Source organism: Bos grunniens, chromosome 29 (genome assembly GCF_055505025.1).
Source record: "Bos grunniens cultivar Pamir isolate PY7600 chromosome 29, Bosgru_T2T1.0, whole genome shotgun sequence".
Classification (NCBI taxonomy): Eukaryota; Metazoa; Chordata; class Mammalia; order Artiodactyla; family Bovidae; genus Bos; species Bos grunniens.
Window position 1 is genome coordinate 42,121,228 of NC_141193.1, and position 144,179 is coordinate 42,265,406.

Sequence of the window (144,179 nt, forward strand, 5' to 3'; positions counted from 1 at the left end):
TTTATTATATTAAAAGGATATGATAAAGGATATAGAAAAGACAGATGAGGACTCACAGAGGGTAAAGTCTTCTGAACGAGTCCCAAGTGCCAGAGCTTGTGTCTCCATGCAGTTGGGGTGCACCAGCTTCCTGGCACATGGATGTATGTGTTCACCACCTGGAAGCTCTAAACTCCTTCAGATTAGCATTTCTATGGAAGCTTCATGACACGGACAAGATTGATCCTTCAGTCTCTAGCCCCCTCCCCTCCCCTTTCCTGGAGGATGAGGTTGGTGCTGAAATTTCCAAACTTCTAAACATGGCTTTGTCTTTCTGATGACTAGCTCCATCTTGAAGCTAGCTGGGAATCTACCAAGAGTTGCCCCATTAGAACAGAAGGCACTCCCATCACCCAGGAAATGCCAAGGGATTTATAAACTTTGAGTGAGGAACTAGGCCAAAGACCAACTATTAGAACAAAAGACGCTCTTAGTGCTCTCCTATGACCTGGGAAATAACAGAGGTTTTAGAAGCTCTGTGCCAGGAACCAGGGGCACAGACTATTATTGCTACATGTATTTTCTATCGTTTCACATTATCCTATTCTGTTTGGCTTGCTTTTAAGTCAATATGACACTAATCTATGTTACTGCTTTCAGATGCAGCTGTCATGCCTTGCTTTGCACCTTGGACCTACAGTGCTGTCAATTCTGTCCATTGTGAATTCCAAGTTCTACCTATCAGTACAGCTGTCAGAAGACTGGCTCCTCCCAAGAGCTGCTATGAGCGCCAGTGGTGCGGCCATTCCGCACCTGCCTCTGACAACCCTGTGGTTGGGCCCCTGGGGAATCTCTCACTGAGTCTTATCCCTCCTACTGCGGTGCTTCTGCCTCTTTTGGGTACTTCAACTCTGCCACCGATGAGTAATTACATGGGAGTAAAGAGCTTTTCAGTTCCTACCCTACGTCAAGACAAAACACATGTTACACCTATGGCTGATTCATGTCAATGTATGGCAAAAACTACTACAATATTGTGAAGTAATTAGCCTCCAATTAAATAATTTAAAATTTAAAACACGATGATGAGAAAAGCAGATTTCACCGCGCCTTTTAAGACAGCCACTAGGCTGGGTGACAGTGCCAGTGCAGCGAGCCTGACTCTTCCATTTAAAGTGCTCTTGAAACGTCAGGTACACTAACTGCAAGCTCTGCACACCAGTGCAGACCCTGGAGTCCCGGTGTGTGAAGGAGAGAGGGGGCTGCTTCCTTCCCTTTGGGCATCTCTTTGCCTACAGTCCCAGGCACGGCACAACAGCCTGCTGCTCACTCATGGGGAGTGTACAAGACGGCTGCCAAGTGCCCGTGACCACAGCAGGCAGACAGAAGGAGCTCAGACAGGGTGACGTTTAGCTCCCCAGGTGACTCTCATGCAGAGATTTCTATTTCAAAACCAACTTTGAAATCAGCTTTTATAGTAAAGGAAAAGTTCTTCTGAATGAGAACTTATTAGGAAGCGAAGCTTCCATCAAACATTCTTTTTGCTTCTTCTAGCTGAATGCCTACAACCAGCCTACCCTACTCTGCCACAAAACCATCACATCTGCCCCAAAAATAACCACAGAAAGACCTTAACTTTTGACAATGTGGCGAGTTCCATATAGCATAAAAACGACACCTGCCTGCTACATCAGTAACAAATGGGGCATTTCCTAAGTGCTTTTAGCAAAACTAGACCAAAACACTAGCTAGAGACTTAGAATACCTGATTGGTGACACACTGAACAGAATGCCACTGCTTAGTAAAAGCAAGGAGTAAGCTTGAGCTCTTCTGAGACAGACTGCATGTTAGGTAACACAGCAGCCTTTCCACTCAGAGTCTATTCAGACTGCAGAATTCTAGGTCTAGTCAGATCCATGCAAGGTAGCAAATGCGACAGAACAAAAGATCGAAGATAGGTGCAAAGGACTCATGCAAGTTGTGAAGTCATCTTTTCTCAAGGAAAAAGATTATTCACCTGGATGACTGCTGGGGGCCTCTCCACAGACTGTGAGCCAACCACTGCTGCACACACAGGAGCCACCCTCACCTTGACAAGACATTCTGGTTTTCTCCATGCAGTGCTGGAGAACAGGCATGACATCAGTAATCTGAATTCTTAAGAATTTGGAAACATGCTTATTAGTGACGGTAAGCAAGAGAACGTGGGGGAAAAAAGTGAAAGTCATTCAGTCGTGTCTGACTCTTTGCAACCCCATGAACTGTAGCCTGCCAGGCTCCTCTGTCCATGGAATTCTCCAAGCCAGAATACTGCAGTGGGTAGCCAATCCCTTCTCCAGGGGATCTTCCCAACCCATGGATCGAACCCAGGTCTCCAGCAATGCAGGCTGATTCTTTATCATCTAAACAACAGAAGGGCCTTGCAATTATTTTAGTTCAAGGAGAAACTTATCCCATAAAGTCCTATATTCTAGGACTAATGTTTTGTCGGCTTGTGGAGAAGTAAACAATTCCTGCTCTAACATAATGCCTCTTCCTAAATACGGATTCTCATAGTCACTTATTAAGAAAAATGTATCTTAAGAAAATGTAATGAATAGTAATAATGAGATGTTAAAGCCTAAAATTTTGAAAATTATTTGGGATGGGCTAGCTTCCCTCTGCTAACAATCTCTGTAGCCACTTCCAACTTGCTACCTAGACTGTAAGATGGTGTGGGCATATACAGGTTTACAACCTGATTCAGTTTTGTGTTTTTTTTTGTATTCAACAGCTGATTTACCTCACTTGTTACATTCTGATTAGAAAGCTAACATGGGTGTGTGGTTTGTGCTTTTCCTTGTCAATCACGTCTAGACATCAGAGCAGGAAGTGGGAAATGTGCTCCATCTGAGAATAAACAGCGGTCATCAGGCTAGACCACAGAAGGAAACAATTCCCCTCTCAGTTCATGTAAGGCCTGACTCCAAGGTCTATTAGCTAATCGACCTGCGCAAGGCTCTAATTCCAATCTGTGAACTGGGTATAATGGAGATAATACCAACCCAACAAGCCCCAAAGTTTGAACCATAAGATGGAAATGTTTCTGAAGCATTTCACAAGCTTGAATATAGTGGGGGGGAAAAAAAAACACACAGTATAAAAGGAACAAGCCATAGACCTCAACTATAACATCCACTCGAACACCAGGAGAGACAAATCAAAATCCGTCATAATGGTAAGGAAGTTAACTTACAAAAGTACATTTTCCAGTTTGTATGAAAATGGTTTAATAACAGTGAAACTTAAAAAAGTGGTAATATTCACAAAGTGTATCGGTTAAAGACTATTTTTTCCAACCATGGCAAATAGTATGCAGACACATTTATCAATGCAAAGCTTTTGGTCCCTCTACCATGTATTCTGAATCCTACTTACTATTCACTACGAAACACGATACAGTCAGAGACTTTTATGGCAGACAGATCACATGCATCAATACGTCAAATTCACAGCATTTTCTCCCTTAAACTTACCTGACTGAAGGCATCTGATCAAAATGCAAAAATGAACAATTTTAATAAATAGTTCAGCGTATCAATGTCTAGAAGGTAACAAAAGTACAAAGATAAAGCTTTTTGGAAATTAAGTTAAAACAGAAATAAATTTTACATTTTATTAAATCATCAAATATAATCACTGGGATATACTTTTATTAGCAAAAAATAATAATACCAATGATAAAGAAAAACAGAAAAAAGAAAATGCACCTCAGACCAGAATACCATAACAAAAGTTTTGTGGAAGCTGCATTTTATTTGAAAATCCACCCATTTTTGCTAACATACATTTTAATATTGTAAACAAAAATAGAATCTGCAGAGACAATGCAACAAGTATGCTTAAACTCATGTACAGAATTGCTTTCCTACAACAAACTGTCCTTCTTAAGGCCCCTCTCAACCCAAATGTTAAGATGTATTTACACAAAGCACCGATCAACAGTGCAGTTTAATTCTTCATTAACTAAACTCTTGGCTAGACATTAATTTTAAAGATACTATTTCCCCTTATTTAAAAGGTACATGATCATAACATGGCATGAGCCAAATAAAAGGTTCAAGGATTTTGTCCCCTCCCCTCCCCCTATAATACCTCCTAGAGTTTTACTGAAAAGAAGGAAAGTCTTGAAGTGAAAGCAATTCCTCACATTCATTTTGGAAAGGCCCTAATGTCAAATGGAAAATAATGACATGCCAAGCACAAAGCAGTAAAGTTCCTTCCCAATGCACTAATGCTGAATTTAAAATGTAGTGCTTTTCCTAGTTCAGTGAACTGTTCCCTTGCAAAATCCTAGGCACAGAATTGACTATAAGGATTAATGCATTTATAATGCTTCCCTAAATCCCATAGAGACTGAGATTCAGACCTATGGACTTGCCTTAAAATATTTAGTGCTCTGTATGTCAGCTGAGAAGCATTCTGAATCAGGTTCATTCTTATGGATAACAATCACACATACTGTGTACATCCATACTCATTTTCATAAGGAGGTCTGATACAATATTAATGTTACGTAAATTGATAATCATAAATAAATACAAATACTTAAGGAATGTCTACTGCAAACTGAATATATAATTTTTTTTTAAAAAAGAAAAGTTAATTTTAGTTACTGTTTCTGTATCTGTGAGGACTGGAGAAAAGAAAGATACTGCATAATGAAGAATTATGATTTGATCCCCCCAAAGGAGTCCTGGTGCATTAGCGTAAAGGACACAGCTCTTCTCTCCAGGCAGCTTTTCCAAATACAAATTTCACACTTTCCAAATAAGGGCTTTTCTTGGTAGGTTACTGATTATGGGTATTAATAGGAGTTGAAAGAACTGAAGGGTTAGTCACCAAAAAGACAGCTCTTAGTCTGAAATCATGGCATCTCTTGGCTTTATAAACTGTACTGATACGTTCTCCTATAGACTAGTCCAGTTTCCTTCATGGGCCTTTACTGGGTTACTGTAGCGTTCTAATGGAAGAAGAGAGTTTAAGAGACAGCAGTTTGGATTTTGCTGGAAGTAAGTATTTGCCGCTTGAGCACTTGTCTTTTTGGAATAATTCCATTCTCTTCCACCTAGTTACATAAACTGTATCTGGAAAAAAATAAAAAAAGACAGAGTGTGAGTTAACTCACTGCATTAAGAGATACCTTCTCATAAGTGAAAATGCTTTGTGTCTTTTACCATTCAACTTGCCTGGAAGTGTTCATAGCATGCTTATCACAAACCCTGATTACAAAACAAAGTCAGTATAATCAGCTTATCATGAGCCAGAACTCAGTATTTGAAGCAAAATTACAGGGCCTTCCAAGTTTCTTTCTAACTACTAAAAACCAAGGGGTATGGAAAGAAGGAAGATGAATGAACAATTTTTCCATGACAAGTTCAGAAAATCTCTCCATGAACACAAATATGCCACATAAAAATCTCATTTAGGCAACAAGCAAAATTTGAAATTTTACTTCTAAAGATTATAGCAAAATTAGAGATAATTAAGGGAACAGTATGATATTTGCTAAAAATTTCTTTACTAATATAAATCAAAATCTGAAAGATCTACTTTCTCTTCACTCAGATTCTTCACTCATAATATCCTTTAAACTGCTCATCCAAAGAAATTACTGGAATAGATATGCTAGTGAACTGTTGTGAAATCAGAAGAGTACAAACTCTCAAAGATCCACAAGGTGTATCTACACTGGGGCTCCAGCATCGAGAAGAAAAATGACACTGCTTTCCAGGAAAAGAGGGGGTGTGGATTAAAAGCAGAATCTTTCTATCAGAAAGGGCATTGCATATTCACTTGCCCTTACCTTAGAAAAATAATAATAAGCTGGTTTTGGGGGAGGGGGAAAATATTACCATTTTAAAGTGAAAAGGCATACATAAAAAAAAATAACCCTTTAAAGAAACTGTTAAAAATGAATTCTTCACAATGAATCCTGGCCATTACATTAAAACTAAAGATGCTCCTTATTAAGCTTGAATCCAATGTATAAAATTGCTGTTGTTCTCTATAAATCCTTTAAGACTGAATACAAACACCCAGTTTTTAATGGGTGGTGTTTGATCTCATCCATCTGCTGTGAGCAGTGGATGCTTATATGTACACATGAGACAGTCCTTTGGTTTCACACCTTCTAACAATGTTACAGACATTTTCCAAAAGCAGTTTGTCCTCATGCCCTATTTGGATCTATTACTCTTCACTGCAAGAACAGAAGAGGAGGAAGAGGGGGAACCTAGACTCCTTGAGAAACAAAAGAGAAGAGCCATTTGTGCTTAATGTTTGGTAATTTTTAAAAGTTATTTCAGTCCCCGTCTCCCCCAACAAGCAGCAATACCTAAAGTGATTTATAAGAAATCCTCCAAAGAGAGCTCTGCAAAAGGGTCCTTTCCTGAAGCTCTGTGAGGACTGTGACTGGAGGGGCTGGAGGCTGCCGACAGCTGGGGGAAAGAGACAGAGAGAGGGAAAGAAAAAAGATCTCAGAACGACAGAACATGAAGGCAGAAAATGTAATGAAAGAGGAGGTGGTTTTTGTTTGTCATCTTTAATAAATATATAATGGCAGCCTTTGCAGAAAGCAGAATCATTAAAACAAAAGTTTCAGTCACATGTCAAGTTAAAGGGTATCCAATGGCATGTGCTTTTCAGAAAACAAATTCTTGTTTCTGAATTCCAAAGGAATAAAGTCTTTTACCCAAAAAGGTCAAAATGAGCTGACCCATGGTTAAGACTTCTATTATATGTGTGAGTGGGAGTGGGGAAGAAGGGAGCCAGAGTACAATTGTGAGCTGCAGATGGTGGCTTCCGGGGTGGAGGCTGTTTGTCAAATGGTGTGCAAAATCTGACCTCTGTCCAGACCCAACACATCTAGTTGCAATACTCTTTCCTTCCTTCCTCATCAGAGGTGGAAAGTCCTGTCCTACTCAGTGTTCACACTTTGGACAAGGAGTTGTCTCCTGCCTGTTTATATGGAGAAGCTGCAGCTGATGCTTTTATACTCCGGAGGGAGAAATGAGCTCAGAGGTTATCTACCATAGTCGAACTACCTACATACTGCCCTGAATACAGGGAATACTTAAGATCCTTGATTCAGCTTCCTGTTAGAATACATTTACTTGATTCTTGGAATTTGCTCCTATTGTTTAAATATACAGTAAGGTAAATAGACTGCTGAAATCAATAAAATATTTTTAGTATTTCCTCAAGTAAAGACAACTCCTGAAGTACCATCCATATCTCCTTCATCAAGTCTACTTGAACAGTACTTTAAACCAAATATGAAGCTATTTTTTTCTCTTTTTAATTGCTAAGTCGTGTCCGACTCTTGCGACCCCATGGACTGTAGTCTGCAGGCTCCTCTGTCCATGGGATTCTCCAGGCAAGAATATTTTGGAACAAACTTTTAATTTTTTTCCTCCACCTGCATTAGATTGCAGAGGCACACAAGCACAGGAATATTCAACTGAGCATTAAATCAAAGCTAAGTAGAAATAGTTTCAATTCATACCTCAACATTTGAATTCATGTAAAGGATTTCATGGGTCAAAATCTGTCTTTGCTGGCTCAAAGTGATCCCATTTCTGCCTTTTATTTTTTTTTAGCACTACAGAGCATGAATAGCCAGTGAGTTTTCAACAAATATTAATATTACACCTCAAGCATATGCCATTTGTTGTTTTGGGTGCCAAGATTAATTTACAGGTTTAGAAATCATTCTCAGTTATATTAGTGAAAGAAAGTGAAGTCGCTCAGTCATGTCTGACTCTTTGCGATCCCATGGACTGCAATCTACCAGGCTTCTCTGTCCATAGGATTTTCCAGGCAAGAGTACTGGAGTGGGTTGCCATTTCCTTCTCCAGGGGATCTTCCTGACCCAGGGATGGAACCCAGGTCTCCTGCATTGCAGGCAGACGCTTTACCCTCTGAGCCACCAGGGAAGCCCAGTTATATTAGTGGTTGAGTCATTTTCTTAATCCAGATCTTGTTCTCAGAAATAAATGTTCAAAGACAATGGGAAGAGACAATGGAAAAGTTGATGGAATTTACACAAGCAGCTATGGACAGGAAGACAGGACAGTAGGTCTGGCTTTTGAGAGTCAAGTATCATCCAGGCTGCTGCTGCTAAGTCACTTCAGTTGTGTCCGACTCTGTACGACCCCATAGACGGCAGCCCACCAGGCTCCCCTGTCCCTGGGATTCTCCAGGCAGAGAAGCTTAATTGGAAAAATGCTTCTCCTCCACCTTTCATACCAACCAGGACAACCATTCAGAAGCAAAATGATTTTAAGTAATCACTGAGCTTGGGAGTTAAAGATTAACTGGGTTTTTCTCCAAAACACGTTTTCTTTTTCATTTGATGTTAAAACAAAAGTCCCTGCTCACTGCAGAACACCAATCATCCAAAATCTACAGTCCTGTATGAAAGCCTCTCACTAAAACATATTCTTGTATTACATTTTCATAACGGCAGCAGTCTGAGAGGAAAACGCACTCTGAAGAATATGGGAAAATGGAACATCAGAATTCTTTTCTTTTCCATATGTGAGCACACTGCTAGAGAAAAGTCCTAGAGGCTTAATAATAATGTTGAAGAGCATCAGTTTTCTTTGGGGGAAAAACTGCTAGTTTCTAATACTTCTATTATTTGTTAAACTGGCAAAATAAACACATACATAAGTCTTCAACACCTATTTAAAAAATATGTAGCTACATAAAAACTTCAGAAAATAAGACTCAATAGCCCCGCAGTTAAGTTGCATATCAGCAACACCCATCTCAAGCAGACGGAACCTCGGCCCAGACTGGACAGGCTGACTGCACAGGGCGCCCAGGGCTGGGCCGCGCAGCAGTCCTTCACTGCCTGGCCCACCCTTCCAGCACCCACACCAAAGGACACGCACATCATGCACTGCTGAGAAAGCAGTCAGTTCAGAGAGCAAGTAAGGAAGCTGAAGGAAAGGAAATACACTGCAAAAGCCCAGTCACTGCTCAAGGAAAGAAGGAAGAACGGAGTGCACCAAAGGGCAACAGGATCCTGGTGGCTGAGAACCAGCAGGATTTAAGGAGCCTGAGAAAGTCACCCAAAACTACAAGCGTTAGCTCTCCTTTACGTATCATTCTTGAGAGTGTGTTAAAGAATATGTACGGCTGCTACGTACTGGAGAGGGTTCAGGATGGGGAACGCATGTACACCCGTGGCTGATTCATGTCAATGTATGGCAAAACCAATACAATATTGTAAAGTAATTAGCCTCCAAAAAATAAATAATTTTTTTTTAATTAAAAAAAAAAAGAAAAATCCAATGATCTTTGTTAACTGCAAAATCACTGTATTTTACAAGGTAGCAGTAAGACAAATTGCAACTGACCCTGCAGTCATATTCCACTACAAATATGCCAACACACACACACATCCAAACAAAAGAAAGACTTTCACTTATTTATGTCAGTAACATTCTCTATACCACAATTTCCACAGAGCTAAAAAAAATTAGTACAGCCACCAGTTTGTTCAAATTAAACTGACCTATCCCACAACTAAATATGCCATTTAAACAAATGGTCAGTCTCACTAGTCTAAAATAGACATACTTAAGTTTTTTCTCATTTTATATGAAAATGAAATACTGAACAATGAAATAAGAGCTGAATATAAATTAAAATACTAAAATGTACATGTAATTGATGATGGCAACTCAGTTGATACTCCTTCACCCTCTTTCTCCACCTGAATCAACCTTTATAAAAATGCTGCAAAAAAGCAGGGTTTTTCTCCCCCTTTTTGGCTGTAGTGTGTGTTTAGCATAGTAAAGACAACAGTACAGAAATTGTAAGTTAACTTCAAAAAAAAGCAAATATTCTAATAAAGGAATTTTTGAAAAATAGAGTTCTATCAATATACTAAAGACCATAAAATAAAAATGGTTACTACTCCTTCATTCTACAATGTTCAACACCAAACAAGAAAATTTCATGTTAGAACAAGAAAATAGCATCAGTCTCAGAAAGTGAGCCTAGTGCAACTGAAAGCTTATAGGAGAATAAAGGACTGGGCATTTTAGGACAAACTTCTTGAAATACATACTGGCTGTGTGTATGTATTAAAATTCTTAGAGAAGGAGCAACTCTGCCACATCTTTACATCTGAATTTGAATTCAAAAGCCTGGATAGCAAATAGCAACACTGTAAAGACTCATTTTGTCTTTGCTCAAGAGGCAAGTTAGGAGAAAAATGGGTGTACTTCTTTTGCCAAGGATGAGAGCAGTTTTATGGAAAGATGGAGATGAATCTAATCCTGGCTCTTTTGTAAAATGGGGTTAAGAAAGACCCAATACCCAAACCTCCCTTAACAGCTGCCTTGAGGACTGAAATATACAAAAAGCGCCCAGCTCGTTGAGTGGCATACATTAGTCACTCAAATATTAGTTCAGCCTTCCTTACCCACTACAATCAAATACTCATCTAATTTTATATAATAGGATCAGCTCAAATCTCACTGAATCTGCATTGCTCTTTTAAGAGTTTTTATTTTACCATCAACCAGTCACTTGTGCTTCCATACTACACTCACCTTCAGGCTCCTCAAATGTACAGAAACATTAAGAATAAGAAATATATTTTGTCTCTTGTTCAGCAACTAGCAGTGACTTACACACAGTAAACACATTCTATAACATGCTAAGTTAAAAATATAAAACATATTTTAAAGTAAAACTAAGTAAAATTTACACATTCTATAACATGCTAAGTTAAAATGATTTTTGATGATAAAACAAGCTCTGTATAAAAATGATCATCAAAGTGGCGTATTAGAAGAAAGTATTAGAACTTCCCTATTTTTACCCTCTTAAAATGTCTATTTCTCCACGTTTTTAATGTACATAACACTGCTATAAGAATACAGAAGTATAAATACACTGAGGGGACATGCTTAAAGACCACTTTCCTGATACTGCTGTGTAATCAAAACATTTTAGAAACCTCAGCCCTACTTAATATGATTTTACCGAGACATTACCTACAAAACTAACCCACAGAAAGATATGCTGATTTTGAATGTTACTGAATCCAGATGAGTAAGACATAAACATACAGTATTACACTGCAATATTTTATACTAAAGACAGTGCTATTCTCAGCTGCCTCTGAGAAGTATGGCTACAAAGAGAAGACTTCTCTATTGCACAAGGTAAAGGGCCTGTCCTGGAGGCTGAGTCAAATACCTTTGATAACTGTTTCCTGGGTTTATGTTCAACACAAACCCATCATGGGCTTTGGCCCATCAGTAACACCAAAAAGTAATGCCAACATTTCTGTCGCCTTCAAAGTGCTACTCATCTTGTTTTAGGGGCACAAAACAGTGACCTAAGAGGATTTCTCTTTAAATGTATGTTGTTTCTAAACCTCTTTACATAGAAGTAATGTTACTGCAAAACGGCTTCTGAGACATCTCCTTAAAATCATGGCAACGTAAATTGACAAAGAATTATAGAAAACCAAACTGCAGAGGGAAATGGATCGCAAGACTTCTTAAACTCATGGAAGGAAATATTAACTGCTAAAGCTAAAAATAAACATTTCCATATATAAGAAGTGTTTCCAGGGTAAGAGAAGTCTGTTTAAAGTTCAATTTGATGGATGGAAATCCTGAAAGCTGGCTCAGCTTATGTGAATAAAATGTTTATGGCTCATTTATATAAGACTTTAACTTCTTATCCCTTGAAAACCAAAGAAAATGAAAAGCTTAGGTTTATGTTAACTGGTACATAAGGAGACAAAATAGTAATTATACCTAAAATGCACCACTTATTTGCTATTTATTGAAAATATGGCACTTTTCTTCAGTCAAAAAAACTTTCAAACTGTGTTCCATATATGAGCTTGAGGCTATTACCTGATTTATCCACTACCTGATTTATGCTTTTACCTGATTTATCTACTAAGCTTCAATTTAAAACATCTAAGGAGAGAGCTCCTTAGACTTGGACATTTTCACAAAAGGTTCGCTACCTCCACCAAAAAGGCGGGGGGAGGGGGCATATAAACTATACTAAATTGGACCAAATAAAAATTTTAATATAAAATCAAGTTTGGTAGTTTATGGTAACACTACCTCCACAAATGCTAAAATACATAAGGTAAAATCATCATTTTATAGATAAAGAAACTGAGGCTCATCAAATTTCCAAGGGCAACCTTCTCTGAAACACCTGGTTAGTGGGGAGTTGAGCTGACGAATCTGTTGAACTATCCTCCCAAAAGGTATCAATATGTTAAAGTCCTGACCCCTATGAATGAATCTATGAAAGTGACCTATTTGGAAATAGGGTCTCTGCAGACGTAATCAAGTAATGATGGGGTCATTAGGGTAGGCCCTAATTCAATGACTTTCTACGAGGGAAATGCCACGTGAAGACAGAGACACAAGGAGAGCGCCACGTGCGAGAGGCAGAGGATGACTTGGGCTGCTAAAAGCTGGAAGAGGCAAGGAAGGGTCCTCCTCTAGAGAATTAGGGGAGAAGCATGACCTGCTGACACCCTATTACTGGTCTGTAAGCCTCCAGGATTGCGAGAGATGAAATTCCTGTTGTTTGAAGCCATCAACTTTGCGGTTCACTCTGTTATGGCAGCCCTAAGACACCAGTAACAGATTTGAAGCAGTCCCAGTTCCCAAAGCAGTGTGACTGCTTCCTCTCTAAAACTTGCTGTCTCTATTAATCTCCACTCAGCTAGAATTTATGGTTATATTTAATATACAGAAAAAAGTTTAACATTAGAAAGATCATTTTTTAGAAAGGGTTTCTCTAGTCTCTGTCAGTCAGTGCACACTGCGTGGCTTCTGTACTCACAGTGCTGTACAGTCACTGACGTTCATCAGGAAGACTCTGTAGAACCTCACAGTCACCCAAGACTTTATGGATATGTTCCAGTTTTGTTGAAAACAAGAATTAGATTTCTACCTTTTAGGAAAAAAAATGTCCTCAGCACAAATCCAGCAAAAAGGCCTGGTTCTACATGTTGTCTTATTAATGATAATGGTCAGCAGATGGGACTCCTCCAATTTTTCTTTTGACTGATTCAGGTAGGCCCAGGAGACTACAGAAACAGTCTCACCAATGGTACTAAATCCCAATTCCCAAAGTAAATCCCCCCCATGGGATCTTCTACTAAGCAAGGATGAATGACCACAACACACTGCTGACAAGGCAAAAGGCTCCACAGAAATGCAGCTGGGCAGATCAGCTGACAGAGAGGCACTGCCAACACCCACAATTAACACACCAAGAAAGTTAAAGCAAACAAACAAACAAAAAACGTAAAGCCTAAAAGCAAAGAGAGCTATTAGTTCTCACACACAAGAAAGTCATTAAAAAGGCCATTTTTTGTTTTTGGTAAGACTTAAATTATTCCAACAGCCAAAGCTAACAGTACCCCCATTTAGGCTGGTAAAAGGCACTCACAACCAGCCACTGTGTCCTTTCAGACACTCAACTGATGTCATACTTTCTTAGATCTGGCAGATACAAACAAAAACACAGCAGCCATTTTACATTTTATCCATATCCTCTACTAAAAAAACCCTCAAAGCCTCCCAATACCAATCAGGAAAACAGTAAAACTTTTAATATGCTTATTTTAAAAATCAGATCTGCAAATATAACACTCTATGGTTTTCATATTGCTTTTTGGAAAACAGATTGATACGGGGATCAGTATGAGATTCTCATATAAAAAGTGGTAAGAACATAAGCACAACGCCCCCTCACCAAATCTTCAACATCTCAACTGTTTCATGAACATTCATTAAGAGACTGTTACTTCACATCACAGTTAACTTAAAAAAAAAAAGAAAGCAAAACCAGGTTAACTGTCTTCACGCTTAGTAACATAATTGCTGCATTACTGCAACAGTGGAACAAGTTTACAAACTGTTAATCAGCAATGTACATTTCAATTTATATACCAGTGTGTAACAGTGTTTATATAAAGCACAAGCAAGAGAGGACAGGAAGAGTCCCCATTCTCCCCAAGTTAATAAACACCCTAGTAACTGGTAACAGGAAATCAAATAGTGTGAGGAAGCACAGAAGTGAAGAAAAAAAAGCATTAGCCATATGGTTCTAGTATTCTCCATACAGTCAAACATACAGAAATATGCACTCATGTAGAGCATTAAAAAAAAAAAAAAAGGCTACAACACTAGTCATGAAACAGAACATCTTTAAGCTGTGTGATAATATTTTAAAAAATATAGAATTAGCACAAAATGTGAACTGAACAGAGTAAGTGTATAGGTCTATAGGAACATTACAGTAATGTCTATTAAATAAATTAAGAATATACTGAAGAACAAAATAGTCTGAGCTAACAGCCATGTGGAAGGTATTACCTACTTTCTTGCTAGCAGGCACTAACATAGCACTAAGAGAAAGCTAAATATAATTTACAACACACAACACATTGTTTGGAATACTTCATTAATGGTAATATGATAAATATATATGGCAGGGTTGAGGTACCCTCAAGAATATTAACTTGGAAAAAAAAAGAGTATTAACTTGGTTTCATAGTAAGTAGGTAAGAGACCAGGAGCTGTAAGTTACATCTTTAGTAAGTAATGGCTCCCAAAAGAAATACTTCAAGAAATAGGAAGACTTCTGACAATAGTAGAACTGGGATTTGATTAAAAGATTCTATTTTGATGGTTTGCTTATATTTATAAACGATCATTTATTTTATACTGTATAAAGAGACATCTTTGCCTCAAAGAATTTTTATTAAACAAAGAAAGCATAGCAATGACAGAACAACTAAAAGGTTTAAATTAAACATTAAGAAAAATTATTCTGTTTACTGCTACCACTGAACAGCCAAACTTAATAAAAGAAACTAGCTTTGCCGTTGTTCAGTTGCTCAGTCATGTCCAACTCTTTGCAACCCCATGGACTGCAGCACGCCACGCTTTCCTGTCCTTCACTATCTCCTGGAGCTTGCTCAAACTCACATCCATCGAGTCAGTGATGCCATCCAACCATCTCGTCCTCTGTCGTCCCCTTTTCCTTCTGCCTTCTCTCTTTCCCAAAATCAAGGTCTTTTCCAATGAATCGGGCCTTTGCATCAGGTGGCCAAAGTATTGGAGTTTCAGCTTCAACATCAGTCCTTCCAATGAACACCCAGGACTGATTTCCTTCAGGATGGGCTGGTTGGATCTCCTTGCAGTTCAAGGGACTCCCAAGAGTCTTCTCCAACACCACAGTTCAAAAGCATCAATCCTTTGGCGCTCAGCTTTCTTTACGGTCTAGATCTCACATCCATACATGACTACTGGAAAAACCATAGCTTTGACTAGATGAACCTTTGTTGGCATAAAAAGGTTCTGCTTTTTTAATATGCTGTCTAGGTTGGTCACAGCTTTTCTTCCAAGGAACAAGCGTCTTTTAATTTCATGGCTGCAGTCACCATCCACAGTGATTTTAGAGCCCAAGAAAATAAAATCTGTCACTGTTTCCATTGTTTCCCCCTCTATTTGCCCTGAAGTGATGGGACCAGAAGAAACTAAGAATTATTAAAAACTAAAGCATGAGAAAAATCTTTCCTACTCCAAAGACAGTTTAATTCTTAAATGATTAAAAATATTCAATCATGAAATTAAAGGCATTTTCATTCCTCAGGTTAGTCACCTAACATTTTAGCTTACAGTCTATTAGCGAAGAATTTAAACCGATTTTGCACACTGCTTTAAATTACTACAATGTTTATAAGTAAGTAAAAAGATATATCAATGAGAAACAGAGTAAGTGACACAATGGAAAATTATTTGTCAACCAAATTCTCTTGTTTGACAAATAATATTCAAAACCTGTTGAGTCAGGCACCATTTTAGGAACCATGAACATAAAATATACACGCTTGCCTCTGTGAGGGTTACAGTCTAATACAGGCAACTCTCACTAGATCAAATGGATGGAGGAGCGGTAAGTGGACAAAAGGACGAAGTGATGGATGCTAAGCAGTGACAAACTCTATAAAGAGAAGTAATGCAGAACAGGGAAAAGAGCTTCACATCTCAGGAGAGCTGAAAAGGGATGAGAGATAACTTAGAACGAGCGAAGAGTAAATCCACTTTATGACAGACAAAGTTCTTCTAGAACAGACAAGACAGCAGAACAACACTGGATAATTACTGAGAATTGTGAATGCATGGAGCTGGAAGAACATGAATGTTCTGCTTATTCATTATTATTTCAAAGAGGGAAATTCTGTGAGGAAGTTTTTAAGACAAAAGAAAAGCTGAGGGTATATCTTACATGTTCAGTTATATTAAATTCATCTCCTTAGATTTTTGAGTCTGGAGATAAGATGCTACAAATACTGCCTACAGAAGTTTACTCCAGTATCTACACATGGATTAAACTAGAAAGGCAAGAAAGGTTCCAATCTGGATCAAGGATTATAGACTGCAAAAAGGGAGGGGCTAAGAATAGCAGAGGAATGGTTAGTGGGACACCATCACAAGATACAGGGAAAACAAAGAGGGGAAAGGAATCAAAAGCAACAACATAACATTTAAGACTCTGACTTTCAACTGGTTCAAATAACTCTGTAAGGAGAAGTCCAAAGCCTCTTTGAACCACTTCACTGCCACCCAGTCTTTTCCTCGTCATCAATTTGCCTTCTTCATTTCCTTTTCTCAACCAGTAATATTTAAAATTAACTACTGACTTCAAATTTGATTTCTCAACTAGAAGCTTGTTCCCAAATGTTCTCATTCTCTTCTGGGAGCAAGTAATGAGAAAAGTGCAGTTCTATCACTATTTCATTTATATACTTGGAAATTCTTGCATTGTTTTGGTGTTTTAGTGACAGTTAACATGGATTTCAAAAGGAAACAAGATATAAAACCTGTGTTAAGAACTGATGCCAGGGGGCTAGCAATTTTTAAGGCAGATTCTTTTTTACTAAGATTTGTTTTAAACTATATTAAAAACACACACACCAAAACCCCTCATGCATAATGTTTCAAGGTTAAAGTATTATCCAAAACTGTATAGGATGCTCTTGACAACTACAGCAGTTATATCTTAGATACATAAATATAGTTTATAATCCAACAGGAAACCCAAGGAATTAGCAGAGTGGTTCACTACGGGCACAGGAAGACAGTGGTGCCATAGTGGCCACATGGGCTGAGGAGCAGGAGAGAGGTAACGTGGCACAAGTGAGCACCAGGCCAGGAAGGAGCTAAGTTGCATTTCACCACTTGTTTAGTTTAGTTGAAGAATCTTTCCAAATCTCAACTTTTTTTAAATAAAGAATGGTGACACTAGTGACAGGAGGCCCATCTACCTTAAACATTATTTTGAGAATGAGGTAATGTATGTGAAAGTGTTTGCAAACTGCCAGGTAGCACCCAAGCTTAGTAACAATATATTCTGTTTCTGAGCTAGGAGCTTGCAAGACAACACCCACATTAGGTGCTGGGTTTTAGCTATGCATCAGGGAAAATTAGGTAGTTAGTGGTTACCAGTAAATTTACAGCCCCAAAATACAGTTGTTTTTTTTTCCTCTAAATACATTTAAGTTCTTCATCACTTGGTCTTGTAACAGTAAAAAACCCAAGGCAATTTTTAAAAATAAACTACATGTACCTCAAGTTCAAAATGTGGGTAACAAAGAAAAAACTAAAAAAACAACAGGAAGACATATAAACTAAAGGATCTACATCAAAAGTTAAGGAAATCATCAACAGCTTAATGTTATCAAAATCTATACATTTCTTTAACAGTATTCAGCCAATATTCAGAACTGCTGCTAGTAAAAGATGGAAAAGAAAGAAAACTATAAATACCCATAATCTAATTTATAAAAACAAATGCATAAGAAAGATAACTGCCATCAATTACCTCATCTACCAAGTAACTTCATTATGAATACTTAACTGTTTGAGGAGCAGGAAGAAAAGGTCACTTTAACATGGACAAATAAGAATAAGAGAGGCATCCGGGGAAATACATGAAATTCAAAGAACATAGATTTTACCTCTCAATCAGAATTAAATTCACTATCCACTCCCAGTCACTGGCACTGCCCAAGTAATCAATTTATTAAATGATAAATACTCAAATTTATTAAATGGTCAATACTCAAAAAGGCTGAAAAATGAAACGGTCTCTTCTGCTTCACTGGTCTATGAGATACATATAGACTAACTTAACTGGATCAATACAAACGAATTTTTGCAATATAACACTGTATACACTGTCAAGTATAAAACTACCTGTGTTCAAGTGGAAAAGGAATAACAAGTCCATCAACAAACATGCTCATGAATGCTTTCAAACAGCATTAAATACATAAAATAATCAATCAGTTGGCACTGGAAGCCACGAAAGGGGGTGACTTTTACAATCACATGTCAGTACTTCCCAACTGTTAAATGATATGAGCAGGGTAATAGAGAGGGATAAGCTATCTCTTTACAAAGGTCTCGTCCCACAAGATGTCATCAGAGAGGTAAACAACAAAGAAACTTCTTATCTCCTCTCCTAACCATAATGGGAGAAGCATTTCTCAAAAAAAAATCCAGATTTCCCTGATGCTAACAATAGTGAGATGAAAAAGAAAGAGTGAATATCCAGGTGAATTTTCATGAACTGAAGAAGGCCTTAGAAACATCTGAAGAGAAAAGTCCTTCCTGTGAAGAAATTAGGTCAGGATGGCATTTCAAGCTTTTTTGCTCTTTTGTGGGGAGAGGGTTATCTGTTTTTAAATATGATCTTCAGCAGGAGAAAGTTATCTAATGAAAAAATAGCATTCACAACTTTTGAAGACTTGTCAAGTTTCACAGACATCTCAACGGCAACACTTCATTGTGGCATTCAAGCCAAGAACTGAGTTCTGAGCTCAAGGTTTCTAAGGCCAACACAGGACAGCGCACATCAGAATTGTTATCAGAAAGAAGGTTTCTTAACCTCTGGCCCTACCAACTATAAGTTATCAAGACTTTTCCATCTTTACCTGTTTGTAATCGCTTATCCTTTCTTTCCAAATAGTCAACATTCCTAAAAGCTCTAACATGAGAAAGATACATGAAGAAAGTATCATCCTCCATGAAGGGAAAAAATGCTAACAACTTGTTTTTTTGAACTGCATAAAAGGATTTTTCGGTATTATATTTCTTCCACATCAAGCACAGTACAAGTTACGTGCAGCATGTTAATTAGTACCTGTGCTCCTGATACAGGGCCAAAAGGGTTTGGTGGTCTCATGACAGGTTGGCTGTATATTAAGCTTGGTTGTGTCATTACAGGTACACTTCCCATTTGAGGAGGCTAAAAAAAACAAAAAACAGAAATTCTCAAGTTAAAGGATGCTGACTCACATTTTCCTTATTATGAGTAAGTAAACAAGAAGGATGATAATGATGTACTAGTATTAGTACATCTGAATTAACTCAAAGGGGAAATGTCTATAAATGCAAATAAGACTGACAGCTAAAAATTTTAAGAGAATTGTTTTGGTATGGAAAATCTTTCTTGTGCTTATTTTTTAACGTTTACCAAAAAACTCAGCTTTTTCTGTATGAATTGCAAAATTCAAACTACAATAAACATACAAAATAATTTAGACCAAAAAAAATTTCCAAACTTGCCATCTTTAGACATAGGGAAACTTAAAACTATAAAATGGTTAAGACATTTCAAAGTAAATTGCCTTTGTTCATCAAATCCAGTTCTTATACCATAATGCAAGTAAGCACAAGGGAAAATAGTTGATTCTTTGAAGACGTTTACCTTCAACAGTTCTTTCATTTTATCTTAACACATTTTTAAAGAAAACCAAGAAGAGGCTTAAATTCACACACAGAGGTTAGTTCATTCTTAAGTAATTGAAAATAAATCTCAAACAACCATCTCTTTAGAAATTACCACTCCACAATATAAAATTAACATAAGTGACAGAACAGAGTACACACACCATTACATTATTTTGGTTAAAATGCAATATTCTAAAATCTTTTCTTTCTGCAAGTTCTACTTAACTTTTTAAGATGACTCCTATTTTCAGTGATTCACTTTATGAGTTTTCTGTGTAGATACCCTTTTTATGTAATGACTACTTAATCCAAAAGCTTTTATGAAACTTTTTCATATGCAGGGAAAGAGCTACTTTCACTAAGACATAAATAAAGAAGTAGCAGAAGTAGCCACAACAGCAATACCAATGGATGAACACTGCCTCCCACCAGCAACAGTTTCCCAGAATGTGTAGTGGGCTGAAGCTACTACACCTTCATTTTTATTTGAGTCTGCATATTAAGAGAGCTGGGAGAGTAAGAGCAGTTTATAATGTGGGTTGTGGGCAGCTTAAAAGTTTAAACACTGTTTCTGTACTATACCAATCATGTCATAGGAAAATTTCTCTGGCCTTTACTAAACTAAATTTACCCCCTACACAATGCAAGAAATATCAACTCCCCACATCCACTATAGTAGTATTAAGGTTTTAAGACCTCACTGGTATTAATATAAGGTCAAAGCAACAGAGACTTGGAGTTAACATTAATGTTTAAATGAGTTCACAATGAAGCATAGATGCCTAACAAAACTTATGAGAGGAAAAATAAGCCAAGTAATACAGTTAACATTAATAAATGATATTTGTTGTATAATAACTGTTTTAGAAATACTTACGAAACCTACGCTGTGGTGCAAGGTTCTGTGCTAGTTACTAAGGGTATATGTGGCACTAACTCTTTTTTCAGTTAAGTTTGGAAATAAATACATGTTAAATGCAGGTCAATCGATTTTCAAAAAGCTGTGTTGGGAAAAATACTTACGATTCCATATCCTATCATGCCTGTTGGTGTAGTAGCAGGATAGGCCATTACAGGGGGGGCCTGACATGGTAAGAGAAAAAACAAACAAGCAAGTGTAACCCACATATGTCAATGGAGTCCAGGTAATTAATAGCTAAAAAGAATTGCTAAGACAGCTGTGATTAAAGGTGATATTTGTGTTCATTAATAACTGTGTCAAGCTCAATGACAAAAGGTGTCTTGAAATTAGCAGAAAAGCACAATTATTAGAAAGAAAAAATACCATTTAAACTTATATGCAACAGTGATCTAAGATTTCAATGTGCTTTTACAGCATTAAAAATATTCAGATTTTTAGAAACACTCAAATCCTGCAATGTAACGTCTGTCTCTCCCATAAAGATGTCTGCCCAGAAAAAGCAGCAGAGTGAATGTTCCTAGGTGCTTCACTTCTGCAGCAAAGACAAAACTTAAAGATTTCAAATCAGTGAACAATCTGATCTTCCAAAAGACTAGTTTCTAAGGACCTCATTCACTTCTTTCAAATAAGCCCAAAGATTTCAAACCACTATGGAGTATGACTCAAGTTTGTATGTAGAATATATATATTAATATTCTAATTTATTCTGCAAATTATTTAAAATATGTTCTGCAAAGCACCAATTCAGAGGAGTAATACATTTTCAAGTCTGTTTATGCTTAAATGTCTAAAAGAATGATCTATCACTAAGATTTGTTTAAGGTCCTTCCTCTTCCTACTTCAATTCATGCTTTGAAATATACGACCTCAGCAAGAATCATTTTAGATACATTTGCTGTCTTAACAACATTCCCCTATGTGTTATCTTTTAATAAAAACTTCAGATGAATACAGGTGAAAGACCAATAACACTGCTAAAACATAAAACATAAATTATATGGCAATTTGAACATACACATGGAGAAGTTAAATAAAGCATAACTAAAGTGAATAGTTAAAAGTTAGTATTTGTGTGAGCATGTAGAACTTATTGGTCTCTCCCTACTTAAAAACCAAGAGCTGCAAGAGCAGTAGACAAACTGCCAAGTACAGCAGAAGCCTGTAAGATTTCATGCAATTGTTATTTTCAACATTACCACAATCACCATTTCCCTTCATTCAGAAGTCATCAAGTGCATAGTGGAAGCACAGATACAAACACAGACGCCCAGCCATCTGGCAGCAAATGGCAGAATATTAAGCAAGAAAAAAAATTTATATTTCCCATGCTACCATCATCAGAATCAATTCTACAACAAACCCATGAAATCAGTAGATGCTAGGAAGAATTTTTGGCACAGTGAAAATTTGAATGTGAAAACAAGTAATAGCTGGAAGGTTATGAGATTCTGCTACAGCAGTGGTTAATAGCATGCCAATTTATTGCAAAAAAGGCTAGTTTTTGGTCACTTACGTATTGTGGAAAATGCATGCCATTCTGTTTTTCCCAGGGAGAACAATTACATAATGCAATAACACTGGATTAGAACAAGTACTTACACAACAGAAAATACATAGAGAGCATTTTAGTTCACATGTACATTCATTAACTACCTAGAATTCCTGGTATTTCCAGCATCTAATGGAAGAACATCTATACCAAAACACTATCAAGGTTGACAAGGGAAATTTAGTCTTTGGCATCATCACCTTACTTACGTAAGAATTACAAGTGTCATTAAAATATAAAACCTATCAGTAGTATGAACAGTGTAAAGTTCAGTGCATACCATAAACCGGGATGCACTGTACAATGAATATCACAGAAAAAAAAGCAAGCAGTTAAAAGAGTTGATAGTGTAACATCATTATATATTTTAATAAAATATCAATAAATTTGTTTTAACTTTTTAAAAGTTTAAAAACCTTGACAGTGTTTAAAGATTAATAAAAAGGTTAGAAATGTAATGTCATAAGCAGCATTTTATCTAGGTAGTGAATCACATCACCAGCCCTAAATGTTAGTCATTAAAAAGAACCTCTATGGAATACATACATACAAATATTTTAACCAAGTCCTCAAGAGATGACACACCTTACCATATACAACACAGCACCATAGATATGGTTTCTTATCAACATTCTAGATGGTTAGATGCCTATTACATTCTAACAGTCAATCTAAGGTCAAGTGCTATTTGCAAATTTCTATTGTTTCATATAGATTAATACTAATTTAATACAAAATAAGAAAAGAGTCATTGTATTTTCCTATCAGCATGCGGATTTATATCATGGTTCATATGTTATATCAATGTATGATTCACACCTAGAGGTATGTTACAGTGGGAAAAACACTGGATTCAGAGTCAGAAGGGATGGATTTCAATTTAAATCTGCTTCTGAGCTGCTTTCCACTTGAGGCGAAAAAAAAAAATCAGTTTACCCCTACAGTTGGGACAACAGCTGCTCCCAAGAGTGCACTAATTATAGAGTCAGGACAGTGTGTGTGTGTGTGTAAAATGTAAACTATTTAAAATGTAAGGTTTTATTATTGGTGATGGTAGTGACCACTACCAGGAAAAAAGTTGTTGTTTAGTCACTAAGTCATGTCCAACTCTTTAGAGCCCATCATGTTTCTCTGTCCATGGGATTTCCCAGGCAGAAATGGGTTGCCATTTCCTTCTCCAGGAGAATCTTCCTGACCCAGGGATCAAACCCGTTATCCCCTGCATTGGCAGGTAGATTCTTACTGCTGAGCCATCAGGGAAGCCCAGAGAAAAAGTACTGATTTTAAAAGGTGGCTAAATTTTAGTATTAATTTCCACTAATGAAGACTGAGATTAATAGAACTCTCTAGATAATGTCATGGAAAACTTTAATTGCACACTATTTTTATCTCAGCCCTATATTTAATTTTTACAATTAACCCAAGGAAAACAGCAAAACAGCAGGATGCTCTGGAAGAGCTTTAGTAACAAAAGTGGCTATAATAAGGGTATGAGGGTCTCTAACAACAGGAAGGACACACTGTGCAGCTTGCATAATCAAAATGCTGCTTGTTAGCCCAAGTTTACAAGAAAGCATGTTTCAAATTTTTCTACAAAAAAGAAACTGGTTTTCTCTGACCCAGGAAGACATATTGGATTGGTAAAACAGTAGCTGACCAAGGGTAGTGGTACAGCCACAAACTACTCAAGGACAACCATACCTTACGGTAATTAAAACCATTAGAACTTCTTTAGTATTAGATTCTAACTCATTGGTCCTCCCTGGAGGCTCAGACAGTGAAGAATCTGCCTGCAATGCAGGAGAGACCCAGGTTTGATCTTTGGGTTGGGAAGATCCCCTGGAGAAGGAAATGGCAACCCTCTCTAGGATTCTTGCCTGGAGAATCTCATGGACATTAATTATCGTACAATTAATTTTCATTATTCATAGATTCTATATTTGCAAATTTGTTACAAACTAAAATTTATTTGTAATCCCCAAATCAATACTTGTGAAGCTTTTGAAGTCTTTCATATACATGTGCAAAGCAGTGAAGAATTTGTCACTGGATACATCCAGTTCTGACAAGAAATAACCAGAGGATGGAGAACTAGGGAACAATGCGGAATACCTGAAGACGCTCTGGCTCTGGGGCCAGGTAGGCAGGTCTGGAGTTTCAACTTAGGTACCAATTAGCAGGGTGGTCAACTTAACACCTCTGAATCTCCTTTTCTCTTTTGTAAAATAAAAGAATATATCATCTACTAGAATAAATTTATTTAGGATTTAAGATTATAATCTATGTGAGATGTGTGTGTGTGTATACATACACAGCTGAAACTATACCTGCTTGGTTTTTGTTAATACTGTCATCTAATTTTTATAGCTGATTCTCCTTATTTGCTGCACTTAAGGTTCAAAAGACCCCGATGCTGGGAAAGACTGAAGGGAGGAGAAGGGGACGACAGAGGATAAGATGGTTGGATGGCATCACCGACTCAACGGACATGAGTTTGAGTAAACTCCAGGAGTTGGCAATGGACAGGGAGGCCTGGCGTACTGCAGTCTGTGGGGTCGCAAAGAGTTGGACATGACTGAGTGACTGAACTGAACTAAAGGTTCTTAAAGTCACCAGAACACTGAATTACTGAACACTGAGCCATTTTTAGGGGAAACACTGTGTGTGTGAAATCAGCAACCGATTCAGTGTCAGACAAATAAATAACAGATTTGAAACCAGCAATAGAGAATAATGGTTAAGAACACAGCCTCTGAGGTAACACTGCCTGAGTTCTAAAAACCCACCCCATCTCTTTTATTTGGGCTCATTACTTAATAATCCTATGTTTCCATTTCCTTATCTGTAAAATGGGATAATAATAGTTACTACCATATAAGGTTAATTTGAGGATTATATAAAACAAAACCACGTATTATGTTAGAATGATGCCTGGCACAAAATAACCCTTAAGTAAATGTTAGCTACAAAAATGTACCTGGCAAATAGTGTCAACCCAGCTTCCTTTAGAAGCTGAATGAAAGGAATAAAAATTACTTTTATTTCTTAAATTTTGTAACGACCTTTGCACTTACGCTTTATCACTGCTTTAAACACACTTTCACAGTACATATTCACCTAAATTATTCATATTAGTATATCATGAGATTTTACAACTCACCATTGTTGCAGCATTCCACGCAGTTGTTGGTGCAACCTTTGGTTGCCAGTTAGATCCTCCAGTGAGCTTCTTTTCACCTGGCTGACTCCAATTTACATCACTTTAAATAAACACAAGTGAGATATAAATGTCTGTAATTATGAAGTTTCTTTACTATAAATTTAGATTGAACAGAGCATTTAAGATGCAGATGACATTTATACACATACTTTCTTGAGATAAAAGCCAAACCAACCTCTAGATGGCACATGGGGAAAAAAAAGCAAATTTAACACTCACTTCTTAGTGGTTCCATTTCCAATGCCAAGATCTAGGACACGAGAAAAAGAAAGCATTTAAAAACTAGACTCACTTTTATAAAACAACTTATTGTAAAGAAGATTCAAGAATTCAAAAAATACTTACTGCCCACAAGGTTGGCTAAGGATGAATCCAAGTCATCAGATACTAACTTGTTAGGTGGGAGTTTGGCAACGGGAAGACTCTGGTTCTGAGAGGCCACTGTTGGTTTGAGAAGTCCACCTAGTTCATCAAAGCCTTAAAGTTACAAACAGATGAAATAGGATTTTGTAAGGAACTTTATAGAGCTACAGCTTTCTAAAGGAGGTCTCTGCGTTTTCTCCTTGTTTGTTTAATGGGAAAATCCTTTAAGAAAATGGGCACTAATAAATGCCCTTAAGTGAAAAAGGAGAAATCCACCATTTCAAAGTAAATCGATTGAGGAGGCTGCATGTACTTTGGCAGAATTCATTTGTCTTACGTCATAACAAAATTACATTAAAGTAAAGGGAATGAAGAAAGAAGCATTCAAGTAAACTACTCGTATTCCAAAACTGGGATGAGAAGGATGGAATTAATCCTCCCCCTCAGCCGACAAAGTCTTCTGAAGACTCACTCACACTTGAAAAAATACAAGTAAAAAATACATCTCTGAAAAAACGTTTCTTTTAAGAACTGTATTTTATAGATCTTTTTATACTCTTTAAAGTGAAGAATGTAAGGTATATGTAAAACAGTATATTAGAATCAAGTGAAAATGAACCACTAGCTTATTTCTTTTTTTCTGTCTAAAAACAGCCTAAATTATACCTAAGAAATAGCTAAACTACACTCTAATTGTACAGAATCATGTAGTAAATTAGGACATTGCTTAAAAATAAAATCCCTTAAGGTTCTCTCCTGAAGGGTAAAAGGTAAAACAAATCCAATCAACCAAGCCACCAAACGACTCAATAGCATAACCTAGGAATACTAGAGAATTTGAAAAAGAAAGTCACCAAAAATGGGGGCTTAGAAATTATGAACTGGTTTCTATATCCTTTATCCTTCCTCCCAGTAAGACAAACTCAAGAGGAAAAAGTTAAAATACATCAAAAATCATTGTAAACCTACCAGTGCACAGAAAAAAATGAATTTCTAGTCCATACGTACTCTTTATAAGCTTGCTTCTTACTTTTGTATAACACTTATGATAAGTATTAATAACTGTATATTATGAAATTAAGAGTATCTCAATGTTTAAATGGTCTGAATTTAATTACTACACTTACCACTCTACGATTAAGAACATAATTTAGTGTCAACTTTATAGGAATTCAATTTTTACAAACTTCAAATTAACAAGATACCAAATGGAAACCTAGCTCTATAGGTCTATAAAGCTGTCTTAAGACAAATGAACAAGCATACTACAAAATGATTAAAAAAAAAAAAAGCCCCTGTACCCATAGCTCTGATATTTAATTATTCCAGCTGTTCACTACACAGACTATTTCAATACGTCAAGGTACCACAGGTAATACTTTCCTAGTTTTCAAAAAAGCCAATTTTATTTCAGTAAAAGTAAAAATTATAGTGAGTAAAAAACAGAGCATTCTACACATAGTCACTAGTAATTGAGAACTCTAATCTAAGGAAAATCTCTTTTTTCTCTCTCTTAACAGCTCTGGGAGAAACAGATCTTCCCAGAATCAAAACTGCCACTAAGAAAAGAATAAAGGCTAATAGTCGCTTGAAATTTTCTTCCAGTCGTTGAGGGAGGAGGACCCACTTCTTTGGCTATCCTAACTCCATCTATTTACACATGGTAAAAGTACCATTATCTGTCCTTACACAGACTCTAAACTAGAACACTAGAGTAAAGGTAATAAAGTAATTTTTTTCTTACCCCCAGAATCTACAGTAATGTTGGTAGATTTATTTCCAAACACAGATTCAAAGTCAACATTAAGGCCAGCTGAAGGATGTGGCTGTGCAACTGGAGAAGGAGTGAACCCTAAGAGAAACCAAAATGGAAGAAGCTCAGTCTTTAGTAACTCTACATTTATAAATATCTAATAATGAAGAAAATAGAATGGAAAAAGCCCTAAATTCCCACAACAAAAAACAAAGCCAACCCTTCCAGCAAAATGTTTCCTAGACTACCACATCTCCTTGTAGTGATTACATTTTCCAAAACAAAATCACCCCACTAAGAAAATAAAAAAGTAAAGTTGAATTACTAGTTTGTTTCATTACAAAATAACATTTTTGCTTATTTTTTACCTTAAATTTTTATGCTAATGATCTTTAAAAAACCAAACACATCTAAAATTCTAGGATCTTGTACGAAACCAAAATTTAAAAGGATCATCTGGGAATAAAATAAGAATTCTGTGGTGTTTAAAAAAAAAATAACTTAGTATCCCAAAAAGTCTTTCTCCCTCTACCTACTCACCTTCCATATTTCTCGCCTCCCTTCCTTCGATGGTTAATCAAAAGCTATACGGTTTAAGTTCATTTGCAAAGTAACAGGATTCTTAAAAGTTATAACCCACTAATCCTTATGAACCCCTTGTGTCCAGGTGTTTTTTGAATATTAAAAAAAAAAAGGACTATTTTCAACCATCTTCTAAGTTCAACTTAGCTACTTCCATAGGGGGTCGCCACATATGTCATCAAATATACTGATTTAACTACGCTGAAACACAAGAACAGAAAGGGAAAATTTTTTCTCTTCTGTCAACGTTACACTGATGCTAGTGGCATTCAGCCAAGACATCCAGTTTATAGAGAAACCAGGTAATGCTGAGGTAAATATAAGATTTTCAATTGTGTAAAGTTTTATTTTTGTGAAGTGAGGTTCTGAATTTCTACAGGATAACTAGAAGAACTAAAATCATCTAGACCTATTATGGCTGTCACAGGACTTGAGGAGCTTTCAATCACTGAGTATATATTCAAGTAGAGAACAGCCTAGCAAGGATCACAAAGAAGGGGTTCTTTCACTTGTGGAAGGCTGGAATAAATGGCAATAATAAATTCCTTCCTTGTGGAAGGAATTCTCTTCCATCTCTAAATTTTATAAACTCATAATGTTAAAAAGTTTTAAATATCTGGTATTAGAAGATTAATAACTATATTAGAGAGAAATTAAACTTTTGAGCCGTAAACATAGACCCTTTCTTCCTGTCCCATCTTTCTGCTAAAGGCAATTTCAGTCTATAAGAATCTCACATTGAACTCTTAATGCACATGACCAGGATATAAGGAAGTGTAACAACACTGTACTAAAAAGACTGATCTTAAAGAAAAACTAGGACAAGATTTGTTGAGAAGTTCAAGAAGGTCCTCAAAGTCAGAGAAGCCAGAAAGGACTTTTTATTAACAGTGACTCACACAAGCTGGTATACATCAATGATACTACTGTAAAAGTAGCATTTTACATCAGAGTATCAATATTCTGCAGAGGCAAAGATTTTTAAATGTACAAGTTTGATCTTATGCCATAGTCATTTAGCCTGTAAAATACTCTTAACTCAAAGACACTGACCATACAATGAGAACACAACATTATCAAAATATAATTACATATACTGATTTAACAGTTCTCTGAAGTATACAAACTGTTTAAGAAATACACCACAGGCTTGCCAGTTCTTCTCAAAGCTCCTTACAAAAGGAACAGATGTATCTACTCAAGAAAGACAAAAATCTATCATGCTTTATAATTACATCCCCATGCTACACCATTACAGTGTAAGAAGCTTACAGTGTTCTTTAAATCCTGGAAACAATGTCTGAGCTATGGTATCATTTAATAAGAAAACAAAGGGAACAATAATTTGTAACTAGGACAGTATATCAAATTTCTATTTTCCTCTGATATCCTGTCCCAAATTCTTTCTAGAATTTTGCTCGTATCAGAGATAAGCCTATCCTTCATAATAATACAAAAACAACTTCATAACTTTCTGTAAAGAGAGGAGCCATCTCCTGAGGTCCCTAGGGGCACCAATCTGTGAAATTATGATGTTACTGCCTAAAAGTATAAAAGAATTGAAAAGATACGAAGTAATCCAGAGCTAGTACCTCAAATTTCAACAGCTTCGACTAGCAGAGGAAAAAAGTAAAAGGGAAATTCTTAATAAATTATAATAGCTGATTAGACTGTCAACCTTTAATTTTTAAAAGTGACTTAAAGCAAAGTTATAAAATATCACCATTTCAAAAGAGAAGATTTAGGGATTCCCTGCAAAAGATAAATAGGCTCACCAAGTTAAGGTTACCTTGATGAAAACTGAATTGCCTAACTTTCATTTCACAAAACCCAGTGTAAAGTCTGTCACTGGCCACTTCACAGATTAACACTTATTAATACTGCACTGTAGGAACAATCTCAAGAGGAAAATAATAAGCTGACTGAAAGGTACAAGATGAACAAGTGTTGGGGACAGAGAGGTATTCCAAACACCTCTGAGAAAAATTAGATTGTTAGTAGATTTTGGTGGTAGTTCGGTAACAAATAGGCCTCATACTTTTTTGAGAAAATAACTCTACTATTTATTAAACCAAGTTTTTATTTTCTTACCAACTCATTTTAAGGAAAACAACAAAAAGAAATACCTCTTGCATAAACAAACTAATAAATTTTAGAGATTATTGTTACCTACCTCCAAATAAACCAGCTACAGTAGAAGGCTCATGGCACATAAAGGTAGTATTACGATAAGCTTGAGTGCCACAAAAAGTATCTGACAAGGCATATAAGGGAGGAAAAGAAAGGATAGGAAAAAGAGAGAAAAGTGAGAAAGTGAGGAGGAACAGCTAAGAGTGGAATGAAGTAATTAAAAGCAAAAACAGGAACAAAAACAAAAGAGAAAACAGAGGAGTACAAGCCCTTGGTGTTCTTTAATTTACAACTTACTAAAAATAAGCACTTAACTTAAGGCTCCATTATGAGTGCTATATTTAAAACATATATATAAATAATACTCACAACAAATTTTAAAAAACAACCAACACTGCATATCCTCAGATGAAAAAACATGAACCAGCTGGCTCGTTAGCCAATACTAACATCTCTTCTAATGTCGTCTTCTGCAGATGAGGAAGGAGGCATGGCTGGGACCACGACCCACTCACCTGACTTACACATCCCAGTATCCCTAGGGCTTTAATGAGGGCAAGCTACAAACTACACTGAGAACTATATCAAATCAAGGTCCTGCTCTGAAAGATCTGGAAGGTATCTACATATCTAACTCTCTGATTTTTCCTGGTCATGCTTAACTCTACAGAGCAGGAGCTGGCAAACTACAGCCTATGGCCTATTTATATGGCATGAGAGCTAAAAATGGTTTTTACATGTTGAAACGGTTTAAAAAAAGAGAGAAAAGATGATGACTCACAGATTTTATGCATCATATAAAAGCCTACGGTATTTATTACCTGGCTCTTTACAGTAAGTTTCCTGATCACTATTCTAGAGCAGCATGATCCAAAAGAGCTTTCTAGCAACAGAAATGCTTTATAAATCTGCACACTATGCAGATATGTGAATACGGTACATTATGGTAGCCACTGTGCCACTGAAGAGTGGAACTGTGGCTAGTACAAGTGAGAAAGAAAAATTTTAATTGTATTTAACACTTAATTTTAATAAATCAAGCCTTAAAGGATGACATGTGGCTAGTTAGATGATGCAGTGTAAGCAATGACACACCTTGGGTGGTCCTTTCATGCTCTTACTACTGAGTAAGAAACTAATGGAATTTTTATTACACAACTGTACTTCTTAGGAACTTTCAACTTGCACTGAAAGACTTACTAAAAGGCCTCTTCTATGACAGGAATCAACTATAGCTCCTTGTCTTTGTAAATAAAGTTTTATTGCAACACAGCCAAGCTCATGTGTTTGTGTCTTGCCTATGGCTGTTTTCATGCTATGTCAAGGTTCAGTAGCTGTGAAAAAGACTGTGTGGCTCACAAGCCAAAAATATTTACAATCTAACAACCTTTTAAGAAAAAGTTTGCTGACCCCTACTCTAGATGCCTAATTGGTTGATAGCAGTGGTTTTTAATTTCCCCTTCTGTATTTTCATAAAAGTACGTAACAATAAGTTTTAGAAAGAAAGAGTATTTAACAATACTCTGTAACAATACAAAGAAAAAGTATTTAACAGGAAGTTAAGTCCCCTGTGTCTTCAGGGGACACAGATGTGACATCTTGAAGCCCATGCACTGCTCTGACTTAAAAGATGGAAATATACAGCCCAAATCAAAGTCATATCTGCTTCATATTCTCAAACTAAGGGAACAGACTTAAAAAGATACAGTTATATTTACTAAATACATACCATGGATATTCAGTAAACATGAAGAAAAGATACAACCTGTAAAAGACTACTGACAGAACACTCCAAAGATAACTCTTGTTACCCCTTATTACCAAGCAAAAAGGTACACCATCTGACATATTTCTAAGAGTAACAAAATGTATAATTTAGTTTCAACTGCTTTTAATCTAATTTTTAAATGTATTACAATAAAGGAATTACAGCCACCGAATATTACCCTTTAGAACTATTAGACTAATTATGTAATTAGAGCACCTGCCTTGAAACTTTCTCAAATCTCCAACTACTGCTTTCCAGTCACTTTCCCTTCTTCTCTCTCAGATATAGCTAAGTATTCAGAATGTGGCCACCTGCTCTATCTAGAGTACACAGATGACTTTATGCATGCTGCTTCAATCAAAGATTTAAATTTGTGTCACCTTACGCTGTATCTATGAATTGAATAAAAGCACTTTCATCATCTTTTAAGGGGGTTTAGCATCATTTTAGCAGGATTCAAAAACATTTATTTCAGTTTAGTATATATTTAAAAACTTACTCTTCCTAGTATAACTTTGGTATGAAATTCTGCCTTTTTTAATAGATTTTTATATCACAATTAAAGCTATTCAGTCAAGTTGCTTTTCATTTCCTATTTTTCATTTACCTCCAGGCTAACAATGAAGACCCTTAAGGTTAGACAGAGGGTATGTACAGGTTTTAGACAATATAAAATTATACCATTATTTGAAATTAAAAAGGGGGAAAAAGATTAAGAAAGCTACTAAGGGTGATAACCACCCTCTCTCTCAAACAGAAAGAGAAAAATGTAAGCACACATAACAAGTGAGTTCAGGAGATGTCACTCTTCATCCAACTCTAATAACCAACTCTCTGAACTATAAACAGGATGCTACAATATGACAGAGAACAAAACAAAATTCAATTTCAAAGGAAATTTTCTGTCCTAAAAACTTGCATCAAATAAAATCAGGGATACTGGTGTAAAAAAAACCTCACTACACTACTGCTAGTTTATTTTAAAGTTTGTTATTAAAATCCAAAGTAATTATTGCAGTGCTTTAAAAATAATGGATACGTTAAAAAATACTTAGGCAGTATAAACATTAATTGGAAAGAAAGGTTAAATGGTACTTTACCAACAAACATTTCATGAGTAGGTGTCCTAGTAGTAAAAGTGGATACATCTGAAGAAATAGGAAGGTGAACATCACCACTACTTTTTGTGAGGAAAGGATTTAAGCTTGGAATGGCATCATCAACAGCATCTACAGTAGCAGAGAAAGGATCTGTGCAGTCCAAGTGCATTACAGCAAAATGGAGAAAGGAAGTAAATTAATTAGTATTGTAATTAGTCAAAAGAGGCAAAGTGAAAAGTAGTAGCTATTATCATTATTAATCCAAATGCAAATGATCAAATCTAATCACCAAGATGGAAGAAATGCATTTAACATATTTTAAAATGAACCCTCAGAAAAAAAATACTTTTGTGTCCATAACAACAGCAGCATACTAAGGATGGATCTGCTCTACAACATCAGAAAGACAACAGTCAGGTAGTTTAAAAAGAGAATAACAACAAAATGTTTCTATAAATGAGCCACCTAACCTGAACCGTGTTCCCCACCCAAGATGGGAGTGTATTGGCACTGGGGCATAGCTATGCATACTTAAATAATTTATATAAATAATTGATATAAATAATTGATATGAATATGGAATAAGTAGTTATTTCAAAAAGCCAAAAGGGATTAGGAGTTTCTAACATGTCCATATAACTGTTGTACAGCTTCAGATGTAGGAAACAAAATAATAAAGATGAAGCAAATGTCTAATGATGGAAAAAGAAATTTTGGAAAAATTAAGAACAAAGACACAAGACTGGCCGTGTAGTAGACTGGGATTAGCTTTGAAGGCCTGGCTGTAAGTTTTAAAGCCTAAACGATTTGGCAGGAATAACAAATGTACTATTCCCTACTAGAATGTATCAAATACATACTATCATCAAGTCCTACAATTGAAGTTATTTTAGAACCACATATTTACTGTATCTATTCCTCATTCAAGATAGCCAACATTGTAATGACTGAAAGTCATTCATCATTCCTTAAGTATGGGGAGAAGCAAAAATAAAGAGCAGCAAAAATAAACTCTCATAATTTTATCTAGCACAACTAAAAATGAAAGGTACTCCTGTACTCTAACCAGTAGCCCATTTTTGTGTATTTTGGTTTGTGGTCCTAATTTAAGAATACAGTATTCACTATTAATCTACTCTAAGGCTGTAAGGCAGAACAATAAGGAGGCAATGGCCAAAGAAACAGCTTCTGCATTACAATACAGGCACACTTTATCCTTAAAGTCAATAAACTGAAAGCTAGTGTTCTGCAAATCCTCCAATTGTAACTTCAAAAAGAAAAACATCAAAATAAAATTGAGGTCACTGTACTGAATCTTACAAACATACCAAAACTCACTGATACACTATTCTAACTCAAATGATCATAAACATCTTTCCCATCTCTCCAAATCCTCAATAAATGGAAAAATGGGGGAAAGAATCAGAAAAAATAATTCAGAAACAAAAGTAGAAAAGAGTCAGAAATAAGATTCACTTTTTGTACTAAAATACAAATGCGATGATGACCACTCTAACTCCTTCTTGTATAAGAAAGGAGCTGCATTAAGTTTAGAGTTGATCAGTTCGGTTCAAAGTATTACTACTACTCTGAAATATCTGATAGTGGCATGGCGCTTTAAAAGTACATTATACTTTGTTGGACAAGTAACACAAAAACTCTCTCTAGTTATCCCTGCAGAAGCAACCATGAGAGAAGTCATTCAAAAAGAGTATGCACATTTCTACAACAGATTCATTAGGTTTTTGAGAAAAGACATGTTTGGAAAAAGTTACTAGTTATCTGCTACTCTGTTGACTGATACTTTTTACCTAAGCACTTAATATCAATCATTTTCTATTATATGAAACATCCTAAAGAGTATGCAGAAAAATGTAAGTGCATCTGTATATTTAGATCAATCACACAATAAGAAAAACCAGCTTTTAATCTACCTTGACAAAACACTTCTACTATGGTATAGTAGATTAACATCATTTAGATTTAATTATACCACAAAAATTAATTCAAATTCATTAAAGATAAAAAAATAGTAATAATATTCCAGTTATTCCAACTTAAACTTTATCAGCCTGGCAACTCTAAAATTCTGTATGTTTTAATTAAATACTTTTTTCTATTATTTTTTATCATTATTCACTTGAATGTTTAATTTTATGTAGAAAAATAATCCAAAAAGTTAAAATAAAGATTAAAATAGTACCAGTCATTTTTTTAGTCTTGAGATAAATATCTGATATCTACATTTGCACACAGAAAATTGAGTGTTTTCATAATGTATTTTTAATGAGTGTTTTCATAATGTGTGTTTTATGCCAGCTGAGAAAGAAATAAATTAAACTTAAGAATGGGTCATTCTTTTTTGCCTGAAATAAATTTTGAAATCTTGCTTAAAATATACAACAGTATACTAAGCTGAAAATAATGTGTATCTCTAGATTTGCTGCAACTCAGTTTTTAAGGTGGTAAAAATTGAAATCTCAGCTATTAGTATTCAATAGCAATTGCGTGTTCAACTCCAGACCATTTCTTGAAAAATCAAAGGCTCATTAATAATGGAATGAAAGAAACAAGCGAGCTTGTGTTCTCTTCAATGTTCATTTTTAGGTACAATCTTACATACCTCTCATATAAACAGGCAAATCTTACTTCCTCTTAACTCTGTTTATCACTAACCTAGCTGTGATTGGAAATACACATCATTTCTGTGGTGCTTATGATAAGAACTAAATTAAATAACAAATCTGTTGCTGACATTCATTTTCAGCAAATGAGAGCAATAAAAGCATTAAATAATATTTTAGAATTATAAAAAAAATCTAATCTTTGTTTTGTCACATACTATAAAAGCATGATACAAAATGCCACATATTTCAAATGTTCAGGTAAATGGTTAACTTCAAAAAGTACCTTCTGGAATTTACTGTTATGATCAAAGCTTTATATAAAGGACTTATTATCTTAGTAACTTTAATTTTAAAAACAAAGGAAAATATCTTAATCTGAATGTCATGGATATGACAATACAATGAGTAAGTATTAAGAGTTCTTGGCTTAAAATACTCTTTGGCTATCTATGTATAAGTCAAAACTTTGAAGTTATTACCAACTCAGAAGCCAAATACAAGACAAAGTTTCATTTTTCTTAAATTGAAGGGCTTATAGTAAGATCACCATGCTTTCCTCATATATAACTGTAAGCTTTTGGAAAAACTGTAGTCAATTGCTACTGCCTCTGCTCCCAACTATACCTTATACCTGATAATACTTATTTTTTTTTTCAAAACAATTTTTACAGTGCCACATTTAGATAGCAAGCCTAATGTTAAAATATGGGGGAAATTTTGACAAAAATGGTACATAAACCAAAATAACCTAAAACAGAAAAGTAAAACATAATTAAATGTACTCCAACATTCTATTCACAAACTGCTATCAGATAATTCTTCTAACAGATTATAAAACAATTTTTACATACTGAAATTACTTAAAATTATTCTCCCACACTAACAGTCTATCTGCTTTCATATGTGAGCTCAATGATTCCAAACGCTACAACTGTATATGGTATCCAGATAAAACTAACACCCAGTTCAGTTTCACTAAAATATTATATTAGTTCTCACTAAATGTTCTGTAAAATTTTTCATCTCTCCAGTAATACAACTTTGCAGCCTTAATTTTAGAAAACCTATAGTTTGTTTTTTTAAAGGTAAGCAAACTAAAACTGCTTGAATGGTCATGTTAATCCTATTAATAAGCACTTCACAATAAGCAGGAAATAAGCATGCAAATTTTGCCAGATTAAAAATCCTAAAATTGGAATTATCATTAGGCTATTAAGAAATTCCTTTCTCTTAACCCTAATATGCTATCTACAGATCATTTAAATAATTCTAAAAAATTCACTGACTTTGAACTAGCTTACTCCTTTTAGAAATCACTCCCAGATCTTAAGATTTAGCTCAATTAGTTTTTAAAATAAAGTGATAGCTCACAAAATTCATCTAAAACCTTAGTATTTTAGTGTTTTACTATTCCTTTTCCCTGTCCTGTCCGGAACCAGAAATAATCTGCCTCCTAAAAGGAAAACATCTACTGACTCAAAAAACATTTACAAAGTACCTGCTTTATACCAAGAAATGTTCAATCCATTGGGGACATATCACTCAACATAGTACTTTAGAGCTCCTCCCTTCACATAGTTTATGTTCCATTATATAAAATTGGGTCTTAAGAAATAACTATTAAAAAACCCAAAAAAGTTATTAACTCAAATTATTAAAATAAAGGAAAAAAGTCTAATATATCATAAAACCCCACTAGAACAATGAATCCCTGCTCTGAGAGGTAAGCCACTCAAGTTAGACTTTACATGTGAGCCAGCACAAAGTTTAAGGTAGTCTGCCATTCTCTAACAGTTTTCTAGACAATGTCCTTTCTCAGAATTATCTTCCCCTCTCATAAAATTTTTTGAGTGTTTGTAAAATACTATTTATATAAATACAAACAGAAGTACCAAAACCAAACAAAGGAAATGATTTGAAAACATACTAAATGTCTAACTTAAAAACTAACGTGGCTCACTCTTCAAAAATGCCAGGTCATGAACATAGTATGTTCACCTTAAGGTCGAAGAACTACTCAAGGGCAGCAAACTTTCCTGTTGGTACTAGGGGAAAATTCTTTGAATACCAAAATCTGAATTAAATGAACATTTTAAATATAATTAGCAAAAGTTTGTCATGACATTCCTCTACAGAAGATAGTACACTGCCTGATAATACTACCTGAACTTAATTAGAACTTCATTAGATGAGTTTTCCCCTCTGCAAGTAAATTTTTTTTCTATACCAAAAGTAAAATACCCATTATGTATTTCTTGGTAACAGAACAGAAATTCAACATGGAAACAATTATTTCACACTTAAACATATTTGGTCCTTCTTCATCTGCATTAAATCTCATTTCGTAATTTAACTGAACATATATTCCAAAATTGTATTTATTAATAAATGAAAATGTCTTCAAGGGGCAAAACAACTTCAGTGTCATATTAATATTTTTCAAGTTCTCATGTGTCAAGTGAAAGCAAGTAAATCCCCACAAAATGGGGAAGGGAGATGCCTATACAATATACAAAGTAGATTCATTCATGCTTACCTCCCCATGTACTTGCTACCTGAGAAGCAGTTGACATTGAAAGTACAGGTGGGTGAAAAGTTGGCTGCTGCAAATCAAGCAGATCATTTGGTAGCTTTGATGTGCTAGAAAGATATTTTGAAAATATGATTTATTTATTAGACTTTGCTGTATTAGTCACTCCTCTCACCCATTCCAGTAAATAAAAACATTTTTTTAAAGTGAGAAAAAAGTCCCAATAATATAAATCTCAAAAGGGAGAAGAGTTTCAGCAAGATAAGAGTTGCACATCCCTCATATAACAGCATATTTCAAAGGAGACCTAGAAAATGATTCAAGTACCGTATCAAGTTTAGAGAGGATTCAAGTAATAACAGCCATTTTGGAAAGAATCAAGGTCTTGCCCAGGAAAAAACTAGTCTCTTTATTGAAAAGAACCTAGAACCTAAACAACATAATTCTAAATTATGAAATACATGACCAATTAGTTTTTCTAAAGAAATGTGTTTTTTAATATTTAATGGACTCCAATTACATTTTCAATACCAAACACCCACAAAATAAAATACCTGTTAACATTACCTCTATTGCTTCAAATATCAAGCATATCAGTAATACAGGGAAAAAATTAAACATGCATATACGATATAAACTTGTAACAGAGCCACCCCATTACACAATACAACTTATATATATCTTACCATGAGACTTTTACGTGATTAAGAAACAGCTCAAATAAGATTCCAATTTCTAAGAACTGAGGCATTATTTGTACTTCAGCATAGTTTATTTTTTACTTACACTTATTCAAAAATAAAAAGTTTTGAAGATGTATCTTTTAGATGTAAAACATAGTGTTATAAGTAGATAAAAAACAAATGTATTTAGTGCTTTGGAGAAAAATACAGACTATGCAGTAAGTGTTACGTAATAGGCTGTAAGATTTGCCCTTAATTACTACTAAAAAGGTGAAAATGTTGAATGTATTAAGTGAAATAAAAATATTAGATCTTTATCAAATGATTTTTATCCTCAAATATTTAACATTCTTTTCTATTTACCAGCATCCTCTTACCCTGCTTAGACAGGCTTCTAAGATCCCTAAGACAAAAACTTAACACTTAATGGGTTTGATGTTATTGGGGATTAAGGAGAGTATTATACAAAAATCAAAACAAACAAAAAGACAAAACTGAAAGAAAGAAAAACACCTAACGAAATACAACATCTACTAAGACTTTTGGGAGCAGGCAGCAGTTGAGTTAAGTTACAATGAACTGTGACAGGAGTAGCTAAGTTGAAGGGAAGATCGTTTAAGGATAAGTTAATAAGTTAAAACAGCAACAACAAAATCAAAGAAAAACAAGCAAGCATCACTCTCCATGTGGCATTTACCATGCAATAAGCACTGTGTCCATGGGATTAAACCAGTCAATCCTAACTAAAGAAAATCAACCCGTAATATTCATTGAAAGGACTGATGCTGAAACTCCCAATACTTAGTCCATCTGATGTGAAGAGCCTGATCACTGGAAAAGACCCTGATGTTGGGAAAGACCGAGGGCAGGAAGAGAAGAGGACAACAGAGGATGAGATGGTTGGATGGCATCGCTGACTCAATGGACATGAGTCTGAACAAATTTCAGGTGATAGCAAACAAAGGCAAGCCTGGGATACTATAGTTCATGTGGCTGCAAAGAGTCGGATATGACAGCAAATGAACAACAAGCACCATGTTAAACCCTATATTAGTGATACTATGACCCTGACAGAGATGAAAATTCTTGGTCTTTACCCTACAGCTACTGAACCAGAAACTCTAGAGGTGGGGCTCATAAATCTGTGATTCTGATGTTGTCTAAGACTGAGAACCATGATCTGTACATTATCTTGTCTGGAAACTGAGATTTAAAAAAAAGAGAGATATAAGAAATAAACAAACCAGGATTCTTATACTCTAAATCACTTTAAGGTAAAACACAGGAGGGATTTTTAAAAAGCCAATTATTTTAATTTGCCTGGAATTAAAATATTTCTATTGTTAAGTAGCTTAAACTAGGCAACAGGATTACTGAAATTGGGTTGATAGGGTTCAATACCACAGAAATCTGGCAACTAACTCTTACTGTGTTTCAAGTTACCTAAGGGACTAGAAGTGAAAAACTTTATAAGTATCTAATGAAAGGATATTCTGAAATTACATATCATACATACATATCCAAGAGTTATACACAAGGTCTTGAACCATTAGAAGCTTCACAAATGTGTATAATAGTTAATTTTAATTTTTTTACAATGAAACATTTGCCAAGAGAAAAACCACCACTCTCTAACTGGTATAAATTTATCACTTAGCCATCTTCCATTTTTTAAATATTCAAAATATAAACTCTCATCACTTTGTATTTAGCTATTATTCACTACCACCGTTTACTACTACCTTCTTTGTGTGAATTCATGATTATGAAAATCTGGTATCAAATTAAACCTGAAAAGCTCTGCACAATTGATATAAATCTTTAAACCTAGGCATTCAAAGGTAAGCGTTAACTACTCCACCTACCTGTTAGAAGAACTAGGGGTAGAAAATATGTCAATGGCTGGTGCAGTCATTACACTCCCTGCTGAGGTGGACACAGGAGAGGCTGCAGTTGTTAAAGAGGTATGAGGTTTCTTTGCAAGTTCTTTTAGGCGCTGCTCCTGTTGAGAAAGGGCACTACCATAAGGAACCTAGAAACCAGACTGATCTGTAAGGCCTTTGAAAGAAAGTGTTCTCTAATTTTGTTTTGATAGCAGAAAGGTATTCTCTGTATTGTCAATTGTTCAATGTCAGGATGAAAAATTAAGACTACTAAATTTCATCTCGTTTGTACAAATATTTATTAAATACTGTTAGTCTGTATGTAAGTCCCAATTACTTTATGAGCATTTATACTTGCTTTTCCAAATAATTTAAGAGAATGCATACACCTACCTTTAAAGCTTTTAAACGAGCCTGTTCTTCCTCTAATGCTGCCTGCTTTTCCCTTTCATCCACTTTGGTAAGAGACAGGCCAGTGCTTGCCAGGGAAGAGACTGCGTTGGAAAGTGTTGTTGCCCTAGGATAATCAGACAAAAGTAATTCAGTTTTTGGCCAAACATTTCACATTACATCCTGGTTACAAAATGGTTTAGCAGGCTAGCCATGGATAGATACTGTAATTATGAACTAAACCTATGGAGTCAACATCAGTACTTCAGAAGAAATATTCTACCCACTCATCTAGAGGATTATTAAGAAATTAGCTGATTTACACATACATTCATTTATTAATATTTTTAACTAAATGGTAGACTTTGGAAAGGATTTGGAAAGGATTCACAATAAAGGTGAAGGACACTGCCTCTTCCAAGCCCGAGGGAGGGATCCAATGCACTGGAAAAGAGTTCACATACTTCAGGGAAAACCCTGACAGGTAAAACATAGTGAATTTCTCATTAAGAAGTGACCTTCCACTAATTTACAACCTGGGTTTTGGCAGTACTACTACAGAACATGAAAATACAAGAACCGGCAGTAAATAATGCATATGTAGATATGCTTCCCTTATAATATCCCCCAAAGATGTCATTCCCAGAGGACCCACATTTTCTCCCAAAGGAAGACTAATGTCATCCCAGTCACCAGTCCATTTGGCACCTCCTTTCTATCTGCTACCCTTTTGCCAAGCTGGAATTTTCTTTTCAAACATACTATATTTGCACATGCATATGTAATTCCTCATTCCTCACTAGTGGATTCACAGCAAGCCATCTCCTTTCCCTTAGATCAAAAACTTACCAAGATCATAAACCCCAACATTTAATTTCCATATGTTAATTCTAGGCAAAATAAACATGTGTGGTAAAGAATTCTAACCTGAAACTACTCCTCAGTGACTGCTATTAATTTTCTTTTTATCACACACCAAACACCATTAATTTCTACTCTAAGTAAACAAGTAGAAAAACTACTTAAGTTTTATATAAAAATCAATTTTATAAATAAGCCAATATAAAGATAAAACTCTGAAGACAAAGGAAGAGTAATACTGTTCTAAAGAGATTTGAAAATATTAAGAGACTAAAAAAACACACAAGGTAAATCGGTATACCTGAAGCTACTTGGCTATGTTTTGCCATTACTTTCTCAAATAATTGGGCCTTATATTTCTAAAAGCCTATTATACAAAAGTTTTTCTTCTACTAACCAATACAATAACAACATTACAAGGTCAATGAGATGATCTATATTAGTTATGATTTGCCAGGTTCATTGGTCTTAGCCTTGGAAATCAGCTAAAAGTTTAAAAGAATGATGAAAATATGTCACCAATCACCCCCAAGAACTGGCATTAGAGAAAGATGGTGAAATCTTATGTTGGACATCCTAGTTCTGAGTCCCTGAATTACTACTGCATACTTCACAGGGTTATTTGTGAGGGTCAATCAAATTTGTAAAAAGAGGCTTATAATATACCATATGAACCCATGCATTTCATCTTTAAGAGAAATACTAACATTATGAACATCATTCTAAACCACAGTTACTGTCATCATCTTAACAAATGCTGACATTTACTGAAAATAGAAACTGCCACAAAAATTTACATGTATTAATCTTTAAGAGCAACTCTCTGAGGTTGATACTATTAATAAACTTGACTTATAAATGGTGAAATCAAGATAAAGAAAAATTAAATAACTTGTAACTTCAGCTAGACTCATCTACTACTTTCTCAGAAACAGCACTACCTCTCTTTGCCCCACAAAGAATAATAATGTACCTGCTTGCAGCTGTAGAATCTTTGATTTTCTTTCCTTCCAAGGAAGCTAAATGTTGTTCCAAAGCATCAAGAAGACTACTGGGGGCCTAAATTGTACAAATATTAAGACTTTCATGATAATCACACCGTTACTCAAAGTAAATCAAGAATCATCTAATACAAGAAAGAAAAATAGGTATATTCCCCATGAATGAATTAACAGCGGCATTTTAGCTATCTAAGAATGACACTATTTTTTTATTACATAAGCATAATCTGGTAAGAGTATTAACAAACAATCAAAGCTATAAAAACTAAGTCTATGTGAACATAAGACATTAAGAAAATCCCGCAATATTTTAATATTTAACTTATTTAAATTTTAAATAAAAACAATCCTAAAAGCTGGACATATCGTTGAGTGAGCTCCAATAAATACTGAGTAACTCAAAGTGTCCAAACACTGTTTTGAAACTGACAAATGAAAGTGAAAATTAACATCAAGGAAACAAAAAATCATAGTGAGATACAACTTCTTACTCACTAGATGGTTACACAGACTAACAACATCAAATGTTGAGGATACAGAGCAAATATAACTGTCATACAATGCTGGTGGGAATACGTCTACCTTGAAAAAAGACATGGATTTTTTTTTTTAAAGAAAGCTAAATATACACCTACCTTAATTACCCAATTCCATTTCTAACTATTTAAGAGATAAGCGTATCTCCACAAGAAAAGACTTGTAAGCAGCTTTATTTGATGGTTTAGTAGCTAAGATGTGTTTGACTTTTGCGACCCAATGGACTATATCCTGCCAGGCTCCTCTGTCCATGGGATTTCCCAGGCAAGAATACTGGAGTGGGTTGCCATTTTCCTTCTCCAGAGGATCTTCCCAATCCAGGAAACAAACCCAAGTCTCTTGTATCTCCTGCACTGCAGGTGGATTCTTTACTGCTGAGACACCAGGGAAGCTCCAGCTTTATTTACAACAGTTAAAAAACTGTAAATAATCCAAAAATTTCCAAATTTTCCAATTTAGAAAAGAGACAAAACTGTGGTAAATTCACATGATGGAATACTATTCAGCAATTAAAAAGAATTAATTAATGGTGTATCTAATATATAGACAGCTCTCAAAACATGATGAGCAAAAGAAGCCACACATAAAAAGTCATATGATTCCATTTATGTTAAATTCAAAAACTGATAAAAATTACTCTATTAGAATTCAAAATAGTGATTTGTGTGGAGCGGATTAGGGGTGACTAGAGGGGGACAGAGGCTGATGGAAACAATTTACATCTTAAGTGGTGTGTTGATTATACGAGTGCTTACGGTTATCAATCCTCATTCAAACAGATATTTACCTCAATTTTTTTTAAAGACTAGCTTGAAACCCTCTGTCTATGTGTCAAATCTCAACTGAATATGAACAGTTAATTACTTATTTTCCAAAGGAAACCTTTTCAGTGAGCTGAAAAGGAAATGTGCACTACTTTTTAAGTGAAGCAAATACATTAGTGGCATTCACTTACACCAAATATTCTCTAGGATTTGATACAAAGTTTCTGAATTACACGTATCCAAAAGCAGTTGGAAGAGACAGTGCTAGCTAATTTCTGTGTCAACTATGACCTGAACAACTTCCTTCATCCTGTATTTTCTCTCTCTATATCAAGCCCTTAGCACAAGACAGACATGGTAGGAAACGTGAACTTCTGTGTTGATCTGAGGACACATGTGCAATCCCTCAACCCCAACAAATCAGCAGCCCAACTATTTCCACTTTTTAAAAATTTCCACTCGTGTATAACTACCATCTTTCCTAAAGTATAATACCATGCATACTAAAGTACAGACACATATGATAGTATGGCCTGAGGTTGATCTTTTTACTTTTAAATTTATTTATTTTAAACTTTTTATTTATATTGGCATATAGCCCATTAACAACGCTGTGATAGTTTCAGGTGGACGGCAAAGGGACTCAGCAATATTATATACATGTATCCATTCTCACCCAAACTCCCTTCCCATCTGAAACTGTCAAATCAGCTTATACTGTTCAAACAATGACTCTTAGCCTATAGCAATAATGTGCTCAATCTTAATCAGGTCAATTATTTCATGTGGGCATATACAAAAATTTTTATTTGTATACAATTCATAACTAGATCTAGTATATACCCTTAGCCTGGAGATCAAAGAGATGAATCACAACAAGTGAGTACAGAGAAAAACAGTAAGAACCATTAACAAGCAAAGTATTTAAAAGAATCCCAGAATGACTGAAAATAAGGTAAAAGAGATAACTACTGAGGAGAGAGTTAATACATAAGGGTAGTTTATGCCAGGTCCTTTCATTCTTAATACTCAATAAACAAACACCAGAAAAGGCCAGAAAAAACTGCAGGTTTAAAGTTTCCTTCCTAAAATTTTTTTAAGATAAGGATAATAAAAAATAATATTATAGTAGCTAACACTGAGTGCTTAATGTGCTAAATGTTTTTTAGGTCTTAACTCTTAATCCTCCCAACTGAGGCAGGTGGGTATTGTAATATCTACATTTTAGAAATAATGAAACTGAAGCAGAGAGTAACTTCCCTAGATCACAGGGCCAGCTGGTGCCACAGGCAGGACTCAAGAGCAATGTTTTGAGGTTTATACTGATGCTTTTGAACTGTGGTGTTGGAGAAGACTCTTGAGAGTCCCTTGGACTGCAAGGAGATCCAACCAGTCCATCCTGGACTAGAGATCAGTCCTGGGTGTTCAATGGAAGGACTGATGCTGAAGCTGAAACTCCAATACTTTGGCCACCTCATGCGAAGAGTTGACTCATTGGAAAAGACCCTGATGCTGGGAGGGATTGGGGGCAGGAGGAGAAGGGGATGACAGAGGATGAGATGGCTGGATGGCATCACCGACTCGATGGACATGCGTTTGGGTAAACTCTGGGAGTTGGTGATGGACAGGGAGGCCTGGCATGCTGCAATTCATGGGGTCGCAAAGAGTCGGACACGACTGAGAGACTGAACTGAACTGAATCTATCTACCTGAGTCAAAGAGCCAAAGTGGAAGGTTTCAAACTGGAAAAACAAATCCTGTGTAAGATAATTCTCTACCAATAGTACAGTGAAGATTCTGTTTTTAAAACACCATTCTCTAAGTTCAGTTCTTACTTTTTTTGGGGGGGAGGGGGGCGGGTATGGTAATGATGATGAGAAACAGAGACTAAAAGGGAATAAACTAAAAGAACAGCAGAGTACTGGCTGGTTCCACCAAGAAGAAATGAGTAGACTTTTATATGGTTATAATGTTAGAACAATCAGCAGCAATATATCAAAACATTAAAAATCAAGAAAAATTACACTGATCTTGACAGCAAGAGCTGCATATTATTCATCTTTGTACCCTTCAGACCTAGTAGAACACAGCAGACACAGACTGACATTACAACAATACTTACCTGTGAAAGATCTGGTATATCACCTCTGTCAATTCCAACTTGCTGTAAGAAGAAGCAGCATCGTATTTAATAGACAAAATTACAATAAGGGGTTTCATAAGTAAAATTTAGAAAATAACATTTATGACTAGTACTATAAGCAATATTTTAGGAAGAATTCTTTAATCCCCACAGATATCATTCAATACTTCTAAAGACTTAGGTATTATGTGATGGCTCTAAAAGTTCTAACAGGAGGGGAAGGAGAGCTGGAAATTCAACAAGGCTACTAAGTTACCATCTCCACATCCTCAAAACACCTAAAGAAGCTACCTTGTCACAATCTGAAAAATTCATCATTTCTGTGACAAAAACACTACACCAAGAGTTAGAAAGGCTGACCATGAAAAAGCCTGTTGGAGCATAAGAAGAAGTTACGGAACAAACCTAACAACAATGACTCACTCTTTCACCATAAAGTACACTTTCCCTGCAGTCACCACAGATTTCAAACCTACATTCACTCAAGCAGGACAGGTTTTATACAAATACCAAGTGATATTTAACCAGGATATAACTGTCCCCACAAAGCAATCCCAACACACTTTCATGATGCTCAGGTACTAGGCAAATTCCAGCAAAGAAGACAAAAACCGTTCTTATTTATTCCAAAACCCTAATTTAAAAATTCTTTTCCCTCCAGTGAAAATAGTCATATTTATGCTATATGACTATTTCATTTTCTAATCACTCTCCCTTTCTTTTCTCAACCTTTTAAGGGCCAATTCCAGAATGGTATCAGTAGAAAATTTGATAAAATAATTCATACTAAGATCTTCAAAGCTAATCACTGAATGATATATTTGTCATCTTCAAACACATTTGAAAAAGTTACTTGAGTCTTCACTCCAAGAACTAAGGTCTCATAATGAAACTGTGAGCCCAAAGACCACTTCATCAAAGAATATTCTTAAGGTAGGGGAGTATTCCTATGGAGTGGATGGTTCATTCCGTTGCAGGGTACGACCAGCAGATCTGGAGGCGAATAAAGGCTTAAAACTTAAGTCAGTATATACAACTTATCAAATGCAAAGAACAAAAGCCAAAGGGAAAGGTCAACAAAGTAAACGTATTTAAAGAATTTACTAGAATCATCATAAATACTACTTCTTTCTGGTTTTTGCACGTGACTGACCCTAAAGATATGGGGGAAAAATTGATTTCTCCTTGAGAGATATTTTAAATCAAAATAAATTTCAGTATACTTCATAAAATAGTTTTAACACCACAAAGCTATTTTCTTCAAAGGTCTCATCATCTTTTTATATCTTACTCCACCTGCTACAGAATAAAACATCACTACGGTAATAGAGGCAGAATCACCAACTTGCCAGTTTCAGATGAACTACTTCGATATTACTGATCAATAATATAATGTATTCATCTTTTAGAATTACCCTAACAAGACACCTCTGGTAATAATAGGTAGATGGAAGAGAAAGGGAAAACAAAAACTCTTTAAGTGCTGCCCTTGTGGAAGCAAGATGATGTCTATAAGCATTACCACAACTACCTTCTGTGACTCTCAGAAACTCATTTTTCAAAAAGATTTACAAAATTAATTATTCTATAACCTACATTCATAGCTTTCATAAACAATGACAAACAATAAATGCATTAAGTTCACTTCTGAAGGGAAGAAAACATTCTGAACCATATGGCTCTGGTTGCAAGTCTTACTGAAGGAAGGAGAGCTGCACTAACATAGAATATTCTTTACCACATTTAATAGAATAAATCTTCTATGATATACAGCCAATTCCAAACATAAAAATCACCACCATCTACCTGATTTTACAGAGAAAGCATTTAAAAATTAGGTTACTTTTTCGTATTCAATACTAGATTAAACACACAGGGTAATACTCAATGTTATACCGTATTCATACGATAACATGAATATGTATACGTATAACGTATATGTATTTATGTATGAATACATATAATGTATTCATAACAGCACAGAATGCGATATAGTGTAGTGTTATAACTGAATATGTACCTTACTATATTTAAGACACTTCTTTCACTTGGGTAAAGACTGATTTCTTTGAAATGTACACTTAAAGACAAAGAAACCAAGTTAAGAGATACAGTCATTTAAACACAGTTTACCTCTGCAACTTTGAGAAACTCTGAGATTCTAGTCATCCTAGTCAGGAACTTCTTATAGATGTCAAGACCTTCTTTGCACTGGTTCTTTTTCATATCAAAATATTTTTCTGCCAAAAACAGATTATAAACATACTTTTATTCATATCAAAATATAATACTCAAAAGAGAAAAAAGATTTAAAACAGCCGATGGTATACTGATGTCTCAGAAAACACATTCACCCTACAGAAAAAAGTGTTAAATTAGCTTAGGTATTCAAAGCAAGTTAAAATAGAGATGCTGCTATATTAAAAATTAAGAAATTATGATTTTACTATTACCAGTTTTTCCTACAATACTTCTTCCCTAACAATTCTCTAAGTATAATTTGCATGTTAATATAGATCACATTTGACTCCATTTAAAACAGTGCTAAATGCCTATTTCCAAATACTCTAAATAATATTAAGAAAGATGGCAACTTTTCTAAGTCCAGATGTCACTTGGAAAACTAATTTAACCTACATAAACAGCAGTAAAGAGCTTAATTTATACCAAGGTGGGAGACTATACTTTCTAAAACTTTGTAAAAATCTTTCCATTTTTCACTTGTGGGAAAAAAAAAAAAGTTTCCCTATCTCCATGGATTAAAGCATCCCTAAATGAGTTTGTATTACCCCTGCCTATGAAAATCAAATTTAAATAAATTATTTTTAAAAAATTACTGAAAAGGGAGAACATATATATTTGAGTAAATATATCTGACATCTTGACACCTGATACTTTGACACTCTTTGCAGTATTACTTTTCTACTCCATTCAAACTCCATTGAAAAAAATTAGCATCTCTAGGCAAAACTGAATGCCCTATATACCTAATACACAATAAAGCACCACATACTCCTAAAATGCCTCAAATGTAAAAAACATCCTTTAAAAAAGTATTTATTTTAAAATAATTATCAATCTAAAAATTAGGTTTCGAAAAAAGTACCAATTTTACAATTAAAAATTCATTTTGGAATAAACTGAGGAAATTATTTTCCTGAGACAGAAAATTCCAACTTAATTTTTAAGAAATTTTTCTATTTCTGAAAATAAAACTGATAGAAAAAAATACAGATGTATCTAAAAAGTGCATAGTTCATCTGGCTGAACATTCTAATTGTATAATTATTTAATCACTTAGCATGTGTAGTCAGGTATAAAATTCTTTTCTCCAAACTGTTCAATGAATAACTATATCTCAATGAATTTTAAGGCAGCTTTAAGTAATAACTAAGACAATATTATTTATCAATGACACAAGATAAGAAATAAAGCGTTATTAAACGATAGAAATATTTACCCAACAGGTTAATAATTCCTTCATTGTATGCTGCAAACAGTCTAATGGCATCTTTGAACAGGAGCATGAAGGCAGCATTTATTACCCCATTTGTAAGTTCGTTGCTATTAACCTGGAAAAAAAAAACACATTAGCTAATGTTCTGTTCTAAAATGACAATGACTTCCTTCAAAGTAAAATACAATGAATTCAAACACTTAGGTGTAGGACAGAAAAAGACATTTATCTCTAGCAATCAGAGTCACAGCCATACAGTGCAAAAATATTAATCGAAGAATTCATTTAAAAGCCACAACACAAACCCTATAACACTGAATTTAGTTCAGAAATAAGTCAGTGAGAACAAAAGTACCCTTCAACTCTTGAAATTCTTAGGCTACATCTCAGAAGTATTTTAAGTTCATTTCAACATTAAATACTTCTAGTTACAAAATAAAGCCCATTTCTAAGTTCACTTCAGTCATGAAGAATTTACTGAATGTTTCTAAATAAAAAAAATATTTATTAAATGGCTACTATAATCACCAAAGAACTGAATTAAGCTAGGTAGAAAATATTTTTTTAAAAGAAATAATTTTCCCAATATTACAAACAAACTGAACTTCAAAATGGTTATAATATTCTACCTCATATGGTTACAGAATTAACTGACATACTCATGTAGAGTCTGATGCAGTATTTTACACATAAATGTTCAATATTTATTTTTTCTTAAACTTTTTATTTTGTATTGGGTATATCTGATTAACAATGTTGTGCTTGTTTCAAATGAAAAGAGAAGGGACTCACCCATATATATACATGTATCCAATGATCAATATTATTAGTGACTCATGCTTTAATAAAACAAAAAAAGCAGTTGTCTACCAAGATATATGAGAAATACCTTTAGCTTAACAAGAAAATAATCAAAAGGATAGAACAAGTTACTTAAGTTCCTTTTAAGATAACTGTGGTGGTGGTGGTTCAGTTGCTAAGTTGTGTTGGCTCTTATGACCCCATGGACTCTAGCCTATCAGGCTCTCATTCCATAGATTGTCCAGGCAAGAATACTAGACTGGGTTGCCATCTAGACAACTAAGTACATGATAATTAACTTGTTAGGTAAAGAAAAATATAAGCTGAATGGTAAGCAACAAATTGGTAAATATTTTCAGAATATCTGACAAGATCAATCTGCATTATAGAGAGAATTCTATAAGACAATTCACAAAATAAAAAATACATATAGCTAATAATGTGAAAAGAAGTTCAACTTCACCAATACGCAAATTAAAAGAATCAAATTAAATTACTGAACTATCCTCTCTTGACTACCAGACTAGTAGGTATCAAGACAGTCAAAACCAAGGTATTACTCTACACCAATAAGAACAAAGAAAAACAGGTACCTATTGACTAGTGACTGGCTCAACCCTTTTGGAGTATAATTTGGCAATATTTATTAAAAACTTAAATGTTTATGGCCTTTGACCATCTAATTCTTTGTCTAGGGCATTAATTCTATATAAATAGGCTTACAAATGTATGCTGCTGCTAAGTCGCTTCAGTTGTGTCCGACTCTGTGTGACCCCATAGACGGCAGCCCACCAGGCTCCGCCGTCCCTGGGATTCTCCAGGCAAGAACACCGGAGTGGGTTGCCATTTCCTTCTCCAATGCATGAAAGTGAAAAGTGAAAGTGAAGTCGCTCAGTCGTGTCTGACTCTTAGCGACCCCATGGACTGCAGCCTACCAGGCTCCTCCATCCATGGGTACTCCTCCAGCCAAGAGTACTGGAGTAGGGTGCCATTGTCTTCTCCGTATAAATGTATAGATACACTATTATCTAATACACACATGGAGTATCTAGTATCCCTCCCTTCTGTTTTTTCCTCCCATTTTCTGAACTAAAAAACCAAATGCCCTAAACATTTATCAACAAGTAACGTGTTAGTCGCTCAGCTGTGTCCAACTCTTTGCAACCCCATGGACTGTAGCCCGCCACACTCCTCTGTCCATGGGATTTTCCAGGCAAGAATACTGGAGTGGATTGCCATTTCCTTCTCCAGCAGATTTTCCCAGCCCAGGGATTGAAGCCAGGTCTCCTGCATTGCAGGCGGGTTCTTTACCATCTGAGCCATCTGGAAAGCAATAAATTATTACATACAACAAAGTATAATACATTGAAAAGAACATGCAATTTTATAAAGATACCCACAATAAATCAAGTGGAAAAAAAAATCATGGTTGGATGTTTTCTCTATAAAAATCAAAATAAAGTTTAGCAGTCACATTAATCCCCTGTCTTCTGGACTAGGAGCCAGCAAACTAGGGGCGTGACTCAGTACTTCAGACTGTGCAGCCCACAGGATCTGTCACAACTTCTTGGCCCCATTATTACCGCAAAGAAAGCAGCCATGTAACCAATGAGCCTGTTCTAAAACCACTATTGTGGACACTGAAATACAAATTTCATATACTTTTCACCTATTTAAAAAATTCTTTTATTACTAGCAACCATTCAAAAATGTGAAAATACCCCTTTTCTATTATTTGCAACCATTTAAAAATGTTCTCAGTTCACAAGCCACATAAAAAAACAGTAGCTTGAGAATCTGCTCTAGTCTCTAAAGTACCTATGGGATGCATTTACTCAATGTTTATTGAACACTATCTATGTGCCACACAGTACTGACAACAGGGATACTGCAGAGAAAAGCAAAGCTGGTCCCTGGCCTCCAGAAGTTAAAGATTATCAAGTAACAGCACAGCATTAAAGGAAAATCAATTTCAGCATAAAACTGTCACAGTTTCAATCACTAACTTACACTTACAAGGTCTAAAATAAAATACCTTAAGCTAGATGCACCAAAAAAGATGACTTGAAAATGCTAACACCCAACATCAGTTCAGTTCAGTTCAGTCGGTCAGTCATGTCCGACTCTTTGCGACCCCATGAAGTGCATCATGCCAGGCCTCCCTGTCCATCACCAACTCCTGGAGTTCACTCAGACTCACGTCCATCGAGTCAGTGATGCCATCCAGCCATCTCATCCTCTGTTGTCCCCTTCTCCTCCTGCCCCCAATCCCTCCCAGCATCAGAGTCCTTTCCAGTGAGTCAACTCTTCCCACGAGGTGGCCAAAGTACTGGAGTTTCAGCTTTAGCATCATTCCTTCCAACACCCAACATACTACAAACAAATAACAAAGCTAGAAACTCAGTTCAAGTAGCAGTCATTAAAACAAAAATCCCAGGGAAAACAGAGTCCTTGGGCAATAGCTATACGATACATTGTTACAAGTATATTTGAACTTCCCTTTATTTCTTAATAACTGTCATGCTTTGAGTTCTGCAAAGTGGACAAAAAGTGAAATCTTAAGACAGTCATAAGGAAAATTTTTGTACATTTTTAACATCTAAAAACCATTATCAAAAAAAGCAGATTTTCACATCAATCTCTTCACCTCTCCATCACTTTCTTCAGCTTCAGTTGAGTTCAGTTCAGTCGCTCAGTCGTGTCCAACTCTTTGCGACCCCATGAATCGCAGCACGCCAGGGCTCCCTGTTCATCACCATCTCCCGGAGTTCACCCAAACTCACGTCCATCAAGTCGATGATGCCATCCAGCCATCTCATCCTCTGTTTTCCCCTTCTCCTTCTGCCCCCAATCCCTCCCAGTATCACAGTCTTTTCCAATGAGTCAACTCTTCGCATGAGGTGGCCAAAGTACTGGAGTTTCAGCTTTAGCATCAGTCCTTCCAAAGAAATCCCAGGGCTGATCTCCTTCAGAATGGACTGGTTGGATGTCCCTGCAGTCCAAGGGACTCTCAAGAGTCTTCTCCAACACCACAGTTCAAAAGCATCAATTCTTCGGCACTCAGCTTTCTTCACAGTCCAACTCTCACATCCATACATGACCACTGGAAAAACCACAGCCTTGACTAGACAGCCCTTTGTTGGCAGAGTAATATCTCTGCTTTTCAATATGCTATCTAGGTTGGTCATAACTTTCCTTCCAAGGACTAAGCGTCTTTTAATTTCATGGCTGCAGTCACCATCTGCAGTGATTTTGGAGCCCCCAAAAATAAAGTCTGACACTGTTTCCACTGTTTCCCCATCTATTTCCCATAAAGTGATGGGACCAGATGCCATGATCTTAGTTTTCTGAATGTTGAGTTTTAAGCCAACTTTTTCACTCTCCACTTTCACTTTCATCAAGAGGCTTTTGAGTTCCTCTTCACTTTCTGCCATAAGGGTGGTATCATATGCATATCTGAGGTGATTGATATTTCTCCCGACAATCTTGATTCCAGCTTGTGCTTCTTCCAGCCCAGCATTTCTCGTGATATACTCTGCATAGAAGTTAAATAAGCAGGGGGACAATATACAGCCTTGACATACTCCTTTTCCTATTTGGAACCAGTCTGTTGTTCCATGTCCAGTTCTAACTGTTGCTTCCTGACCTGCATACAGATTTCTCAAGAGGCGAGAAATGGTATTTCTCAGGTGGTCTGGTATTCCCATCTCTTTCAGAATTTTCCACAGTTGATTGTGATCCACACAGTCAAAGGCTTTGGCATAGTCAATAAAGCAGAAATAGATGTTTTTCTGGAACTCTCTTGCTTTCTCCATGATCCAGCGGATGTTGGCAATTTGATCTCTGGTTCCTCTGCCTTTTCTAAAACCAGCTTGAACATCAGGAAGTTCACGGTTCACATATTGCTGAAGCCTGGCTTGGAGAATTTTGAGCATTACTTTTCTAGCATGTGAGATGAGTGCACTTATGCGGTAGTTTGAGCATTCTTTGGCATTGCCTTTCTTAGGGATTGGAATGAAAACTGACCTTTTCCAGTCCTGTGGCCACTGCTGAGTTTTCCCAATTTGCTGGCATATTGAGTGCAGCACTTTCACAGCATCATCTTTCAGAATTTGAAATAGCTCAACTGGAATTCCATCACCTCCACTAGCTTTGTTCGTAGTGATGCTTTCTAAGGCCCACTTGACTTCACATTCCAGGATGTCTGGCTCTAGGTCAGTGATCACATCATCGTGATTATCTGGGTCGTGCAGATCTTTTTTGTACAGTTCTTCTATGTATTCCTGCCACCTCTTCTTAATATCTTCTGCTTCTGTTAGGTCCATACCATTTCTGTCCTTTTTCAAGCTCATCTTTGCATGAAATGTTCCCTTGGTATCTCTAATTTTCTTGAAGAGATCTCCAGTCTTTCCCATTCTGTTGTGTTCCTCTATTTCTTTGCATTGGTCGCTGAAGAAGGCTTTCTTATCTCTTCTTGCTATTCTTTGGAACTCTGCATTCAGATGCTTATATCTTTCCTTTTCTCCTTTGCTTTTCGCTTCTCTTCCTTTCACAGCTATTTGTAAGGCCTCCCCAGACAGCCATTTTGCTTTTTTGCATTTCTTTTCCATGGGGATGGTCTTGATCCCTGTCTCCCCTACAATGTCACGAACCTCCATCCATAGTTCACAGGCACTCTATCAGATCTAGTCCCTTAAATCCATTTCTGACTTCCACTGTATAATCATAAGGGATTTGATTTAGGTCATATCTGAATGGTCTAGTAGTTTTCCCTACTTTCTTCAATTTAAGTCTGAATTTGGCAATAAAGAGTTCATGATTTGAGCCACAGTCAGCTCCTGGTCTTGTTTTTGCTGACTGTATAGAGCTTCTCCATCTTTGGCTGCAAAGAATATAATCAATCTGATTTCGGTGTTGACCATCTGGTGATGTCCATGTGTAGAGTCTTCTCTTGTGTTGTTGGAAAAGGGTGTTTGCTATGACCAGTGCATTTTCTTAGCAAAACTCTATTAGTCTTTGCCCTGCTTCATTCTGTATTCCAAGGCCAAATTTGCCTGTTACTCCAGGTGTTTCTTGACTTCCTACTTTTGCATTCCAGTCCCCTATGATGAAAAGGACATCTTTTTTCGGTGTTAGTTCTAAAAGGTCTTGTAGGTCTTCACAGAACCGTTCAACTTCAGCTTCTTCAGCGTTACTGGTTGGGGCATAGACTTGGATTACTGTGATACTGAATGGTTTGCCTTGGAAACGAACAGAGATCATTCTGTCGTTTTTGAGATTGCATTCAAGTACTGCATTTCAGACTCTTTTGTTGACCATAATGGCTACTCCATTTCTTCTGAGGGATTCCTGCCCACAGTAGTAGATATAATGGTTATCTGAGTTATGTTCACCCATTCCAGTCCATTTTAGTTCACTGATTCCTAGAATGTCGACGTTCACTCTTGCCATCTCTTGTTTGACCACTTCCAATTTGCCTTGATTCATGGACCTGACATTCCAGGTTCCTATGCAATACTGCTCTTTACAGCACTGGACCTTGCTTCTATCACCAGTCACATCCACAAATGGGTATTGTTTTTGCTTTGGCTCCATCCCTTCCTTCTTTCTGGAGTTGTTTGTCCACTGATCTCCAGTAGCATATTGGGCCCCTACTAACCTGGGGAGTTCCTCTTTCAGTATCCTATCATTTTGCCTTTTCATACTGTTCATGGGGTTCTCAAGGCAAGAATACTGAAGTGGTTTGCCATTCCCTTCTCCAGTGGACCACATTCTGTCAGATCTCTCCACCATGACTCGCCCGTCTTGGGTGGCCCCACGGGCATGGCTTAGTTTCATTGAGTTAGACAAGGCTGTGGTCCTAGTGTGATTAGACTGACTAGTTTTCTGTGAGTATGGTTTCAGTGTGTCTGCCCTCTGATGCCCTCTTGCAACACCTACCGTCTTACTTGGGTTTCTTTGGCTTGTATACCCTATAATATAGCAGGGATTATGGAAGCACCACCAAAGAAATCAGAGTAAATCTTAAGCAATTATTAAAATATAAAGTAATCTGATTTGGGGCTACATTTACAGAAAATCCTTAGCCAAATAGGATAATAGTGTGAAAAAATTAGTCTATGACAACTTGAGATTAAAAAATCTAATTAAAATGATGAAATTTTTAAAATACCCAATTACAAAAGCATTTATGTAATCAACTTACATTAAAATCAAGAAGGGCATCCATTTGATTCTGAATAATTGGTACAGTTTTTAGGAGTTTTTCTGTGTTCATGGTTCTCATAACTCCATCAGCCCTGTTTAAGGAAAAAAACAATTGAGTTTGTTATTAAATCTATATTTCAAATTCCCAACTGGTTCTCTATTTAAACAGAGAACAAGTTGTTACCAAACTTCACACGTTTTTATGTCATTATTGAACCTGATACCTCAAGTAGAAATCATATAGAAAAACAAAAACAGAAAATACCGTATGTCCAATATCAAAGTGCTCATTTCAAACTAAAAAGATGTAAAACATGAGACATAAAAATAAAAGCTTACAATATATAACCAGGTTTATACTATACTTTTCACATGAGGAAATCATCTGATGCTCACACTACTCATTCATCTAAAGGGCATTTCCCTCAAATCACTAAAGAGGACACAGCACTTGAATACAAGTCTTGGCAAGTACCACTTTATTTAAAGTAGTTTATCTGTGCTCAAATCAAAATTATTTTAGGGATTCCTTGGTGGTCCAGTAGTTAAGAATCCTCCTTGTAATGCAGGGAATGCTGATTGGTACCCTGGTCTGGGAAGATCCCACTTGCCACTGGGCAACTAAGCCCCTGTGCCAAAACGGCTGAGCTTGCGCTCTGGAGCCTGTGAGCTGCAATTACTGAACTCAAGTGCAGCAGCTACTAACGCCTCGGGCCCTGGAGCCAGCGCTCCTCAACGAGAGGGATCACCGGAATGAGAAGCCCGTGCCCCACAACAAAGAGGAGCCTCTGCTCTCCACAACGAAAGAAACCTGTGCACAGCAACAAAGGCCCAGCATAGCCATAAATAAAACATGAAGTTATATACTCAAATATATACAATTAAAAAAAATTTTATTACAATATAAAGGACAGTTTTACCAAGTCATTCTAATCGGGCCACTGAAATAAGTGATGCTTAAGAGAAACTGTTTTTAATAAAATACTCTGTTACATATTTCCAAAGAAAGATAAATATCAGCAGTACCAAATAAATTAGAATTTTATGAAACTGACACCAAAAACATTAAATAAGAGGCAATAGAGTTAACACACACAACTAACACCAATATGTTTATTATAGACCAGGCTTCTGTCTTATGGGCTTGGTGTATGTTTTTCAAATTTTCAGAAAAATCCTGCAGGTGGTCTTGTCCCATCTTATAGACAATGAAATTTTAGGTTCATTGAGGTTATGAGAGTATCTAACGTCAGAAAACAAATTGATTTTAGGGTCAGTGTGTATGTAAACCCAAGTGTATAAGACTCTAAAGCAGAGCTTTTCATAAACTTCTGGTAGAGGAATAAGGCCCTTTCAAAAAAATGTATGGATGTTCCCTCATTTGCAAATGATCCATACTTAGAAATAGCTGTTCTACCCTAAGCTATCTCTTAAAACACAACTCCAGATACCAGAAAAACAATTAAGCTATGAAAAGCAAAAACAGTTCTTTGCAGGACAAGAGTTTAAAGAACAAACATTGGACTGCCTTATGTAGGCAGCTGTTGACCAGTTTTAGTCCAACAACCCTCGCAAATAAGATGTGTTAACTCATACATACCCATGTCCTCACTGACTGGTACCAGCTTCAGGGGTTTGGGATGAGGACCTCACCCCCTCTTTGCAGCCCTTTCTTTATACCCACACATGTCACACTCCCTGTTTTATCAGTCACTGTTGGTCCCTTTAGTTCTCCCTCCCTCTCCTTGCTAAGTGATTTTTTGACCTTCTGGTCACTTCCCCTGTATCATGAAAGACTTCAACATTGGCTCAGTTTTTCTCAGTTAATTTCAACATCTTACGTGCACAATCAATCCAACATCTTGATCTCAAAGGCCCTTAACCACATCCCCTATTCTCACAGTCATGTCCTGACCGTCAGTTCAGTTCAGTTCAGTCGCTCAGTCGTGTCCGACTCTTTGCAACCCCATGAACTGCAGCACGCCAGGCCTCCCTGTCCATCACCAGCTCCCGGAGTTCATCCAAACTCACGTCCATCGAGCCGGTGATGCCATCCAACCATCTCATCCTCTGTTGTCCCCTTTTCCTCCTGCCCCCAATTCCTCCCAGCATTAGAGTCTTTTCCAATGAGTCAACTCTTCGCATGAGGTGGCCAAAGTACTGGAGTTTCAGCTTTAGCATCATTCTTTCCAAAGGACACCCAGGGCTAATCTCCTTTAGGATGGACTGGTTGGATCTCCTTGCAGTCCAAGGGACTCTCAAGAGTCTTCTCCAACACCACAGTTCAAAAGCATCAATTCTTCGGTGCTCAGCTTTCTTCACAGTCCAACTCTCGCATCCATACATGACCACTGGAAAAACCATAGCCTGGACTAGATGGACCTTTCTGCCTGCCAAGAAACCACATTATCCCTAGCCCCCATTACCACTCCCTTACCCTCAATGTAAGAAAAAGCCAAGATTCAGACACCTCATCCTGACAAATCACCTTTTAACTTTCTAGCTACCTTGGTCAAGTGTCCCATGACAAAAACTATTTGACTTCATCATAAACTCCAATGTATCAACCCTACCACTACCCATATTGATCCCTTCTAGTTTTCCCTTCTTTCATCTAGCTCATAATTCCAAAGATAAGTATTATCATGCCCTTGCAAATACCCTTCACCCTCTTGCACCTCTCCTTCCCTTGCACTCTTCTGGCAAATCCACAATTTTCATTCATTATTCAACGTACTCTAGTGTAAGCTCCACTTTTACCTCTATGTTGCCTCTCCAGTGGATACTAGGCCAACATTACTTGACTAGACTTCTCAGCAGCACTCAAACTTTTTCCTCCTTCTTGTAGTTCTCTACTCTCTTAGCATCCCTGATACCTGTCACTCCTTGTTTTCTTCCTACCACACCATTACTTTTTCAGTCTCTTTCCTTGTCTCCTCATCCTCTACTCATTCTCTAAAATAAATGCTGTGTATCTCAAGATGTTTCTGGGCCCTCCCCTCTCATTCTACACTTATTCCCTAGGATACTGTCATTCCCCAGGCAGAAATTACCAAACCGCCACTTATACACCCAGACCAGAACTCTCAAAGGTCCTAGTTAGTACTGTCAAATTGCCTACTTGATATCTTAACTTAGAAAAATCACAGATATCTAAAAACTAGTATTTCCAAAATTAATTTCTTAATTTTTAACCACTACCCTATGTTGCTTCCAAAAACCTTACCAGTAAAAGGTGCCATCTCCCCAATGGTTTAGGACAGAAACAATGGGAACATTTTTTATTCTTCTCTCTCTCACTAGCCTCCACATCATTTCTTCCCAGAGAACTTTAAATTTCTCAATTAAGAAAAAGTCAAACAGTTATCACAAGCTACGTCAGCAACTGACTTCAAAAAACTCAATTCACAAACCCAAATGCTCAAATATGATTCAAACCAAATGCGTGACAATTCATACTCCATGCAGAACACAAGTATTTATTACTTCTGTAATCAAGTGTAATTAAATTCATATACTTCCCAAATATAAGAGCAATGAATTAAAGGCTGATCATCCATACTCTTACTCACAGACAATATCTGGATTATTCTTTCTCTTGCTAGTTACTAACAATGTCTTACCACTTCAAATTGTACCAATTTAGAATTCAAGATACTCTACACGGCAAGTTAACACTATCAAAAAAATGAAATGCTAAACAAAAAGAAAATGAAGGGACCAATGTATAACACAACCAACTAAAAAAGATACATTAATGGGCAATTTACTGGATCCATTTTTCATAGAACCATTTAATGTACTATTTAGAAACTCATCTAATAATCTTTTCAAAAACTATTAACCATCTACTATGTTTAGACACTGTGGAAAGTCCTGAAAATAAGAATCTGAGACTGTACTGTTTTCATGGATGAGAGTGTCATAAAAAATCTAACAGAAAAAAAGGCTTCCTCAAAAAAATATTTGAGTGAAATCTTGAAGAATGACTAAGAATTTGCCAGAATAACAAAAAAGGGGCTAAAGTAAGTGTATTTAAGTGAAAAGTCATTTAACCAAGTGCATGCATGCTGAGTCGCTTCAGTAGTGCCCAACTCTGTGTGACCCTATGGATTATGGCATGCCAGGCTTCTCTGTTTATGGGATACACCAGTCAAGAATACTGGAGTGGACTGCCATGTCCTTCTCCAGGGGATCTTCCTGAGCCAGGGATTGAACCCACAACTCTTATGTCTCTTGCATTGGCAGGTGGGTTCTTTATCACTAGCGTCACTTGGGAAGCCCACTTAACCATACAGGGTAATGATTCATTTTGATTTTTGAATATCCCATATTTCTATTAGAAATTGTAGTTAATCTCCATCTCACTTTTTTAATATCAAGATATATTCTAAATGAATGTTAAGATTTAAATAAAAATACTGAATCCATAAAAATATCCAATGAAAACATAGTCAATTGATCACTTCGGGGTAGAAAACCCCACTCGAATTTGCTTAAAAGACCGTAGCCATAAAAACAAAGACAACAATTTTTATCACATAGATTTTTTAAAAAGTTTTAATAAATGCTAAAAAAGGGGGGGGGGCAGTATTTATAACCTGTGACAATTTATTTTCCCAATAAATCCAAAAGCTTGTCAGTTTGTCATGTGCTAATAAGCATTATATACAATAAATCATTTAATTCTCACAAAAATCCTAATAGATAAATGCTATTAACATCACCATTCTACAAATGAAACAATATTTACAAAACTTTGCAGTGGCACAGGGGACATGGGTTCAATCCCTGGTCCGGGAAGATCCCACATGATATGGAGCAACGAAGCCCATGGGCCACAACTACCGAGCCTGTGTGCTACAACTAACGCAGCCCATGCACGCCAGGGCCTGAGAGCCACAACCACTGAGTACGCGTGCTCAACCACTGAAGCCCGCACACCTAGAGCTGCGCTCCACAGCAAGAGACGCCACTGCAATGAGAAGCCTGCACTGCAACAGAGAGTAGCCCCACTTACTGCAAGCAGAGAATGCCACACACAGCATCGAAGACCCAGTGCAACCAACAGTAACAATAAATAAAATTTAAAAAATTCACAGATGAATTAACTTGAAGCTTAAGTTAACGCTCTCCAACTGTGCCACACCATACTACTATGGTACAAATGGGCTATACGTATGCCAGCACATTAATCCCAAACCCTTCTCATGTAGTCCTTCTCATGTAGTCTCATGTAGTCCTTTCCATGTAACATACTGTCCTGTAAAAATAGCATCAGTTTGTGTGGCATGATGTGGAAAAAGTTAGCCAATTGATGGATATGTAATAAAAGATATTTTTTCTTAGGAAATAGGCACTGAAATGTTAAGAGCTATAAACTGTAAAACGGCATGAGGTATATGAGCACTTGTCTAATCATCGCCCAGAAAGGGTTCAGCAGGGCAAAGTCTGGATGGCTCCTTCCAGCTTGGTTTATAGATTGTGTGATGTCCTTTGAGTTGCTCCCTCTTGACAACTGAACTCGCAGTGTGATAACCTAGTGATTGCACTGTTTTCATCAGTCACATTTTTACAAATAGGTAGACTCATTCATCAGAGAAGGTAATGGCATCCCACTCCAGTACTCTTGCCTGGAAAATCCCATGAACGGAGGAGCCTGGTAGGCTGCAGTCCATGGGGTCGCAAAGAGTCGGACACGACTGAGCGACTTCCCTTCCCCTATATATAATCCACTCTCAAATGGGTCAAACAAAAAAGTAAACAAACACATACACAAAGAATAATTAAATGTTAAAAATTGATGAATCTGAGTGAAGTGTATAGGAGCTATCTGTATTGTTCCTGCAGCATTTCAGGAAGTGAATTATTTCAAATAAAATTATTTTTTAAAAGTTAGCAAGCTGGCTGAAGTACCTTACTAAAATCCCTCATCTAATTGGAGTAAAGCTAGAAATCCAACCTAAATTTATCTGACTAAACTGCCAGTAAGCTTTTAAGACAGAAGAATTTTAAAAGTCCAATGGAGAAATGGGCAAAGGATACTAAAAAGCAATTAACAAAGCAAGAGTGGTATTTTTACAAAGAGAGAAAGAGGCTCAATATCACCATTTAAAAGTTAGTCAATCAACTAACAAAATACCTAATGAGATACATTTTCATGATGATGGAAGAATATAGTGAAAGAGGTATTTATAACTATATTTAACTCAATAATTTGGTACCACTTTTATACAGGGCAATTTGGTGTTTTCTATTAAAATGGTAGTCAAAGTAGTCAAAGTCACTCAGTTGTGTCCGACTCTTTCGACCCGATGGACTGCAGCCCGCAAGGTTCCTCTGTCCATGGGATTCTCCAGGCAAGAATACTGGAGTGGGTTGCCATTTCCTTCTCCAATTAAAATGGTACATGTATGTATATATTGTTTGACTTGTCAATTCTAAGAATTTATTCTACAGGAAATTTCACTTACAAATGCAACCACAGGGACCTCCATGATGATTCAGTGGTTAAGACTCCGTGCTTCAACTGTAGGGTGCACGGGTTCAACCCTGGTTGGGGAACTATGATCCCACATGCCAAGCAGTGTGATCAAAAATAAATTAAAAAAAAAAAATGCAAGCACATGTAAAAGAATATTCAATACATTTCTTTTATAAGATTAAAAAAACGAAATAAATCAAAGGTACATCTAGAACATAATTCTAAAGCCATTCAAAAGAACGAGCTGGTTCTATGTGCACAGATACTGAGAATATCTAAAATACCTATTAGGGGAGGGAAGCAGTCTTCAAATAGTGTGATCCAAACGTGATTTTCTATGTGTCTTCATACACCTATTTTTATTTCTATTTTCACACAGAAAACAGATGAGATACAGCAAAATATTAACAGTTTAAGTCAGATTTCTATGTTGCCTGGATTTTTAAAAAATAGTTTATTACTTTTATAAACCTAAAAAATATTCAGAACAGACAAATCCTTACAGATATAAAGTAGATTTGTGACTGCCAAGGTCCAGAAGAAAAGCAAACACATGTTTTGGAATTAGACAGCAGTGATGCTGCACAAATTTGTAAATATACTAAAAAAACCACTTATTGTACACTTTAAAAGGGTGAATTTTATGTTGTGTGAATTGTCTCAATAAAGCTGTTGAAAAATTTAATAAGAACTTCGAAAATCCTAGTGCAAAAGTATCTGATATACTTAAAAAAACATGAAGTTCATCTTTTTAAGACTGGCTGGAAACTCTGTAATTCATAATCAAGAATGCCTATTGTTGTGTAGTCGTTCAGCTGTGTCTGACTCTTTGCAACCCCATGGACTGTGGCACGCCAGGCTTCCCTGTCCTTCACCATCTCCTGGAGCTTGCCAAATAATGCCTGCAGTTAACATTTTAAAATATTCAAGTTCATTAGATGTCAAAAAGAAAAAGAATGAAAGAAAGCTTAACTCACCCTCGTTTCACTTTTGTGAAATCAAATGCAACTTGTCTGTATGAAACTGCTTTTTCATTTAGATACCTACTATACCTCCTAATAAATGTAGACATGTCATATCCTGTAAGAAAAGAAACATAAAAGGATTTCATAAAATATTAAAAACCCGATTAGCTTAGAAAACCAACTCATTTTATCCAGTGGCCACAATGTCTTGATATTCCACCTTCAATTTAGTGATATGAATTAAGTGACATTAACATCTACAATATTTTACATTTTTAAAGTTAGGTATGTCTTATGTGGCTTAGAAAAATCTTCCCCCTTAAAATTTCACTAAAATAGTAATTCTGCTTTATTCTGACCAACATTCCTTTTATTTATTGGGAATTGAAAAACTTGCTTTCTTATACTACTTGATAACCCCATAACTCAAATTTAACATCCTGCAGAACCAAAATCCCTCTCCTCAAAATCATTAATCAATTTAATATTTTTCATACTTTTCCATCTTTAGTTGCATATGATTTAGCACAACTTATGGGTGCCAACCTTATAAGTAGCAGAGAAAATGACTGCATTGTACAATGAAATAAGTGGCAATATGCAAATTTAAGGCCTAACAAAAAATAATTCTATGACAGTTTTCAATGAAACTTTCTAAGTGAATAGCTAAATCATTCTAAGATTTTGCTTCAACATAATCATGAGATTTGAAGACTTCAGCACCATAAAATCTAATCAATATTATTAAAAACAAACAAACAAACTTGTGTTTTAGCTACTGCCTGGCTCAAGAAGTCTGCAAATTTTTGCTCTTTCCCTTGTGGCTCAGTTGGTAAAGAACCTGCCTTCAATGCCAGAGACTTGGGTTCGATCCCTGGGTTGGGAAGATCTCCTGGAGAAGGGAAAGGATACTCACTCCAGTATTCTGGCCTGGAGAATCCCATGGACTATACAGTTCACGGGGTCGCAAAGAGTCGGACACGACTGAGCGACTTTCACCTTCACTGTAAAAGCAGATCCATTCTACTCTAGTTCATCTTCATCTAACAAATTTAATTTTAGTTGATGGTCTCTGCTACTTTAAAAAGATATAACACCAAAACAAGTGCACACACACACACAAAGTACAGTGACTGGATTTAACATAATCACCAATTCATTTATTCAGCAAATATTTCTTAGTAGCTGGCTCAGATGGTGAAGCGTCTGCCTGCAATGTGCGAGACCCGGGTTCAATTCCTGGGTCGGGAAGATCCCCTGGAGAAGTAAATGGCAATCCACTCCAGCACTCTTGCCTGGAAAATCCCATGGACGAAGGAGCCTGATAGGCTACAGTCCACGGGGTTGCAAAGAGTCGGACACGACTTCACTTTCACTAACTTGCTACTGGAGAAAAATCAGTGAACAGAAAGAAATCACTGCCCTCAGATATTCTCATAGCTATTAGTGTATTGTATAAGGTGTTATATACTCACATTTTTCAGCTCTTTAGTTAATACTGTTCCCTCTAATACACTCTACTAGATCCTCACTAAGGGGAGAAACATCTCTCATCCTTCAAGGCTCGGTCTCTAAAACTTTCCCTGAACTCTGTGTATACCCATATTATTCTTACTTCAAATACAGCCATTAGATGTATATAATTATCTCACGTACTTTAAGTTTAATTATAATATATACAACCAGTATAACAGCCAGTATATACTGAATAAAATATACCAGACTCCACCCAACAAAATACATCAGCAATCAAAATTACAAAAACATCACTGAATTATAACTTATCATTTCAGTCTAACCTTTATAATATCTTTGAATATAAGCTTTAAATAAAAGGCCTAAAAACTGTTCTCTACATAAATGAATGAAAGCCTTAAAACCCTGTCACTAGAAGTGCTTAATTTCCATCTCAAGAAAGTAGAAAATCAGTAGTTAATGAGACACAAAAAACCCACTTGGAACATATGCATATATTCTGCTCTAGAGTAGTGATTTGCATATTGTTTTCCAGACTCTTACAGTTCAAATGAACTAAATAAGGCTGAAAGCAGAAATAAAAAGATGAGGTAGTTTTATCCATGTTCCAGAAAACAAAACAGCTCCAGTTTCACCTATTATATATACAGATAGCTTCTACTGAAGATTTTACTTGAAAAAGGGATTTCATGGCTTCATTTTCCCCCCCTTATTTAAGGCATGATATCTCTCATTAAAGTAAAATCAACCTTGTAACAGCTGGTTCTATGCACAGATTACTGATCTTCCAGAATCTCTGAAAGACTGAGTATTCAATTCTAATTAGTACTTTCAACTGCCAAAAGTAAAGAAGTATTGAACAGTTCATAAACACATACACAGCTACTCACTAAATTCTACTGATTTTCATCTCCACAGAAGCCACAATTCAAGCCCTCATTAACTCTCTACTAGATGAGCAAAATAATGACCAGAGCAGTCTCAAGGTCCTTTAAGATGTTACTCACTCAAATACAACAGGCTAGAGTGGTTTTTTTAATAACACATGTTCCTTCTCTCCTCCTCCCTCAACTCAAAAACTTTGATGGTTTCTCACTGCATTATAAAATCCCAAATATATCAAAATCCTTTCTGCATGATTTTGGCCCCAAACAGCTTTCCAAGGGTTATCTGCCATTACATATTCTCCAACACCTCATCTTACACTCTATTCATTTTCATTTGCTCTATAAATAAACACCCATGCTCTTTACCATCCACATACATCTGTGTACCTTTGTTTAAGTCAACTCACATTCTCATCCATCTTTCAAAGCACAGCACAAATCTTACCTTTTCTAAAGATATTTCCCAGCTGAAACTTACTGCTGAGTACTCCTTTAGTATGGTCTTAGTATGTCCTTTATGAGGCTCTTCCTAGAGTTATTCTATAATGCTAACAGTCTCGCTCTGGCTAAGTGTAACAGATCCCGTTAAGACAGTACGAACATGGAGGGCTACAGTACTAGACTACAGCAATTTCATGTTACTGAATTAAAGTAAAATAAATAAAATACCTGGTAAGTATTAATAAGTAATTCATCTGAAAAACATATTATACTTACCTTTGCTACTAAAATGTATGATATTCTCAACATTTCTTAGAATAAAGTATAAAATAATAACAAAAACAACAAGGAAACCAGATACGTTAAAAGTTACTTTCTACATTTACAGATATGTAAAGTTACACCTAACTTTACATTTTTAAAGTTAGATATGTCATATGTGGCTTAGAAAAATTTTCCCCTTAGAACTTCACTAAATAATTGTTTTATTCGACCAACATTCCTTTTATTTATTTTATTTGCTGGGAATTAAAAAACTTGTTTTCTTATACTACTTGATAACACCAAACTCAAATTTAACGTCCTATGGAACCAAAATGCTACTCCTCAAATCATTAATCAATTTAATATTTTTCATACTTATCAATCTTTAGTTGTATACGATTTAGAACAACTGTAACAGAATGTAAGTAGTGTTTCCTATGTGCCAGGCATCATTCTGGGCACCTTACACGTATAACTAGGTTACACCTCATGATAATCCTACAGGTGGGTGCTATCATTACTCCTGATTTTACAGATGCAGAGAGGTAAAGTAACTTGCTCAAATTTATGCAGTTGGTGTTAGAGATGGGATTCAATCCAGGCAGTCCACTTTCAGAACCCATGCTCTTAAACTGCTACTTTATACTGCTTCTCAAAGAGCTCTGGGTGGCAAGAAGTGAAGTCAATCAATCTTCTTATGCAAAGATACTTTTTTCTTCTCTACAACCGTCACTAAAACATGAGGCTCCTCCATAGCATATGTTCTAAAGAACATAGTTCAACTTTGCAGTAATCCTCAAATGGGGTCACTCTTGATTTTTCTGTAATGAATAAGGTGTCTTTACCTTGCAATCCACTTTTATCCAAAAAATTGCTTAAGTTAAACAACGTGTTTCTTGAAGCCAAATACTGAATGAAACGCTGGGGGAAAAAAAGACAACAAATGATTATGTCAAATAGTACTGCCATCTAAGAAACTTTAACTTGAAAATTAGGGGGGAAAGTGGTGGTTAACACATTAATCTTATCTAGTTTAAATTTATCATCTTCAGTCCTCCCAAAAACATAAAACATATTTTTCACTAGCATGCAGGAATGTATTAAAGTCTAATGCCCACAGCTATGGTATTAAAGTTAAAAGGAAACAGGCACTTTTAACTAGAAGTGCTTTGCTATAGCATATTATAGCTACAGCTAATCATATTCAGATGGTGCCTTTATTTTAAAACAGGTATCTAGTGATCCAAATTTTTATTATTTCTTTTTAAAAACAGAATATCAGTAATCATACTGGAGTATAACAGAACAGACATCCTTTTACCCACAGTCCATATTAAAGATCACTTTAGATCCCCTTACAGAATCAAATTACACACTACTAAAGACACACGCCTTCAACACCATTCCCTTCTCTTCCTCCCTCTGCAAAGGCAATCACTTTTCTAAAGTAGGTTTTTATCATTCTCATGAATGTTTTTTAAAATTTTACTACATATATAAGGATCTAAAAACAGTACATAATTTTGGTTTCTATCTTAAATTTACAGAAATTCTATACTGTACTCATTCTTTTCCAATGTGTTTTTTAATAACTTCTTCCCAAGAATTATCAATTTAATATATGCACATCTAGTTCACTCATTTTCAACAATGTGTGAGTATTTCAACAAACTACTGCATCCGTTATATATCCATTTCAACATGGACACTTAAGTTCTTTCCAGTTTTACTGTTATTAGCGATGTTTCACTGACGTCTTTGTACTGGTCTCCACCTGCAGGCATGCAAGGGTTTCTCATGATATACACTTAGGGCTGAACTGTTGGCTCAGCAGGTGTATAAAAATTCATCTTCTCAAAATACTGTCAAGCCCCTCTCCAAAATGTTTACCATAGAACACTGCCTTAATTTCCTTTTACACACAACCTCTAAAACAGCTAAAGAAACTCTTTTCAACTTTGTAGGACAAATTTTAAAAGGACTACTTTTGTAAATGTATGCAGAGGATTACTATCAATTTTATGTACATGATCACTTCTCTGACTCAATAGTGTTCATCAGAGATCACCACAAACTAACAACCATGATTTTGAAAAACAATTTGACAATCAAAGACTCCTGTTTCATCACTTATCCTAAAACAACTTGTTTCAAAATGCATTCAAATATCCTCAGACCAAAAAAAAAAAAAATCCTAAGACAATGTAACACTCTATGATTTTCGTAAGTTTTGATGATTCTTTTTTGTGAGGGGCTGTGCTGTGCACTTGTAAGTGTTCAGCATGCCAGCAGCCTCTACCTACTACATGCCAGTAGCATCCCCTCCAGTTATGCCAATGTCCCTTGAGGGTGAAAATCACTCGCCTGCCTTGCCCTATTTCAGAACAACTGTTCTAGAGAATCTCCATCACCACAGCATAGTGAAACTCTATGCATACTCTCACAGACCAGTAACGCCTGCCAATGCAAAAACTTGAGGGTTGTACAAACTAGCACCCAAAAAAGAGCAGAGCGCCAAATTTCTCTCAGCTACTGAAGGCAAACAGTTTATCTGAAAACCACTACTGAAATGCTACCTTTCTCTTCCTGTCAGTCAGTTGTAAGGAATGACAGTCAACTTTCTATTTTTTTGCCTTTTAAAAAGGTTTTGTTTCTGGTATTATCACCGTTGGGGCTTCCCAGGTGGCTCAGCGATAAAGAACTCGCCTGCCAACGCAGGAGACCCAAGGGATGTTGGTTCAATCCCTGGGTCAGAAACGTCTTTGGAGCAGGAAATGGCAACCTACTCTAGTATTCTTTCCTGGAAAATTCCATGGATAGAGGAGACTGGCAAGGCTACAAGTCCATGGGGTCACAAAGCTGCACACGACTGAGCACTGGGCAAATTATTACCTTATTCACCTCTGAAAGTCACCACTGAATGTCTGCCTCTTTAGCATTGCATAGTTTATTCTTTAAGGTAAAAAAATATATACAAGCCTGAAATTCTTCTGAACAGATGATCATGATCTTAGGTAAACACATTCCGAATAAAAATAGAAACTATTATTCTAGTTAAGATGAAAATGTTTTAGGTTACACTGAAGCTAGTATATTCAATTTTTTCTACTGACTCTGTATATTGCTAATAATGAGTTAGAAAGCAACTGAGTAACATGTCCTAAAAATGGGTCACATGTGTTACTTAAGTAATCATACTTCAGGTAGCACTCCTGAAAATAACTTTTAAAATTTAAAAACTACAAATATAATCAAAAAAGTCCTTCCTCATCTCACTGGGAACTATCTCCTAGCAATCCGTGATCTGCATTTTTCTAAGGCACATACCAAGGTCCTAGATTTATCTAATTCCATTCAAACTTTCTTTAAACACAGTTTTAAATACTCCTTTTGACACAATTTTACAAGTAAGCATACTAGGCTGAGAAAATCAAGAACTCAAAAATTAGCTACTGGGCTATCATGGAAAACAACATGATTCTCTCCAGACGTTAAATTGCAAAGGTTTATGCATCTTATTCGTTACCCTTTCTGGGTAATGAAGACTTTAGACACAACTCTGCTGAAGAAGGTATTCTTCAATCAGACCCTCTCAGCAAAATGCCATCTTAGTCCTTAATATCACAGCCTTGAACTAGGCAAAGGGCTTCTACAAACAACTATATGAGATCAGAGAGAAACCTGACTGGGCTGTAATGAAAAACCAAGTGAACAGAGACAAACATATAAGCTATACACAAAGGCCTGCAAAACCAGAGCTGCTTACAGAACCCATCTCCGGGCACTAATCTTTGCTTCTCGATCCCATTACTGAAAGTCCCCCGTGCTCTGACCCACTTTCTGCTTTCTGACTTAAAAGGCAGAAAAAAAAGTGTAGGGTCTACAATTCTATTTCTGCCCTTTTGACCTATATATATTATTCAGTTGCTATAGGCATTTCTGAGGTGTCAGTGGGAGAAGCAACCTGAACCAGTCAACACCCCCAGGACACTTGTTAACCAAAAATACTGCTTACCTCATTTCCATACACCATCAAATGATGAGTTGTAATGAGAGATTTGAAGACCACCACCCAACTACTGTTAGTAGTTCTTTCAAATAAACTGTCTGCTAACTGCGGGATGTTCACATTCATCTCATTTGTGCACTGAATTAAGTCTGCAATAAAAAAAAAAAAAGATTAATTTACTCTGCTTTACTTTTAACGGTAGGTCTGCATACTAATAGAGTAAACGTTTAACAAGAGTGGAACAAAAATGGATAGTTTGGAAAAGTTGTTAAAAAATCCTCCCAAGAGAACAACTGAGACAGAACTTCTATCTGAGAAGTAAACAGGGCATTGATAAATATCACATAATTAATCAATAATACCAGAAAGTAAATCACACTTCCTTCACCCTGAAGCACATTTTATTGTTTCAAGGCCTCGAGTAACTCTCAGTTCTCTTACTTCTTATAAAAATTTAGAACTACAATACTAATAATATTCATCCTTACAGTTAACTCATACATATAGAAACAGACACAAGCTGAAGGTCGAACACCTTTATTAAAATCCTCCCTAGAATGCTGTGCTTGTACTAATAGAGCAGATATGTGGTCTGTGAGTGGACAGGACTCTCAGTTTGTTTATAGAAAACAATTCTCATTCTTTTCTCCCTTCAGTTCTGAGTTCGCTCAGTTTTCACTTGATAGCAACTAGCTAATATTGACAAAACTGAAAATGGCTGAAAGTTTCTCAGCGCAACGAATTTCCAAAGAACTGATTCAGGAACTCTACTCAATTATTATTCTGAAAACAAGTAAAACAATGTAAGTTCTAACTTTTTATTTTAAAATATAAATAACTGGAAAACATTACCATAAAATAGTCTAATCTACAATTGTTCTAGCACCAAAACTAAAAGAAAAAGTTAATATACCTCTCAGAATTTCACCTCATATCTGCTTCACAGATATTATTGGCAAATTCAATGAAGAAAATACAAAATGATCCAATTTAGACATGTAATGAAGAAGATCAAGAGATGAGTTGTTTTAAAAGTATGCATAAAACAAAATGTATAATAACTACCTCAGTTGTAAGTACCATTAAGGGGGAAAATATTATTTATTTGTGACTCATTAAAAGATTGTCCACTTTTCACCTTTAGTACCTAATGATTAAATATGAACTCAAGTGATCTAACTTGGCTGTGATTGCTAAAAAGAAACAATGCAACTATGACCGTTTATCTGCTTATAATCTTTCAAAAATGTTTGTTTAATAGGGCCAATTTCTGTACAAAGTAACATTTGATAAGCAAATGCATTTTAGATAAGCAGTTACCCTGGCCAACAATGCCTGAAGAACAAAGCACAGGACAGTCAAACAGAATGCCCATGGAACACAAGGCTTTCACAATTGATACTACTTGCAACAAAAATTAAATAGTTCATCCAACTTGGTTTGAATGGTTCAGCTTCTGATATTTTACTTCTCCTATTTTAAATTTGTTCTTAAATAGTACTTTATACCTGCCCCAAGACACTGAATATATTGTACTTGCCTTATTCCAAAGATATTCTCTCTCAAAATATAATTTACTGGGAGCAAGCCCTATCTATGTTCTGCTCATTTTGAACCCTTTAAAACATCAAACACAGTGATCAAGTTTTGATTTTAATATATGAAATTATATTCCTAGCTTCCTGTTTTCCCATGGATTTATTCTTATGTATCTGTATTTTTCTTTATCCTTCCAGAAATTATCTTTGTAAGTTATTCATTTAACAGTTACTTCTCACAATGATGTCAATAATCATTTTACTCCTCAGAATCTTACTTTCCAAAACTGAACCCGTCACAAAATTTTTTGTCACAATACTTGCCCAAGGGCACTTCTACATGTGTGTATGTGTTCGCACACCCACATGTTTTTGTGAACACTCCCTAGAGCCCATCAAGAACCAAGTCTCTTGAACTTCTAGATATCCCACCTTCTCCTCTCCACCCCACTATCACTGACAAAGCCAGAGCGAAGATCCTATGTTTCCCTAACTAGAAGTCAACCAGTCCTGGGAGTATTTAGAACCAAGTTAGGGAGGAATTATCATACCCTCTGAAGGGCTTTACTGGCATGTGAGGACAAAGTTGAGGGAGACTGGCATGCCATGCGCAACTGACTCTCCGCAATTAAAAGCTGCCCCGCCCCACTCAGCGGTAAAGAATCCACCTGCAGGGGACACGGGTTCAGTCCCTATCCAGGAAAATCTCCCCCACGCTGGGCAACATGGCTCTGCGCGCCACACCTACTGCGCCTGTGCTCTAGAGCCCAGAGCCGCAACCACTGAGGCCCGCACGCCCAGAGCTCGCACTCCGCAGCAAGAGAAGCCACCGCGGTGAGCAGCTCATGCACCTCAACCAGAGAGCAGCCCCCACGTCAACAAAGACCTAGCACCGCCAAAAATAAACAAACATTAAAAAAGAAAAAAAGCTGCTCCACCCAAAATTGTCCCCACTAAGAAAATGCTGGACTGACTGGCCTCTTCACTTCTAATGAGATCTCATTTGGGGTCTCACCTACCCCACATGCCCAAATAAAAACTGGCCATGACACTGACTAACCTCAATGATCTCCCATCCTCCTTGTTGAACCTTAACTTCCAAGACGGGCTTCCCTGGTGGCTCCGATGGTAAAGAATCTGCCTGCAATGTAGGTGGCCTGGGTTTAATCCTTGGGTCCTGCAGATCCCCTGGAGAAGGGAACGGCTACCCACTCCATTATTCTTGCCTGGAGAATCCAATGGACAGAGGAGTCTGGAGGGCTACAGTCCATAGAGTTGGACACAACTGAGCGACTCTCTCTCTCACACACACATACACATATTGCTGCTTCATACCTAAATCCTTCCATTCTTGCTCATTCCTCAAAATGAATGATGTATTTTCCTTTGTGAAATTCTCCTCTCCACAGACTAAGGTACCCACCACACAGACACTAAAGCTGGTACACAATTCTATACTTTTATTATTTACTTCCCCATCACTCGCATCTAGAATCAGAGATTTTAAAACGAATCTGCAAATACTTTTGTTGGTAATTTTCCATATTCTTAATCAGGGAGGTCAGTAAATCGCTGGATTAGTCAGAGACAGCCTGATTCTAAATGAAGCCAAAAGTGTAGATTTCAGTTTCAATGAGCATTAGTCAGAGACAGCCTGATTCTAAATGAAGGGAAAAGTGTAGATTTCAGTTTCAATGAGCATGTTATACAGTAGATACGTATATTGCATCTAGGATATATTCCCTTTGTGATCAGCTCTCCTCATCACTTTGCTTCAGTTACACTGTCTTCTTTGCAATGCCTTCCACGAGCCAAGCACTCTTAACCTCAGGTATTCAGTATTTTGTTCCTTCTGCCTAGAATATTCTTTTCCCAGATATCCACACTTCTCTTACTCCTTTATTACTATAGATCTTTGCTCAAATGTCACCTATCAGATGAACATCTCTGAATATTTATAAAAAGTAACAAAGCCTTAAGGCAATCCTCTACCTCCAAACCCTCACTATATCCTCTTATTCTGCTTTATTTCTCTCCAAAGCACTTATCACCTAACTCATTATAACGTGTTTAATGTCTTTCTCTTCTAATTAAAGTATAAGTTCCATGTAGGGAGGGCTCTATTATGTTCTCTGCTGGATTTCCTAAGAATAGTGCAATGCATACAATGGTCACTCACACTTTTTTAATAAATAACATTTATTTTAGCATGCACTTGAACAGCCCTAACATGACCATTCAAAATGTATTTTTTATACAAATTACACCAATGATCTACAACTCTTTGCACAACCTGCAATCCCCAAAAGGTTAAAAACAGACCTAAGCCCATCACATGAGAAAATTCTCAACTTCAAAGTTAAAGGGGATCCAACAAGTAATGGTTTATTGTAATGTTATGAAAACTATATTTCATAGCATTTAGAAATGACCACATAAAAATGGAAGGAAACTGCAGAAGCTAAAATGTAACACTTCATATATAACAGGAAAAATAGGATAAGAGTTCATGCATAAATTCAGAGTAGACCAAATGCAAAAACCAAAGATATACAAACGTTTCTGGGAGAAAATACACTGCATGGTCACACAAACCCTGCAGAACACACTTGCCCGTAGTACTTTAACTCAACCAGTCATTTTCTGCAGGGGTAATTTTTCCTCTGAACAATGTTTCTACTATAGTAGTAACCTGAAAATGCTTCTAAGCTTGAGCCCCAACAATTCAGGAAGGAAAATGTTTTCCACACCTCTAATCAACCAAAAGCCAATTGTTTCAAACAAATATCAAGCATATCATGGAAACCTTGATAGCTACTGCTTTTCTCATTCTCAATTCAGATTTCATTTCTTAAAAAGCACAAACTTGAAAGTAAACTTCCTTTACCATCAAAAGGCTTCCAAAGTAGAAACTCATATTTTCATTTAGCTGTTTACCTTGAGAATATAAAAAATGTAAAACCTTCTTTAATATTACATCAGTAACAAATCCTAAACTCTACACTCAAAAAAAAAAACAAAAAACTATATGGCATATTGGTTCTCTGCTTTAAGTATAGGTGAGAATTCATGAGGATTTCTAGTATTTAAGAGCAGAGGAAAACAGGCCTACTATGGAAATGAAGAGCATTTTTCCACACAGAGACAGCAGAAGGAACCAATCTAAACTTTTAAAACAAAATGCTCAATTTTATTATTTAATATGCCTCTCCAACAAACAAGGTCTGGGGTAGATAAAATAAATGTTTACTGCATTAACACAGGTAACGTACTGACCCATAGGTAAGGTCACAGGAGCTCACTACTAAATACCAGACTTAGTAACAGAATTACATTTTTTGTAAAACATAAGGATGCTTGGAAACATATACAAAGCAAATACCCAACTAGCCAATTTAATGCAGGTTCTAAATTTCTAGCTAATTTAAAAATAATAAGAAAAGCGGTGAAATGCAAATATATATTTTTGTATTCATCAGGACATGTTCAGTAAAGTACAAAAATTAAGAAATAACCAGTTACCAGATAGCCACAGATCAGTATTGACTTGTCGAAGGGTAGATTTCCACAAGTCAGGCAACCCAGTCAGTGACATGCACCATTAGCAGAATGTAAAAGCCTCAAGTTCTCATCTAAACAGGCACTCACTAGGCTATATCAAAACTACACTGATACCCAAAGTAGATTTTCTAATAAAAGAGCTTGCCTAAAGCTAGTCTTTTTAAAAAAGCACAATGCATCACAATCATTTAGCCACATATTACTGTCTCTTTCAAAGGGGTCATTTCCAAAGACACTCCTTTTGCAACTGCCTTCAGAAATTATTTTAGTAGCATAAGATTGATCTCTTCAATCATCTAGAAAACTGGAGACACACTCAATTTGGAAGGCAAATTAAGTGGTTCATCATATGTTGCTTCGCTGATCAGATCTTCGAAACTTTTCCTGGGTAGGAGTACAAACAAATATTCACCAAGAAACAGCAATGAGAGGATAAAGAAAAGCTTCTGAACTTTTGCTATAAAGTATCAGCACAGTTTTTTTCACTTAGGAAAAGTCTGAAAGTATTTAGAAAACATGCAAGTTGAAATCAGACCTCAGCCAAAAGATGTCCGGGAAACAGAATGATGAACCATCTTACATCATTCAATTTTTTGTGTAAACGGTCACAAAATATGGTCCAAATTAAGATGTAGCTATTTTCTTTAAAGTTTCTGGGATCCTCTGTGAGAAATGTGTTAGACTTTCACATTAATTCAAAAATACAACCTTTACAGACTGATTTATACCTTAAGAAACCAATCTAACCAACATTTTAACTGGATTTAAAATTAAAACTAGGGAAAGACTCACATAATATAGAATACTCAGTACAAATAATAAGGATTGAGTTAACTCGAAAGAGGAGAGAAAGACGCATTCAAAGCACTAAAAAGAAATGACAATGATATCCCAAAAGTTTTGATAAGGGTACTATGAAGCTAAGGTGCCTAAGTCACAATGTGAGTGGACACGTTCAATAATGGAGGAATACTAGCTCATTAAATGACAGCAGTCTGGTAGTGAAATACTATGAGGCCAACAAATACACAGAAAAGAAAAAAAGCTGAGTGGGGAAAACGCTCACAGTATATTATACCAAAACCATGTTAAAGAATAATGCAGAGTAACATTAAGATCTCAGATATACTCTATTTTCTGATGTATAGCATATTTGCCCAAATATGGGGTGATGCCAAAAGAACTGAACACTTTCAAAATCACTCAGCAACTAAGTTACATGTATAACGGCTAGTTAAAACCAGTATGTAAAGGAACTATATCACTATTATTTCCATATTTTCACAAATTTCAGTAAGGACCTCTCACATCACACAGCAAACATGTACTGTAACTAATTCCAGACCCTTTAGAGCATGTCATGATCACTGGCAGAAAAGACAGCATTGATTTCTTCCTTTATTTCCTCAAGGATGAGGAAGAGGTGGTATAAGCACAAGAGCTGCAAGTATAACAGCTGGAAATCTGGTAGCCCCTGTTGCAGAGGTAGACCAGTACTCTGAATACAAGTTCAGTCTCACACTAATGTAGGTGAGTCTTGAGGAAACTCCAGAACCAACAAAGAAAGTAAGGCAAACTCCCATCTTACTGAAAAAAACAAAAAAAAAAAACAAAAAAAAACAAGTTGCAGCTGCAGGGAGAAATCAGCCTGTTGGCACAACTAGGTGTGCTATTTCTGCCAGTGTGTTTTCTGCAAAAATAAATGGACTAAGGACTCACACTGGTGAAAATTAAGATTCATACTGGCGAAAACTAAAATGTAAAGATGACTTGATAGTTTGATAATTATACATCAGTACATCACCAACTCAGTGGACATGGGTTTGGGTAACCTCCGGGAGTTGGTGATGGACAGGGAGGCCTGGAGTGCTGTGGTTCATGGGACTGCAAAGAGTCGGACACGACTGAGCGACTGAACAGAACTGACAGCTATATTAAGAGCATGATAGTATAGTTATATTTAATCTGGTTATTGAGTAGTAAGTTTTTCTTTCAACTGTTTTTTTTTTAAATCATATAAGAGGTTTTACCCCCCTTAAAAACTATTCAACAGAAAAGCTGCTATAAATCCTCACAAATTCTCGCATCATCTAGCTCTCAATTTTAAACAAAATTTTTGAAGAAGATATATTAACCTGAAAACACCTTCATGAGTGCAATTTCAGGTGCTTATGAAGACCACCAAAAGAAATCAACTTTTTTAGAAAGAGGAATAAAAAATGTAACAAGATTCAAGAAGTGTTGAGTATCTTTCAGTTCATTTCAGATACTAACTCAGTCATGTCTGACTCTTTGCGACCCCATGAATCACAGCACACCAGGCCTCCCTGTCCATCACCAACTCCTGGAGTTCACTCAAACTCACATCCATTGAGTCGGTGATGCCATCCAGCCATCTCATCCTCTGTTTTCCCCTTCTCCTCCTGCTCCCAATCCCTCCCAGCATCAGGGTCTTTTCCAATGAGTCAACTCTTCGCATGAGGTGGCCAAAGTACTGGAGTTTCAGCTTCAGCATCATTCCTTCCAAAGAACACCCAGGACTGATCTCCTTTAGAATGGACTGGTTGAACCTCCTTGCAGTCCAAGGGACTCTCCAAGAGTCTTCTCCAACACCAGAGTTTAAAAGCACCAATTCTTTGGCACTCAGCTTTCTTCACAGTCCAACCCTCACATCCATACATGACCACTGGAAAAACCATAGCCTTGACTAGATGGACCTTTGTTGGCAAAGTAATGTCTCTGCTTTTGAATATGCTATCTAGTTTGGTTATAACTTTCCTTCCAAGAAGTAAGCCTCTTTTAATTTCATGGTTGCAGTCACCATCTGCAGTGATTTTGGAGCCCAAAAAAATAAAGTCTGACACTGTTTCCCCATCTATTTCCCATGAAGTGATGGGACCAGATGCCATGATCTTCGTTTTCTGAATGTTGAGCTTTAAGGCAACTTTTTCACTCTCCTCTTTCACTTTCATCAAGAGGCTTTTGAGTTCCTCTTCACTTTCTGCCATAAGGGTGGTATCATATGCATATCTGAGGTGACTGATATTTCTCCTGGCAATCTTGATTCCAGCTTGTGTTTCTTCCAGTCCAGCATTTCTCATGATGTACTCTGCATATAAGCTAAATAAGCAGGGTGACAATATACAGCCTTGACGGACTCCTTTTCCTGTTTGGAACCAGTCTGTTGTTCCATGTCCAGTTCTAACTGTTGCTTCCTGACCTGCATATAGGTTTCTCAAGAGGCAGGTCAGGTGGTCTGGTTTCCCATCTCTTTCAGAATTTTCCAGTTGATTGTGATCCACACAGTCAAAGGCTTTGGCATAGTCAATAAAGCAGAAATAGATGTTTTTCTGGAATTCTCTTGCTTTTTCCATGATCCAGCGGATGTTGGCAATTTGATCTCTGGTTCCTCTGCCTTTTCGAAAACCAGCTTGAACATCAGGAAGTTCACGGTTCACGTATTGCTGAAGCCTGGCTTGGAGAATTTTGAGCATTACTTTACTAGCATCTTTAGAACACTTTAAAAAATAGAAAGGACTGGTCTCCTGTACATGTGTAGCAAAGGAAAGAAGTAGAACTAACAAAGGTATATCTAAGAGAAGAAAGAATTCAGATGGAGCTAGGTAAACAAAGCCAATCCTAAGGTACTCTACATTAATACTTTGCTGAAATTTACCTCTTGTATCACCGATTATACAAGCCAAGTTTGCTAAACTGTCCATAAAGTTTAAAATAAATTGTTTTTGTTAATGCCATCATCAAACAGTTGCCTTAAAATTTTAATCACACACAAAGCATATTTTTCAAATCAGCTCAAACTACTGTCTCTTAAAATTATCTATTATTATTTAGGCATTTGTCTGTTTATGGCATCAACTTGTTATGAATACATAAAAATCTCACAACAAGAACAGAAGAAAGTTCAAGTCATGAAAGCATTATATAGAAAAACATGGTCTTGGAACACTCTCAGAATTCAAAGCCACTACCTTCTTTTTCAACTGAAATAGTCATTTCACCCCTATGAAAATGCTTCAGCCTCCTATGTAAAGCATTTGTAACAGGAAAAGTCTGAAAACCATGTTGTTGTGGTGTACTCTGCATTCCTACCACTAGATGGCAGACTGTACGGAGAAACAATAGGCCTCTGTTAACAACAGACATGGGGCTTTCCAGGTGGAACGAGGGTCAATAATCCACCTGCCAATGCAGGAGATGCAAGAGGTACCGGTTTGATCCCTGGGTCGGGAAGATCCCCTGAAGGAGGAAATGGCAACCCACTCCAGTATCCCTGTCTGGAAAATTCCATGGACAAAGGAGCCTGGTGGGCTACAGTCTACGGACCGGGTCACAAAGAACTGAACACAAGTGGGCGAGTGAGCACACACACACACAAGAACAGTCATGGCTCCAAGCTTAGCTATAAACAAACACCTTAATTTTTAGACTGTTTAGGATTTCAGGCGGTTTCCAAACCTAGATAACTTTAGTCCCAACCCAGATTTCAAATAAGATTTCATAGGTGAGGAGAATCGCATTTTGGTAAGCACTATCTCAGAGGTACTATTACAATGTCTAATTTTCCACACAATGTAAGATAACAATAAGAAGTTACTTAATAGAATAAAAACACATCACTTAATATAAGAATAAAAATTTTTATTTAAGTTGAATAGGAAAACAAAACAAAAGCATTACAGTGTTCCAACATAAAAAAAAATTACATGTCCGTGGTATAAGCACAAGGTGTTCTCCTTCCCTTCTCTGAAGATCTGAAATTTCAGAATTACAATCCCACCTATAGAAAAGAAAACAATATGTTATTAAATATGTACCAAGCAATTTAAGGGTAAATGCGAAAATTACAAACTCTTTTTTTCACTACATTCTAACAACTTGATAACAGTTCATCAATCCAGTTAAGGAGACATACCACAGCTCTCAAAACAATCAAACACTGGATCAGAAACACACAAAAGCTGATTTCCTAAGCAGAATAAAAGGTTAGCTAACAACCCAGAACAAGCTCTGTACTTACCTCTACCAATGCTGTAAGTCAGAACAGTCCAGGGCTGCAGAAAATATGCAAAGAATTCTTTCATTCCACCGAGACCAGGTAAAAGGAACCAAAGCGTAAGAGACTCTGTGAATGCACGTTAGAGTTCACTAAAGGAGAAAACAAATTACATGGAGAAGTTCAAATAACTGGGACTAAGTCTGGAGAAAAGTATGTTATTACCAGCGGGTGAGCAAATGTCCTCGTTTTCCTGAAACAGTCTTGGTTTACACCCGTTGTCCCAGTGTTCCATTCAGACAGCATATACTTTCACTCTCAACAGTGCCCCAGTTTGGAATATAAATTATATGCCACCCTAGTTATAAGTGACCTAATAAGTCTACATGCAGCTAAGGAATTAACACACTATCACCATCTACCCCCAATGTATTTGCATTTTTCTTTCTTTGAGGGCTAAATTCTGGTCCTAGCCTTCCTACACAAACATGCTTCCAGTCTATTTTGTCCTCTCATCCCCAACAAAAACCTCTATGTAAATGATTCTCAGATTTCTTCTCTGGGAAACTGTAAATACTAGAAATTTTCACCTCTATGTCCAAAAATATCTTATGTTTAAAAAACAGAAATATAATCTCAACTGTTACAAGACTGTCCCACCATTTTTAAGTGATCAAGATTCATTCTTAGATTTGTTAAAATAAATTCAGTAATCTTTTTTTGCTTTTATTGTTCACATGTGTGGCATGCTATTTTGTACATGCATTGATATGATGGGATAAATACTTGTAGATTTACAGGTGAAACAAAAGTCCGTTTCCCCACTCTAAGATCCAGAGAGGAGAGACGAGGAGGCAAAAAGTCCTCCCCACAGCTAGATTAATGTTACTCAGTAACAGCCAAGCCCACTTCTAGAAAGTAGGAATCCAAAAGAATTTTAATGGCTTCTCTTAAGAATTTAAATCTGTCTAGACAGAGAGAATAATAAATTGTAGTTAGCCTCTGTGCCAGAATCTACCTCATCCAGAAAACACAAGTTTCATGTCTCCAATGCAATTAGAACAATAGAATCTTTATATTCCATCTTCCCACAACTTTGCAAACCTCAGTATGAACAGAAATCTCATTTCTTCTATAATACTCATTGCATGGGGTCGCAAAGAGTTGGACATGGCTGGGCAACTGAACAGCAACAACCCTCATTGCATAATATGCCAAATATTTAAGAAATACACAATAGTGGACAAAGTTTCTGCCACTATATACTAGTGAGAGAAACAATCAATAAACGAACAAAAGCATGTCAAATGGTGAGTGCAAAGGATTTCTTAGCCCTTAAAAAGAATGGGCCAAGTATTAGGCGGAGGCTGTTATTTATACGATAATCAGGAGCCTTGGATAAAGACTACTGAAAATTACAGTAACAATGACAGTGTTACTCCAGTGGCTTGGAGGCCTATGGAACTGACTGCCATGATCATTTACCATCATCCACGTAACACATAAGTACGGAGGCATTCGTTCCATCACCTGTCTGCTTCACCCTTGCCAAACCTAAGTCTTGATGAACAGCAACCTTGTTGATCCTGCAAAAGCCTCTAGCATTACCCAGATAGTTCAGTAAGAGACGGCGGGAATCTCATTTATTCACACACTTCAAAATTAAAGCAGAGCAGTATGTTCCCCTTCAGTGAGTCAAAGCGGCACCAGTAATCTACTACAGTTCATGAAGCAGGCACCCTTCTTAGAGTAAAAGCCATTTCTGAAAAATCTTTTTTCTAACTGATATAAACAATAATGACAGATACAACTGAAAATAGTAACCACCAAATAACAGCCCATCTACATGCCTTTAAGTTTTGAAATAATGCTCTGTAAGTGAAAAATGTGAGGAAATAATACATTATTAATAAATCACTCTAAACTAAGGACAAAGTATTTTTCCTAGTGATTACTAGGAGCATTTCAGCCAAAAGATCTCCATTTTCATACATTTCATAACCATACAGCTGTTTTTATAAAATTCACTATAAACCCATGTTTGCCCATTTCTCATATTAAAAAAAAGAATCTGAAAAGTTCATGACAAATGAATTTCATACAAAGCATAATATATTCTGAGATTAAAATCTACTTTATAAAACTGCTAAAATTGAAGATATTATTTTTTCAACTTAAAAATACCATGTAAACTATGCTTCAGTAATATTAAAGAATTAAAAAACCCCACGTTTAAATGTTTGTTGATCTGAAAACATTTTTCTCAGAACTACGCAAGAGAATAGGGAAGTTATTCCAAAATAAAGGTATCTGAATCACTCTATGTTTAAAAGTCATTAACCTAAGTATTTTAAAGCAAAAATCAGTGTTTTGAAGATAGTTCTATTAAAATTTGACATAATCATAACTTATTCTGCACACTGAACAGTTAATCATGGATTTATTTCCCCTAAATATAGACTTTAAGTATTTCTCAATATAAGACACTTTGATAAACTGACCTCTACTACTACAGTATTTGGAAACAATGGATTTAACACAACATATATTGTACATAGTAATTACAATAGGTTTTTATTTAGTTCTGCTTTTATGTACCAACTTCAAAAACACTAATAATAAAAGAGTAAGAATAAAAAGTTTGTTCTTTCATGCAAGTATCTGTATTTAGGTACAGATAATATCACAAATATTGGAGAAGGAAATGGCAACCCACTCCAGTGTTCTTGCCTGGAGAATCCCAGGGACGGGGGAGGCTGGTGGGCTGCCATTTATGGGGTCACACAGAGTCGACTGAAGTAACTTAGCAGCAATATCACAAATAGTTTTCAATACTCACATTCTGTTTCTGAATGGGTATCTGAGGAACTCCTCAAATTTGAAAGAATGTATCTTTCACTTGATTGTTAAGATGATATAAATCTTAAAATGGTCCAGACAAGCAGCAGGAAAATTTAATCCCCTTTCTCCCTTCATTTCACAATACCAACCCTGCACCAATTTCTCTTTTGCTATAGTGACAGATAAAATCAGATCAGATCAGTCGCTCAGTCATGTCCGACTCTTTGCAACCCCATGAATCGCAGCACGCCAGGCCTCCCTGTCCATCACCAACTCCTGGAGTTGACTCAGACTCACATCCATCGAGTCAGTGATGCCATCCAGCCATCTCATCCTCTGTCGTCCCCTTCTCCTCTTGCCCCCAATCCCTCCCAGCATCGGAGTCTTTTCCAATGAGTCAACTCTTCGCATGAAGTGGCCAAAGTACTGGAGTTTCAGCTTTAGCATCATTCCTTCCAAAGAAATCCCAGGGCTGACCTCCTTCTGAATGGACTGGTTGGATCTCCTTGCAGTCCAAGGGATGCTCAAGAGTCTTCTCCAACACCACAGTTCAAAAGCATCAATTCTTTTGCGCTCAGCCTTCTTCACAGTCCAACTCTCACATCCATACATGACCACAGGAAAAACCATAGCCTTGACTAGACGAACCTTTGTTGGCAAAGTAATGTCTCTGCTTTTGAATATGCTATCTAGGTTGGTCATAACTTTTCTTCCAAGGAGTAAGCGCCTTTTAATTTCATGGCTGGAGTCACCAACTGCAGTGATTTTGGAGCCCAGAAAAATAAAGTCTGACACTGTTTCCCCATCTATTTCCCATGAAGTGATGGGACCAGATGCCATGATCTTCGTTTTCTGAATGTTGAGCTTTAAGCCAACTTTTTCACTCTCCACTTTCACTTTCATCAAGAGGCTTTTGAGTTCCTCTTCACTTTCTGCCATAAGGGTGGTATCATATGCATATCTGAGGCGATTGATATTTCTCCCAGCAATCTTGATTCCAGCTTGTGTTTCTTCCAGCCCAGCGTTTCTCATGATGTACTCTGCATATAAGCTAAATAAGCAGGGTGACAATATACAGCCTTGACGAACTCCTTTTCCTATTTGGAACCAGTCTGTTATTCCATGTCCAGTTCTAACTGTTGCTTCCTGACCTGCATACAAATTTCTCAAGAGGCAGATCAGGTGGTCTGGTATTCCCATCTCTTTCAGAATTTTCCACAGTTTCTTGTGATCCACACAGTCAAAGGCTTTGGCATAGTCAATAAAGCAGAAGTAGATGTTTTTCTGGAACTCTCTTGCTTTTTCCATGATCCAGCGGATGTTGGCAATTTGATCTCTGGTTCCTCTGCCTTTTCTAAAACCAGCTTGAACATCAGGAAGTTCACAGTTCACATATTGCTGAAGCCTGGCTTGGAGAATTTTGAGCATTACTTTACTAGCGTGTGAGATGAGTGCAATTGTGCAGTAGTTTGAGCATTCTTTGGCATTGCCTTTCTTTGGGACTGGAATGAAAACTGACCTTTTCCAGTCCTGTGGCCACTGCTGAGTTTTCCCAATTTGCTGGCATATTGAGTGCAGCACTTTCACAGCATCATCTTTCAGGATTTGGAATAGCTCAACTGGAATTCCATCACCTCCACTAGCTTTGTTCGTAGTGATGCTTTCTAAGCCCCACTTGACTTCACATTCCAGGATGTCTGGCTCTAGGTCAGTGATCACATCATCGTGATTATCTGGGTCGTGAAGACCTTTTTTGTACAGTCCTTCTGTGTATTCTTGCCACCTCTTCTTAGTATCTTCTGCTTCTGTTAGGTCCATACCATTTCTGTCCTTTATCGAGCCCATCTTTGCATGAAATGTTCCTTTGGTATCTCTGATTTTCTTGAAGAGATCCCTAGTCTTTCCCATTCTGTTGTTTTCCTCTATTTCTTTGCATTGATCGCTGAAGAAGGCTTTCTTATCTCTTCTTGCTATTCTTTGGAACTCTGCATTCAGATGCTTATATCTTTCCTTTTCTCCTTTGCTTTTCGCTTCTCTTCCTTTCACAGCTATTTGTAAGGCCTCCCCAGACAGCCATTTTGCTTTTTTGCATTTCTTTTCCATGGGGATGGTCTTGATCCCTGTCTCCCCTACAATGTCACGAACCGCATTCCATAGTTCATCAAGCACTCTATCTATCATATCTAGGCCCTTAAATCTATTTCTCACTTCCACTGTATAATCATAAGGGATTTGATTTAGGTCATACCTGAATGGTCTAGTGGTTTTCCCTACTTTCTTCAATTTAAGTCTGAATTTGGCAATAAGGAGTTCATGGTCTGAGCCACAGTCAGCTCCTGGTCTTGTTTTTGTTCACTGTATAGAGCTTCTCCATCTTTGGCTGCAAAGAATATAACCAATCTGATTTCCGTATTGACCATCTGGTGATGTCCATGTATAGAGTCTTCTCTTGTGTTATTGGAAGAGGGTGTTTGTTATGACCAGTGCATTTTCTTGGCAAAACTCTTAGTCTTTGCCCTGCTTCATTCCGCTATAGTGACAAGGACTCCCCAAATAGCCTTCTACCCAACTAAAACACTACTACTGTGAAGACTGCTACTTTTAGAGCATAATCCTTGCCTAAATTTGACAAATACCGGAGAACATTAGCTTTCCCTTTCACTGCTATACTGGCTACCTTCCAGAAGGGTTGATTGGCAGGTGGGGAGAAGGGGGTGTCTGGTTTTTAGTTCTTTTTATTTCTTTGAAGTGCATTTTTCCCTATTAAGAGTCCTTCTCTGACGCACACTTATTTGACAGTCTGTTCTAAGATATCCAATTTGTTTCCAATCTGCTTTGAACAGTAATCATGAGGATGCTAATTCCACCCGTCACTAAAATTCTGCTCTAGACTGTCTCTCCAACACTTCCGTGCTTGGTCAAATCCATTTCCATGTGCTAGGATTATACTATTACAGGATGAAGTGACTCAGAATAACTAGAGGCTCTAGAACCAAATTCTAGAGTCACTATTCTACACCTTTATAACTTCAAGGCATGTTAATTACTCACCCAGTTTTAAGTTCTCTGTTTTAAAAACAGGGATAGCAGTCATTAATTTTCACAAGAATATATTGTAAGACAACATATTCAGAATACTTTACAACTTTAAAGCACCATGAAATATTAGATATCACTTATTTTATTTAGTATCATATTTTATTAGTCAACTTTAGTAGACTATTCCTCCATCACTTTTCCAATATAGTACTATGCTGCTGCTGCTGCTGCTAAGTCGCTTCAGTCATGTCCGACTGTGTGCGACCCCATAGACAGCAGCCCACCAAGGCTCCCCCGTCCCTGGGATTCTCCAGGTAAGAACACTGGAGTGGGTTGCCATTTCCTTCTCCAATAGTATTATGAAACCACCTCCAAAAGGTGTCTTACAAAACCTTCAGAAAATTTATAAAGCCCAACCTCTTCCCACTGAGAAATGTTAACCAGATACTTGCACTCAATCTTAAGAGTGGCAAAATCTTTATATGTGGGGATTTCTTCATATTGGGTTTGCCAAAAAGTTCTTTCAATTCTCAGTCCTTTAATTCTGTATTACTGGTGCCTTTGACAAGGCAAAGAGCTTCCCCTGGTAGCTCAGACAGTAAAGAATCTGCCTTCAATGCAAGAGACCTAGGTTCAACCCTTGGGTCTGGAATATCCCCAGGAGAAAGGAATGGCTACCCACTCCAGTATTCTTGCCTGGAGAATTCCATGGACAGAGGAGCCTGGTGGGCTACAGTCCACAGGGTGGCAAAGAGTCCAACACGACAGAACAACTAACACTTTGACAAGACAAGGGATGCTGTTATCTCCATTGAAAAACTTTAAATACTTGCCTACCTTAAGTTAACACAAACCCATAGCTGATTATTTAAAACAGTAATCTTTCCACTAGAGGATAGATGAAGACATATACATATTTTCTCTGAATTCTCTTTCTGTTCATTCTACATGGTTCAAGTCTTGTCATCACCTACTCCAATTATTCTAAAATTCACACATTTCTCTTTAGCCCTCACAAACCTAATTTCTAGTACAGACAGTAACCACTTCTTATCTGGTATGTATATTCTGTGCATTGGCATCCTCATTTTCATTCTGACTGCAATAAACTGAAGTTGACAGGGTATACCGAAGAAATCATAATATTCAACCCAAGTTCACAAGAAACAGGTTTCAAGATTTTTGGTATTCCCATCTCAAAATGCCTTAACTACTACAAGCCTTCATTTATATGCAAGGTTAAAAAGCCAAGGTTTCGGCCCCAGAGATGTAATCATTACTAATTCTAAATAATAGGAGAGCAAGTAAACTATGTTTATAAAGGGCCTCAAAAGCTACATCACCTTCTTGGTTGGTCACTGGCTAAGTTAGGAAAACCTAACTGATGAGGAAAATAAAAAGCATTTTTAGGTTAAGTCTACAAGCACAAAGATAAGAAGCAGCTTAAGCTACTCTTAAAATCGTTTCCACCTCCTGATAGGAAGAAGCGGTTTTCTTTCTGCAATCAGTCAAGGAGTGTCTCAGCCGCCTGAGCTGCCTTATAAATACCTTTCTAACTTAGCTGCCAGTTGCAACTCTATAATTCATTTCTTTTTCTATAACTAACTTTTACGTCAGTACTTATCCTTCTTTCCTGCCACTCAGCTATGTTCATGCAGTGTTTCTGGGATGTGCTACCCAAGTCACCTGAAAACAATGCCTTTGTCCACTCCAGGTCACCAATTCGAAACAACCTTTTGCAAGAGTATGAAAAACAAAAATAAAGGAGGGTTTATCCTATACCAAATCTAAAACCTCATACTAAACTAACACCTAACACTAATTCCAAACCTGCTAACTAATATACAACTATACAGTTCTGTGAAGAAAAGTTATAAAAGCTAATGTTGAGAAAAGAAAAATAAAAAAGGAAATACTGCCTGTTAAACCTTAACTTCTCAGTGATTATTAAAGAGCGGTTTTACTTCTAAAAACAAATGTACAAATGGGAATAAGGATAATGTGATTGTATCTCCCAGATTTGAAAACAGAAGATAATGTCTTTCATGTAAAGAACAAGCCAGATCTTCAAAAGATCAAATGCAGCTATCCTGTAACCCTCTTGGATATTCAGTTCTTAAAAACAAATTCATGTAGAGCAATCCATTCAATTTTGTATTTATCTTCACAGTGGCCTTATAAATCAAAACTAGACCAACTTCTCAGTATCTCACCTGAAACAAAGCTAGGAACTACAATTAGTGAGATGTTTTGTTTTCTACTCTCCTGATAAAAATGGTACACACTTCCAAAATCTTGCCCCTCCCTTTTCAAAACTGCTATGTGAAGATAGGCAAACTGCACTTAAAAAGGTACAATAAATACTGTTGTTGTTGTTCAGTCACCCAGTCATATCCAACTCTTTGTGTCCCCATGGATGGCAGCACAATAAATATTACAAGTTTCCTAATATAATTTAGATTGTATACAACTAAGGATTATTCTAAATGATACCAATAAGTTGCTTAAAGTCACAAAAGGTGAAAATATTGCCAAAAATAAAGATAGCTCATGCTGTATTTGAAAAGTTAGCTCAAGAGCAACTATACATACATGTACCTGCAAATAAAAGCAAACTCTGTGTTTTTTTTTGGCTAATCCCTGACCAGGGATTGAACCTGGGTCCTCAGCAATTAGTGTGCAGAGTCCTAACCTCACAGCCAGGAAACTCCCTGATCTTCTCTTAGTGGTGGTCCCAAGTACACAGATGGTTGCAGACCAAAAAAGAGTAAGCAGCTACAATCACAAAAATGGATGCAGTGTTGGCCTAATATAAGTTCCAGGATGCAACCTCCATCCACAATATATATTCACAGTATACATATACTTCAAGAAATAGTCTCTCCATCAAACAAAGAATCTTTGAAACAAAATTAATGCTTAGATTTCTATAGTTCTATGAAATAAAAATAAGGTTTAAGGCATTAATTCACAAATTTATCACTTTACCTACAGTAGCCAAAAGTGAAAGAAAGAAAGTGAAGTCACTCAGTCATGTCTGACTCTTTGCGACCCCGTGGACTGCAGCCCATCAGGCTCCTCTGTCCATGGGATTCTCCAGGCAAGAATACTGGAGTGGGTTGCCATGCCCTCCTCCAGGGGATCTTCCCCACCCAGGGATCAAACCTGGGTCTTCTGCATTGCAGGCAGATGCTTTATCCTCTGAGCCACCAGGGAAGCCAGGAAATGAGAAATATCTAAAGGTCACAGGATTAAAATCCATATTCTCTCCACAATCTCATCCCAGACAGCTGTTCCAACTATACTTCCCCTCAAGCCTGACCTGTTCTTCCTCTGGCCTCAAAGCAGCCCATTTATCATCTACAAGGAAGGTAGATTCCTGTTTACCATCTAGATTCCTTTGTTTTCCAAACACAGTTCCAGGTTTGCTACCTACAAAGTTTGCTCATGCTCTTTCCTCCACCTGAAATGCCTATCCCTCCTAATTACCATTTAAGGTCCATTTCTCCTCCTTTATCAAAAGCAATTATCTCTCTCCCCTCTAATTTTCAATGACATCCATTCTGAGCTTATCTTACACTGCTGCCCCATAATGTAACTATCTGTATATGTCGTCTTCCTTACTAGACTGAGGACATGATCAAACAAATAATTTCACTTTTAGATTTCTCAATAATCTCAACACAGTAGCTTGTTTATACTAGTAGACAACACGTAATTGCTAATGAGTATTAATTTCCATTAGACTAATAAAGTCTTGTTCGGGAGAAATTGACCTTTAAAAAGCTAAAGAAACTAATAATGTATCCTATGTAACAAATTGCTATCAATTGTTAAATCACATAAATCAAACATGCCCCCAAGAATCTTAGCAAACTTTTCCTATTCACACTGACTCTCATCAGATAATAAGATAGTTCGTGTTTAAGTTCATTCATAAAGTTGAAACAAAAAAACTTCTACCTGCAAACAAGCCCACAAAAGTCATTCAATCAGTGTACCTGGTTCTATTCATTCAGCGACCCAAACGACCACATATAACAACATTCAGTACTTCTGCAGTTCTCTAACACTGGCATGGAAAACTGTGAGAGCAGCTAACAGAAGGAAAGGGAGTCTAAAATGAAGATCTGGGCAGAAGAGACCAGTTTATCAAGGTTAACTCCTGTCCGTTTCAAGACACTTAAGGGCTCTCTCTCCAACCTCATCACCCCCCATTCTCATTAACAGTTTACCTTCCACTATATGACACTCACTACTCACAGTTTTCACCAAACACACCAAAATGCTCTTTCTTGCCTTTGTGTCACTGCATGTGCTAATCTATTTAGAAGGAATTTCTCTGTCCGTCTGGCAAATCTCTGTTCATCCTTAAAATATCTGTTACCTCCTCTACGAAGCTGTCACTAACTCCTTCAAAATTAATTACTCCATCCCATATTCTCATACTTTATGTAAATAATATTACACATTTATCTCAATGTATTAGTTATTTGTTTACACATTTTCACCATTAGCTCTCATGTTCCTTTTAGGGTAATGACCAAGTGTCATTCATTTTTCCAATATTTCCTAGACTTCAATCACTTTTCTTTACCACTCCACCCACTTAATGCTTCTTTCTAACCAGGGTTTTTGCTGGCACTGTGCAACTCAACACAACTCAATCTCTGAACCTTCACCCCATAGTCTTGCTCACAGAACAAGCAAAAGATCATAATATAGTTTACTAGATAATTTTACTAAAATATATGAAATTAAAAAAAAAAATCTGCTCATATAATTCTTCTTCCATTCAAGGCCTTCTCCAAGAAACATAAAGTCAAACAAAATGCTCAGTTCTTGAGTCTGTGGGTACACAAATGAATTAAGATTTATCTTTCCAAAAAATTAATTTGGATTTCAACAAGTCAATCAAGGTCAACATCCAGTTCATTCATTATATAGCCTATTAAAGTTATATATTTCATTTCTAACTATCTTCCTTTGCACTTTACATGTTCTGCCAATGTCTTACAACAAGACACACAAGCAGGTAGCAAGGAAAGCATTTACAGCATTCTGCAGTCAAGTGAACTACTGCAGATAACACAGAGTCTAAAGTCAAAGGCTGCCAGGAATACACTCACAACAATCATACGTTAGCAAATAAAATTCATAATAGGGGGAAAAAAAAAGCATAAGAAACATTTGAAGTCAAATATATCAATATTAAATAGGTCCTGGAATAAATATTTTAAGTGTGTCAAACTACCCTAATTTTATATAATCTAACTCCGGAAGTCTACTTCTTAACATCCATAATTCCTCATGTTCTCAAACCATAAAGAATAAAAAGTAGCTTCATTATGAAAACAGAAAAAAGGTTAACCGAACAACTACTACTCATAGTGAAGACATTACCCCTACAACAATCTTTCTCTTCCTTCACAGAAAAAACCTAAAACATTGTTTGGTAACACATTAGCAATCCCCCAAGAAAATGTTATCCCTCCTTCATTCTTTAAGCATCTTTTCATTACAAACTTGCTATATGCTCTATTTAGCACAGTAAAGAAGACATGCAATTATAAATTTATAATTATAGAAGCTATAGAGCGTTGCATCACATAAAAAGTGTCATTATGGGTAAGTGTAAGATATTATGGAATCATACACACCATTCTGTGTCAACAAAAGTAACTGCTTATTGATCCTCATCCAACTATGTGTTATCTCTTCACACATTTAAACTACCCTGAAAACGTTAAAAAAAAAAAAAGTTTGTTGGATTAGAGTAAGTGCTCTACCCAATTAAAAATGTTTGACATTAATTTTCCACAGTCAATGAATTATACCAGTACTGGAGAATGCATTAAGGAAAATTTTTTGTCCCTCATTAGTCTCTACTTCTATGTCACACAGAAGAAGCAGAGTTGTACCCCATGTCAACCTCAAAAGAAGGGGAAAAACTCAAATATCCTCCATTTTCCTTACTATCACCTTGCCGCCACACACCATATATAAAAATTAACTCAAAACTGATCAAACCTAAAAGAGCTAAAAAACATAAAACTCTCAGGAGTAGTTAGGGCCTTAATCTGCATAACCTTGGACTAGTCAATGGTTTCTTAAGATGAAATAGCAAAAGCACAAATAACAGAAAATACAAAAAACTGAACTTCAAAATTAAAAAGGTTTGCACATCATTTATAAAAATATTATGAATCACTATACTGCATACCTGAAACTAATAAAATATTTTAAGTCAACTATACTTCAATTAATTTTTAAAAGGGCAGGGTGTAGAGGGATTACTATCAAAAAAGTAGAAAGGTAAAACGCAGGATGGGAAAAAACAGTCATAGAAGTCACATAAGGACCTACTCTCCAGAATACCAAAGAACTCTTCTGGGCTTCCAAAATAAATAAAGAGCCAAATTTCAAATGGGCAAAGGATCTGAATAGACGTATTTTCAAAAATATACAAATGGACAGTAAGCTCAACATCATTAAAAAGATGTTTAACATCACTAGTCATTTGGAAAATGTTAAGCAAAATCATTACCAGCTTCCCTAATAGCTCAGTTGGTAAAGAATCCACCTTCCATGCAGGAGACCCAGGTTTGATTCCTGGGTCGGAAAGATCCACTGGAGAAGGGATAGGCTACCCACTCCAGTATTCTCGGGCTTCCCTTGTGGCTCAGCTGGTAAAGAATCTGCCGCCAATGCGGGAGACCTGGGTTCAATCCCTGGGTTGGGAAGATCCCCTGGAGAAGGGAAAGGCGACCCACTCCAGTATTCTGGCCTGGAGAATTCCAACGACTGTATAGTCCATGGGATCACAAAGAGTCGGACACGACTGAGCAACTTTCACTTCACTTCAAGCAAAATCATTATACACACATAAACACATGTATGTATGTATTTAACTAGGATGACTACAATGAAAAAAATTTAATTAAATTTTAAATACCCTGAAAATAATAAGTGTTAGAAAGTATACAGAGAAACTGAAACCTTTATACATTGCTCTTGGGAATATAAAATGGTACAGCTGCTGTGGAAAACAACCTGGTAAACCCTCAAAAAGTTAAACATTTAACTATCAGAAATTCTTCTCTTTGGTACATACCCAAGAGAACTGAAAACACGTGTTAACACAAACATTTTTATACAGATGTTCATAGCAATACTATCCTTGGTGGATTTAAAGGGGTAAACAGCCCAAATGTCCATCAATGGACGAAAGAACAAAATGTGGTCTATCCATAAAGGGAGTATTATTAGGGGTTCTAGAAAAAATGAAGTATTGTTACATGCTACAACATCCACAAACCTGGAAAGTTTTATGCTAAGTGAAAGAAACCAGACATGAAAGGCCAAGAATTGTATGATTCTGTTTATATGAAATGTCCAGATAAGGAAAATCCATAGATAGAAAGCAGATTACTGGTTGCCAGTGAAAGAGGGTGGTGAGATTGGGGAGCTGACTGCGAACAGATAGCTATTTTCTTTTTGAGGTGGTAGAAAATATTCTGGAATTAGATAGTGGTAAAGGTTACACACAACATTGTGAATATTGGATGTTATGTGAACTACATCTCAATTTAAAACTTGCATACAAGAGACGTCCCTGGCAGTCTAGTGGTTAAGACTCCCAACTTCCACTGCAGGGGGAGCAGGTTTGACCGCTGGTTGGAAAACTAAAATACCACATGCCATGAGGTGCAGCACTTCCCAAAAATTTTGCATAAAAGAATCCCTTTACCTCACAATCCCCCTTTTCACAATAGCTCTGTATGACTTAAATGTCAAAATCTCAAATTGTTCAATACCGTGCATGAAATCAAATTTCTGTAAAGAATTGTTTCAAATACAACAAAAAGGTCTGCAAACCCTTTCCAGAGTGAATATCACTGTAATTACTTTTGATATATGCATGAACTAAAGTAATATTTCTGCACAGGAGATGTATTTAAAATGTTACTTCTGTATTTCTCAAGCTTTCACAAGATAACGAACTCTATTCAGTTCAGTTCAGTCGCTCAGTTGTGTCCGACTCTTCGAGACCCCATGAATCGCAGCACGCCAGGCCTGTCCATCACCAACTCCCGGAGTTCACCCGAACTCATGTCCATCGAGTCAGCGATGTGCTATCCAGCCATCTCATTCTCTGTCGTTCCCTTCTTCTCCTGCCCCCAATCCCTCCCAGCATCAGTCTTTTCCAATGAGTCAACTCTTCGCATGAGATGGCCAAAGTATTGGAGTTTCAGCTTCAGCATCAGTCCTTCCAATGAACACCCAGGACTGATCTCCTTCAGAATGGACTGGTTGGATCTCCTTGCAGTCCAAGGGACTCTCAAGAGTCTTCTCCAACACCACAGTTCAAAAGCATCAATTCTTCGGCGCTCAGCTTTCCTCACAGTCCAACTCTATTACCAGCACATAAAAATCTTAATACACACACACACATCATGACGCTTTTTCTTAGAGCTTATAAATCACATGAGGAGACCTATAAAGACCTATAATTAGCAGAAAAATGTATTGGGTAGGCTGAACTTGTTGGATGAACCAAGACATTAAAATGGGGCTTCCCTGGTGGCTCAGTAGTAAAGAATCCTCCTACCAATGCAGGAGATTCAGGTTCAATCCCTGGGTTGGGAAGTTGCTATGGAGAAGGGAATGGCAGCCCACACTAATATTCTTGCCTGGAAAATCCCACGGACAGAGGAGCCTGGCGGGCTACAGTCCATGGGGTTACGAAAGAGTCGGATAGGACTGAGCAACTAAACCACCACCATACGTTAAAATACAGCAACTAAGTAGACCCTATGAAGTCACTTGTAAAGTACACCTGCTCTCTTTAAGTGAGGATAGAAGTTTGGAAAGCACTTCAATCACTACCTGGAAAAAATTTCCCTTGAGTAAATCAGGGCCCCTAGCAAGCTTTCAAGTACCAAGTTTATGACTATAAATACCAGCACCATTTCAGAAATCACTCCTGGAATTCCAAGCATTCAGAGAAGACTTTCAGCAATTCGTACCAGCCCCTGGAATCAACTGATTGATGATCTAGATTTAGTGGTCTTACTATCACAGCCATCACTATTATCACTCCAACCTCCATTCTAAAACAGTCATCTCTTTTGCATTCTGACATTATCTACTTAATGTGTACTGCAACCTTTCCTATATCTAAAGTGAAGTTGCGATACAGTTATATACAGGAAGCAGCCTCCACATAGATTATAATGTGATCAGCACCTCCTGGAGCTGTACAAGGAAGCAACTCTGATACATATTTCAAATATAATTCTTAAAATTAATTTCTTCTTTTAAGACCACATCCTCAAAGTCATGCATTTTAAAAGAGCTTTCAAACTGAGTAGCTGTAACCATGAAATTTTTTTCTTTACTATACCACCACTTTGGGAAAATCACAAAATATTGAAACAAAACTAAACCTCAATTCCTCATGGGTCCCATGAAATACAGCAATTTGATATGTTTTTTATCAATGCTACTGAACGACTTTATATATAATTTTGTAACCAAGTGATTATCATTCACTGGAACTAAGATAATGCCCATAAAAACAGTTAAAATATCTACTGGAATAGATCTCGATGCTACTATGTCCATAAGTGGTTCATTCAATAGCCTGAGCTGTGACAGGAGATAGCGTGCATTCAGTATTTAATGAGTACCCAAAGCACCACTGATTAGGTACTGTGAGAAGAGATATACAACAGTACAAAAAAGAACAGTTTCTATTCACAATTAAAATACGCATGAACCCAAAATATACAGAGAATCAGAATAACCAGGGGGAGTTGTTCAGTAGTGTCCTTATGAAAGAGGTGATTTAAAACATGAACTTTAACAAAAGCAAGTTAGTTTAAAGAAGGTTAAAGAGGAAGGATGGATCTGTTTTGACACAGCGCAAAGATATTTTGTGTCCTAGGAATGGTATCTGCAAAGGATGGCTAACAGTTTTGGAGTCAAGAACTTACTTTGGCACAACTGGTACCCAACCTGCTTAGCTGAAAAATAAACAGCTCAGCTATATTTAAAACAAAATACAACAAAACCAAAAAGTGAGGAAAAAGAGGATCGAGAGTGTCAACTAAAGACGGACTTTATCAAGGTCTTTTAGGAAAAATTACATTATTACTGTTAGAACTCTTTGCCCCAGTGCAGTCTCCTTTGAAAGTCACACATCACATTCTTTCCACTCTACTCAACAGTATGGCATAATCAAAGGATTATGTCACATCTCTTGCTCAGTCTTAACAATGACTGGGTCACTGTTACCCATCAAATCAAATGCAAAATTACTCTGAGAATTGCAAGGACCACTTAAATCTAGTTACTCAGTTTCTTTTCCTCCCATCTTAACATACACTCTTCCTTCAAGTTGCATTTTTTTTTCAGTCTCAGAACATTTACAATCTTAAAAATTAAGGACTCCAAAGAGCTTTTATGTGGTTTTTCTCTGATATTTACTGTGAGGGTTAGAAATTAAAACTCAGAAATTTTTAAAGATTAATTCATTTTAAAATAATAAAACTCATCATGTTAACATTTTTCATAAAAAATAACTATTTTCCAAAACCAAAATTTAGAACAGTAGCACTGTTTCCTAATTTTTCCAAAACTCTTTACTATCTGGCTTAATAAAAAACAGATTCTTCTATCTGCTACTACATTCACCTTGTTGCAATATCACATAGCCTCCAGGAAACTCCACTGTGCAATAGTGGAAGAATGAAAATGGGAAAGCTAAACAACGTCTCAGCATATGTATACAGTTTTGACCTCACAAATATGCTGAAAAGGTCTTGGGGACTCCCAGGAGGCAGAGGACCACACTGCAAAAAACACTGCAAGGGACTTCCCTGGCAGTCCAGTGGTTAAGACTCTGTGATTCCACATTAGGGGACATGGGTTTGATCCCTGGTTGGGAAACTTAAGATCCCACATGCATGGCCAGGAAAAAGAAAAACACTGCCTTGAGTAAATAAATATGGCTTATCCATTTCCTGGAATAGAAAAGCATTACATAAAAAGTCACATTAAGATGAAACCCAGACCTGATGCCAGACCACTTGGGTTCAAATCCCAGTTCTATGCAACCTTGGGCAAATTACTAAACTCAATGCCTTAGTTCCCTCTTCAGCAAAATGGTAATAATAATACAAATCTCTCTCACAAAGTTGTTGAAAGGAATAAACAAGTTAATAAATACAAAGTGTTCAGTAATGTGCGTGCCCAGCACAAAGTACGCACAAATAAACAATTGTTAAATAAATATAAACACAATCCAGGCATAAGCACAAAGCACATGCCTAGCTATGAGTACTGCTACTATATTCTAACGTAACTTCAAAAATCCTTGGTATTCTTATAATCTGGCAAACTACCATCCTGAAAGTAATTTTTAACACAAAGGTTTAGGGTCATCAAAATACCCTTTTCGAGGAATATCATTAGTAAATTCTAACTGCCCACAAACAATTCTCCATGAAAAGTACTATATATATATACACACACACAATGAATATACAAAATTCTAAAAGGTTAAATCCAAAACTTCAATTCTCTAGAGAAATATATAAAGCCATTTAACAGGGAACATACTGAGACAGAACACAAAGTAACGGAAATGCCACTTCAGCCACCAAAAGAACAGGAAGAGCAAATAGTAAGCCTTTACTTTGAAAATCTAACCCTACTTCTCCTTGGTAGGGCTGTAACCTCTGGCCAAGAAATCTTTATTTTTCTTACTTCTTTGATTTTAAGGGTGAAATCATGGAACTAGGCACTTTGAAACTGGAAAAAAAAAAAAAAAAAAACACAGAACAAAAGAGATTTCCATGTATTACAAAGGTGAACTTTCACATTACATATTCTAAGTGATAATCAGAATCAAAATAAACTATTTTATTTAAATTAAAGCAATTCTGACTATTTCAAATAAATTGTATTAATGTATTTTTAAAACATCTAGGGAATTCTCTAGCTATCCAGTGGTAAGGACTCCACGCGTCCACTGTAGGAGGTACAGGTTCAATCCCTGGTTGAGAAACTAAGATCTCACAAGCCTTCAGCACAGCCAAAAAACTAAAGGATTAAGTAGAAGAGCTTTCAAAAGCTAAAAAAATAAAACATATAATTAAATACAAGTACTCTACAAATCAAAGGAGAGATAATCAAATGAGTCAAAATTAAATTCAAAGACATCTTAAAAATGATTCAGATACACAGAATATACAAACATAAAAAGCACTGGTACACGAATAAAAAATAGATGAATAAAATCTAAACATTATTTCTTAAAATAACAAGTCCACCAGTGATGCCTAATTATTTTACAAAGATATTTTATAATTAATTTGCTAATTACAAATAAGGCAGGTACTGAAATGGCTAGAGATCAGATTCTTTTCTGGGTTTCTCTTTTAGAATACATACTATCCAGAAATAGAACTAAATATATCAAGGAGGAAAAAACTTATATTTGTAGAGTTCTACTGTACACCTCCTGCATTGACAGAAGTAGTCAAATCTTACTATTACCACTTTGATGACTCAATCACCATTTTTTGTATTTCAGAACTATTAAAGGAATAAGGGACAGAATAAGTCATATAATGAAAATGAAAATATAAACCACAATTCTTATGGTGATTCTTTATGAGAAAGAACAGTAAGCCCAAACATAAATACAAAATAACTGTCCATTTGGAAAGCCTCAGCTTCCTAATTTCTAAACAAGAGCCATCAAAGGCAGATCTTCCACTTACTACCTTCTTCACATGTATTTTCTTGCAGATTAGATTTCAGTTACCAGACATCTTCTTGATAATACAAAAACTAAGTACCCACTGAATATCATTAAGACATTAAAAATCAACCAATAATTTGCTTTAAAAGACCATTATTCAGCTGCATGTCAATATTTTATATGTATTTTCAATGTTATAAAAACCACTAACCCAAATACAAATTACACCTTCTATAAATTCAAAGCATTCACAAATTCTTACTTTAAAAGCATGCACAAATTTCACAATTAAAATTAGGCTGAGTCTAAATCCAGTACACAACACACAAATACCCACACTGTATCTACCTTAGAGATATGCTTACAATGAATACTTAGTAAGAATGTGATTTTGATTTTGTTGTGCAAAATGGAAGGCAGATGGTGGCTAGGATGAAATGCCTCTTGAAATTAACCGCGAAAAACATGGATATAAAAGTGTAGACATTAGATCTGTTAACATAGTATTTCATTTCAGTGAAACATGTCACAACATAAATGCCCAAGGAAAGAAAACTAGTATAGAAAAAAGAAAAGTGTTCTTGTCAAAAGCAGAGTGAAGGCTGTGAAATCTGCTAAGAATGTTTTTAAGAAATTATAAATTATAAAATTGTTCTGTGTACTTCAACCAATGTGTTCAGCATTCTACATCCATCTCTTTAAATGGAGTAAGAAACAACCTTCTATGCCTATGACTTGCCTATCCCATAGCTATGAGCGAGGATTAAATTAGATAATGGTTAATAAGTGCCTGGCAAACAGAAGTCCTTCAGGTACAAGGGCTGCTATTCTCCTACCTTGATTATGGACATTAGAGGCCTGGAATTAAATGCAAATCATGTTTATTTTTAAAAATGTGTTTCAGAGGTTTGACAACTCTTTTCCCACTGTGGACACTAGTTAACATTATTATCTATTGACCTCTATAAGCAAAGCAAAAGCTCTTTCTTAAACATATATACAATGCAGTATGCATTAGGCCATAATTCATGGATTACAATAATCATTTCCTAATATGGACAGACCTTGGCAAGGTGCACAGAAACCACCTCCACACTCTAAAGGCTTAGAGGAAAAAAAAAACCAGTCCTAAGCATATTTTTATTAACTACTAACATTTAAAAAATGAAACCATTTTCATTAGGCTCAACTAATTAGGCAACAGTTTCTCAGGATATTAAAAGGTGCAACAACAGAACTAAGCCTTCACTAGAAAAATTCCTAAAAGAAGAAAAATTATATCTGCATTAAAGCCCTAAAGGTCCATGGTGTCATATGGCTGAGTCCCTTCACTATTCACCTGAAACTACCATAATTTTTAATTACATATGTTAATCGGTTATACTCCAATACGAAATAAAAAGTTTAAAGTTTGGGGGGAAAAAAAGTCCATGATGTCAAAACCCAAAAGTGTTTGTGAAAGCCTTTTGAATTTCCTCAAACTATGTTAAAGTGTGTAAGGCAAGAGGGTGTTTAGAAAAGCCACTCATTGGTCAAACTTTAGTTAAGTGTACTTTATTAATGGAACTGGTTATATAAGTGTTTTAAACAATATAGGGAAGACAGTATTAGTGTATTTTTAAAACTTCACTTGAAAGAAATAAGAGTAGTGGCACCTTATCTACACAGATTAAAAAAAAATCAAACATTATCAGCAATATTCAAGTTTTAAACAAGTAGGAATGTATAAACACAGCGGTGGTGGAGAAAAAGAACTACAAATGTGCCATTACCCATATCAAACGTAATCCCAGTTCGATTCTGCAGTAGCTTCCATTATAAGAGAAAAGGCCAACATTTCGCATTCATAAAACCACAAGCAAGTCTCACTCTCCTAAACTTACCTAGCCTATTTTCTGACCTTTTCCACAATGTGTTAGAACTGCAACATTTGAAATAAGACAAAAATCTTTAAAAGGACTTTTAAAACCGGTATCTATTCTTGTTATAATTTATCATTTTGAAATGAGAGACGAGGGTAACAGTTCACAAAGTCACAAGTAGTTTCTTTAACACTGAAAAGCAACAGAAACCAACCTCACAAAAGAATTGTTAGGGCAACCATAGATTGAATAGAGAAATCCAAGTAGTTATTTGAAGAGAAGTGAACAGTAAAAATGTCTATTCCAAATATCAGATAATCAAAAAAGCACTTACGGCTTCATAATGCATTTTAAACAATTTTCCGTTTACGAAAGTGTCACCAAATAACATTCTGAATTCCTTAAAACAGTCTAGGATTGATGGTTTAACAAGCAACCTGCAAGAACCGCACATCAGAAAGAACCACCGAGCAGTAATAATGTTTTTTTAAACTTTTCCACAAGGAAGGAACAAGTCACAATGAATAATGGGTTTGTCTGTAGCAATAACTTGTTCTAACAGTACTTCACGAGCAAAGCGTCTTGGAAGAATTCACATTTTGTGCATTTTTTTTTTAATAAAAGCGCAAACCTTAGGGCCAAAGTCCAAGCGAGAAATCAAAACAGGACTCCCGTCAGTGAATTCTCTCTCAGGACATGCTCACTCTTGCTTCAAACAGTAAAGCAAAGTAACTTTCATCGAGGATAAAAGTCAGTCAGGCTTCTGTGTCCAAGAGCCATTAAAAAAAAAAGGAACTTATTTCTTAACTATGCCTTTTCGCCCATGTTTCCCTTAAAGTTTCAGGTCAAAGCTCCACCGTGTCAAAGATTGAGTAATCCACTGATCTTTGTACCTTGAGGTAAAGGAGTGGAATAAAAAAGGATATTACAGGTGGCTTCCAGGTTTGGAAAAAGTTGGGAGGAGTTTTCTGGAGTAACTGTATTTGTCAGTGAACGGTGTAATGTTATGCCGTGTAAGAAAAGCTAGTGTCCCAAAAGACAACCAGCATAAAATAGAGCGGAGTCCAAACTCAAGCATCACCAAATACTTTTCACCAGTTTTTTAAAAGACGTATGTTATTTGTGGGTTTGATTACTAATCCACTTTGAATTCCAATAGTCTACGCTTCACTAAAGCGTTTAAACTGAAACCGCCAGGTGTAACAGCTCTACTAGAACTGACACCAAAATCAGCAAACATTTTTCTGTATCCCCATCAGACCAAAAAAAAAAAAAAAAGGGACGGGGGGTGCGCCTGACATTCACAACTTATTCCAGTCCGAAGCAAGAAAACACAATGGCTAAATTCCACCAGGGGTGATTAAAAATCCCGAATTTCCCACAATGCTGTCCCCACACCAACGGAATCCCTTTACTTTCACGATTCTAAAAAGAAAAATAGTCCAGGGGAAGGTGGGGGGGGTGGGGGGAGTCGGGGACTGAGTTATAATATTTACAATGAGACGAGGGGAACTTAAGCTACAGAGGCGAAGAAAGGTAACCCGAGAGGAGGAGGAAAGGTGGATGAGAAAGCGGGGGGGAGGGAAGGGACGGGAGAGGCTGGCGGAGCAGAGAGTGGGGACTGTCCCTTCGGGGGGAAGGTAGCCCTCGGGGGCTGCGGAGAAACGGGGGGGTCCGGGCGCTCACGGAAACCCCGAGGAGGCTGCTGCGGGAACAATGGGGCGCTGAGGCCGGGAGCCGGCGGCGGGGAGACGCCGGGGAGCGGGCGGCTGGGTGCGGAGAGAGGACAGAGGACAGAGGGCTGCGCCAGGACCGGAGGCGGCCGGGGGGCGAGGGGCGAGGTGGGGGGCGGGCGGGCGGCCGGCTGCGGCGGGGCCCCGGGGACCCGGGGGGCGACGGGCTAGTCAGGGACGGTCCAGACCGGGAACGGAAGCCGTGAGGGCAGGTGTGATGGAGGCGAGAAAGAGAGAGAGAACACGGCTCCGGGAGGGGAACCCAGGACCCGCCGGGCCCCGAGGAGACCGCAGCTGAGGGAAGAGGCAGCGTGAGACGCGCGGGGGCCGTCACTCACAGTCCAGGTGCTTCTTCTTGGGCCCCATGATCTCGTGGGTCGTGGCCTTGCATACTGTCTTGGACACGGCGGAGCCGGTGACACTGTGCTGGGCGGCGGTGATCCGGTCCGTCAGGCTCTGGCCGGACATCTCTGCGGCTCCTCCGCCAGCCCTCCCGCTCGGCAGCCGGCGGGGAACTGGCACCCCCAAGCGCCGGAGGGCCCCCCACCGCCCCCCGCCCCCACCGCACCCCCTTAACCCCGCACCGGCCCCCCTCCTCCTCCGCCTGCCGGCCCGGGGCGGGGCTCAGGGCCGCGCGCCGCCACCCGGACCGGAAAGAGCCGGCTCCGGTCCGCCACGGGGTCAGACGCGGCGTCGTCTACTCCGCCGGCCCCCGCCTCAGTTTCAGCCCAGCCCTCCCCTGGTCAGCTGGAGCCCGGCAGGGCGAGAGGCACAGACGGCTGCAGGAAAATGGCGGCGCCAGGCTCCTCCTCGGAGCTTTCCGGGCTGCCCCGGGTCACGTGACGCGGGCGCCGCCCCTCCTCCTCCTCCTCCTCGTCCTCCTCCTCCTCCTCCCGCCCCCTTTCTCCCTTCTCCGTCCTCTTCGGCACCCGCCCTCCCTCGCTCGGCGAGGGCAGAGCGGGGCGGCGCCCGCGCGTTACGTGGTGGAACCCGCCCGGCGGGCGCAACAGGAGGCCCGCCCGCCGGGGAGGGGGGAAGGGGAGTGCGCGGCCCGCCGCGTCACGTGACGCTCCCTGCCAACAGGTCGCCCGAGGCCGGGCTCGCGGTGGGTCACAGGGAGGGGGCGGGGTCACTGTGAGGGGGCGGGGTCACAAAGAGGGGCGGGCTCACGGAGAGGAGGCGGGGCGTGCGGCTGCGCCCCTCGCCCGCCTCCGGGGTGTCCCAGCGTTGGGTCGGAAGCGACGGTGTGACAAAGAGGAGGTGCGGCCGCCTCCTCAGCCCCTCCCTGAGGAAGCGGGTGTCGGAGCTCCCGGGGCTTTTTTTCGTTGTAGAATCAGAACGGGGTGTTCAGTGATGCCCCCCGCCGCCCCTCCGAAGCCATTCTCCTGACTAAGGGCAAGGCTTCCGTCGACCCATTCTCAGGTCTCTCCCTTCAGTGGGCACTGAAGCTCTCCCTGCTTCCTGACCCAGGAAGGTTGGGTTTTGTGTTTTGTTTCTTTTTTTTCTTTCCCCACCCTTTTTCTTGAGACGCTTGGAAATACCACCTGTTTTTGTTTATCGCTTCTCTGAAGACGCGACGCGTTGATGCCAGTCTATATTTGAATACTAATGGACCAGGGTTCTCTTGGGGCGTCAAATACGACAGGAAACACATAGCTTCACTGGAATTTCAAAAGGGAAGTAGTAGGATGATGTCACCAGAGATTAGCTTGACCCTACAAGGGCTGACTGCTGTGGTGATTAAAGGTCCAGACCATAGAAGGAAGTGAGAGGTGGTAAATGGAGACGTCCCATTCAGAGAACCCAGACATCATCACCTGGCATCTGCCCCTGGTTAGTCTTTGTTCTCTTTGGCCTCTTTTCTCTTGCATAAACCAGATTTTTAGGGAAAGAAGACACTGAAACCGTCCTGTGGGCATTTAGAAGAGTTACTATATCCTGTGAATCTGTTACATGAGATCCAGACCTCTTAAAGTCTTAAAATGTTATTAGGGCCCCACTTGCAACACTAAGGATAAATTTTTAAACCTCTGTGAACGTTAATGCACCATGTAGTCCTTTGTAGTCTTGCTAGTTTCATGTGAAATGCTAACATACTCGAGAGTCTGTGTACACCATCTGCCAGCCAAGTCCGGAATACTGTGCTTCAGTCTGGTGACTCTCAGAAGATGCAAAGCTAATAGATAGTTAACATTTTGTGTGTCATCATGAATTTTGTGGTCTCTTCTCATTCCCTTTCCCCTCTTTTATTTCATGATGGCTGGTGAAATTCTGCAGCACTGTGCTTTTGCCAAGAACATAAAGTACTTAAACCAGCAGGCTTCATCTTTGTCGAGCCAACCCAAGTTTCTCAAAACTGTAATGACTTCCTTCACTGCATCTGCAATCCGCCTGTGCTTTGGTGCCCAGTTTGCTGCCCTGTGTCCATTGGGCCATGGAGTTACCCAATTTTCAAGACATCCTTGCTATTCTTCTCCAGGTTCTATTTAATAAGTTACTGGATGGCCTCTGTGCTGGTACACCAACAGTGAGGTCTGCTGCTAAGTCGCTTCAGTCGTGTCCGACTCTGTGCGACCCCACAGACGGCAGCCCACCAGGCTCCCCCATCTCTGGGATTCTCCAGGCAGGAACACTGGAGTGGGTTGCCATTTCCTTCTACAACGCATGAAAGTGAAAAGTGAAAGTGAAGTCCCTCAGTCCTGTCCGACTCTTAGCGACCCCATGGACTGCAGCCTACGAAGCTCCTCCCATGGGATTTTCAAGGCAAGAGTACTGGAGTGAGTTGCCATTGCCTTCTCCCACAGTGAGGTCAACAGGAGCTAAATCAGTAGATAAATATTTCATCTTTAGGGAAAATCTAGAAGTTATTCCTAAACACACAGAAGGCAACACTTATGTTTTGCACGCTATGAGTGACATCCTAGCAAAGTATTTCACCATTACTTCTACCAAAGAGATTCATACAAAGCGCCTTTATTCAAATAACTGTGGACATATTCCCTTTACTAATAAACTAGCTTCTATTAGAAATATCACCATACTCTTTTTCAAGGATATATTTTAGAAATTTCCAAATATGTAAATAATTAGTGATCATTGGAGAGATGTATAATTGTGGACTATATGAAGCGATATAGATGGTGGAGAAGTGCTATAAGAATAGGAATTATTGACCTACTCTTTCTTATATGCTTTTCTGTATGTTCCACTTTCCTTGTTCTAGTCAAGAAATAGCTCTCCCTGAAGTCCCACGGGTGCCTCAGACCCACTATGGCCAGAGCTGAATTTCTCTTGCCCTTGCCCATTTTACATCCTGAATCCATAGTGATCTCCTGTATTCCTTGTTTCTGTTAATGGCCTCACCACCTGGCCTGAAGACCAAGCCAGAAAACTGTGATTCGTTCTCAGCTCTCTCCTCTCTTATTTCTCATCTAGCTACTTCCGTTCCCTCTAACTCATCTTCTGTCTCCTACACCACTTCTGTCGCCTTAGTTCCAACCTATGATCTCTTTCCCATGTAGACCATTCTAGCTGATTTATCTCTCTCATACCTCAACTCTCCAATCCAGATCATTCTGAACCTAAAATCTGATTATCTGTTCTTTTCATGAAAACCCTTCTATATAATCCTTGTCGCTACTCTACAGGATAAAAACTCAGGGCTCTCAGCCTGGCATACAGGCCCTTCATGATCAGTAGCCCCTGCCTAACTGCTGCTCATTGAGCGTCATGTCTTTCCAGGCCTCCACATGCACTCCAGCCAGTATCACACTACTGGTCATACTTGGATATGCCATGCACTCAGCAGTTTCCTTTTGTTGCTCATGTAGTATTCTGTACATCCTTCTGCTATCGAATTTTAATTTTTATTGCACTAGCCACTGAGTAACTGAGCACTGATTATACTAGCAGGGGTGCTGGCAGAGATACCTTCTTGGTAGCATTGTGGCTGATGCATAGTAGGTTTTTCGGTTTGTTTTAGTCACTCAGTCATGTCTGACTCTTGTTGCAATGCCATGAACTGTATGTAGCTCACCTGGCTCCTCTGTCCACGGGATTTTCTAGGCAAGAATACTAGAGTGAATTGCCATTTCCTCCTCCAGGGGATCTTCCTGACCCAGGGGGATCGAACCCACATTTCTTGCGCCTCCTGCATTGGCAGCCCAATTCTTTACCACTGAGCCAACTGGGAAGCCCGACACATAGTAGACATAGTCAAATGCTGGTTGAATGAATGAATGAAAACATTCTGAAGTCGCCCATTGGGAAACACCACTCCAAACCTCTCACTTAATAAAACCTGCCCATTTTTTCACACTTAGAGCATAATTGTCAGGTTATGGACAATAATTATGTATTATGGGCAGCAGGGAAACGTAGTTATGTCCATCCTATCATTATCCATATGGAGCATCATCCATATTTCAGCACTGTATTAATTCATTCACTCTTTCAAAAAATATGTATTGAACAGCTGTTGTGTGTAAGGCACTGTTCTGGGTGCTGAGCACTGTTCTAACAGAGAACCCATTAATTCTTTGGGAACTAATAACTCAACTTTGATCATCAACTTGAAAGTCTTTGTGCTTTCATTATAAATGAACAGAACCAAAAACAGAAGAAAGGAAGAATTTGAATAGAACATGATATTTCCTAAGGTTCCCTAAATTATAAAGTATATTGTAGAGAGGTATGAGGGACAGAGGAGGGAGAAACAGTTTTTTGAATGCTTTTTGTGTGCTAGGAACACTACATGAATTTTTTCATTTAACTCTCATTACTATAACTCTGGGTTTCCTGGTGACTCAGTGGTAAAGAATCTGCCTGCCAATTCAGGATACTCAAGTTCAATCCCTGGTCCAGGAAGATCCCCAAAGGAAGGAAATGGCTCCCCACTCCACTATTCTTGCTTGGAAAACCCAAAGGACAGAGGAGCCTGGCAGGCTACCCAGTCCATGGGGTCGCAAAGAGTTGGACACAACTGAGCAAATAAACAACAACAACAACTATAACTCTAAAAAGTTTTGTGCCACTTAATACAAGGAGAGAAAAAGTCTTAGAGTTTAAATGTTTATGCAATTTTACTCTATTGCTTAAAAAGAATCTTAAAAGTCTCAGAATTCCACAAATACTCAAGTGAAGCAAGATTTAAGATAGAAGCAAGATTTAAAAACTCATTGTCTTATATACGCATTACTGTGTATAAAATAGAATACTAATGAGAGCCTAATGTATAGCACAGGGAATTCTGCTCAGCGCTCTGTGATGACCTAAATGGGAAGGAAATCTAAAAAAGATTGGATATATGTATCCATATAGTTGATTCACTTTTCTGTATAGTAGAAACTCACCCTACTCCAGTACTTTTGCCTAGAAAATCCCATGGACAGAGGAGCCTGGTAGGCTGCAGTCCATGGGGTCGCTAGAGTCAGGCATGACTGAACGACTTCACTTTCACTTTTCACTTTCATGCATTGGAGAAAGAAACGGCAACCCACTCCAGTGGTCTTGCCTGGAGAATCCCAGGGTCAGGGGAGCCTGGTGGGCTGCCAGCTATGGGGTCACACAGAGTCAGACACAACTGAAGTGACTTAACAATAGCAGAAACTCACACAACATTGTAAAGCAACTATATTCCAACAACAACAAACCTCATTGTCTTTCCCTTTACTTTATCTAGATCCTTTCACTGAGACTGAAGTTACTACCATATAGATTAAGTTCATTCAACAAATACTTGCTGGCCTATCTGTGCTAGGCATTGCTAGATGCTAAGATATAATAATGTGTGAGGCAAACATGGTCTCCGTTCTCAGGATTCTTACACTATTTTAGATAACAACAGAGGAGAAAAATAAGTGGGGAGAAGAAAATACGCTGTACCTAAAGAATCTTTATGAGGTCTATAACTTTTAAAGTAAGAAAGTGAAGGAGAAAAAGAATATGGAAGAGAAGATTAACCAGAATTTTTACCCTTCATTATTTCAGTTAAGCCTGTGCCCAAATCCAAAGAATCTACCAGTTCCCTGTTCCCACTCTTCTTAGACATTAACAGTAAACTAAATTATAATCTTTTGACATTCTGTTAGCTAAGCTGACATGAACACCTTGGCAACCTCTTCACCCCTTGCCTTTTTATGTTTATGCTTCCTGATGCTGCTGAATCAGTTAAAGATTATAATCTTATATAACCTTACACAAAAGTAAGTACTTTTCTTTGAATGTGACTGAGTTCTCTGGCTAGAACCTCCAAGCAAGGACTTCACTTCCAACCTGACTTCCTTATTCAGGCTCTCAGCCTACATCCTTGTGATATTAATAATTACATGCTACTGTGTTGATTCCTTAGCCTGTGCTAAGCACATTACATTTTTTTTTCTCAGTGAAACCCTGAAACAACCTCATGATGGAAAGTAGCAGAGACACCTTTGAATTCCCCCAAAGTCTGTTTCCTTTTCTGCTGAGCACACATAATATGATTCCCAATCTCCTTTGTAATTAGCTGGGGTCATGTGACTGCCCTGATACACAGTGGAGTGTGGACAGAAACAACGAAAGCCGTTTATGGTTCAACCCACAAAACCTCTAAAACTTCCTGCAAGTGCATCATATTCTCTTTATTTACCTACCAGCGGAATGAAGATTTCAAAGAATCTAGAGGAAGTCAAAATGGAAAAATAGAAGCCTGGGGCCCCAAGTTAATCTTTAGAGGAATCCTGCCCCACAGAACTGCATGAGCAGGAACACCTGTGTTGGATTTTACTTACTTTATTAAATTACGCCTCTAAAATTTTGATGCTGTGTTTTATAGTAGTCCCTTAGATAGCAAGGAGATCAAACCAGTCAGTCTTAAGGGAGATCATCCCTGAATATTCACTGGACGGACTGATGCTGAAGCTGAAGCTCCAGTGTTCTGGTCATCTGATGTGAACAGACGACTCATTGGAAAAGTCCCTGATGCTGGGAAAGATTGAGGGCAGAAGGAGAAAGGAGGATGAGATGGTTGGATGGCATCACTGATGCAGTGTGAACATGAACTTGGGCAAAATCCGGGAGAGGTGAGGGAAGCCTGGCGTGCTGCAGTCCATGAGGTCGCAAAGAGTCGGACACAACTGAACAACAACAAAATCACAGTAGTAATTAACTACCCTACCAAATACTCTTCTCTCCATTTTACTGATAAAGAGATTGATGCTTAGGAAAAGTTAAGCACCCTTGTGGTTCAGCTGGTGAAGAATCTGCCTGCAATGTGGGAGACCTGGGTTCAATCGCTGAATTGGGAAGATCCCCTGGAGAAGAGAAAGACTACCCACTCCAGTATTCTGGTCTGGAGAATTCCATGGACTGTATAGTCCAGGAGGTTGCTAAGAGTCGGACAGGACTGAGCACCTTTCACTTTCTCACTTTTATTAGGTGGGAAAGCAAGGGTTAAATATCAGGTCTGTCTTACTTTAGAGGCTGGCGTCTCACTGCTTGAGCTTCTCATGATACTATTTTATGTACTTCTAAAGTTTTATTAAAATTTTAGTACACACTGCTTCACGTAGCATGCAGAAAAGACAGTAATAAGGGTGACCACCAGGTTCCTCTACGTATCTGAGGGTCTTTTACTATATCTTTAACCCACTCCTGCCACATTCTCCTTTCTTCCAGGTATGTTAATTATATAATCTCAATATGAACTACAGTGTATTGGGACCTTTTATACCTCTTGAAAATGACATGTGGACTAGCTATTAAATATAATCCTTCTGTTAAAAGGGAAGACTAACCAAACCTTTACCCTGAATCATCATCAAAAACTCTAATCGTGAAGCAGAATGAAAATAGGATACTTGAGCTGTTAAGGTACCTGGGGTCCATTCTTCTCTGTAATCTAAAGAGGCTGAATAAAGTAAAACTGTATTATAGCATGCAACACTGATCATGTTGCATGCTGTAGATGCAAAAATAGATCAGAGTTTCAATGTTAATAATAAAATTAGTATATTAAAATTTTGACCAGTAAGTATCAATAAAATTAAGGAGATTTATTCATTCATTTGAGGCAATGGTATAAATATCAGATTTGGAGTCAGACACACTTAAGTTCAAAACTTGGGCAAGTTACTCAGCTTCCTCATATATAAAACAGGAATCATAGCAGATATCTTACAGATTTCTTGTCAGGATTAAAATAATGTACATATGTAGCCTTTTTTAGATTCCACGTATAAGCGATATATTTGTCTCTCTCTGTTTGACTTACTTCACTCAGTATGACAATCTCTAGGTCCATCCATGTTTCCATAAATGGCATTATTTCATCCTTTTTCATGGCAGAGTAATATTCCATTGCATGTATGCACAAATGAACTTATCTACAAAACAGAAATAGAGTTATACATGTAGAAAATAAATTTGTGGTTACCAGTGGGTAAGGGATAGGGAGGGATGAATTGGAAGATTGGAATTGACGTGTACACACTACTATATATAAAACAGATAACTATTAAGGACATACTGTATAGCACAGGGAACTCTATCAACACTGTGTGATAGCCTATACAGGAGAAGAATCTTTAAAAAGAGTGGATATGTGTTTATGTATAAGAGATGTACTTTGCTGTACACCTGAAACTAACACATTGTAAATAAACTATACACCAATAAAGATTTTAAAAAATAAATGAAATGTACATAAAAAACTAGTACAGTGCTTGACACACAGTTGTTACTCAGGAAATAAACTCATTCAATAAACATTTACTCAGAATTTGCTATGAGCAAAGCCCTCTACTAGAGTCTCAGGATACAGACATCAGATCAAATCAGTCGCTCAGTTGTGTCCGACTCTTTGCAACCCCATGGATCGAAGCACGCCAGGCCTCCCAGTCCATCACCAACTCCCAGAGTTCACTCAGACTCACGTCCATCGAGTCAGTGATGCCATCCAGCCATCTCATCCTCTGTCATCCCCTTCTCCTCTTGACCCCAATTCCTCCCAGCATCAGAGTCTTTTCCAATGAGTCAACTCTTCGCATGAGGTGGCCAAAGTACTGGAGTTTCAGCTTCAGCATCATTCCCTCCAAAGAAATCCCAGGGCTGATCTCCTTCAGAATGGACTGGTTGGATCTCCTTGCAGTCCAAGGGACTCTCAAGAGTCTTCTCCAACACCACAGTTCAAAAGCATCAATTCTTCGGGGCTCAAGCCTTCTTCACAGTCCAACTCTCACATCCATACATGACCACTGGAAAAACCATAGCCTTGACTAGACGAACCTTTGTTGGCAAAGTAATGTCTCTGCTTTTGAATATGCTATCTAGGTTGGTCATAACTTTCCTTCCAAGGAGTAAGTGTCTTTTAATTTCATGGCTGCAGTCACCATCTGCAGTGATTTTGGAGCCCAGAAAAATAAAGTCTGACACTGTTTCCACTGTTTCCCCATCTATTTCCCATGAAGTGATAGGACCGGATGCCATGATCTTTGTTTTCTAAATGTTGAGTTTTAAGCCAACTTTTCCACTCTCCACTTTCACTTTCATCAAGAGGCTTTTGAGTTCCTCTTCACTTTCTGCCATAAGGGTGGTGTCAACTGCATATCTGAGGTTGTTGATATTTCTCCCGGCAATCTTGATTCCAGCTTGTGCTTCTTCCAGTCCAGTGTTTCTCATGATGTACTCTGCATAGAAGTTAAATAAGCAGGGTGACAATATATAGCCTTGACGTACTCCTTTTCCTATTTGGAACCAGTCTGTTGTTCCATGTCCAGTTCTAACTGTTGCTTCCTGACCTGCATACAAATTTCTCAAGAGGTAGATCAGGTGGTCTGGTAGACATAGATTAGACAAAATGTTAGTGTAATGTACAATTGACCTTTGAACAACATGGATTTCAACTTCACAAGGCCGCTTATACCTAGATTTTTTTCGATCAACACACCTACAGGGCTACACAGTCTGGTGGTATGAATCTACAGTGCAGAGGTTTGACTGGAAAGTTATACTTGGATTTTCAGCTTGGCAGTGGGGTGGAAGGCAGAGGGTAACTCTTGCCTTCTTCAAGAGTCAACTCACTGTATTAAGTAGTATGATAGAAGTAAGCCTACAGTACTATAAGAACAAAGAAAGATGACACCTAGTTCTTCCTGGTGGGATCAATAAAGGTTTATCAGAGACAGTGACATGTAAACAGTCTTGAAGGTGATTAGAAATTGTGAGGGAATAAAGGAAAAGTTATTCCAGGCAGAGGAAAACCACAAATGCAAGAGAATGAGCCATTTGGGAATTACAAATTGTTATATATGGCTGAAACATTAAGTGTATATGAGGTTTTTATTTATTCATTCAATCATCAAGTGGTTACTAAGCACATATATATGCTGAATAGTGTTCTAGGCCCTGAAAACACATCAGTGAACAAAGTGGGAAAGTGTTCTTTCTGCCTTCTTGACTGTGTGTATATTCAAGTAGGACACATAACGAACAAATAAATATGAAACAGATACAGGGAGAGAAGAATGCTATGAGGAAAAATTAAGCAAAATGAATCAAGAAGCACAGGGGAAGAGGACCTTAAGCTGGATGACAAGGGAAAGTCTTTCTAAGATGGTGACTTGAGTGAATTGTGGGATCAGCAGTGCAAATATTGGGCAGATCACTTTGTGTGCAGGGAGCAGTGAAAACAATGGCCCTCAGACAGGAACAAGATTAACTTGTTTGTGGAACAGTAAGGCCAGTGTGGCCACTGAAGAAAGAGTGAAGAAAAGAAAAAAGATTTAGGAAATGATCTCAGAGATATGACTAGACTATGAACGGCTTCATAAAGTATGTTGAGGAGTCTAAGTAACATCTAGAGGTAGCTATCCCATGACAAACAACCCTAGATCCTTGGAACAACCTGATAACTGCATGAAGTTGGCTGCTTCCAGCCAAGACAACTGGAACAAGACCCCATTGGTCACCATATTATTCTTTGTGCGTGTATCCCCTTGGCTTTGCATGTTTATCTTGTCAGCTATTTTCTCCCCCAACTTCTAGATTAAGGTCCTAGATAGTTAATGGACATCTGTGGCCTTGACTACTGGTATTCCTAAGACTTACATTCCTAATATACTGGTAAGGTTGAATAAACCCTACCCATATTAAAGGAAAAAAGAAACTTGATTATGTAAGGAAGATCCAAATAGATCTTCCTTCCTTATGTAAGGAAGCCAAATAGATTGGATTCCCAGGTGGCGGTAGTGGTAAAGAACCTGCCTGCCAATGTAGGAGACATAAGAGACGCAGATTCGATCCCTGGGTTGGGAAGATCCCCTGGAGGAGAGCATGGCAACCCACTTCAGTATTATTGCCTGGAGAATCCCATGGACAGAGGAGCCTTGGGGGTTACACAGTCCATGGGGTCGCACCGTCGGACACGACTGAAGCGACTTAGCACACATCCAAATAGATTATGTCACATCAAAATCTAAGACTATGGATTTGAAACGCCTTTCAAACTAACAATCTTTGTCTTAGTGTCTATCTGCATTGCAGTTACGAGATATATGATCTTCAGTGTCTTAAATGCTGCTGCACAGCCATTGCTGCACTAGGCTTTACATTGATCATTTACAAATGATCAACCAGCAAAAAGAACAAAAAACTCTGATGCTTGTAGAGGTTGATATGACTGGTGAAAAATTCAATACATAATTGCAACTTACAAAATAGCAATGCAGATCTGCGTTGATCCCATCCCCAGAAAAATAAAAGGCTTTCTCCCAGTTTAGGGTGAAAACTGATCAAAATAAGGAGGACTGAGAAATGAGGCAAGAATGATCATTATGTGCAAAGTGAAATGAAGTGCAAACTGAAATGATCTACTGTACCATTCCATGATATGTAACAAAAGCTATTTAAGCTCCTACTGTTTAACACCAGCTTGTTTACGCTGTTTGTTACAATATAAGACCACATATGAAGTGGTTTGACTGTAACTCTGCACAGATTCATAGATTCTAGTAATTCAGTTAGCTTACAAATTCTAACCAATTTCTGCCCAGGCTCCTAATATCCACCACCAAGACACCCTATGATTAATACCAGCCCCCTTCCCAATTCTGTAAATATCTTTCCCTTGTCACCCCCTTTGAGATGTTATTGGGACTCTATTACTGTGGTGCTCCCCACTAACAGCAATTTTAACAAATCCAGATTTTATTGATGAATGGTTTTTTTCATGGTTTCTGTATAGAATGTGGCAGACTAAGTCATACCCCCTCCCTGACAAAGATGTCTATGTCCTCATTCCCAGAACCTGTGTATTTGTTATCTAACATGGTAAAAAGGACGTAGCAGATATGAATAAGTTAAGGATGGGGCCCGAGGTAATCACAGCACCCACAGGGAAGCAGGAAGTCAGAAGGAGATGAAGGCTATGTGACAACACAAACAGAATTTGGAGTGATGTGATCACAAGCCAAGGAATGCCAGTTACCTCTAGAAACTGGAAGAAAGAAGGAATGGGTTCTCTCTAGCACGTCTGTAAGGAACCACCCCTATTGACAGCTTGAAGTGAATTCTGGAAGTTACAGGTCTAAAATAAGACAACAGGGAATTCCCTGGTGGTTCAGTGGCTAGGATTCTGTGCTTCCACTGCAGGGGACCGTGGGTTTGGTTCCCAGTCTGGGAACTAAGATCCCACATGCTACTTGAAGCAACCTAAAAAATAAACAAATGAACGAATAAATAAAATACGACAACAAATTGAATAAGGTCTAAAATAAGACAACGTAATACATTTCTGTTATGTAAGTCACTGAGTTTGTGTTAATTTTGTTAAAGCAGCAATAGGAAACTAATACAGAGCTTTGGCAGGAATTTGGATTTTATTCTAAGTGAGATGAGAAGTTATCAGAGGGTTTGAACAGAGGAATAGCATGATCTCAAAATATATATCTTTTTTATGTCCAATCTTGCTGTTTGGAGAATGGAATTTTGAGCAAGATAGAAGCGGGGAAAGTGGTTAGGAAGGAATTGCTAGAGACAAGAAGAATAGTCAGTGACAGTGACTTAGATTAGAGTGGAAGGCAGAGAAATGAACTGTAGATAGATTTAGGTATATTTCTAATGTAGGATCAACAGAATTTGCTGGTGGATCAAATAGTAGGGAGAGAATTTGAGGACAGCGACTCAAGGGAAAAAGATAATACAAGGATGCTTTCTAAATTTTGACCTGAACAACTTAGGTGAATGCAGAATAGGGGCAGATGAAGTGGAAATGAAGAGAGGAGCCCTGTCATGAAACACCTTGTATGCTGTGCTTAGGAATCTGGATATTGTCCTGAAGGCAAATGGGAGTGCTTTGACAAATTCTGAGTCCAGGATGGCATCAACATCTAATCAACCTCTGTGTCCCTTTCATTTTTTAAACTCAACAGATACATTAAAAGATGTCCCAGGCCCATAAACCATTATTCCATCTACTTTCTCATTCTCTACCTGTGTGATGTTTTGGTTTTTAATTTAATGAAAGCCTCATTATGAGAGAAGTTATCAAAAAAAGTTCTGAACAGCTAAGTTTTACATTTTATGGTCTGCATTGGGCCTGATTGAGAAAACAAAAATCTTGTAAAAATAGTTGTACTTGTTCATAATACTTAACCCAAGGGTAGAGCAAGGGAAAACTGGTCAGTGGGTAAAGGTAGTAGGTACAGTACCTCTACTGTAGTAGAGGTATTAGAGAGGGGAAGAAGGATATAGATCCTAGAGATAGGAAGCATTAATAAAATGCATAAAATCTGATAAATAGATTGCATGAAATACACGAGAGAACCCAAAGTAAAGGTTGATTCCTAATTTTCTGATACAGTTTAGCTGGATACATCATGATTCCATTTACTGAAAAGGATGATCTTGGAGGAAGAGGAAGTTGGCAGGGAGAGAAATGCATTCAATTTGAATATAATTATTTTTTAATTCATAAAACATATTTTAAGAGCAGTTTTAGGTTCACAGCAAAATGGAATGGAGGGGCTTCCCAGGTAGTCCAGTGGCTAAGACTCTATGTTCCCAATGCAGGGGCCTTGGTTTCCATTCTTGGTCAGGGAACTGGATTCCCCAGGCCACAGCTAAGAGTTTCCAGGCACAGGTGAAAAATATCCCACGTGCCACAACTAAGACCTAGCACAGCCAAATAAATAAATAAAGACAATGGAGTGGAGAGGCAGAGAATTTGCATACACCCCTGTTCCCATATATGTCCAACCTCTCCCGCTTATTAACATCCACTATTACTATTTGTGACAATCAATGAACCTACACCAACACATTATTATTATCCAAAGTCCGAAGTTTACATTAAGGTTCACTCTTGGTGGTGTGCATTCTATCAGTTCAGTTCAGTCACTCAGTTGTGTTCGACTCTTTACGACCCTATGAATCGCAGCATGCCAGGCCTCCCTGTCCATCACCAACTCCCAGAGTTTACCCAAACTCATGTCCATTGAGTTGGTGATGCCATCCAGCCATCTCATCCTCTGTCGTCCCCTTCTCCTCCTGCCCATAATCCCTCCCAGCATCAGAGTCTTTTCCAATGAGTCAACTCTTCGCATAAGGTGGCCAAAGTATTGGAGTTTCAGCTTCAGCATTATTCCTTCCAATGAACACCCAGGACTGATCTCCTTTAGAATGGACTGGTTGGATCTCCTTGCAGTCCGAGGGATGCTCAAGAGTCTTCTCCAACACCACAGTTCAAAAGCATCAATTCTTCGGCGCTCAGCTTTCTTCACAGTCCAACTCTCACATCCATACATGACCACTGGAAAAACCATAGCCTTGACTAGACGGACCTTTGTTGGCAAAGTAATATCTCTGGTTTTCAATATACTATCTAGGTTGATCATAACTTTCCTTCCAAGGAGTAAGTGTCTTTTAATTTCATGGCTGCAATCACCATCTGCAGTGATTTTGGAGCCCAAAAATATAAAGTCTGACATTCTATAGGTTTGGACAAATGATAATAACAAGTATCCACCGTTGTAGTATCATAATAAGTAGTTTCTGCCCTAAGCATTTTTGTGCTCTCCCTTTTGACCTCTTCCTCCTCCCTAAACTCTGTCAACCAGAGGTTATCTTTTTATCTGTAGTTTCGCCTTTTCCAGAATGTCATGTAGTTGGAATCATACAGTGGGTCACCTTTTCAGATTTGCTTCTTCCACTTAGTAATAGGCATTTAAGTTTCCTCTATGTCTTTTTGTGGCTTGATAGCTCCTTTGTTTTTAGTGCTGAGTAATATCCCGTGGTCTAGATGAACTACAGTGTATTTTTCCATTCACCTTCCGAAAGACGTCTTGGTGGATTCCAGTTTTGGTAATTATAAACAAAGCTCTATAAATATCTGTATAGAGGTTTTTGTGTAGACACAAGTTTTTGGTTCATTTGGGTAAATATCAAGGAGCACAACTGCTGGGTTACATGGCATTAGTATGTTTAGTTTTGTGAGAAACTGCCGACTGTCTCCCAGAGTGGCTGCACCATTTTGCTGTGAACTTCCTGATGTTCAAGCTGGTTTTAGAAAAGGCAGAGGAACCAGAGATCAAATTGCCAACATCCGCTGGATCATGGAAAAAGCAAGAGCGTTCCAGAACAACATCTATTTCTGCTTTATTGACTATGCCAAAGCCTTTGACTGTGTGGATCACAATAAACTGTGGGAAATTCTGAAAGAGATGGGAATACCAGACCACCTGACCTGCCTCTTGAGAAATCTGTATACAGGTCAGAAAGCGACAGTTAGAACTGGACATGGAACAACAGACTGGTTCCAAATAGGAAAAGGAGTACGTCAAGGCTGTATATTGTCACCCTGCTTATTTAACTTATATGCAGAGTACATCATGAGAAACGCTGGACTGGAAGAAGCACAAGCTGGAATCAAGATCGCCAGGAGAAATCAGATATGCAGATGACACCACCCTTATGGAAGAAAGTGAAGAGTTACTAAAAAGCCTCTTGATGAAAGTGAAAGTGGAGAGTGAAAAAGTTGGCTTAAAGCTCAACATTCAGAAAACGAAGATCATGGCATCCAGTCCCATCACTTCATGGGAAATAGATAGGGAAACAGTGAAAACAGTGTCAGACTTTATTTTTCTGGGCTCCAAAATCACTGCAGATGGTGACTGCAGCCATGAAATTAAAAGACACTTACTCCTTGGAAGGAAAGTTATGACCAACCTAGATAGCATATTCAAAAGCAGAGACATTACTTTGCCAACAAAGGTTCGTCTAGTCAAGGCTATGGTTTTTCCAGTGGTCATGTATGGGTGTGAGAGTTGGACTGTGAAGAAGGCTGAGCGCCGAAGAATTGATGCTTTTGAACTGTGGTGTTGGAGAAGACTCTTGAGAGTCCCTTGGACTGCAAGGAGATCCAACCAGTCCATTCAGAAGGAGGTCAGCCCTGGGATTTCTTTGGAAGGAATGATGCTAAAGCTGAAACTCCAGTACTTTGGCCACCTCATGCGAAGAGTTGACTCATTGGAAAAGACTCTGATGCTGGGAGGGATTGGGGGCAGGAGGAGAAGGGGACGACAGAGGATGAGATGGCTGGATGGCATCACTGACTTGATGGACGTGAGTCTGAGTGAACTCCGGAAGTTGGTGATGGACAGGGAGGCCTGGCGTGCTGCGATTCATGGGGTCGCAAAGAGTCGGACATGACTGAGTGACTGAACTGAACTGAACTGAACTAGCAATGAATGAGAGTTTCTGCTATTCCTCATCTTGAACAACATTTAATGTTTTGAATATGCTCATGAGACACTCCCAATATACCAAGGATATTAATGTGTAAGCTGGAGATATAGGCCCAAATGATACAAGTGTACAAGTACTGTGGTTGGTACAATCACAGTGTTAATCTCTCAGTCCTGTCTGACTCTTTGTGACCCCACAGACTATAGCCCGCCAGGCTCCTCTGTCCATGGAGTTCTTCAGGCAAGAGTACTGGAGTGGGTTTACATTTCCTTCTCCAGGGGATCTACCCGACCCAGGGGTCGAACCCAGGTCTCCTGCACTGCAGGCAGATTCTTTACAATCTGAGTCACCAGGGAAGCCCCCAGTATATCTGTATAATGGAATATTAATATTATTTAACCATAAAAAGGAATTAAGTTCTGAAATACACTACAATATGATGAATCTTAAAAACACACTAAGTGAAAGAAGTTAGTCACAAAAGACCTCATCTTATTTGATTCCATTTATTTGGAGTCAGAAAATCCACTGAAATAGCAGATTAGTGCCCACCAGGGGCTGGGGGAGGGGAAATGAGACATTAAAGTATGTGTTCTTCAAACTGTGGGCAGGATTGAATGGAGCTATCTTTCCTTTTTGAGGTCAGGATTCCTGTCTCCTCCACATGAAAGCACAAGAAAATCAATTCAAAATTAAGATCATTCTAGATCTTAATGATGAAGTACAAAGCAAAGTTCTAGTGTCAGCCCAGTTCTCTTCTCGGGAATCCCTTCGGAGCATTTCAACCTCTAAGAAAATGAGGCTTCCAAAATATGGACTTTTTAACAAATTCAAACATTTGCAAGTAAGAGAATCTATCTAGGCAAGCCTCTCTGTTTATTTAAACATACCCCCTTTCCTGGGCTTCCCCATCCTGAGGCTGTCTAGCTACAAGACTGGAAACTGAACGATCCAGGACCTCTAACTTTCCTAGTCATAGAAAGGTCTGCTGTTGGCCTGGCGCTGTCACCATCGAAGATCTACTCTCAAAAATGAAGTCAATCAGGGGCTTCCCTGGTGGTCCAGTGGCTAAGACGTCACCTTCCTAATACAGGAGGCCCAGTTCCAGCCGTGATCAGGAAATTAGGTCCCACATGCCCAAACTAAGAGTTCTCACACCAAACTAAAGATTCCAAGTGCTGCAATTAGGACCCAGCACAAATGAGGAAATAATTTTTTTTTTTAAGTCAACCAGGTACAATTACAGAGTACTTGAAGTCACCCTGAGCATAAGCTCCCAGGAGTGAGACAGAGTCCCGGGGAATTCCAGCATTAAAGAGATAGCATACAGGAGCACTGAATAGAAAGCCACCCTCCGATAAAATTAAAATTTCTCTGGTACTTTGTTATTGCTCATATAAATTTATCAAAGTTCATTACCTTCTATTCTGTTACACCCACACCTCCCACACCCCAATTAACTAAAGTAATTATATTACATAATCCTCTCATCCTGGGGCAATTTTTAACATGGAGACTTTTAAAAAGTATAATAAAATATTTTAAACTCCCTTTTAAATGAAGATCTATAGCTTGTTCTATAAATCTTTTGTTTAAAAATATCTCTGGGAAGCAAAGATAGTTTACTCCAATTGGCAGACCACAGAAAGCTTTGAGTACCAAGTTCTAAACCTCCAAAAGTCGGATTAGAATGTGAGATACTGAAAGATTCCAGGAAACAGCAGCATTTCTGCATGCGCCAGTAAAATGAAGACAGGAGGATGCATCTGCCAAACTTTATATTGTAATTAAATCACTTTGTACTCACATAGCTTTACTTTGGAGGAGAATGTTTGTGGGGATTTTTAATCAGATGAAAGTAGGGCTGCTGTTTTCTCTATACCAATTAACATAGTTGACATCTAGCCAGATCTGCCCTGGACGCAGCAGGGATGTTCAGTTTGTCCTGATTCTGTGGGAAATGAAAAATGCAGTACTTGGCACAGAGAAAATATGTGAACCCAAGAAATGTTGTCAAATATAGCAAGTCAAATTAAGAAAATTGATTTACTGAAGGGCAGTCTATGCTTTCTAGAGAACAAAGGAGGGAGGAAGACTCTGGACTACTAAAAATGAAGGACCTTGAGTTTAACTATTAATACTCTATGTTAATGAATAAACGTATTTAGTTAAAGACTTTCCTACAACTCTATTAAATATGCAATTTGTTCTACTTGGAGTTTAAAGAAGGAACCAGTAGTGGCTCCAACATGGTGTATAAAAATTTATTTAACATTTTTGCACAGAAAGTCAGCCTAGAGGTCATTTGGTCAAATTTCTTCTTTCTTGGAGGATGAAAATTGGTCCCAGGGATGTTAAATTACTCTTCATGAGGTCACAATGGTACAATGCCCTCACAGACCCTTTGGCTCATGGACAGAAAACTATAACGGCGACATCAAAGCTATAGTAATATTTCAAATAACCAGAGTACTTTCAGAATAGTTGATTCTAGTTCATTTAAACATATGGTTAAGTAATGATTTGAAAGAAAAGTGTTTTTATAACTGCTTAAAAACTGATCTAAAGTGTCAGTTCATAGTCCTATCTTTAAAAGTAGTATGTTAAAAACACGAAGTTACTGATGTTGGGTAATTATTTACCCACAAAAATCACTAATTTCATGTGGTTCAACCTAAAATATAAAAGTAAATTAACTGAATATGTGGGTAACTTGTATAACTCAACTCCATCACTCTAAAAAGTATTTTATATAGTTCAGCATTATGGCTTAAACATAGATGGTTTAAGTGGCTATGGAGGAAATATTCTGGTTCCTAAATACCCTTGTGCTAGCCATTAAATAATAGCTACTCTATTAAAAGCAAAGACATCACTTTGCCCACAAATGTCTGTATAATCAAAGCCATGGTTTTTCTAGTAGTGATGTATAGAAGTGAGAAATTCCTGACCCAGGGATTGAACCCAGTTCTCCCAAATTGCAGGCAGATTCTTTACCATGCAAGCCAGCAGGGAAGCCCCTGCAGATGTGAAAACTGGACCATAAAGCAGGCTGAGCACCAAAAAACTGATGCTCTCAACTTGTGGTGCTGAATAAGACTCTTTAGAGTCCCTTGGACAGCAAAGAGATCAAACCAGTCAATCTTAAAGGAAATCAACTCTGAATACTCTTTAGAATGACTGATGCTGAAGCTGACCCTCCAATACTTTGGCCACCCGATGTGAAGAGCCAGCTCATTGGAAAAGACCCAGATGCTGGGAAAGATTGAGGGCAGGAGAAAAAGGGAGTGACAGATGAAGAGATGGTTGGATGACATCACCGACTCAATGGACATGAGTCTGAGCCAGCTCTGGGAGATAGTGAAGGAGGACAGGGAAGCCTGGAGTGCTGCAGTCCATGGGGTCAAAAAGAACTGGATACAACTCGGCGACTAAAGAACAGCAACAAAAATACCCTGAAAAACTTGAGACCTGTGCTAGCCAGCATCCATGAGGGATTTCAGTGATCCTTATCTCCTGGTGTTCATGCCAACAAATTGCCCCCTCTCACAGTGAACCGGAATGGCCTGTGTAATCAATAGAACCTTGAGAAAATGATGGTGTGTGTCTTCTCAGACTTGATCATAAAAAGTATTGCAGCTTCCACTTTGCTCTCTGTTGGCTCACTCACTCTGGCAGAAGTGTGTCGCCGTGTCATGAGAACACTCAGTCTAACGGAGAGCTCCACGTGGCAAAAAACGCAGGCCTCTTGCCACCAACCTGCATTCACTTGCCAGTCTTGTGAGGGGACCATCTTGGAAGCAGATCTTCTAGCACCCCAGCCAAGTCTTCAGATGCTCTGACCAGCGTCTTGATTGCAACCCCGGGACGGATCCTGAGCCAGAACGACCCAGCCAGGCTGTTCCCAAATTCCTGATGCACAGAAATTGTGTGAGATGTTGGCTTAAGCCACGAAGTTTTGGGAAAATGATTAATACGGAGCTTTTGAAATATGTCTGTCCCCTAGGTTTGTTTCCCTGGGTTGCTATAATAAATTAACCCAAATTTGGTGGCTTAAAAACAACACACATTTATTCTCTCACAGTTCTTGGGGCCAGAAATCCAATATCAAGGTGCTGGCAGGGCTGCACTCCCTCCTGAGCGTCTCAGGGAGAATCCTTCCTTGCCTCCTCCAGTTTCTGGTGGCTCCATGTGCTCCCTGGCTTGTGGCTGCGTTTACTTCTTTCTCTGTCTCCACTTTCACATGACCTTTGCCTCTTCTCCATGTATCTTCTCTTTGCGTGGCTCTTAAAAGGACACTTGGGTTTAGAGCCTACCCGGCTAATCCCCATGGACAGAGGGGTATGGCAGGCTACAGTCCACAGGGTTGCACAGAGTTGGACACGACTGAAGCAACTTAGCATGCACACACAGATAAACAAGGAGGATCTCGTGTTTGGATCGTTAATGTAATTACATATGCAAAGACCTTTTTTTTTTCCCAGATAAGGTGACCTTCTCATGTTAGAGAATATGGACATATCTACAGGGGGGCCACCATCCAACCTACTATGCCCTGTGTGAGTTTACATATAATTCAATATATAATCTGCTTAAGCTGCCAAAGGAGTCATAAAATCAAAATAATTTAATAATAACAGGGATCACAGTGGTAAAGAACCCACCTGCCAAGGCAGGAGATGCAGGAAACATGGGTTCAATCCCTGGGTTGGGAAGATCCCCTGGAGGAAGGCATGGCAACCCACTCCAGGATTCTTGCCTGGGGAATTCCATGGACAGAGGAGCCTGGCGGGCTACAGTCCATGGGGTCACAAAGAGTGAGATGCAGTTGAGCATGCATGCAATTATAGAAGGCCTGGTTAATTGAGTGCTCTGGTGAATGGGTTTAATCACTCATAGCTGCATAATGTCATTTTTTTTTTTATGAACAGGAATCAGAAATCCTGTGTTCTGGTCATTACTGGTTGTACAGCCTTGGCAAAAATTCTTTACTTCTAACTTCTATGATCCTTTTTTTTCTTTTCTTTTTTTGGCTGCACTGTGCTGTGTGGCATGTGGGATCTTAGGTCCCCAACCAGGGATGGAACCCATGCCCCCTACAGGGGAAGCAAGAGGTCCTAACCACTGGATCACGAGTGAAGTCCCTCTGTGACCATTTTTAGGGGAGACTCCTTTCCCCTAGCCTCTGTTCATGTGTGAACATCTCCACTAGGTTACACCTCTGGCTTCTCTTTCCCTCTGCAGTCACTCTCTGTAGGGCAAGAGGAGGGATGTACCTGATTGGTGAGTTCAGGAAAAACAACTGGACGTGCCGGTGGGGCCAGGACAATGTGAGGCCAGGAAGGCACCTGAGGCACAAAAGTGAAGAAGGCCCGCACCCTCAGGGTCAGTAGACAGACATGGTCACGAGCTGAGAGTGAGGGCCTCCTTGAGTTTTGCACCCTAGGTGCCTCGTTCACCTCACTCTACCTCTAGCCCCATGCGTAGGCTTAACCTGGTTGGAGCTGCCTGCCTGCAGGGACCTTGTGTCTGTCTGGTCTGTCTCTGCTAAATGGTAAGAGGCCGGGACCTGCTTAGGGAGGCATGAGTCTCCAGTGAACCCATGTCTAAATGAATGAGTCTACCCAATTAGGCAATGAAGTGTAGCCACATAACAAAGCTTTATCTTCCAATCTAGCTTTTTACCACTAATAAAAAAAAGCTGACTTGCTGGAAAAAACCCTGATGCTGGGAAAGATTGAGGGGAGAAGTAGAAGGGGGCTACAGAGGATGAGATGGTTGAATGGCATCACTGACTCAATGGACATGAGTTTGAGTGAGCTCTGAGGTTGATGGAGGGAAGCCTGGCATGCTGTAGTCCATGGGGTCACAAAGAGTTGGACTTGACTTGACAACAGCCACCACCACCACTAATAAAGCTGCTATTTTAATCTCTAGTTACTTGTTCTGTCAGCTGATTCCACAGTCAGGTAAAGGAAAAGAGCACTGTTAATGACATTCATACACACACACACACACACACACACATACATGTCACAGTTCCCTCACTGATCAAAAAAAAAAAAAAAAAGAACTAGACAACACTAGGAACCTTTATAGCATTACTATGGGAGAGGAAGGAGATAGAGGGATGGCATTTTGTTTGTATTAAATTACTATTTACAGCTCATGTGATTTCCCTGGACTTGTAAGGCCCTAACTCCATTCCAGGGATCATGTTATTGGTCTCACCCCAGTGTCCCTCTGTGAAGTCCTCCCTGCTGGGTGACTCAAGATAACACCAATCTTTCCCTACTCTGATCCTCCATAGCACTTGTTTGGACCTCACAGTTCACAGTTCCTCCCTATTCTCTAATTTTTCCAGGGAAACATTATTTACCTCTTCAGTTAATTTTGTTATTATAATTTATATTTATTACTATTATTAAGAAACCCTTAGTACTGGCCAGCTGTGTTGGGGCACATTACAAGAGCACCATCGCACATTAGGCTATGACCCAAATCAACAGGGACACTGCTTCAAGAGAAACCCCCTTAGCATGGTTTTCTTCTGGGAGATCATTTTGTCTAAGAAATGATTCTTTATTTCAGGACACAGTACAGAGATTTTCTATATGGACTATTTTCCCCATGAGAACTGTGTAGTACTTAAAGCACCTGAATCCCTTATGTAAACTTCTGTAAGCTATTCACATTTCAGAAATGTGCATAAACTTTTTGCTGTTAACTTGCTTTCCCAGTTTCTTAATTTGTGACTCTTCTCTACTTGTGAAGCTACTGATTTAATTATATTATTTTACACAGGCTAAAATACTAGTTATCGTTGGAAGAACTGATGCTGAAACTGAAACTCCAATACTTTGGCCACCTGATGAGAAGGCCCGACTCATCTGAAAAGACCCTAACGCTGGGAAAGATTGAGGGCAGGAGAAGGGGATGACAGAGGATGAGATGGTTGGATGGCATCACCGACTCAATGGACATGAGTTTGGGTAAACTCTGGGAGTTGGTGATGGTCAGGGAGGCCTGGCATGCTGCAGTTCATGGGGTCGCAAAGAGTCAGACACAACTGAGCCACTGAACTGAGCTGAAAATACCAGTTAGGCCAAAGAGAGCTTGCTATGTATGGACTCGGCCTGAAAGGCACATCCCTAATGTATGTGGACCAGATGGTACATAGAGACCTACACATCCTATATCTACATGCTTAAAAGTCACATATTAAGTTCTTAGACGTTTAGAGGAGAAAAAAGCCTATACTTCTACCTTGACAAATTTTCTTTTTTCTTTTCTGAATTTTACTTTTATATTTTCTATTTCTATCTCGGCCTAAACTTGAACTCACTCATAATGCTCTAAAAGGTTAAAAGCCAAAATACAATTCTATTCAAACCGTCCAAATTTTGAACATATTGTCCATCAAAAAATATAAATATAAAAAAAATGAAAAATTGCAATTATTTTTGGATGAAGATAATCAAAGAGTGCAAAATTCTTGCTAAAAGATAAATATGTTCTGGGGATAAAATGTACAACATGACAGTTATAGTTAAACATGCTGTATAAAAAGTCCTGTATATTTGAAAGTTGCTAAGAAAATAGATCTTAGAAGTTTTTACCACAAGGGGGGACAAATTGTAACTGTTATTTAATGGATATTAACCAAATTATTGTGGTAATCATTTTGCAGTTTATACATACATTCAGCCCTCTTTATCAGCGGGTTATGTTTCCATGGATTCAATGAACCATAGATCAAAATTATTGAAGAAAATGCAGCCGTTATGAAAAACAATGTGGAAATTCCTCAGAAAACTAAAAATAGAATTACCATATGATCCAGCAATCTCACTCCTGGGCATATACCCATACACAACTGTAATTCAGAAAGATACATGCGTCCCTCTGTTCACAGTAGCACTATTCACAATAGCCAAGATACGGAAACAACGTAAGAGAAGATGTGGTACATAAATACGGTGGAATACTACTCAGCCTTAAACAGAATGGAATAATGCCATTTGCAGCAGCATGGACGGACCCAGAGATTACCATGCTAACTGAAGTAAGTCATGTCACAAAGACCGTATGATATCACCTACATGCGGAATCTGAAATATGGCACACATGAAATGAATATGGCACAAATTCTATGTCTACAAGATAGAAACAGATTCATGGACTTGGAGAACAGACTTGCGGTTGTCAAGGGAGAGGGGGATAGGGGAGGTAAGGACTGGGAGTTTGGGATTAGCAGATGTAAACTATTACATACAGGATGGAGAAAAAACAAGGTCCTTCTGTATAATGCAGGGAGCTATATTCACTACCCTGTGATAAACCATAACGGAAAAGCATTTTTTAAAAAAAGAATATATGTGTATAACGGAGTCACTTTGCTGTGCAGCAGAGATTGGCACAACATTGTAAATCAACTATACTTTGATAAAAAGAATACTTGAGATAAAAAAAGTTCCAGGGAGCTTCAAATAGAAAAACTAGAATTTGCTCCATGCTGGCGAATATTTACACATGGCAAATAGATGGGGAAAACAGTGACAGACTTTATTTGGGGGAGCTTCAAAATCACTGCAGATGGCAACTGCAGCCATGAAATTAAAAGGCGCTTGCTCCTTGGAAGAAAAGTTATGACCAACCTAGACTGCATATTCAAAAGCAGAGACATTACTTTGCCAAAAAGGTCCGTCTAGTCAAAGTTATGGTTTTTCCAGTAATCATGTATGGATGTGAGAGTTGGACTCTAAAGAAAGCTGACTGCAGAAGAATTGATGCTTTTGAACTGTGGTGTTGGAGAAGACTCTTGAGAGAGTCCTTTGAACTACAAGGAGATCAAACCAGTCCATCCAAAAGGAAATCAGTTCTGAATATTCATTGGAAGGACAGATACTGAAGCTAAAACTCCTGTACTTTGGCCACCTGATGCAAAGAACTGACTCATTGGAAAAGACCCTGATGCTGGGAAAGATTGAAGGTGGGAGAAGGGGACGACAGAGGATGAGATGGTTGGATGGCATCACCAACTCAATGGACATGAGCTTGAGTAAGCTCTGGGAGTTGATGATGGACAGGGAAGCCTGGCGTGCTGCAGTCCGTGGGGTCGCAGAGTTGGACACGACAAACAACTAATCTGCTTAAGGGCACAGGTAGTAAGTGACTGTGACCTTCAAATAGATGTTTTCTGCATCTTAAGCCTGTACTTTTTTCACTTTGTTCTTGATGAGTCAACCATGTCTCTTAATCCCAGATTCCAGGTTCTCAGAGTACAATGTTACTATTACTCATTCATTAAGGATGAAAATTATAAGTAACTTGTCATCACCAAACTGAACTCCTTGAGGGCAGAGATTGTTTTATTCAGCTCTTAGCACAATGCCTGGAACACAGGTGACACTCAGTACATGTTTCTCAAACTAGAGGAAGATAAATATCAAATGATATCACTCATACGTGGAATCTAAAAGATGGTACAAATAAACATTTACAAAACAGACTCGGACATAGAAAACAAATTTATGGTTATCAAAGGGGAAAGGCAAACAGTTTTGGATAGGGGGCAGGGAGGGACAAAGTAGGAGTTTGGGATTAGCAGATATAAACTGCTACTTCTGCTGCTAAGTCACTTCAGTCGTGTCCGACTCTGTGCGACCCCATAGATGGCAGCCCACCAGGCTCCCCCATCCCTGGGATTCTCCAGGCAAGAACACTGGAGTGGGTTGCCATTTCCTTCTCCAATGCATGAAAGTGAAAATGAAAGTGAAGTCGCTCAGTCGTGTCTGACTCTTCGCGACCCTGTGGACTGTAGCCCACCAGGCTCCTCTGTCCATGGGATTTTCCAGGCAAGAGTACTGGAGTGGGGTGCCATTGCCTTCTCTGATATAAACTACTATATATAAAATAAATAAAGTCCTACTGAATAGCACAAGGAAATGAATTCAACATAGTATAATAAGTTATAATGGAAAAATATGAAAAAGCATAGATATGCATAACTGAATCACTTAGTTGTACACTGGAAACCAATACATTTTAAATCAACTATACTTCAATTATATATATATGTACATATGCATATATATGTATACATATATATATATGTTTAGCAAACCAATGATGATTAATTTGGAGCCAAAAACAGGCCAGGGAAATTAACAAACAGTATTTTGTGAATTGATAGTCAAAAATAGATTTACTGAGATAACTGTAGTAGTACCTCTGATCCCTGTAACAAAATTTTATATGATTAAAGAGTGACTTTTTAAGTTCAGTCATCTCTACCCTTAGTTCTTGTTTTGATATCTTTAACCCAGGGTACACAAGTCAGGACTGGAAAAGGCCAGTTTTCATTCCAATCCCAAAGAAAGGCAATGCCAAAGATTGCTCAAACTACCACACAATTGCACTCATCTCACACGCTAGTAAAGTAATGCTCAAAATTCTCCAAGCCAGGCTTCAGCAATACGTGAACCGTGAACTTCCTGATGTTCAAGCTGGTTTTAGAAAAGGCAGAGGAAACAGAGATCAAATTGCCAACATCCGCTGGATCATGGAAAAAGCAAGAGAGTTCTAGAAAAACATCTACTTCTGCTTTATTGACTATGCCAAAGCCTTTGACTGTGTGGATCACAATAAACTGTGGAAAATTCTGAAAGAGATGGGACTACCAGACCACCCGACCTGCCTCTTGAGAAATCTGTATGCAGGTCAGGAAGCAACAGTTAGAACTGGACATGGAACAACAGACTGGTTCCAAATAGGAAAAGGAGTACATCAAGGCTGTATATTGTGACCCTGCTTATTTAACTTCTATGCAGAGTACATCATGAGACACGCTGGACTGGAAGAAGCACAAGCTGGAATCAAGATTGCCGGGAGAAATATCAATAACCTCAGATATGCATATGATACCACCCTTATGGCAGAAAGTGAAGAGGAACTCAAAAGCCTCTTGATGAAAGTGAAAGTGGAGAGTGAAAAAGTTGGCTTAAAGCTCAACATTCAGAAAATGAAGATCATGGCATCCGGTCCTATCACTTCATGGGAAATAGATGGGGAAACAGTGGAAACAGTGTCAGACTTTATTTTGGGGGCTCCCAAATCACTGCAGATGGTGACTGCAGCCATGAAATTAAAAGACACTTACTCCTTGGAAGGAAAGTTATGACCAACCTAGATAGCATATTCAAAAGCAGAGACATTACTTTGCCAACAAAGGTCCATCTAGTCAAGGCTATGGTTTTTCCTGTGGTCATGTATGGATGTGAGAGTTGGACTGTGAAGAAGGCTGAGTGCCAAAGAATTGATGCTTTTGAACTGTGGTGTTGGAGAAGACTCTTGAGCATCCCTTGGACTGCAAGAAGATCCAACCAGTCCATTCAGAAGGAGGTCAGCCCTGGGATTTCTTTGGAGGGAATGATGCTGAAGCTGAAACTCCAGTACTTTGGCCACCTCATGCGAAGAGTTGACTCATTGGAAAAGACTCTGATGCTGGGAGGAATTGGGGGCAGGAGGAGAAGGAGACGACAGAGGACGAGATGGCTGGATGGTATCACTGACTCGATGGATGTGAGTCTGAGTGAACTCCGGAAGTTGGTGATGGACAGGGAGGCCTGGCGTGCTGCGATTTACGGGGTCGCGAAGAGTCAGACACAACTGAGCAACTGAACTGAACTGAACTGAACTGAGACAGGTCTTGACTCTGCCATGACTCTTCTTGAAGTGAAGACTAGGAACATTCAAATTCTTTCTGGTGTCCACTAACATTCCCATGATCCCTGCTAGAAAACAAGCTACAGGATGTTTAGAGATGTTTTCCTTATTTAGATTTGAACTGCATGTGGCTATATTTTTCTCAGAAAAATCTCATGGTACACACAGGTTCATACCAGCTTGAAATATTGTTATTTGCATGCCTGTCACTTAGGTAACATTTAAATTTAGGTTCATATATTTAAGAACATAGTGATGATTCTACAGAGTTTTATTCTGAGTTTCAGTTCTTCTGGAGTTCCACAGGGAGCAACCTGCTTGTAGTACTGAACAACATCTTAAAATGCATTTCCTAGCAAGTTGTAGGAGGAAAAAAACAAACAAGCTATTTATTTACACTTTAGTCCAGACTGGGAAAATAAGGGATTTCAAGCAAACTCCAGCAGCATAAGCTCAAGTGACTGACTAACCAAAATGATGATAATAAAAAAAAAAAAACAACTTGTGTCAGACATAATCCCAGATATCCATTCCTTCATCTTTACTTGGTTGGAAACTTGATTTAGGCTGGGTTTACAGCCACTCCAAAAACAAAAAAGCAAAAACGTCTCTCTGGTTGTTAGGTATGTCTATAAAACTAAATTCTAATCAGTGAAATGTTAGTAGAATTGTTCTTTGGAATTTCCCAGAAGACTCCTTAATGGGAAATCATGCAGGCTTCCTTTTCATTTCTATCTCCTTCATATGGACAGAAAACAAACTGTGATGGCTGGAGCTCCAGCAATGATTCTGTACCATCAAGTAGAAGCCCTGTGCTGTGGGCGGCAGAGCAAGAAGGTAAAAAGAATCTGTGGCTTTGACAATAGTAGATCTACTTTACCAAACCCGGACTGTTTACTTCCAGACTTCATTCATGTAAGAGAGATATGCATTTATATCTCATTTAAGAAGCTGTTACTTGCAGCTTTCTGTCTTTCTCATCTGTACCTAATCTTAAGAGACAGAAGGATCTGCTATACTGAAGGGTCTATTTTAGAAGACCTCATATATTTTTCCTCTCTTAGACAAAGAAAAGAGAAAGATTTGACCTTATCTCCATGATCATTTTCTTTTTCTACTCCCCACTCAAAATAATTATCCTATTTCCATCTGGCTCACAAAAGCCAAAGATACCTAAACAACTTTAAGATGCAATTTGTCAATTAACCCTAGCTTAGGAATACAGTAGCAGTTTCTCAAATAATATGCTTATATTATCCTAAGATGACCTAATTAAATATTCTGAGTTTTGTTTTATAAAATTAGTTTAAATGGTTTCCCAGCTCTTTACACAGTTCATTAACTTTACACCTTTAAAGGCCTTAAAACCTTTTCCTACAGATATATGTGACTTTTAATCTCAAACTTCAACCTGGTTTATATATAGCATTGAAAACAACCACACAGATGTTTCTCCTAAAAGCCTAGTTTTTCTTTTCAAATATTCCCTCATTTTTATAATCTAATCTCTAAACGCTCTCAATTTATTATTATATATTGAATCCTGTTGTAAGGTTATAAATTCATTTTTTTACATTTTCTTGTTTATCCTCGGAAAGGTATTTTACATTTTGAATAGTGAATAATTTTTAGGGAGGTATATAAGAGTAGGAGATGGGAGGAGAAAAGAAAATGACATTAAAAAAAATTAGACTTTAACATAAAACCTAACTAAGTGCACACTGAACATTTTGGCCAAGAAAATTCTAATAAATACCAAAAAGATTTTTAAGCAGCAGGAACACTGACAAAACCAAAGGCAGGTTTCCTTATAATCTAATAGGATGATTTTGTCTTCTTATTAGCAAATGGATGTTGTTCATATAGCACATGGAGAAGTATGCTCAGATGTTCCCCCAACCGTAGCAATGCGCATGATTCAGACTGTGAGCAACATCAGCTTGACTTTGGGGAAAAGCACACAGTTGCCAAATCATATCCTCAGGCACCAGAACGTGTGTGAATCCTCTACCCACGACCAACTCATGTCTCCAAGATCTGTTGACACACTTGTTTGTCATATGTCTGTCTTTAGTCAGCAGTGTGGTGTAATACAAAGAGCACTGGGTTCAAGGTCAGAAGACGTGAGCCCCAGGCCAGGCTCTCACACACCCTTGATGGCCTGTGCGTGCCACTTGACCTGGCCCAGTGTCAGCTTCCTCATCCATAAATCGGGGTTACTAACACCCACTAACACCCACCCTGGACTTTCCCGGTGGTTCGGTGGTTAAGACTCCGCCTGCCAATGCAGGGGACACCGGTTTGATCCCTCCTCCGGGACGATTCCACATGCCTTGGGGCAACTAAGTCCATGTACCACAACAACCGAAACCCAAGCACCTAGAGCTCCCGCTGCGCAGCAAGAGAACCCCTCTCAACAAGAAGCCCACGCATCCAGCTAGAGGGTTAACCCACCTTGCTGCAGCTAAAGAAAGCCACGCACACAGTGAAGACCCGGTGCAGTTGGAAAAAAACCAACCAAACAAAAGACACCTGCAGTGTTTGCTGCGAAATCTGTCGTGAGGATCCAATGATGTGTATGTATCAGTGCTTTGTAATTATAAAAGTTAAGCATTCTCTTACTGCAGGCTTTTCTGCCTGTACCTCCAGAACTACTCTGACCTTTCTTTTCCTGAACATCTTTTTTTTTTTTTTAATTAGTAGTGAGTCTGAATCTTTCAGTTACCTCGCTCAAGAGAAAATCCCTTATCCTCTTCATCCTCCTAATCATAAATGACAAAGTGGACTACATTGAGAGATCAAACTTCTATTTAGTTACAGAAAATGTTTTGAAATAAATGTATGCAGAAGATCAGCATGTAAAAAGGACAGAAGCAGGTTTGCTGTTATTTGAGATGGTTGAAGCTGGAATGCAGAGACTTCAGAATCCTGTCTAATTAGATGTTTCCCCCACTATACCCCATTGAGGCATTTATTGAAGCCCTTCCAACAAACCTTAAGTCCTTCCCACACTACATCTACACTGTTGATATTATGATTGCAGCTCTTATGTTTCTATGATCTTCCATGCAAATTTCTCTACTTTAAAGGGGTAAAGAAAATCTGTAGTATGTTATGGGCAGATGGATGCCCTGGAATCTGAACTCTTATTAGCAGACTGACAAACAGGCTGAAATGCAGCCAAGTCAGTCTTATCAGTTAAGTATCAAACTCCTCAAGATGGAAGATGTCTTTAAGAAGCTACGTGAAATATCTCAGCAGTCCCCATGGAGCAGAGAGCTCTGCCTGAAAACTATAAAAGTAAATATCGAATGGGCAGTTCTCCAAGTTGTTCCACACTAAATATATAGCAATTTTGCAGGCTCTTTGAAACTGTTTTCAGTAAGAATGACTCAGAGATGAGGAAGCCACTCATAATAAAGCAAATAATGCAATGCTATTTCTCAATGCCCCAAACAAGAGCGTTTACTTAGGGAAGCTGGCTTCAGAATACACAGATCATATAATCGCAGAATGTCAGACCTGGAAATAATGCTAGAGAGCAACTGGTCTATTTTACAAATGAAAAATCTGAAATCCAGGAAGTCTGTGAGCTGCCCAAGATTAGAAATTCATTCAAGCTTCATTAAGTAAACATTAGCGGAGGACGAGCTATATGCCAGGTGGAAAGAATAAGAAGGCAAAGAAAACATGATCCCTGTCCAAATGGTGAGAAAAGACAGACAAGTAAATCCATTAGTGCGGTTGGATTGTTGTAAAAACAAGATTCAAACTCTGTATCCAAGTTCTTAAGTCAGTGTCTGTCCCACCACCTCCTCACACTGCCTCTCAAATCAAAAAGCTTGAGAAATTAGTAGTGGGGAACAATGGCCAAAATTATAAACATAAATTAATGTCAACTAAGTCTCAGTCTTTGAGGTGCACAGGTAAGTACCCACATTTCTTAAGGACCTATGAGTTATAAAGAGGACTCTATCTGTAAATTCAAAGAAAATTCTGATGAAGACCATTCACTAGCACTTATAAGGACTTCTTGGAATGCTCAGGAAATCACAAATGAAAAAGCCCTACAAAGAAAACTAACAATAGCAAGGCCTTTGCATAGCTTTTGGAGAAGTTGCCATCAAGGTCAAATTCATGAAAAATTCTGTTAACTACTGGCCTACTTTTCAACCTACTTAAGCAAGAAAAGGAGATCTTAATCAGCTGTTTTCATGGGTTTATTATTTTTCTTTAGTATGTAAAATACTGAAGAAATGTACGAAATGTCAAAGACCTATGCCATCCTCCAGAAAGAAAAACAAACAAAGCCAACCAAAATCCTATGACCACAGCTATAAAGTCTCATTTCTTCATTGTTGATAAGATACTATTTTTAACAGGAAATTCTTTCTTGCCAATTCTTGACTATCATGTCTTTTCTAAACTGCGTTGTGAGTTTTCAACTATAGTAAAGTAAAACAGATACGTATACCTAACAAGAAAACTAGGAAACGACATCAATATCCCTACATCTATTTGGCAGAAGCCTAGCATTAGTAGACCCGAGTCAGGTCTACCTTACAAGGAACCCATCATCTACCCATCTGTTGTCCATTCATCTAGCAAGCTTTTTCTTAAACATATATATTTTATTTATTTGGCTGCCTTGGGTCATAGTTGCAGTTCATAGGCTCTTTTGTTGTGGTATGTGGGCTTCTCTAGTGGTGGTGCATGGGACCAGGGATTGAACCCACAGCCCCTGCATTGGAAGGCAGAATCTTAACCACTGGAAGGAAGTCCTTGACAAGCATTTATTGAGTGCCTTCTTCACGAATATCCTAACATCAGGAGCTATGTAGAATAATTGAGACATAGAATGAAGTGAAAGTGTTAGCCGCTCAATTGTGTCTGACTTTGTGAGTCCAAGGACTGTAACCCACCAGGCTCCTCTGTCCATGGAATTCTCCAGGCAAAAATACTGGCATGGGTAGCCATTCCCTTCTCCAAGTGATCTTCCCAACCCAGGGATCAAACCCGGGTCTCCTGTACGTCAGGCAGATTTTTTTTTTTTTTTTAACCATCTGAGACATCAAGGAAGCCTAAGACATACAATAGTATTTCTCAAAATGTAGTTTGAGGATCCACCTGCATCAGAATCACTTGGAGAACTTGCTAAAACCCAAGTTCCTAAATTTCACTGGTATCATTTATATTGGTTATGGTTCCCTATAGTTCTACAAACAATAGAAATCAAGTCGCGCTACCAAGGAGTTGATTGGAAGGGTATTTGGGGTCCACAGAATTAACCAGAGATTGGAACCAAGGAAGATTTAGAGGAGCCGCAACACAGGTCATAATGCAAGAACGACGTTGTCTGTACACTGACACTGTGACTATCCCTCCTAATTCTGTCATTGCATCACTGCTCTAGATTGAACGTTCTGAAAAAGAGCCTCCAAACAATGGGGCTGACACCCCAGGCCCAGACGACTCTTCCAAGGACTACTCTCCAAAGGGAGATTCCACTGAAAAGAAATTAGGAAGAAAATGGGAAGTGGAGTTAAATGCCAGTTAATCAAAACTGACAAATGCCTGGGTAGCTATTAAATCAAAACCTCTGAGGATTAGGATAGAAATTTTCTACATTTTTAAAACAAGCTTCTCAAACAATTATGAAGTATTCTAAAGACTGAGAAACACTGATGTGAAGGATAGGAACTATACCCTAAAATGGATGTAAATCCATTTTAGTTGAAATAGAAAACAGAAAAAAAAAAAAAAATAGAAAACAGAGACATCCTATTTATGAAACTGAAGAATAATTCACAGTTCCTGATCAGATGTCTCCCTGTAGACATTGCCCCCATCTTTACCTCTTACTCTCATCAGCCATCTAGCTATTCAATCAAAAATGAACATCTTTATTAAGCGGGATATTATGCTTCAGCTCAGTTCAGTCACTCAGTCGTGTTCGACTCTTTGCGACCCCATGAATCGCAGCACGCCAGGCCTCCCTGTCCATCACCAACTCCCGGAGTTCACCCAGACTCACGTTCGTCGAGTCGGTGATGCCATCCAGCCATCTCATCCTCTGTCGTCCCCTTCTCCTCCTGCCCTCAATCCCTCCAAGCATCACAGTCTTTTCCAATGAGTCAACTCTTCGCATGAGGTGGCCAAAGTACTGGAGTTTCAGCTTCAGCATCATTCCCTCCAAAGAAATCCCAAGGCTGATCTCCTTCAGAATGGACTGGTTGGATCTCCTTCAGTCCAAGGGACTCTCAAGAGTCTTCTCCAACACCACAGTTCAAAAGCATTAATTCTTCGGCGCTCAGCCTTCTTCACAGTCCAAATCTCACATCCATACATGACCACTGGAAAAACCATAGCCTTGACTAGACGAACCTTTGTTGGCAAAGTAATGTCTCTGCTTTTGAATATGCTATCTAGGTTGGTCACAACTTTCCTTCCAAGGAGTAAGTGTCTTTTAATTTCATGGCTGCAGTCACCATCTGCAGTGATTTGGGAGCCCCCCAAAAATAAAGTCTGACACTGTTTCCACTGTTTCCCCATCTATTTCCCATGAAGTGATGGGACCAGATGCCATGATCTTCGTTTTCTGAATGTTGAGCTTTAAAGCCAACTTTTTCACTCTCCAACTTTCACTTCCATCAAGAGGCTTTTGAGTTCCTCTTCACTTTCTGCCGTAAGGGTGGTGTCATCTGCATATCTGAGGTTATTGATATTTCTCCCAGCAATCTTTCCCAGCAATCTTGATTCCAGCTTGTGTTTCTTCCAGTCCAGCATTTCTCATGATGTACTCTGCATAGAAGGTAAATAAGCAGGGTGACAATATACAGCCTTGACCTACTCCTTTTCCTATTTGGAACCAGTCTGTTTTTCCATGTCCAGTTCTAACTGTTGCTTCCCGACCTGCATACAGATTTCTCAAGAGGCAGGTCAGGTGGTCTGGTAGTCCCATCTCTTTCAGAATTTTCCACAGTTTATTGTGATCCACATAGTCAAAGGCTTTGGCATAGTCAATAAAGCAGAAGTAGATGTTTTTCTGGAACTCTCTTGCTTTTTCCATGATCCAGTGGATGTTGGCAATTTGATCTCTGGTTCCTCTGCCTTTTCTAAAACCAGCTTGAACATCAGGAAGTTCATGGTTCACATATTGCTGAAGTCTGGCTTGGAGAATTTTGAGCATTACTTTGCTAGCATGTGAGATGAGTGCAATTGTGCAGTAGTTTGAGCATTCTTTGGCATTGCCTTTCTTTGGGATTGGAATGAAAACTGGCCTTTTCCAGTCCTGTGGCCACTGCTGAGTTTTCCAGATTTGCTGGCATATTGAGTGCAGCACTTTCACAGCATCATCTTTCAGGATTTGGAATAGCTCAACTGGAATTCCATCACCTCCACTAGCTTTGTTCGTAGTGATGCTTTCTAAGGCCCACTTGACTTCACATACCAGGATGTCTGGCTCTATATTATGCTTACATTTAACTGTAATAGAATATAAGTGCACACTTATTTTATGGAAAAAAAATGTGTAGCTGCATAAAAGTAAATTTGGAATGCTGCTGTGCTGTGCTTAGTCACTCAGTCGTGTCTGACTCCTTGTGACCCCATGGACTGCAGCCCACCAGGTTCCTCTGTCCATGGGATTCTCCAGGCCAGAATACTCGAGTGAGTAGCCATACCCTCCTCCAGGGGATCTTCCCAACCCAGAGATCAAACCCAGGTTTCCCAAACTGCAGGCAGATTCTTTACTGTCTGACCCACCAGAGAAGCCCAAGTTTGAAATACTACACGCTGAAATGTAAGCAATGGAAAAGAAAAAACAATTCCAAAGAAAATATAAAATGCCCAACAGTCATATAGAATACACATACAATAAAAGTAGCAGAAATCCTTTGCTTTATTTTTATTATTTATTATTATTATTCTTTTGGCTGCACTGCACAGCATTTAGGCTCTTAGTTCCCTGACTGGGGATCAGACCTGCACGCCCTGCACTGGAAGCATGGAGTCTTAACCACTGGACCACCAGGGAATTCCCTAGAAAGTGTTTATTTTGAACTCTTACATATTTCAGTATTTTCTAATTTTTCTGAAATGAGAAAAAAAATACCCTAATCCAACACGTTTGGAGTATAATTAGTCACAGTTAGTGACCATCTTCATATAGCTGGTAGTTCAAGACTTTCTAAAAGCACTCCATGTCAGATTTTTTAAAGTTATAGAAATTTTCATCAGTGTCACTTTTTGAAATGTCAAATGAAGAGAAATGATCACCAACAAGATTCTGTAGTGCAATTAGTTTATTTATTCCAAATGACAGTTGAGTACTTTCTACATGTGAAGTTGTATCCTAAGCTCTATGTTATAGAAAAAAAAAGTGGTGATAGGAAAGAACTAATATGAGAAAAAAGATTATTTTAATAGGAGACAAGTAGAAAGTAATGTGAAAGCACCTTATCAACAGATACCTGATGGTGTACTCTAGATATTGTCTAATAATAATGGTTTAGCAGTCTTAAAGTATGTTCCTTTCAAACTAACTCCAGTGTATGAAAGTGAGATAAACCATCAGCTTTTTGTGTGTGGTTACATTGATATGAGAGAGCCATAGTCATAAAGTAGAAAATTTATAAGCGGTTCTGAAATACAGCATCAACCATTGTGTGGTAGCTGCCGTCAGGGCAACCAAGAGCAGTCTGGCTCTTAACAGAAAAGTATCCACCAGTCACCAACAACTGTCATGCCTCTGACTTATCACAGGGCTCAGAGGCAAAACAGACCAGTGAACCAGCAGAGCAATCAGTAGTTGTGTTCAGACGAATAGGACAGTGGCTGGCTCCTAGGAAGAGCTCAGTAAACGCTACACGTCCAGTGGTCATTCATTTCGAAAGAGCTGCTCCTGCTATATAGATCTATCTAACTCTTTTCTCACCCTTTCCTCATTTTCTCATTCCTCTGGGTCCCTGCCACATACAACACAAGGAGAGAATAATTACATCCACCGTGTTATCTCTGAATGAAATATAGAAATGTTTACCCAAATGCCAAACACTTAAAACCACAAAGGTATCTAAATGCATTGCAAAACATAACCTAAAATGTACGTTTAGCTAGAGAACATCTAAAAAAGGAAAGAATTTTTAAAAATTAATTTGGGTTCAGGCAAGAAGAGATTTTATACTGTTTTTATGCATAATATTCCAAGCTTTGGCTCTGCAAAGCTTAGAGAGATTTGCTAAAGACATATTAAAATGCACCTAGCTGGTTAGCTCACAAGTCGAGTCTTGTAGATGTAGGTCATTATTATTGTAATTATAAGAGTTAATAATTATTATAATCAACATGTATGTAGTGCCGTACATTACAAAATGCTTTACACTGTTCTTGGCTCTTATTCTGCTGATACTAAACCAGTTAAAGCCAAGAGTGGTTTCATTTTTATTCACTAATGATGGTGAAGTTTGACTGTTTTGTGGAACTTACAGAGAAAAAGACAGATGGACCAGAAGTTTAAATATTTGGTGTAAATTGCAGTTAAAATATTCAACTGTGTAATTTAATTATGAACATAATGAAGCTTCACACATTACAAGATCAAATTATTAAAGTGGCTATTTTAAAATGTTATGTACTTATGTATGTATGTATTATTTATTGAACTATAGTTGATTTCCAATTTTATAAGATTATTTTATTTTGATTTTGCTTATAATTATAGGACATGACAGATAATGATAATCTATATGAGTGTTTCCATAACTTTTCTAATGCTATGAATTATAAAGGAATGTTTATTAAAAATACAATTTCTTGGCTCCCAAGGCTTGGAGTTTCTGATTCATCCAATCTGGGATGTAACCAAAAATTGTGTTTTTAAAACCAATACTGTAAGAAAACTTTATTATCAGGGAAATTTGGGAGACAGTAGCTTCTGTTAACTAGTATCCAACTGCCAGACTCCATAGGAACTTGGAATATACAAACTCTACTTGTATAATCAACCTGTTGGCACAGGGCTCGAGACTTTCCACATCTCTTTTGGTCTTCACAACATTCCATAAGACAGAGTGTTACCATTCTCAGGAATCAGACTTTGAAAAGTTGAATAACTAGACCAAGAGAAAAATTGAATAACTAGACCAGAAATACAAAGCCAGATCTACCTGGCTCCAAAGGCTATGTCTAATCAGTCTATATTTTCTTCTTCTGCTCATCGCCAAGACTTGCATCTCAGAAAAGGAAAAAAGAGAGGAGGAAAAGTCAGAAATTCCGGAATTCCAGTAAGTGCACTTCAGCTTCTCAAGAGATTATTAAATGTACACAGTAAGTCAAAAAGTTAAATACACTGTAAAATTCTCCAGTTGAAATGTAAAATTTTTTTAAGAAGAATCAGGTAGAAGTCCCAGGGGAAGACCAAAGGGAATAACATGGTCATAAAATAGATCAAAGATTATAGTTGATTTCTGTACTAGTGTTGAGGTAGTTGTTATTTTGTTGGGAAGCAGAGAGCCCTTTCTGGCTGAGGAAGGAGAGAAAAGAATAACAGGCTATGATTTTTGAATAGAACTAGTTTATTGAGTCTCTGAAGATGACACTTTAAACTATAAGGAGAACATTCTTTTCTGATGGCTGTGACTCTTAATCTTGACTGAAGGAATGAAGACAAAAGTAATGCAGTCTGTAGCTCCAGTTTTTATTCTGCGTTAATAATGCAGAGGGGGCTTCCCCAGTGGCTCAGCAGTAAAGATTTTGGCTGCAATGAAGGAGACACACCTAGATGTGGGTTCAGTCTCTGGGTCAGGGAATCCTCTGGAGAAAGGCATGGCAACCCATTCCAGTATTCTTGCCTGGAGATCCCTTGGTCAGAGGAGCTTGGTGGGATACGGTCCATAGTGTTGCAAAGAGTTGGACATGACTGAAGTGACTGAGCATGCACACATGCCGTGATGCTGAGAAGTTTTCCAAAGTCACTCGATAAGCAATCCTAGTTATAAGAATCAGGTTTGTCATGTACAAATGCAAGACCTGAGTTGAGCTAACTTTTTCAGAGAGCACAAGCTGAATTGAGTTTTTATGCAAAACACAAGCTCTAATGTTACCTTGAAAGGCTCAGCAAAAAATACCCTTCAGACTTTTGGTGCAGAAATGGGACAGAGAACCCTTTCTTGTCATGGGTGGAATATGTCAGCAAGCTGTTATCGAAATAACTTCCCTCTTTTTGGTTTGTGGTGACTCTGATGCTGGGAAAGATTGAAGGCAGGAAGAGAAGAGGGCGATAGAAGATTGGTTGGGTGGCATCACTGACTTAATGGACTTGAATTTGAACAAACTCTGGGAGATAGTGAAGGACAGGGAAGCCTGGTGCCCTGCAGTCCACGGGATCGCAAAGAGTCGGACCCAACTTAGCGACTGAACAACAGCTGGTCTGAAAGTAGACAATGGTGATTATTTTTTAGTTTTGTTATGGATGTGACTGCTTCATTGACTTTCAAATAATTTTATTTCCTTGGTTTCTTTGTTTCAATGTGTCGTAATATCTCTGCTTTATAGTTAGGGGAGATGGTCTTGGGAATAGACTAGTGTGAGGGTCAGATTTATAACTGAGGGGAGACCATAGTTTGGTAATGAACTTAGCTTGCTGCTGCTGCTGCTAAATCGCTTCAATTGTGTCCGACTCTGTGCGACCCCATAGATGGCAGCCCATCAGGCTCCCCCATCCCTGGGATTCTCCAGGCAAGAA

The 144,179-nt window shown here is 38.0% G+C and overlaps 1 protein-coding gene and 1 long non-coding RNA gene across 21 annotated transcripts; both read right to left on the reverse strand.

Annotated features, from left to right (window-relative positions):
- Positions 1-3,621: 3,621 nt before the first annotated feature.
- PICALM (phosphatidylinositol binding clathrin assembly protein) lies at positions 3,622-105,068 on the reverse strand. 20 transcript variants are annotated; one of them, XM_086384691.1, is made up of 22 exons: positions 104,332-105,068; positions 71,640-71,782; positions 68,470-68,545; positions 64,569-64,671; positions 57,106-57,199; positions 50,103-50,214; positions 48,776-48,882; positions 46,622-46,663; positions 43,171-43,256; positions 41,340-41,463; positions 40,929-41,065; positions 38,387-38,490; positions 33,224-33,373; positions 27,635-27,742; positions 25,873-25,989; positions 25,747-25,777; positions 25,468-25,567; positions 22,272-22,295; positions 20,860-20,919; positions 19,247-19,351; positions 6,357-6,459; positions 3,622-5,106 (listed from the first exon to the last, which is right to left on the reverse strand). In XM_086384691.1, exons 1-21 carry the CDS (start codon positions 104,459-104,461, stop codon positions 6,367-6,369), a joined length of 2,046 nt encoding a protein of 681 aa, XP_086240817.1. In that variant the 5' UTR covers positions 104,462-105,068; the 3' UTR covers positions 3,622-5,106; positions 6,357-6,366. The 20 variants fall into 20 exon arrangements, with proteins under 20 accessions (XP_086240817.1, XP_086240816.1, XP_086240826.1 ...); XM_086384690.1 differs by having other exon boundaries at positions 25,873-26,004; XM_086384700.1 differs by lacking the exon at positions 33,224-33,373.
- On the reverse strand, positions 81,375-81,899 carry LOC147342543 (uncharacterized). Its single transcript, XR_015157905.1, has 2 exons — positions 81,771-81,899; positions 81,375-81,530 (listed from the first exon to the last, which is right to left on the reverse strand). It is a non-coding gene; the product is annotated as an uncharacterized LOC147342543 (long non-coding RNA).
- Positions 105,069-144,179: the final 39,111 nt, after the last annotated feature.

What these genes read in the sequence shown, in the direction of transcription:
- PICALM (XM_086384690.1), bottom strand. Translation starts at nt 104,461, where the DNA reads ATGTCCGGCCAGAGCCTGACGGACCGGATCACCGCCGCCCAGCACAGT. An exon ending in AGTTTCTCAAAGTTGCAGAG is followed by an intron (nt 46,664 to 48,775) that starts GTAAACTGTGTT and finishes TTCTTCTTACAG; the next exon opens with CAAGTTGGAATTGACAGAGG. An exon ending in CTTAGCCAACCTTGTGGGCA is followed by an intron (nt 25,778 to 25,872) that starts GTAAGTATTTTT and finishes CTCGTGTCCTAG; the next exon opens with ATCTTGGCATTGGAAATGGA.